The 144179-nt window shown below is 39.8% G+C and overlaps 1 protein-coding gene and 1 long non-coding RNA gene across 3 annotated transcripts; one reads left to right on the forward strand and one right to left on the reverse strand.

Moving 5' to 3' along the window:
* The first annotated feature begins 8212 nt into the window (after window positions 1–8212).
* LOC150064575 (uncharacterized) lies at window positions 8213–11643 on the forward strand. Its single transcript, XR_016535166.1, has 4 exons — window positions 8213–8252; window positions 8525–8689; window positions 10132–10322; window positions 11573–11643. It is a non-coding gene; the product is annotated as an uncharacterized LOC150064575 (long non-coding RNA).
* Window positions 11644–17626: 5983 nt separating this feature from the next.
* Slc1a3 (solute carrier family 1 member 3) lies at window positions 17627–96524 on the reverse strand. Of its 2 annotated transcripts, XM_090332039.1 has the most exons (10): window positions 96373–96524; window positions 94535–94811; window positions 73699–73836; window positions 33020–33224; window positions 30154–30196; window positions 26633–26925; window positions 23487–23720; window positions 22768–22962; window positions 20876–21010; window positions 17627–19873 (listed from the first exon to the last, which is right to left on the reverse strand). In XM_090332039.1, the coding sequence occupies exons 2-10, from the start codon at window positions 94713–94715 to the stop codon at window positions 19669–19671; spliced, it is 1629 nt and encodes a 542-aa protein (XP_090188165.1). In that variant the 5' UTR covers window positions 94716–94811; window positions 96373–96524; the 3' UTR covers window positions 17627–19668. The 2 variants fall into 2 exon arrangements, with proteins under 2 accessions (XP_090188165.1, XP_090188166.1); XM_090332040.1 differs by lacking the exons at window positions 73699–73836; window positions 94535–94811; window positions 96373–96524 and adding an exon at window positions 73228–73290.
* Window positions 96525–144179: the final 47655 nt, after the last annotated feature.

The raw sequence follows: 144179 nt of genomic DNA on the forward strand, positions 1-144179 counted from the left end.
GTATTATTGTCATTAATTTGTAAACAACAGCTTCAGTTAATAGCCTCCAAAGTTATTGGGTTCTAAACCCTAGAACCTCCTAATATTATCGTACATAGAAACATATCTGTATAATATCTGCACATACGATCGAATTAAGGGTCTTGGGATGGAGAGTTTATTCTCAATCACCAGTGGATCCTAAATAAAATCCTCAGAAGAAGGAAACAGATTGTCACACAGAGAAGAGAAGGTAATGAGACCAGAGGCAGAGATTAGGATAATATGGCTACAATCCAAGGAATTCCAGCAGTCACCAGAGCTAGAAAGGGAAGGGAGGAATTCTCTGTAGCTTATGGAGAGAGCAAGGTCTTCTTATCTTGATTGTAGTTTAGTGATTATGGACTCCTGACCAACAGAACAGTGAGAGAATGAATTTATGTTTTGTGTGTGTGTGTGTGTGTGTGTGTGTGTGTGTGTGTGTGTGTGTGCGCATACGTGCATTTGTGTGCATGCTAGTCCTGGAGCTTGAACTCAGGGCCTGGGCATTTTTTTTTCCTGGACTTCTTTTTCGTTAAAGAATTATTAACATTGATTTTTTTTACATCGTATTTCAAATGTCATGTTTAACAAACAAGTATTCAAGAAGGAATCTCTATATATAATCACTGGCACTTAGATTTTAGAACATAATTAAAATTAAGCTGAAAGTTTGTATGTCATAGATACAAATTAATATATGTAATAAAACATTATATCTATAGAGTGTATATCCCATTGTAGATTTTTATGTCTATGTAATTATGTTATATCTCCAAGACCATGTCTATAACCTTGGGTACCCAAATATTGAGTCATTGCCATTGTACTGCACCTTTTATTCCTCTGGTCTTGACTTGTCTCATTCAACATGATTCTCTCTAATTTCATCCACTTCCCAGTGAATGCCATTATTTTATCTTGTCTGTTGGCTATGTAGAATTCCATTGTGTATAAATACCACATTTTTTGTATCCATTCATCTAGAACAGGGCCTCTGGGTGGTTTCCATTGCCTGACTATTGTGACTAGAGATGAACATGGCTGAGCAGGTGTCCTTATTATATCCTGGGTTATGATGCTCAGGATAGATGCCCAGGAGTGGCATGACAGAATCCTAGGGAAGGTCTATTTTTAGTTTTTGAGGAACCACCACACTGCTTTCCAGAGTGGCTGAACTAGTTTACCTTCCCACCAGCACTGCACCAGGATTCCTCTTTCTCCACAACCCCACCAGGCCTGGGCTTTTTTGCTCAAGGCTAATCCTTTATCATTTGAGTCACAGCTTCACTTCTGGCTTTTTTGGGTAGTTCTTTGGAGATAAGTGTCTCACACACTTAACTGAGCTGGCTTTGAACCATGATCCTCAGATCTCAGCTTCCTGAGTAGTTTGGAGTAGTACCCAGAGAATTTCTGTTGTTTTAAACCACTAAATTTGTGGTAAATTGTTATCATAACTCTAGGAAACAAATTATTTAAATCACTTAAATAATCAGTCAGATTGCTCCATAGAAAGCAACAAATAGGTCATAAGCCTTGTCAGTGGTTTGGGAAGATAATGGAGTAAGGCGACTTCTATGCTTTACTCATGTATTCCCTATCACTCAAATCTTTTACAGCAAAATGAATTTATGAGAAAATTAGTTTCACATATTTCTTTAACATAACTATGAAGAGTAAAGGATACAGAAATTTAAAGAATATTTCCAGGATGCAGTGTGGATTTTTTGAGACTCTTTCCCACATGGCACTGAGTAATATATTAATAATGACTGGACAGCATATGGTACACTGGAAGGGATCCTGTGGGTTTTACCCAGTATGGTTATTTTATGGAGAGACACCTATTTATTTGGGGTTTCAATCACATTGCAGGACTGTACAATATACCCGGTGGACTATTTAGAACATTTCCTCAGCTCTTCTTGCTGTAAAGCCATTAATTACATGTTGGCTTGAGAGATAAGACAAAGGAAAAGGAAGCAGATGATTGGTTATAGAAGACACAACTACATCAGCCCAGGATATCCGTGATTAAGTTCTAATATGTCAAACACAGGAGGAGCTTGGCGTGTCCCCACTCGTACAGCTTACCACAGAACTGACTGTGCAAGTCTAAATGAGACAAAAATCCTACCTGCCACTCCGTCTTATTGTTCTGCATGGCTTCTTTTGTCTTACTTCTCAGGCTTTCCAAATGGCTACTGTAAGCAATTCTCCTTAACATAATAAATGTGACTGGAGGTCCAAACACTGGAGTGCCCAGTTTGAGCTGTAACATGTCCACACTCACCTGTCACTGGGGAATGCGATGTGCTTGACCTCACTGTAGCCAGAGAGGCAGTTAGGAGATGAACCAAGCCACCTTTTCCCAGTCTTGAAGGCTCAAGCCACTACACTGAGGAAAGACAGGGAGACAAACAACTGTTGAATACCCACTATGTGCTAGAATATTTAGGAAATGATTTCACTCACATGGCATCACTTAATCTTCATGACACTCCTTAGAAACAGCTCTTCTAATCTCTTATCTTGTAAATGAGGATGAGAAGAGAGGCAGTTTAAGCACGGTAGGTAAGTCACGTGGGGTTCCCATAGCTGGTATGTAACCATAGTTGTGTGACTCAGATTCAAGTCTTTCCGACTCCAAAGTTTTTACCTGTTTATCATTTCATCTAATAATATGTTGCCAAAATATAATATGTTGTCAAAATATAAAATGTGGTTTTTTTCCTGGTGCCTCATCTGACTTGTTGGTCAGTTTCTACTCTCAGTTGCCTCTCCATTCCCTGTTAGTTATCTCCTGTGCTTCTTTTCTCTCCTTGGTCTTTTATTTCTCCAATCCCTCAGTCATTTAGTAATCTCCTTATAAATTTTGATTAACATCTCTAGAAATCTTTCATAGCTTTCACTTGATATGTCTCTTACAGCCTTATAACTTGTGTTGAGGTGGTTTTATGATAAACATCTCTATTTCTACTTCTTTCATCCTACTCAGAATTTCCTGAGACCAAAAGCTACCATGCTATCTTTGTTTCCCCATCATTCTGTTCAGTGCCTGAGGAGTAGATGATCAACCATGATTTCTCCATTTGCATTCAGGTCTGCTTATAGAAGTTGCGGCCTCCTCTCCTCCCCAGCTGTATTCCTTCTGTGCCACCTTGCCTCCAGTTCCGAGTCTCCTCTGTTTATTGTGTCCTGTTCTCAAAGATAACTCCATGAACAAGACTTTGTGCCAGGATGACAATGCCCTATACAATGCCCAGTAAGACTGTCCAAGGTGAAACATGGCTAGTGCAACTGGGATAAACTTCACAATTCCACCTCAAATTAATTAACTTCCAATTAGTAAAATAGCCTAAGTTAGACTGCGATAGCTACCACCAAGCTGGAGAATCCGACAGCTGTCCCAAGTGTTTGCAACATGACTGCAAACAGACTCTTTCCTCACTCTTGATGTCCAAACTGGAGAAAAGGCTTTTGTTAAAAAAAAATCCACAGGGGGGCCGGGAGTTTGGCCTAGTGGTAGAGTGCTTGCCTAGCATGCACAAAGACCCGGGTTCGATTCCTCGGTACCCCACATACATAACAAAAAGCCAGAAGTGGTGCTGAGGCTCAAGTGGTAGAGCTCTAGCCTTGAGAAAGTCCAAGGACAGTGTTCAAGCCCTGAGCCCAAGCCCAGGACTGGCAAAAAAAAAAAAAAATCCACAGAAGCACATTACTGAGTTGATAGATATGAAGCCGGATGGAAAGCTGTACAATTCATTTCCAGGCAGGTTATGACTCAGGTTTGTCCTCAGATTGTCCACGAGCAAGTGGCCATCGATCCGTGGACTAGTCGTGGACACCATATTTTATCTACAGGGCGGTAGCTCCATTAAGACAACATTTCCATCCACAGGGAGCTGTGGACACATTTAAGTGTTCTGTTATTGAGCTGCCCTAAAAATCAATTTAAAGCCATTGACATGTTCATTGGAAAAGAAAATCTTTTTCTCCTCCTCCCCTCACCCCCATCTAATTTGATGTGCTTTATTTTCTTTTCTTGAAACTCTAGTAGTTGTCGAGAGTGGCTTGCTGGAAGCCAGATTCGGCATTTTATCTTTAGCAGTTGAAGAACGTTGATTTTTCTTTCTAGGAGTAATGCATCTCTGTTTCGAGGGCGGCTGAGTGAAGACGCATTCTTGAAACAAGGTTTGTTCTGCCGGCTTCCTTCAATTTGTCAAAAAGACAAGATCCTCACTGGCCTCATTTTGTAATAATGCTCCAAAATTACTTGGCATCATCTTCCACCTACTTTTCTTGTCTCTATGATCTAGTATATGTAGAAAGAAAGGGAAAAATGAACACACTAATGCTTTAGTGCTCTGTTTATACATATATTGTCAAAGCTAATTGCTTTTAAATATAGCGTTTTATTTTTTATTAAAGTAATCAGTGCCTGTGAGTAGAAAAGAAATGACAGTATTGTTTGATAAGTCTCTTTCCATTACACAGTCCCACTCTTAACCTTTTCATAATACTGACATGGTTCATGATGATGATACAGTCCTGACATAAAACTGTCCTTCAACATGGAAAGATGAATGGCATATTCATTAAGGAAATTGCTTGTTCATTCAGTTAAAAAAAGTAAGCACTAAAAATAAAATTTCTATCTGGGTACTGGTGGCTCATGCCTATAATCCTAGCTACTCAGGAGGCTGAGATCTGATGGTCGCAGTTTGAAACCAACCTCGGCAGGAAAGTCTGTGAGTCTCTAATCGCCAATAAACTACTGAGAAAAGGCTGGAAGTGGTACTGTGACTCAAGTGGTAGAGTACTAACTTCGAGCCAAAGGAGCTCAGGAACTCAGAGCTAGGCCCTGAGTTCAAGCCCCAGAACTGGCACAAAAATAAAATAAAATCTCCATTTTTGTAGGAGGAAACAGACAACCAATCAACAAAGATTTTTCTTCTTTTTTAGTATGACTGGGTATCAGTAAATGCTGTCTGTAAAACAGAACTGGTAAGCCTTTTAAATTCCGGCATGTAAGCTAGTCATTTACTCTCAAATCAGAATGGATGTCTACAGCCTATATATTTGATGTTAACAAGGAATAATGAGAAATCAGAAAAAAACATGTTTATTATCTGCACAAAGTCAGTCAAGGAGAAAATGATAAATGCTTCATCATCTTTGTTCTGGCAACATAACTAGCATTTTTATTTTGATTCTTCTCACATCCTCCCCCTTTATCCCTCACATAGGGAGATTCATCATGATGATGGCTTGGCATTTGAGGGCCTCCTTGAGCTTGTACATGACAGATGAACTCAGAAGGCATTTGTGTTAGAGATGGAGTATAAAAATTCCATAAATATGGTGACAGCTTGATTCAAGGAAAGAATATTCCATCAGAAAGAGAACTCCTTTTAGGTCACAGTAGTTTAGGACCTCAGAAAGTTATTTTACCATGTCATTTAGAGAGATTTCAGGGTGTTTTGGGTTGTGTTGGTGGTGTACTAGTCAGACTTTGCTTTGCTGTAACTCAGATACCTGACATAAACCGCATGAATGAGGGATTTATTTTGGCTCCTGATTCAACAGGTACTGTGTGCATGATCGCTTGGTTGGATTCTAGGCCTATCATGGTAGAGAGAGTGTGTGGCAGAAGAGGTTCTTCGCTTCATGGTACACAGGAAGTAGAGTGGAACTTCAACTTGAAGGGATCAGGGTAACACACACTCCCAGAGAACATGCCCTCCAGTAGCCTACTTCTTCTAGCCCAGTCTCATCTTCCTCATTTCCACTGCTTTCTAGAAGTCTATGCAGAATTTCATTTCATAGCAGGTGTTAATGGTTCATACCTGTAGTCCCAGCTACTCAGGAGGCTGAGATCTGAGGATCACAGTTCAAAGCCAGAAAAGTCCATGAGACGAGTCATTTCCAATAAACGACTCAAAAGCCAGAAGTAGCATTGTGATTCAAGTGGTAGAGTGCTAACCTTGAGCAAAAGAAGCCCAGGGCCAGTCTCTTGGCTCTGTATTCAAGCACACGACTACCAAAAAAATTTTCCCCCTGATTCACCAGTAGTTTAAGCCATTCATTAAGCCAGAGCACTCACGATCTAATCATCATTGGAATGCCCTTACAGACACACCTAGATGTGTACTTTACAAATTCAGTCCAATCTAACTGCCATTCAAGATCGGCCATCATATACATCATGCCCTAGGTGGGAGGTAGAATTACATAAGAAAAATAAAAGACTAGTTAAGACCAAATTTTAAAATCAGACTTGTGAACATATTTGCCATATGTTCATTTACTTCACTGCCCCTAACAAATTAGTTAACTTTAGTTTCCTTACCTGTAGAATGAAGAGGATGATAATAACGATCTCACAGCACTTGTGTAAAGATTAGACAAGAATAGACATACAATGAGTCTAGCACATAATAAACGCTCAGCAAACATGAGCAATTACTATAAGAGGTGGCCAAAGAGGCAGACTGAGCTCAAAGACTCTCAGGGTGCTCTGTGGAGCACCTGGGTGGGTTTAGAAATGTGCTTCACAGACCTTGACGGGGTCTCCAATTTCATCTCATCCAGTCCAGTTTTCCTCACTGATAAAATTGTAGAAGACAATAGTCAGTACTTCAGAGGGCGGACATGAATTTATTTTTGACTATGAAAATCTCTCAGAATAAGACCTGGCTCACAGTGAGCTTCCCATAAACACTGACTTTTCTTTCAGTGGAATAAGCCAGGTAAGAAGTGACCAGAAAGGAATAAGATTCTAGCTACTGAAGGATGAGTGTGTTCGATAAATGACAGAAGGGAGAAGGAAAATGGTATTCTTTGAATGATTAATAAATATCTAGAACTTCACACTAAGGGAGTTGTTGTAAGGATAAACTGAAATACTCCAATTCCCACTGTTGTCTTCTTACTCCGATTTTGTGGGCAAGTTTTAGAAGCTTATTTATGACTCCATGTTAGGGGGTGGAGCTGGAGCTCTTGTGACTTAAGTTCTCCTTGGTTTCCCTCTTCTTTGTGGAATCTAGCTGCTTGGAGAAGGATGGTGGTCCAGAAGGGGTGAGGAGGTGGTGAAGCCATTCAGCTGGAGTCAGCTGATTTTCTGGAGCTCAAGATGCTGATGCTCTGGTCTCTGTGTGACCACCAGGTGTCACTGCTGATGCAGAATTCTTTCTCTGGGTCAGGCCCAGGGCTCGTGGCCAGGCTGCCCTGACACCATCATTCATTAAGTTTAGGAATAACTATCCACCAGAAATGTAGCCTGGTTATGGTGACAGCCTTCAAATTGACCAGAGTGTGAGAGATCTTGGAGGACTGGGTCAGAGGACCATATATTAGAACTCAGACTTAAGAATGGAAACTGTGTGTTGAATGAACGCTTGCTCTTTAAAAGTCTATAGCATATTTTCCAAGGCATAATGCATATTTATTTATTTATTTATTTATTTTTTGCCAGTCCTGGGCATAAGCTCAGGGCCTGAGCACTGTCCTTGGATTTTTTTCTCTCAAGGATAGAACTCTACCACTTGAGCCTCAGCACCACTTCTAGCTTTTTCTAAGTATGTGGTACCAAGGAATCGAACCCGGGTTTTTGTGCATGCTAGGCAAGCACTCTACCACTAGGCCAAACTCCCGGCCCCATAATGCATATTTAAAAGAGGAACATACCCCGAAGGTGATCTGGAAATGGAGGCTAAAACTCTTGAACTCACTGGGTTAAAATATTACTGACTGGTTATGCTTATTGATCAGCAAAAACTCGAAATGGCTTTGAACTTTTAAATTGTGAAATGTAGCTTATTAAAGAAAAAAAAAGCCTTTACACAAACAATTAAAAATTCCCAAACCAATGCTTTAATACATGTGATTATTCTTCCATTTTTTTACAAAAGCTAATTGACAGCCACAAACTTGATGATCTGCAGTTTGGGAAAGACTGACTTTGGAGATTCTTCCATGGTATGTTTCCGGCGAAATCCAGACCCGAGTTAACTTCCAAGGTTAGAGTAGACAAAGGTAGATGAAGGTAACTTCCAAGTTTAGAGTAGATGAAGGAGTCATTGCTTTGGATATAGACAGTAATTCAAAATCCACCTTGACCTTGAGGAAGTTACTTATTCCTTGAACCTCAGATTTCTCACAGAGAAGTGAGTAGAATCATTAATGCCTAACCACAGGACCCTGTGAAGTTCCTGGAGTCTAACAGGCTTTCAGTGAGTGTTCTCCCCTTCTGTACTTGAGTGTCTTTGAATTATATGCATGGAGAGAACATTAGTGTTCAGTTAAATGAAGACTTCCTAGACTAAATACGAAACCACAGCTTGGAAACTCTAACCATAATGGTATCTTGTCTAGTTCACTGCATCATGAGACTGACAGCCTCTCAGATATTTGAGGAGAGGGGAAGACAGAGCCAGTGTTGCTTCACTGTCTGGCTGTCTCCTTGAATGCATCAGTGAACACTGTCACTTGTTTTCCTTTATAGGACCTGTGCTTGGGTGGCAAACACTAACTGGCCAGAACGTCATTATGCAGAATCACTGCATAATCATGACTGGGCAAGGGACTAGATGCCCCATCTGGAAAATTTTGCCCAAGGAGGCTTGGCAGCAGAGGGATGAGCTGTGAGGACCACTCTTTATATTTCAAGGTAGGAAATACCAAGGACTAGGGGGCCAGGGTGCATTTTGCAATACAGTCATATAAGCTTGTGTGTTACAGTCATATAAGCTTGTGTGTGTGTGTGTGTGTGTGTGTGTGTGTGTGTATTTTCTGATCTGTACAGCCTCATCATTTCTAAGAAAGAGAATAGTTTCCTTGCTCCTCTGAATCTCTAGCATAATAATCCAGATCACTTGTTGACATTGTTTTCTCTTGAAATATGTATGCACAATCTTCTTCACTAGAAGAAGCTGTCACATGATTGATTGATTTATTATTTATTTTTTTGTCAGTCGTGGGGTTTGAACTCAGAGACTGGGCACTGCCCCAGAGTTTCTTTTGCTCAAGGCAAGTACTCTACCACTTGAGCCACAGCACCACTTCTGGCTTTTTCTGTTTATGTGGTACTGAACTCAAGGCTTCAGGCATAGTAGGCAAGCACTCTACCACTAAGCCCCATTCCCAGTCACATTCACATGATTTTGATGCCTATCATTTTGTGATTCTCTATGTATACCTGGCCATCTGCCCTCACAGTGCTGTGGCAAAGTAGATATAATTATACCCATTTGACAGCTCAGGAGTCTGAGGCCTTGTGAGAGTATAATACTGCATAGTTTCGGAGCAGCTAAGCTAGGACTGGAACCTTGGAGGTCAGCCTCAGCTCCTTTCTTGGTCCCATGACTGCTACTGACTCAGGTTTGCAGCACCCCAAAAAATACATGTTGATGTTTAGTTGGCTGATAGACCGAGAGCCCTGTGGTCTAATATCTTACAAATAGGAGCTTTAATAGCCTTAATTGCAAGTGAGTGTTCTAGGGTCCTGGCCCTGGCTTGTGGGAGCTTTGAGGCATGGATTGGAGAAATGATACTTTAGAGGGAGTGGTAATGAAGACCCAACAAGGTCTCTAAGGGCTAGGCAGCTGGGTGGAGGGGCCGTGAGAGCTTCATGAAGTAAGGGAGAATAAGGGATTAAAATGACGGAGATGTCATGAACAGAGCCCCAGTGCTGTTAACATAAACCCGTAGATTCCTGTTGAGGTGGGAGGTGGCTGGTAAGGTTGGCGCTCCTGGCTTCAGTAAGCGGCCTCTGTAGAAAGACTTGATTCCAACTGAACAGATGATTTCAGTGGACTGGTGATAAGGTAGAGCCAGGAAGCGCAGTGGAGATGATCTGCTGCCATCCTGTGGCAAGATCTCGTCCCTGTTCAGCTACAGCCATGGAAACAAATGGTGGGAAAACAAGTTCATAGTGACACTGATAACAGTGATAACAGTAAGAGCCATTATAACCAACCAGTAGTGCCATGAGATATATAAGCCACATGGCTGGACAGTGAATTGATTTCCATTTGAAACTCATCCCTGGGAATAGCTATCGGTTACTGCACATGTAAAAAACCCTTTTGCTTTTAATGCTTCTTGCCCTAGAGGAGGAGACATTAGGCTTGAAGAAGTGAAATGATTGTCTCAGAATACACGGTACATAAGAGAAGAGGTCTGCTTTGGACCAGGAGCCTCTGCTGGGAAGGCCAGGACGCAGGTCCAGCTCCTGAGACACAACCTGTAGCCTTGGAACTCACCAATGAGGCAGTCTGTGTGGAGTCTTGAGTCTTAGACAGGTGAACAAAGAAGTCTTTTCTGTTCTGCTTAGATGGGCTCCTTGACTTCTTCCTGCCCAGGGAATGATAAATTGGCATCCTGGTTTCTGCTTTCCCTTAGGGCAGGAAAAGAGTGATAAATAGTGACCTCTGTCTTATGTCTCCTCTTAAACCCCTCCTTTTAAAGGAGGACATCTATTAAGTTTCCACTCCTCTTCAATAGAGCTCTTTTTGTGAGGAAATGAGCAAACTGGATGCAGGACTGACACTGTGAGGGCTAGAAGACAGGCTACTCCTTCCACGTCTGCCCTCCAGGATGCCTTGTCTCCGTCTCCAGCACTGGCCCTTTGCTTTTCAAGAGGTCCAGGATGACCTGGCAGCATGACATGGGACAAATCACAATCACAAGGCTAAAGCAATTTGGTTCTTGTTAATGAACAAACCTAAAAGGGAGAAATAGAAAGTTGGAAACCAATTTGAAAAAAATCTCATTTTTATGAAAAGGGACCTTCATGAAGAGTTCTCTGCTAACAGGATTCATTTTTCTATAGTAATAAAGCACTGGAGTGTGTGTGTGAGAGAGAGAGAGAGAGAGAGAGAGAGAGAGAGAGAGAGAGAGAGAGAGAGAGAGAGAGAGAGAGAGAGAGAGCGAGCTAGAGAGAGCGAGAGAGAGCGAGAGAGAGCGAGAGAGAGCGAGAGAGAGCGAGCACCCTGGGAAGGGGAGTGTGGGAGGTGGATTGAGATGATTTCTCGTTTACTTGTCAGAATATACTTTCTGCCAAGCCAGCCAAAGCCACTCATTTGCCTAAAGAAATTAGGATAATTATAGCAGAGAGAAAGGGGTAGCATTTCGGTTCTGGTTCTCACAGGATCTGATTTCACTGAGAGCAGAAGTTTTGGAGGGGACCATTTTGTATCCTTTCCTCATTTCCTGGTGTGTTCCATCATAGGTTTTCATGCAGCGAAAGAACTTCCAGTCAAGGAGGGGAAGAAAGATGCATTGGGGGGGGGGCAGCTATGGCCCAAGGGAGCCAAGGAAAGTCCTGTAGACGCAGGGTTCTGACCCCACCCCTGTTGTGCTGGTCACTGAGTCAACCTAGCATGTGCCTTCTATACCTAAGCTGATTTGAGTGGTAGGAATTGAGAGAGAAGAGTCTGAGGGGGGGATTCTGACTTGGGAGGGAACAGATTCAAGATGGGGTGAAGGATGTGAAAAAGAGAGGAGGGCGCAGCAAGGCTTGAAGGACTGATTCCCTACCTTGTTTTTCCAGCTGCATGCGGATGTCAGGCAATCCACCAAAGATGTGCCCTGCCTGGCGAAGGCAGGGCAATCCACATAAACCCAGTGGAAAAGCCCCCCCCCCCCCCCCCCCCCCCCCCCCCCCCCCCCCCCCCCCCCCCCCCCCGCCCTAGACCTCATGCTTCTTCATTCACCGCTGCCTCCTTGTTCACCCCACTCCTGTCCCACCTCTTTGCACATCTCCTCACCCGTGGGAAGGCTGTGCCCTTTGCTGCTATATCTCAATAAACAGTTCTTCCTGTGGGAGATTGAATCTAGCCTGCTTCCTTCCTTTCTCCTCCATTTTCCTAACAAGGCTAGTGGAATTGCATGCAGCTCAGGTTCCGAGTATTTAAATAGAACACAGCTGAATTACCCAGAAGAGATGACTTCAGTGGGCAAAGATGTTGGGATAAGTAACAGTTATACAAAATAATACATTAACAGATAAGTTACATCTGATCGTTTTAGTTTATCTTGGGCTCCTAAAAAACAAAGTGCTCGGCACTGGGTAGTTGATAAAGAAACACGGGTTTTCTCAGGTTGGGAGTCCTCAGCGCAAGCTGAAGACGCAGACAGGTCCAGTTGTTGGCAGAGGGCTGCAGTCTCCGGAGGAGATTCCGAGTGATGAAATGGTGGGGTGGGGTAGGGGTGAAGACTTGGTCAGCAGACCAGTTTCTGAGTGGGTAGTGGGTAGTGGCTGATTGCCACCCGGGGACCACCCTTCACCAGATGTCAACGTCCGGCTCTATCACCCTCCTTGAGCCCATCATTAACACGTTTCTAGAAAATGCTGTGTTTCCACATGGTTCTGGGCGGCTCGTGGGCCATTCGGCCTCTGCCACAGGGGGGCAGTGCCTTCCCAGGCAAGGAGCCCTGGGGCCCGGTGTGTGGACAGCTGGCTGTGGGTTCCCACAGCAGGGCTGCGAGGGGCCAGCGGCGCGGGGGTCACTGGCACACAGAGGGGGCAGCTGGGCTCGGTGAGAGACTGCAAGAGGAAGCTGGGTGGTCTCCTCAGAGCGTCCAATTATGTCCTTCACAGAACCACCAGCAGAGCCGGGCTCCTGAGAGAGCCAGGCTGGACAAAAGCCGTGGAGAGGACTGGCAGGGACACAGGGGCTTGGGCCCCTTGGTGAAGTGGCCTGGCAAACTCTCTGGGTGGAGGTTTCCAGGGGTGATGGGGCCTCCCCCCAAACTCTCTTCCAGAGCCACTGTCCCGGCCTCCAGCGTGAAACCCCAGGCCTCTTCTTTCATGAGCCAGTTTTGCACTAAACGTACCAAGATTCTTCCTAGATGCTTGGAATGATGCTGAGAAATATATATATATATTTATAAATAAATATATATATATATGTATGTGTGCAGACACACATCTCTGGGAAGTATATATTTACATATAATATATAGTTATACATATATACTTCTCAGAGATGAGTATGTCTATGCATGTATATATGTATATGTACTTTAAAACTTACACACATATATATATACACTTCTGAGAGATATGTATACATATATATTCATTTCTCAGTGTCATGCCTGGCATTCAGGAAGATTCATATACATATATATGTGTGTGTGTGTGTGTGTGTGTGTGTGTGTACATGTGCACGTATAGGACATATATTTTTTTTCCTTTTCATTGTACCTCCTAAAACAGTGGTGCTCACTGCCTTTTTGGATGAGGAAATTCAACCTGTGATTCCCAAGCCTAGCTAACCATGTGGCTTTTAATTACGTACTCTTTTAGTGACATCCACGGTAATGCATGGTAGCCTGATGTGAAAGCTAGTTTGGAGGTAGTGGGTTTGTTCCGAGTTCTACCTGAATATTGAGGCCTGAGAAGGCCGCTGTCAGGATCCTTGGCAAGCTGCTTGAGAATCCAGGTGTATCTGTTGGTTCAGCCCATCACTGGATGGATGCAGGTTTGTATTTAAGTACAATGCAAAATCCAAGGAAGCATGGAAAGTTTTCTCCTCCCCCCCCCATCTCTCTCTCATCACTTTTGGGGTTTGAACTTAGGGCCTGAGCACTGTCTTTGAGCTCCTTCACTCAGGGCTAGCATTCTACCATGCTAAGCCATAGCTCAATTTCCTGTTTTCTGGTGGTTAATTAGAGATAAGCGTGTCACAGACTTTACTGCCTGGGTTGACTTCCAGCCTCCATTCTCAGATCTCAGCCTCCTAAGCAGCTAGGATTACAGGGAGAGCCACTGGCAGCCCTCTCCTTCATTTTGTCTAGTAATACTGCCTTTCTAACATATGTGCTGTCTTTCCCAAGTTTGGTTTAAAGGACAGACGCTCTTTGTTGGTACTGTAGTGCCAATTTTGTTGCTGGCAGAATCTTTTCAGGCTGAGTTCTCCCCAGGACAGGTCAGTTCATTGCATTGCAGTGAGCTGAATCATGAATAGTGTTTATTTTCTGCTCTGACAACTTTGTCTCTAAGCTCCTGGCTGTTTACTTTCAGGATTTTTTTTTTTTTTAATGATCCCTTGAGCTTAGAGCAAGTGGGGGAGGGGAAACCCAAGTCATAGTAAATTCATGGTTGCCTTTGAAGTGATTGTGTACAAGTCATTCCAGTGGAAAAGATTATGATTTTATTTTGTTTTCTTGAAGAAGAGGCTTCTGTCCATATTGCTGGGAGTTGCTGGAAAGACAGAATAATGCCTCATTCCTAACTTTATTGCCACTGGGAAGCTATCATCCTTAAATAGAACAATATGAAAAAAAAAATACCGACCATTTTCTAAAACGTGTCCTAAATGAAATAAATGTGTCTGGCATTGGAAAATAATATGTGAATGCCAAAATTTTCAGAACTGTAATGTATTACAGAAAAAAATTTTTTGTTGCTTTAGTAGGAGACAGAAAGGAGGAAATAGGAAATGAGAGAAAAGAAAAACAGATGTGAACCTTAAAATATTTCAAGGGGCTGGGAGTTTGGCTTAGTGGTAGAGTGGTTGCCTAGCATGGGTTCGATTCCGCAGTACCACATACATAGAAAAAAAACAAAACTAGAGTGGTGCTGTGGCTCAAGTGGTAGAGCTCTTACCTTGAGAAAGCCCAAGGACTGTGCTTAGGCCCTGAATTCAAGCCCCAGGACTGGCAAAAAAATATTTCAAGCATGGACAACTAAAATATTGTTTAATGTATTTAAGACAGTTCCATGAAATCTTGAAGGCAATTAAACTTTGAAACTGTGGCTAAAAGATTAACAAGCACAAATGGGTGATAATGTTCCCAGAATAAATAAACAGCAGAAAATGTCAGCCCTAGACTTTCTAAAATGTGCTTTTCCTTGCAGATGAAAATTCAAAATTGGAAAAATTTTAATGTAGTGAAGCCTGCCCCAGATTCACAAATAAAAGGACAAGATGTTTAATGACACATTTTGCATACTGAACACATTCTTTGTTACTTAAAGGTTTACAAATGGCATTCGTATAGCTTACGTGAAAATCATATCTGAGTACCCTATATTCTATTTGATAACTCTACTTTGAGGGGTAGATTTGAGCAAGGTACAAATATTTCAAAATTGAAGACGGAGATAGTGGTTTTGAGGGCTAAGTGGGGGGGGTGACTGCTGGAAAATGATTCCATGGCACCTTCCTGTGGCTGGGAAACGCACAAAGAATAGGAAGGTGAGATCCATTTGAAGGATGCTGAGAAGAAAGGAGAGAAAGGAGAATGCCTAAGCTAAACGGGGTTCCTTTGGAGAGACTATTGCTAAAGCTGTGTGGATGGAGGGAGATGTGCAGTGAGAAATTTGAGTTATTTTAAATTGCTTGATGGCTTTCAATGATGAATTTCTCTCTGCCTTATGTACCTTGGAATTCTGTGTTATTCAGCAGACCTCTCCAGAAGCATCCCTGGGAACCCCCGCAGACATATGACCGGCATGAGCTCCGGGCTCCCCCTGGTGGATATTGTGAGTATCGCTTCTCCAGGTTCCCTTTCTCATCCTAGAGATTTCTCAACTTCACCATGGGCCCTAGGACATTCATTACCCATTCTGGTCCTTGCCTCTTCTTCCTTCTTTCTCTGCATCTGCTTATTCATTCGGAGCCTGCCCTAGACGTGACACCTCTCAACTGTTCTGGCCCCAGAATGAGGCCACACAGAGCTGGCCATTGTTGTTCCAGGCCTAGGACCACCCGGGTGGGCACAATCAGGGGAAGTGCTACCAGCGTGTAGGCCAGATGACTGACAGCAGCCTCTGGGTCAAATGCCCAGGGGTGGGGAGGCCCGGAAAGAGGCCCTGCGCTTTGGACCCCAGCAGGATGGTCCACAGCGGGAACCCAGCCTGCGGCGTTCTTTAGACTCATGCAAACAAGGGCACTACAATTTCTGTTGTGAAAGTATATATGAATACATGCCCAGAAAAAAAGTATTATGCTGGTAAAATGAGATCTTTTTAAGCTCAAAGGGGAATCCTGTTGGGATAATTTTGTGGAGGGAAGGGCACTTACTTAGAATTATTAAAAATATGTATCTGGATTTTTTAAATATAATTCTGTTAATGAATGGATCTTTGACCACCATGGATAAGTCTCACTGAGCCTGTCCTCACCTCCACCCCATTCTGCTGCTAGGACTGAGAAACCCTGTCTCTTAACCACAGGGGCCTCTCCATGGTCTTTCTCAGGCCAGTTTCCAAAGCCACTGCTAAAAACCCAGCTTGGACCAGGCAGGGGTAGCTCATGTCTGTAATCTTAGCTACTCAGGAAGCTGAGATTTGAAAATCACAGTTTAAAGCCAGTCTGGGCAGGACAGCTCATGAGACTTTTATCTCCAATAAACAGAAAAAGCTGAAAGTGGAGCGGTACAGAGCTAGGCTTGAGTAAAAGAAGCCTGGGGATAGTGTGTAGGCCCTGAGTTCAAGCCCCAGGACTGGCAAAAAACCAACCAACCAAACAACAACAACAACAACAAGACAACTTAGACTACAGAAGGGAAGGAAGCTGGTCTTCTAAGTACCCTGATGTTTTGCGGCACTTCTCGGCAAACTATCCTGTTTCTAAAATGTCCCAAAGTCATACAGATATTGATCTTCTCCGGGCCTCTCGGATGGGACAAATCCCCTTTGTGATTTCATGTTGGTTAAGTAAAATATCATGCATGCTTAGGAAAAGTTCTTTTTTAAAACATAAGATCCACTGGGAAATGGGTGGAAATTAAGAGAAAGGCAAATGAATAAAATTTTCTTTACAAGTTTGAGGTCTATAAACCATTGAAATCTCCAGATGGGTGACCTAGAAAGCCTTTTGTCTAGGTGACAGTACCTGTGGGTAAAGGCTCACCTTTAGTAAGGAGAGTCCATATTGCCTCCGAATTCTTTACTAAAATGGATGTTGGAGCTGTGTCTGGGTGGCTTATGTCTGTATTCCTGGCTACTCAGGAGGCTGAGATCTGAGAATTGGGGTTTGAAGCCCATCTGGACAGGAAAGAGACAGGCATGTGCCACTGCAGGTAGCTACAATCTGAGGAAAAAGCCTCAAACTTTTCTGTCTGGGCTGGTTTTGAACTGCTACCTTCCTGATCTCCCAAGTTAGGAAGATTACAGGCAGCAGCCACCATTGCAGCCATTAGAAATATGAATATTTCTGAAGTATGCTGAGATCTTACTAAGCTCTTTTCACAAGTGATAGTCTAAATTTCAAAGATGAATCTACCTCATTTGAGGGTTAGACAGGAAATCCCTTTTTTGTCAAAGTGCCTCTTGGTGGCCTGATACTTCACAGATCCCAACAGTAGTGACTGCATATATAGGAGAAATTGGAATCTGACCGGACAAGTAAGTAAGTGCAGACCACCATCACGTGCCTCCTAGCCTCTTCATTTCCAACTCCATCTGAGGAGCGGAGCAAGACAACCCATCCCTTCTTGTTTCCTCAGGGCTGACTCCCCATACTGGCTTTGCCAAGACTCTACTTCATTGCATGGCCCCTTCCCCAGCATTCCCTGAGCTCATTGCAACACTTCCCTGAGTGGAAAATCCATTTTCCTTCAGGGACAACAATAATGACAACGTGCAAAGACATTCATGTAAAACTATTTTTTTTCTTTATTGAAATATAGCTACAATGTCATGCTGCCCAGTCTGCATTGGGGACAAGAACAGGGAGACCCTGGATGGACTGGTAAGAGAACTGCCCTAGAGGCCCTGCTTTCATATGAAATGGTTAGTATAAAAAATCATAGCATGTAACAGCATTAATTTGACATGATTAATTTGTACTCTACTTAGTATCATAAGATGACAACATGAACATTAGCTTTTATAGAGTATTCCCCAAATGAAACCTTGACAGTAAATGGTTATTCCACCACAGCCTAAGTTGACCTTGATACACACACAATGCTCAGGATCGATCTATCTACCTATATATAAAAATCCTCATTTTATATCTGATGTACATGTAGATTTTCAGTGTGTTAGCATACTTAAGACAATTCTTAACCATTAGCTGGTATTTTCTTATGGCTCTCAGCCAGTGCCTTTAACTGGATATTTTGGGGGTTTGGTAGAAATGAATCTCCTTGAAGTCTGGGAGCTGCCTTGCCTGGACAAATGCCCCTCTTCTCTTCCCTTGTAACCTTGTTGACATTATCTTCATAGTGGTTCTTTTTTTCCCATTTTTCTTCAGGACACAAACAAAGTAAAGCAAACTCCATTCTAGCCTCAAGTTTTGACTGATTTGGTGGAATTCCCACACAAAGAAGTATCTTGTTTCCCTCATTCCAAAGACTTTTCAGATAAGAGACCACCCACCCACTTTCATGAGCTCCTAGTAGAGAGAGAGACAGAGAGAGAGACAGAGAGAGACAGAGAGACAGAGACAGAGACAAAGACAGACAGGCAGAGACAGACAGGCAGAGACAGACAGGCAGAGAGAGAGATCATTCAAACTTTAAAATATGTAAGAAGTGAACTTCTATCTTATATGTGCACTTCTTTGGAAGAAAGAATGATTTAGAACTGAAGAGGAAAAATGTTTCTAGGAAAAAAGAAAAGAAATTTTAAAAATTCTTTCATAAAGAATAAACATCTCTACTCTTGGTGCTTAAAATCTTCCCCGTATAATGTCAACCACACTCTTCTTTTTGCCCCTTCCCCCAGTCTTCTGTTTACATCCTAAAAATCTAATTGTCAGTTGAGAAGTAGAAGGAGACATCTCTCTCAGAGCAAGCCCTTTAGTTTAGGAAGAGCAGGCAAGAAGAGAATCACAGCCCCTGGTGAAAGAACTGGGCACAGGATGTCATGGCTAATCTTGCTCTTGGAGTGGTCTCTGGCATGGAGACATGCATAACCAACATTTTGAACAGAGGACCTGGTGTGTCACACACCCTGCCTCTAGACAGAGAGGTCCACTACGATGAAGTGTCCTTTGAGAGCCTTGAGCTCCATGGAATGGTACTTTGCAGGGTATTGCAAGGGGAAAATCCAGGACAGCCTCTTTCGTGATGTCACCAGAAGTCTGGATTAGAGGGACCAAAGGCATCTAGACTGTCACTCAGCAAAGACACTGAAGCCTACAGATGAATTAGGACTTGCCCAAGATGCACAGAAGCATCACTCTGCCCCTCCTCACAGCTGTGCTAGGGGTATATGTAGACTGTCTTGTTACTGAGAAAATAAGGACGTGGTTACAGAAGTGAAAAGGAAAAAGATTTTTCTAGCCACTGATAACTCATGGTTATGGATCACATTTTGAGATGAAGACCCAATTGTGTGTGTTGAAGGATTCTTTTTTAAAAATTTCAAGAGTTAATTTAAAAATAAGCCTATGGTTTGTTTCTTTAACTTATAAAGCAATCTTATTTATAGGATCTCATGCCAAATCAATTGGGTAAGATTTGATCGAGACTGGGTTTGATTCCAGTATCTTAGTAGGAAATGATCTTTAAAATTTACAATGTTTGGCTGCTGTGAAGTCCTCCCTTGTTTGTTGCATGAATCCTAGCAGAGTAGGGAAGAAGGAAGGCCGGGCTCACTGAAGGAATGAGCAGAACAAGATGGACACGTTCTCACACAGATTGTTTTCCAATGCTTGGTGCTGAAGGAAACCGTTCTCTGTTAGTTTACATCTTGGTTTCACTGTCAATAGGTTTCTCAGGTTCATTGTCCTGGGCAATCAGCTGATAGGGCTTCTTCATCTCATTCTCTTCAATTACCGAGTTACCCATTTCCACATCTCGGTTCTTCAGTTCATGTCTTGACAAGTGCTCTACAATCCCAGCTCCCAGGGAGTCACCCAGCACATTGGTAGTGGTTCGGAGGCGATCCCTGTGGATGACGTAGGGAGAAAGAAAAAGGGAAGTTCCTGTGAATATCTTGAGATGCTAGCTTCTATTGTGAACTAGCTGGGGAAGCTTCTAGAAGCATCTCTTCAAATCTGGTCTAAGAATAGCCACCACACACTACACATATGATTCCCATCAGAGTAGCTATTACATGTTTTGAGGACGGGTAGCTGGTCAACTTTCAGTGACGAGGCTGAATGGAGCTACAATCCTTACAGTGGTGAATGACTCTTCTCTTTCTTTTATTTTAAATTTCTCACTGGGAATGAGGGTGTACATCTACAATCCTGGCTTCTAACAAAAGTAAAAGGCTCTCTCTCTCTCGCTCTCTCTCTCTCTCTCTCTCTCTCTCTCTCTCTCTCTCTCTCTCTCTCTCTCTCTCTCTCTCCCCCTCCCTCCCTCCCTCCCTCCCTCTCTCTCTCTCTCTCTCTCTCTCTTCAATTGGGGGACTCGAACTCTGGGCCTGCGAGTTGTCCCTAAGCTCAGCGCAAGGCTACCACCCTACCCCTTGAGCCACAGTGCCACTTCCAGCTTTCTGGTGGTTAATTGGAGATAAGAGTCTCACAGAAGGACTTTCAAGCCTTTGAACCTCGATCCTCAGATCTCAGCCTCCGGAGTGGCTAGAATTACAGGCACGAGCCACCAGCACTTGGCTTCTTCTCTCATTTTTCTTATGAGGAGTAGGGGAGTTTTAGAGTCTACGCAACCATAGTTGGACTTTACCTGTCTAGTACTCTGTCTAGTATTAGGAAAGGTACCAAAGAGACTTAGACAACATAAAGCGGGACCATTCTTTTCACTAGGTCTTTGGTCTGGAAGTGGTTATTTTTCACAGGGCCAGGGTGGAGGGGTGCACCTGCATCTGGGGGGCCGGGTCTCCCAGGGCCATGAGGAGGATTGACCCAGGAAGCCAGTTTAAGGAGGGGGCGCTCCAGGCCTCCCGGCTTCCCCCTTCTCCTCCCCCGGACCCCCGGCCTGTACTCACAGGAACCAGTCCACCGCGATGATGAGTGTGATGTCGTCGGTGGGCAGGCCCACGGAAGTCAGCACGATGACCATGGTGACCAGGCCCGCCTGGGGGATCCCAGCCGCCCCGATGCTGGCAGCCGTGGCCGTGATACTGGGGAGGAGAGCAGGGGAACAGTGGTTCAAACCCTCCTGGGTGGAGAGAGGAGCCTGTGGCAGAGCCCACGCCCTACTGCGGGGTGGGTGGGGGGGTCTGCCATGGTACGGGTAGAGGACGTGCTTCAGAACATGGAAATGACTTTGAGAAGAAAATTAATAATAATCTTGTACCACCAGGCTTATTATGTGTCATCTGATGGGCGAAGCCTGTGGCTTATCGCACCTGATCTTTGCAACAGCCCTCTTGAAGTTGTCCCCAGCAGGGACACTTTTTAAGTGAAGCAACATGTCTTGCACAGGGTTTCGCAGCATCTAAAGTGCGGTCGAATGTGTTCAGCGTACTGGTAGTGTGCTTGCCGGGCATACCTGATGCCCTAGGTTTGCTCTCCAGCATTGCACAAAAATAAACACAAAACAGCAAAAAATAAAACTAACAAATACTCACTTAAGCCTTTCAAGTAAACTTGAACATTTGCAATTCCATACAGTGACAGTCCTATTTTTTTTTCCTTTGTGCCAGTATTGGGGTTTGAACTCAGGGCCTTGAACTCTTGCTCAGCTGTTTTGCTCAAAGCGGTTGCTCTCGACACATAAGCTGTCTTTCCACTTTGTGCTGGTTAATTGGACATAGAGATCTCTCATTCCCTCCCCGCCCTCCCCATCTCAATCCTCAGATCTTAGTCTCCTGAGTAGCTAGAGTTACAAGTTTTAGTAAGAATTGGCTTCCAATGATTCCCCTTTCCAAGGGCCTGAGCTCATGTGATTATAGCTTAAATATATTAATTATTAAAGGAAAATGGGGTATGAACAAAGCTCTGCAACATTCTCATTTCTCTCTCTCTTTTTTTTTGGTGTGGAATCACTGTGGACTGCCATTTGCCAAGTGTAGAGGGGGATCACGAGAGAATATGAAAATGTTTTATAAATAGCAGAGCATTGCCTACATCTAAAGTGGTATTGATCAAGTAATGTCTGTGACAGAAAGTGCTTGTGGTTCACCATACGGTTCCCCTTCTGTGGTCATAGAATGAGCAGCTAAGATGACTCTATTTCCTAGCTTCCTTTTAGCACTTAGATTGAACTATAGCCAAGGTGTCATTGGTGGAAGTGATCCAAGAACTTGCAGCCCCCCTGCCTCCCTTGTCTTGCTGGCTGGACTTTGCGGGGGGTGGTGTGGAGCCATCCTAGGCCATATATATGAGGGTAACATCCAAACCACAGCCCTAGTTCCTTGAACTATAGACTACCCATTAGCCTGGAGGGTTTTGTGGAGCAAAGCTGAGAAATCCTGCCTTGTTTAAGCTACTGATCATTGCTGTTATTTTCCATTCTGTTATATGTTGCTGAACTTCATTTTCTAATTCAGCTGTTCAGTCCATATCACTAAGTGAACACATTTAGGAGAGCACAGAATATGTGTTACAATTACATTAAAAAAATCCATAGAAAAGGTCCCTGACAATCAAACATGGTCACCAACAAAAGATATGGAGTATGATGGTGGCAAATAAGTGTTACTTTTCACTTTTTTACACTTCTATATTATTTGAATTTTGTCATCAATGACCAAGTGAAATACAAAAAAAGCTAATAAATTACATAAACCTAAAAATAAATTATCCCCTCATCGTACCTTCTATATATGTGTGATATCCCACCTCAACAACGTCTTCACCCAGTCTTAATCATTCTCTCACCTATTAAGATCGTGCCTAAGGAGAGAAGATACTGAGCGGAACGCTTTCCTTGTACCTGATTGTAATGATCTGTCCAAAGTTCAGTTCAAAGTTGTTAACTTGAGCGATGAAGATGGCAGCCAAAGCCTCGTAGAGGGCCGTGCCATCCATGTTAATGGTAGCCCCCACAGGGAGCACAAATCTGGTGATGCGTTTGTCAACACCATTGTTTTCCTCCAGGCACTTGAAGGTGATGGGTAGGGTAGCAGAACTGAGAACAGGAAAACAGATGTCAGCAGAGTGTCCTCCTGCTAGTTCTGACTGTGTCAGTGTTTGATCTCTTGAACAGACATTCTTTCCTCCCCTGTGTCCTAACTCACAAGGAACTAAGTCAGCACTTATCTAAATAGCAGTGCAGGACTAGAAACAGCGTGATCACTTGGCAGTTCTGCTTCTGGGTTTTCCAAGGCATCATTTGTTATCACTCCCACAGAAGAACAGCCAGTGCCAACTCACCCTGCCATTTTTCCCACAGCCAGACGTCAACCGGGAGAGGATGGGAATGACAAGGACAGAAAAGAGCCATGGTTAACTTCTACCTGCAAAGGCTACCCATAGAGCTGTTCTTGGACTCCCAAAGAGATATGATGATCAACATCAGAGATGAAAAGGCCAGTTCATGTTTAACTTCCCCGCAGTTAAAAATCCAGGACAAGAAGCATCTACCTGCCTCTAACCCGAAGAGCTCTAGTGTCAAGGTAAAAGTTCTAGAGTAAGCCACATCTTCACACTCACCTAGAAGAGGTCCCCAGCGCTGTGACAAGGGCTTGCAGCAACCCTCCAATAAAAACCCAAGGATTCTTCCGGGTTACCAGGAAGTAGAGGAGTGGCAGAACGATGACTGCGTGAATGAGCAGGCCAACTATGACTGTCACCGTGTACATGGCCAGCTGCCCCCCAATCACGCCCATGTCCTCCATCTCAACTATTTTGCCTGCGATCAGGAAGAGGATGCCGAGAGGGGCATACCTATGGAAAAGCAGCAAGTTTTCCCTTGTAAACTAGCAAGTAGTAAGATTTGCTTCACATACTTGTATACTCCACTATATACTTACTTGTGAGTTTATCAGCTAAATTTAGCTTCCACATAAAAGAAAAACATACATCTTTCAACTTTCTGGGTTTGACTTAACTCTTCTTAACATAATCTTTTCCAGCTCTTTTCATTTCTTTACAGATGTTACAATACCATTCTTTCTAATGGATGAATAAAATTGCATCGTGTGTGTGTGTATGTGTGTGTGTGTGTGTGTGTGTGTGTGTGTGACATTTTCTTGACCCATTTCTCCATTGAGGGGCTTCTGGTTTGATTCCATACTTTGGCTATGGTGAGTCGTGCTGCAATAAATATGGTTGTGCTGGTGGCTTTATTGTATCCTGGTTTGTAATCTTTTAGGCAAATGCTTAAGTGTGGAATTGCTGGTTCATAGCAAATTAAACACCAGGAAGTGGGTACTGGAAAGGGGTGGGGTAGCATCAAGAGGAAAGAGGTAGACCAAGAGGAGAATAGTGCGTAATGCAGTCAAGAATCCCACACATACCCTACCAAGTTAAAAAGAGTGAAGGAAGGGATGGGTGCAGGAGGAATGGGTGAGAATGTTGAAAGGGATGACATTGATCAAGCTATGTTGTATTCATAAACTGTTTTGTGAAATGGAAACTGCTTTGTACAACTAATTAAATAAAAAGAAAAAACATTAAATTAAAAAAAAACAAGCCAAGAAACAGGGAAAGTGGTGGAAAAGAGTGGATTTCTAAACTTTTCAGTACAGGATACGATTAAGACTTATAGAAACTATACATTTCTTTCTCTCTCTTTTCTACTTTAAATACAATTTTCCCCTGAATATTTCTGAATTGAGATTGCTCTAGAACATTTTTTTTCCTTTCATACTTGTGAAAGGAAAGGGAAGGTTTGGAAGCTTTGGTTCCCACACCTGGGTCACTTTTCTGGTACTCAGATGTCCCCTTCCACATTGTCTGATGATTCTTGGCTAAGTACTGCAGCTGTTACAATTCATCATAACACTACCCAGACTTCAGCAAGTATTTTCTACCACACAGTTTGTTCCCCAAATGAAAGCAAAGAATATACAGTGCCATGTCAGTGTTTCAGATTTGCAATCAGCTTTCTTAATTCTAGGGCCACCTTCATTACTTCTGTCCATGGCTACATATCATTTACAATATAATATGTTCTTCAAATCACCTGTTTTACTTAAGTAGATTTACTTTCAGAGAATATTTTATGTTGTTGGGTAAACACAAAACTGGAACCATTCACCGTACATCATAAATTCAAAACAATTAAAATTAATAACATGTGAATGTGTACTACTACAATCAGGTCCTAGGTGTTACTCATGGGCAGTTATTGCCATTTGTGAGCTTTCCCTTGCAGACTGAAAGAATGAGTAACTAACCACAAAAATGACTTGTATGCATCCAGATAGCCCTGTTTATTCAATAGTTTTCAACTGCCTTTGTGTGATGTGTGCAGTAAACTATAACCAAACACATGGCCCCAATAGAGGAGCCAATCACTCTTAAAGAGAAATGTCTGTTGGGAACAGCGGAGGACTTAATGTGACTTGGAAACTACAATGCTTCTTTTAAAAGTCCTGAGAATGCGGGCCAGGAAATCATAGAAGTACCTGTTTTCAAAAATGTAATAACTCAAAAGTTGAGTGTGTAGGCGAATATACAGCTAGCAATGTACATGTGAGGCTCATTCAGTGCTCTTGAATGGGCTTCTTTCATAAAAGAGGTGAAAGGTGGAGGGACTTTAATAATATGAAGATAAATGTCCACTCTCAGCCCTGCCAGAATTTCAAAGGATCCTCGAAGGGGAGGCCCCCGTGGAGGCTACATTCTGATCTGTCTTTGTGCCCAAGTTCATATTCATCTGTGCATACTCCTTAAAAATGAATTTCTCTGGGCTTCAGTGGCATTAGAGACAAAGGACATGTTTAATCATGCTGAGTGAGTGGGTGTTTTTCTTAGTAACTGATGTTTTTGGTATCAGGTGCCAAGGTGGGTCCTGCATATTAAAAATAAAGGATAAAAGAAAAGTAACCCCCACATGTGGCACAAACCAAGCAAAGGGTCTCCTCCCTGCTTGGGAGACTACTTTTCAAGGCCAACACTCTCCTGGATTAAGCCTCTTCCTTTGTCTCCGGCTCTGAACATTATTAAAAGACGTTCCACTATAAATTGTGGCTTAATATTCCATAATATTTCCCATGAAACCTTCATGAGACCTTCTGTACACAACAGCAGAATAGCCATGTATTTTTCTTTCTTAGGGTTCAAACAGAGACAAACCCTGTGGGTTTGCTTTCTCTTTCAGTGGGGAGAGATTTTCTTCCAATTTTTGTCTTAGCCAAAAAAACCAAAATTCACCTTTTAAGCCTTTCTGTACAATTCAAGGCAAAATTTCATGCCTTCTCCCCAGTAACTTGCTATTTAATTTTATTTCATTTTTCACAGAATTTATGACTTAAGACTTAAGATGTGGTTATTTTATCTATTTATTTATTTGCCTGTCTCCCTGAAAAGCCTGTAAGATCCAGCATTCTTGTAAGGTTTCTTCACTTATGGGTCCTCAGAGCTTGTCTATCACATAATAGGTGCAAAGTGGGATTCCATAGGCTGTGAGGTAGAAGAGTTGACACCTTTCAGAAATAAGGAAGTAAACTTAAAATAGGCTTGCAGATACGTTTGAGACCTCAAAGGGACAGTAATGTATCCATTTCCTGTGCTTTCCAGAATGAGACCATTTTAATTAGGCATTGGGCCTGGTGAGGCATTTTTCTCAGAACAGAACATGGTTATGGCCAAAACATCCTGTGCACAGTAATATAGCAAATGGAAATACATACCACATTATCACTGCGACCAATCTCATGATGGCTTCATTAAGTGAATCAAAGAAGTCTCTCAGGGCTTGTCCCTGTTCCTTCATGTTCCCAATCACAAAACCAAAGCACATGGAAAAGACAACTAGTCCCAGGGCATTGACTCCATTCACAGATCCTGCAACGGGGACCATTTCTTCCCTGATCCGCGTGAGAGTCTCCATGGCCTCTGACACATTATTTACCACGGCACTCATGAGTGTTTCATTGGATTGGACAGGCACTTTAAAGCTTCTCTTCTCATAGTTGGTTTTAAACTTAAAAACAGGAAGCACAACAAGAATGAACGGTTTTAATTTTTCCCTGAATATCGCTACTGCCCACATTTTCTATAATGATAAATGTTATTCTTCATTCAGAAGATACTGCAGGAAGTGTGAAGATCTATCTATCTATCTATCTATCTATCTATCTATCTATCTATCTATCTATCTATCTATCTGTTTTATGTTTGTATGTATGTATGTGTGTGTGTATGTATGTATGTATGTATGTATGTATGTATGTATGTATGTATGTATGTATTTGTGCATTTATCTACCTAACCTGTGGCAATTCCCTATTCTTCAAGAAAACACACATACTCATATAAATCACAACACTCATATACACACCTAAATACATAATAAATCATCATAGGAAGTTGCTGTCTAGTGAGATACTGTTTCAAATAAACATACTCATTTACTTTTGCTTTCTTCCAAAATCCTAATAAAGTCTTTATAATGGGACCATTAAAACTCCACCAACTCAAATGTTCAGAAGTTCTTTTGTTTTTCTATGGGGATCATGCTATAGGATCATGGACAAATCGCCTAATGTCCTTTCTCTTATATTCCACAGTTGTGTAACTGGGATAACGGGGCTGGCTCTACCTCCAAGTGTTGCAGTGATGATCAAATTAAACACAGTAGGTGAGAATACCATGTAAAAATTTAAGGTACTACATTAACATTGGTTAATGTGCCCAGTGAAAAGTCTTTCAAGGATCAGACCTGGCTGGAGATTGCAGTAGTATTAAACATGCAAAAATCTCAAAACCAAGATTCAGGTCATTTCTGGTATTATCAGTTCTTAAGGATATGTGCTTTTTTGATTAATAGCTGACGATAATTCACTCTCCAAATCTGTAATGGTGTTTCTCTTACCTCAAGAGATGGCCTCTTCCCCATAGGCTTCTGCATAAGTCAGCTAGGCAGGATTACTGAGAATGTTGCTGTGACCACAGAAAATAATTAAGCCTATGGTTTTAGCAACAATAGGATTCCTGGCCTTGATAGTGATGGTGGTAAAGCATCAGTCGGGATCAGAATGTGTAGCTCTTGACTGGATTGAAGGGGAAAAAATGATGGCCGTGCTTGAAGTGCTCAGCCATGACTTTATGAAAACTGAGTGAGACACTTTCTGGTCCATTGGAAAATGACTATTCTCAGACAAGGATGTGGCCAGCTGTCAATGCTCACATCCTTGAATAATTAGTGGTACTGCTGGTCCTGTTAAGCAAAAGGAAAATCCTATTCCAGTCAACTTTCTAATCTCTTTGCTTTGTTGGACATTTATATATTTCATAGATTATCCTGGGTAAACTTTTTTTATCCTGATTATCCTTTCATCTCTTTCTTCTTAAATACAACTTGTAGGCTACTCAGAAATGGCACATCATTTGCATTCTGGTCCAAGCCAACTAGATCTGGGGAAATACATTTGCTTATTCTTGAAAAATCATGCACATGCAGCCCAACTCAAACTGAGTATAATAAATCTGCACCAGTAGGCAATTTTTCCATCTGAAAGATCTGGAAATCAGCATTTTTGATATCACTTAGTGCCAGCTGACTAACTGGAATAGCCACCAACCCCATGTGCTGGGGTTGGCTAGTTATGTAAAAAGGGGTTTATTGTTTATGATTATCATTGTTTATGAATAAAAGAAGTTAGAGTTTGGCTGTTTAGTTTTTTAAAGAAAGGATTCTTGTAATGTACATGTACAGTACTTTAAAAAAACAGAATTTTGTTGTTGCTGTTGTTGTTGTTGTTAGTGGTGGTGGTCATAGAGTCTTACAGTGCCAGCTATTGGTGGCTCTCACCTGTAACCCTGGCTACTAGGGAGGCTGAGATCTGAGGATCGCGGTTCAAAGCCAGCTGGGGCACTAAAGACCATGAGATTCTTATCTCCAATTAACCACCAGAAAGCTGGAAGTGGCACTCTGGCTTAATGTGGTAGAGCACTAGCTTTGAGCTGAAAAGCTTAGGGATTGCACCCAGGCCCAGAGTTCAAGACCCAACCCATGATCCTCCCCCTCCCAAAAAAAAGTCTCATGGCTGGCTTCGTGGGCTGGCTATGAACCATTACCCAAGATCTCACCCTACTGAATAGCTAGAATCACAGGCCCATTGGAGTGTGGCTTAATATAATTTTTTAAAAGGAAAAAAAATCAAAGGAAGTCTTGGAAGTGTAAAATCTGCTTCTCCATGAGATTGGGTTTGATTTGGCTTCATAGATCTCAAGCAGAAAAGTTCAGAAATTACAACAGGGGTGAATTGGCACCATCTGGAGAAGTGTTTGAGAACTATTATTTGATTCAGAACGTCTGTTTTATATTTTGAACAACAGAGCTTTTATAGTCAGTTGAGGTTAGAATAAACTTTACTGATATTTTAAATTTCTTAATGGTAGGATACACTTCTACCATTGTGCAGTGAGCTAAAATTTGCTTGAATAGAAAGCTGTGGGAAGTGGATTTTATCAGAGCTTCCAGGTAGCTGTCTCATCATCCTGGGTGTTGATTTCTAGGAAGCAGAGTGGAATAGTTGGAAGAGGATAGCATTTATAATCACCACCATGGATCTGAATTCTTAATTCTGCATCTGCCATTTACTACTTGTGAGAACTTGTGCTGGTTACAAAATCTCTGTTCTAAAACATGACGGGCTTCATTGGTGAAACAGACATTTATGTGAGGACTAAATATAACATTAGTGCTTGGCACACAGCAGGCATTCCATACATGGTGGTGCCATTCTCTTCTGATATGGGTCTCCTTCAGAATCCCTAAGGCCCTTTGTAGACTTCTAATAAACATTCCAATGATGTTTTTAAACCAAAAACAGGGACTGAAATAATCTCTCTAATCTTCCAAACAGAAAGCTGTTAATGGAGTTTGCCTCCTTCATAGACTTTTGCATATCAGCTGTAGGGAACAGGGAGAGAAAGAGTGTCCTGATTAGCTCTCTTAATAATAACAGAGACTCAATGTGGTATTTGTGTGCAAGATATGTTGTGTCTGGCAGCTGTGGCGTCTTCAGTGGAAGGCCCATAGAACCACCACTTCTCCCAAATGTTCCAGAAGAGCCTCCTGTTTTCCATTTCATTGGCAAGAGAAGTGATTCTTATTGTAGAGAAATGGAGAAGACAAAAAGGTTTCTATTGATTTAAATGGCAAAGAGGAATTTTAAAGATGAATTAGCAGTTGTAGAATGTTTACCTGTTTAAAGCAGGCTTCCACCAGGTTTGGAGGGAACATGTTCCTGCAAAGAAATTAGCAGTCACTTGAAAAATTTCCTCAGAGAGTAACTTTGTTCCTTATACATTGCTTCATTTGTATCTAAAGACTCCATTGAACCAAATACCAGATGGGAAAAGTGAAAAGTCATTTTTCTGACTTGAAATGGGACATATGTTTGTTTCTAAAGTGTGGCCTATGCAATTTATATTTTCAAGAAAGTCTTCAACTTAACTGTACTCTTGTCATCCAAAGACATTCTTTATTCAGCCATTTATCAAAAACCCTACTCCTAAGAAGAATCAAAGGGAGGCCCAAATGCCTTTTGTCAGCAGTGTGGATGATGGAGGTTTTATTTAGTCACAGTGATTTTTGGTATTCCACCATAGGTTTAAGGAACAAAAGCTCTCAAAACTCATAGTCAGGCTGTAGAAATTTTTTTTTCCTCTCTAACCAATCTTCCCAAAGACATTCTGGGAGGATGGATTTGAGATTCTGTCTTTAAAACTTCCGAGGTTCTTTAGTGGCCAACAGAGAGATGACTCCCCAAATCTATGGTAGGGTTTGCCACATCTTCAAAGACGGTCAGGAAAATGTTCAGGTAATAATCTGGTCAGGGGATATGACATTGAGTAAACTATGGCATCCATCTACGTACGTTAAAGATGAGAGTGGGTAAAATCACCATTAGGGAGCTAAGATTTCCAACTTAGACTTGGAGAGGAGATAGAACTAAGGCAGTTATGAACTCAAAATTCCAGGTTATAAACGCATACCTTTCTTCCTATGGTTTAGACCACCCTGCTTCCTTTCTCTTCTCACCTATGCTTGTTTTCATAATAGAAGTATGCATTCAGAAGATTTCTACATTAATGCTCAAGTGACCATATAGGGACAAGGTGTTCATATACTCTTCCCTGGGGTAAAAAGGACCAGAAACTCACAGGCCTCTGATAGACCAATCAGGCTGGAGATTCCAGTTTTCAAGATCCCAGTTCTTCCAACAAAGATAGAAATCATGGTGAAAGACTCTTAATCCAAACTCCCTGAAGTAGAGTTCATGGAACTATGCAAGTATGAACTAAAGATAAACATAATTATAGGATGCTAACTTGGTATGGAATAATGTTATGGGGTGGCTTGCTACATTCATATCATTGTGATTGACTTCCTAAAAAGGGCATTGAGAAAGAAAGCTCCAGTGGAGTTTGGGCATAGTGGTTACCAGGGAGGCCAGGTTTGAGGGTAGACTGAGTAACAGTGAGTATAAACCTACTTCAGTCAGTGTCATCTTGGGGTCAGGGGAGGCAGAGATGGTAAAACAAAATTTTAAAAATAACCCTTTGAGACTCTGAACTGCCAAAAAGAAAAAAAAAAAAGGAAAAACAAGCTCATGCCCCTTGCCGCTGGACAGATGGTGCGAAGTCACCCACGGTAGGAATTCTTTCTACCCATATTTCCGAGGGGCCTAACCATCACAGTTGAAATGGAGTATGAAATCAGTCTCTTGCAGGAACTTCCTTCAAGGGACTGATGGGAAAGCATTTGCAGGTAAAGAATTGTAAAGAAGTGGGGTGGAAGGTGGAGTGGGATGGTAGAAGGATACGGGGAGGAAGGTTCAATGTTGAGAAGACAAGTCTAGTGGGGGAACTGCAAAAATGGGTAGAGATCTACAGACCGGTGCCAAGACAGCTTCCATGTGTCCCTCTTCTGTCTGCCCTTCATTCTTCTCTGAGACCTGGGAACTAACCTCCATGGGCTGTGGTGTATGGATTCCTTCACTTCTCTGGGTCCATTGAGTCTGTCTAATGTCAAGCACTTCCAGACCCCAGAGCAGTGATCCCCACGTATCCATTCTTACAAGTCTTTCTTTGACAGGTTAGGTGACCGTGCCCTTCCTCCAGTTAAAGCTAGATCTCCTACTCTGAGGCTGTTCTCCCATGACTATGGCTCTTTCTTGGTTCCAGAAACAAAACAGCTTCCTACTATTGTTTATCATCTGGCACCTCATCATCCCCTGGGGGATTCTTTCAATCCTGACTGCACCTTCCCAAACCACTGGTCCTTTAGAGGGTGGAGCATATACCTTTTTCAGACTTGACTGATACCAGGGAAGAAGTATATATAGAGAAATAGGAAAGTACCAAGATCAAACCTTGGCTCACCTCACAGTTCTGTGAAAGACCAACTTCTTTTTAAATTTTTCCATATATTTTTATTATAATTAATAGAAGGGTTACATTATATTCACCAGATAGAGGATGCATTACTTCACATACTTGACACCCTGAAAGGCCAGCTTCTACCAAGTCTGTTTCAAGAGTTAGATCAGAGTCATTTGTAGGAAGAGTGTGGTTGTGACATAAAACAAGGCTAAAGAAACTATCAGCTAGTCTTTTATTACTATTCTGTCAGATCCTTTTTCTCATAAGTAGTACAGGACAGGACTGGTCAGTGGATCTTCTAATGTCCTACTGGAATCATATTTTTACCTATAGTAAACAATGATACAGACCCAAGTTTTGAATGAGCAGTCCCACGATTAGGCTAAAAACTAGTTTTCAACATTCAGGCTTGTGAAAAGTAGGTTAAGAATGATTCACATTCCAAGACAAACTGAATAATGGAGAGAACTCAGTGATGAGATTCTGAATTTTAAAAGCAGGACTCTCAAAATCGGTCACTTCTGGTTCTCGTTGCTTCGATGAGATCAGAAAATTGATCCTGGATTTATTTTCTGTGAGAAGATACTTCTTTCAGATCCTTCTTCCATGACTGATTAACTACTCATGGTACAAGGGATTCAGTGGGCAGAACAGATACAGGGGATATGCCTGGAAAGACGTACCTGATTAAATCCAGGAAGGCATCTGCAGCAGTCACTTGTACAACTTTGCCTTCTCTGTACATGTTTTCCTTAGTGCCCTTCCCAGGATGGATGATGATGACAATGATTATGCCAATCACCACAGCAATGATGGTGGTAGTCATGTAATAGACTACAGCTCGCATTCCCATCTTCCCTGAGGCCTTACTATCTAGGGCCGCCATTCCTGGTGAAGGCAAACAGAAGATTTTCAGAAAGTCAGTCCAAGGAATTCTTCAGTAGGAGATAATGGGAACAGTGTTTCCTTCTACGCTTGTTTCTCCTTATCCCACCCAACAATATGTACTACAAGAACACAACCCCAGATATAATCAGATCACAAAAGGTGAAGGGGGCAGGAAAGTCATAAGATGTCTAGACATAGTTGTGTCATGATAACCCATTTGCTGCCCTAAGAATTGATTCTGAGTGGGCCAAATATTATCAGCTCGTTAATGGTTTGAAAGTGCATTTAGTGTCTCTCCTCCATTAGTATTGGTTGGAGGTACCGATGAGTATGAGTAATAAGATAGTATGTGTACATCCGTCCATGTGTATAATGGGATACTTGAAAATTTTCTAGCAGGGTTTGTTAAAGAGAAATCTCTGCTTCTCTTTTTGCCAATTCAGTACCACAACTTGAGTCTTATGTCTTCAGAAGGTCTCTTGTAAATATGTTGAATAAATGAGGTGATCAACTGAATGAAGAGATGAATTAATAGATGCTTATAAACTAACAGAACAAAAATGTTTCTGGCAGTATAATGTAAGTTTATTCAAGTTCAAGCACTGTGATGATTCTCACAGGTGAACTGGCATTAAATATTTTCCCCAAAATGTATTATTTTGTACGTTTTTCAGAATCTCTTTCAGTGTCTCTTATGCAAGATGTTATTATCCTAATCACTCGCGGGTCTATCTTCAATTTGCTATTTAAGTAAACATTAAGTTCTAAAGCCCAAGTTCTCTGTTTCAATTCACCTATTCTAATTAATCTTAAAACTATTATGTTGGTGGTGTTCTTATTCTTGTACATTGTTTTCCTCTACTTTGTCTCATGGGGTCTAGCATACTTCCTTACATAAATCTAGGCTACCGTCTCATGGTAAAGCACATTTTCAGAATTTTAAGTGTCACCTTATTTGAAAATGGAGACAAGACTAAAGTTTTCTAATTCAAGAAGGAAAACAATTGGGCCTGATATAAACTATCACAAAACAAAACTATCAAGCCAGGCCCCAGTGGCTCATGCCTGTAATCCTAGCTCCTTGGGTGGTTGAGATCTGAGAATTCTGGTTGAAGCCAGCCTGGGCAGAAAAGTCTATAAGACTCTTATCTCTAAATAACCACCAAAAAGCTGGAAGTGAAGCTGTAGCTCAGTTGATAAGAGCATTACCCTTGAGTGAAAAAAACTCAGGGATTGCACCCAGTCCCTGGGTTCAAGCCCCAGGACCAGTACTGAGAAGTCCTAAAACACAAAAATCAAGAAACAAACAAAAACCACTCCCCAAATCTACAATAATATGGACTTTTCAGATTTCTTAGTTGCTCATCACTTTGCCTCTTTCTTTATCCTTCTCAATCCCATTATAACACTAAAATCCAATTATAGTTAGAGTATTTTTTCCTTACTATTTAAGATTGTGCTTCTATAAATGTATTAAAAGGTTATATTGCATTGCAAGGTAGGTAACAAATTTTAATGGTGTCTTAATATTTAGATCGTGACCACGTTCACCCAAATAAATTTAGAAAAAACATGTCTACGTCAGATAACACGGTTTAAAATTTACCCACATTTGGATTTGTTACAATTTTGGATTTACCCTAAACTGTTGTTACAAAGGTAACTGGAGGTGAGAACTGAAGCACTGACTTTCTGTTTACAATCACATTTATATCTGAATCATATAATTTACAGTGTTTATAGTATGCGCTTCTTAGATTTTGACAGTATTATATTTTATCAAGAGCCTGTATGGCAAATTAAAAAGTAATTTTAGTCTAAGACCTTAGTTAACTTCACATAGAATGGAACAAAAACTCAAGCTCATGTCATTCCACATGAGCTTTCTGCTCAAGTGTATTTCAGTGCATGAGCTTTGAACTTCGTTTGTCTCTGTCTGTCTTCTTGATATCAATGGCTAAATTTCAATTTATTGAGATGGCTATATTATAAATGATCTCAGCCAAAGTATCTCATCTCTCTATTTTTCGTCTTAGGTAGGAGTCACATGTCAAAATACCTTGGCTTTGCTGTGCTTACAAAAATTTCTGTAGGAGGGGGCTCATTTTTCCCATGACTGCCTGAACTTGGCACTATAGCCAGCAATTCCTCTGGTTCTTTTCCTGTCCACCAGTGTAAGTACAATAGGCCGGATGCCCGACAGTCTTGTCCACAATGGTCAACCTGTGCTATTCAGGGAGAATGCTGTGGTCAAGACAATATTAGACCCCAGCCTGACAGGGAGATGACGAGAATTATTTCAGAACTCGCAGCTGTAGGGTTAACAACTCTTGACAATAAATTTTATACATTTAAAAATATTTAAAAAATGAAAACCAGTATGAAAGTATTTTTCTACATTTTCTAATTCTGAAATAGCTGGAGAAAAACATCAAAAGACATCTTAGCACATGAGAGAATCAATAGCCAAAGGAGGCCTCACTTGCTGCTGTATATTGGGCCTTTCTTTTAGAAAGAGAATTAACTGATGTTGTTTTCATCAAGGAAAAGGACAGATAAGAACTGTTTAGAGACCAGTTCTCCAAGTAGATCCTTTTCCTACAGGAATCCTATACAAGAACACTTGCTCACCTCAGTTCCTTGGGTATTCCAACTTGTAAAACTAAAGAAACCACCAGCAACAAGGCCATACATTGTTACCAGGGCAACAGCAGGACAGATGCACACATCTGCTACACACACAATGACCTTGACACTGGTGGAACCAGGAAAACGGAGGAAGAGCTCTGGAAGATAAAACTCCAAGTGAGCAGAACACTGTCCTTCTCCCACACCTGAACCCTGGAACCATCCTCTTTCCCCAGCCTCATGAAATATGAGAGACTGAGCTTTATACCACAGACTAAACACACATGTCAGAATGTCTGGGACAAGACCGAAGCACTAAATCACTTTGTGTAAAAGGAAGCTTTGGCAGAAATACCCTAAGTGTATGGGGAGGGAAAGTTGTCATTCATTTAAAAATATATGAGAGAAAAGTGCACTGGGGTAGTAGCAAGACAGGAAATCACGTGGGTATGAGGTACTTGTGGAAGTTTATTACAACAGCCACACATTCATTAAGTATATGTTTGAGATATACATTCAGACGAAGTAGTGAAGGTAAAAAATGCTCTTACTGTCTCTGCTGTCATTAGATCTGAGCTTAGCTAAACCAGCCTCTTTGGTCTTTACTGGGAAAATCGGTCACCATCAAAATCAAGACTCTCTTGAAATCCTATGTTATAACTATCACCAGAGTACCATGATAACTCATCTGGTTACAGAAGGCTTGTGTGTTTTGTATATTTTAATATATTGTATATATATATATGTGATATATCATATATTGAGTTCACTTTTATGCTGATCCTCTGGCTTATTCATCAGGTCCTGCTTCTGGTTGATGCTATGTTCATTTGAATCTCAATGATACAATGTAGATATTGTTGATAACCGTGTACAAATGAAGAAACAAGAGACGAGAAAAGTTAAGTAACTTGCCCAATATTGCACAGCTAATTTGTGGCAGTGGCAGAGTCTAAACTTGTACTTCCCAAAGATTATTTTTGCTGCTGGACCCCTCTTCTTATGGGATAGCTGCGAGCTTCCCATGTTACACTTGCTTGTTAACCATGATGGTTTTGTCTAGCCTTCTTACCCCAAGTTCAATGTTGACATGAGTTACCTGGCTTGAAGAAATTAATTGTGGAAGGCCTCTAATTTCTCCACATCCCTTAGATTTCTTGGAAGATTAAACTGATTAATACCACCTTTCAGAAGGAATGGAGAGGGGCTGGGATTGTGGCTTAGTAGGTAGAGTGTTTGCCTAGCACTCATGAAGTCCTGGGTTTGATTCCTCAGTACCACATACATACAAAATTAAAAAAAAAAAAAACAGAAGTGGCACTGTAGCTCAAGTGGGAGAGCACAATAGCCTTCAGCAAAAGAAGCTCACAGACAGTGCCCAGGTCCGGAGTTCAAGCCCCAGGACTGGCAAAAGGAAGAGGAGGAAGAGGAGGAGGAGGATGAAAGAGAGAGAGAGAGAGAGAGAGAGAGAGAGAGAGAGAGAGAGAGAGAGAGAGAGAGAGAGAGAGAGAGAGAGAGAGAGAGAGAGAGAGAGGGAGGAGGGAGGGAGGGAGGGAGGGAGGGAGGGAGGGAGGGAGGGAGAGAGAGAGAGAGAGGATAGAGCACCACAAATTTATTTCTAGAAAAACAGGCCAGGGAATGCATATTCTGGTGGAAGTAGGAGTGCCATGAAATCTTGCTGCCTGAGAACATTTGAGTCTTATTTTCCTTTCTGAAATAAAAAAATCTATCTGTCAGTAACCAATCATCAAGCAAGCAACCTGCCTGGAAACCTATCAGATGTTCACCAATGAATTTTAAGTGTCAAAATAAGAATGAACGGAATGGCTTTCTAGAATGGTAGAGATTAAGGCTTTGCTTCAAATACCTGGGTAATTTAGTCAGTAGTCATTTAGAAGAGAGGAGAGGAAGAGAAGAGAATTTCTTGAAACAAACATATAATTACTTCTTTATTAAGAAGATAATTTTTCAGTAATCAGCTTAGAACAAATACACACAAATTCATTATTATTTTTCTTTTTGTAGGCAAGGAAGGGGTATTTCATAAATATGTATGCAGAACTCTGTAAGTCTGTATTCTAAATTAGATTTCTTTTGGTAAAATATTTACTGTGGCTTCTTGGAAAATATTTTCAGCCAAATATTAAAGGCTAATACAAATGATGCAGCTTTCCAAATCATTTGCATGGATTTCATTTTTCCATCTACTGAAAAATATATGTCATAAATTAACATTTTTCAGTCTATATCCTCCTCCTACCCCCTCCCGCTCTACACAACAGTTCCTATGTCTAGGTTTTGAAACATGAAATCTATAAAAGTGGGCTTCTGTTTTGAATTGTCTTTCCACGTATTCTCAAGATGCTTCATTGTTCTTCCAAGGCCTCTGGACCAGGCCCAAAAAGAATAGAAAAAGGCAAGTGTAGCTGCTGATTCAGGAAGCTGCTTCAGTTTTCAGTTCATTTTAGATGTATTCCTTCTCTACAGTACACTTCTCAAACACACATCTAATGAAAGCCGCCTGTTCCCAGCCCTCCTAGAATTTCAAGATGTACAAATTTACAGCAAGAAACCCAACGATGAGCTCTAGTGTGTACCGTACTCATAGAAATACAAGGTGATGGAGTTTTTAAGATAGAAAAACTAAACTTTAAAAACCCCCTATACTTTATAATTTCAGATTGTCTCAAGCAGCTGTATACTGCTTGCTTTAAGGCACATGGTCACCCCAGAAAAGAAAGGGATACAGAGGATCCCAAATATCAAATAAATCATTTAAAATTTGTGCCAGAAACTATCAGAATATTTTCTGCACTGAAGAATTTTCTTCTGTCCCCTTGATAAATTCAAGTGCAACACACTATGTTCTATGATTCTATAAATTCTGGAACTGAAGGCTAAACTTTAAAAAGTAGGTTTCAAATTGTTGGTAAAGAACACTTGTATCACAATTTTGAAGCATTGCACATAAGGCAATTGTAACTTTGGAACTTGATCTAAAAGGCGGTATTCAGAGCTGGGTGTGGTGGCTCATGCCTGTAATCCTAGCTACTGGGGAGGCTGAAATCTGAGGATCAAGGTTCAAAGCCAGCCTGGGCACTAAGGACTCATGACTGACTAAAAATCCTGGGACTCTTATCTCCAATTAACCACTTGGAAACATGAAGTGGTGCTGTGGCTCAAGGGGTAGGGCAGTTTCTTTGAGCTGAAGAGCTCAGGGACAGTGCCCAGGCTCAGAGTTCAAGCCCCCCGACTGACCAAAAAAAAAAAAAAAAAAAAAAAGGCAGTATTCCAAGAACTTAAGGCCAAACTCAGGCATTTTAAGAAGCACATTCCAAAATTTTAAAACTGGGCACTGGTGGCTCAGGCCTGTAATCCTAGCTAATCAGAAGGCTAAGATCTGAGGATTGCCATAGTACAAAGCCAGCCCTGGCAGAAAAGGCCATGAGACTGGTATCTCCAATTAACCACTCAAAAACCAGAAGTAGTGTTTCAAAGTACTAGATTGCTCACCTTGAGCAGAAGAGCTCAGTGTCAGCACCTAGGCCTTGAGTTCAAGACCCATGACCAACAACAAAAGAAATAAAACTACATATGTCCCAGTGATTGAGAATGCAGACTGTGCTATGGAATATATGGATTCTACTTCTGACCTTACTACTATGTAAGCCTCAGTTTCCTCCTCTGTAAACTGAATTATGACAGCTCTCTCGTAGGGTTTTCAGTGACATTGAAGGGACTCTCAAATGGTACTTGGCACACAGTAAGCACTCAAGCAGTGCTAGCATTATGATTACTCACTAAGAAGATAAGTGATAAGCAGACTATTATTCACCAAGGATTATTTTACCTCACCAAATCTCCAATGCTCATCTAGAAGAAAAGACTAAACATACAAAGCAGTGTATGATAAGTGATGGCTACAGCCAATCTGTCTTTCTCTACTGGACTTCCAGAGCCAAGAGAGCAGGGCAATCTGTTTATTCATTGCCGTAGCTTCAGTGATTTAACAAAATTAAAACCAAACCAAACAAACCCAAACTAGAACAGTGCCTGATGTTCTAAAAGGTATTCAATAATTATTTGTTGATTAAATGGTCATTGTTATTTTTGCTCTGCTGGAGAGGGACCATGTACATTTTTTTAACACTTAGATTGGGATTACTTAGATTACTATATGGATTATAAATAATTAACTTTGCTTTGTTTGGAAATATTCTGAAATTCAGACTTGCTGAATGCTCAGGCAGGTTGGCTTTCCCTCAATTAACCCAAAATAGTGATGCTCATTCTGTCTGGAAAAGTGAGAGCTAGACACTCTGCACAAACGGCAGCTAGGCAAAGCCAGCATAACCTGAAATTTCAGTTCTGGAGCTGAGATGTGACTTAATGAAAGACATCATAGAAAGTCAACAAACCTCTTCTCACCATCCCAGGTACTTTTCTTTCCTGTTTTTCCTTTCTCTTCTCTTTCTTTGCTAATATATTTCACTCTCTCAGATGAGCCTACAGTAATGTCATTGTTCCATCTGGCCATATGTCAGTAGAGGAAAGATCAAATACACAACAAAATGCATGGTAGAAGGAGAGGTGAAATCCACACGAGAGTGCCACCTATGCAGGTGATGAAACCAATTTAGTGGATTATAACTAGTATTTTTTGTTTTTTAAATCAGTGGATGAAAGAGAATAGAAAATACCAGAGTGCATCATGTGTGGTTAGTACTGATTTGTGTTTTCAGCTCTGTAGGAATGTGTGCATGTGCCAGGCAGGACACCATGTATATATATGTGCAGGTTCAAGTTTGCCAACTTAGTGGATAGCAAGGACCTTAAAAATGGGGCCTTTCCATGATCTCTTTTTGTGACCTTGGGCTGGCTTTGAACTGGGGCAATTCACTTCATGGAATTTGAAGCAAAGAAGGCAACTGTTTTTTTTTTTTTTTTTTTTTGCCAGTCCTGGGCTTGAGTTCAGGGACTGAGCATGTCCTTGGACTTTCTCAAGGCTAGAGCTCTACCACTTGCACCTCAGCACCACTTCTGCCTTTTTTTTTTTCTATGTATGTGGTACCTAGGAATCGAACCCGGGTCTTCGTGCATGCTAGACAAGCACTCTATCATTAGGTCAAACTCTCCGCCCTGCAACTTATTTTTATTAGTAATTCCTAGTGAAAAAAAAAAACCTCTTTGTAAAGTGCTAAGGCAGATTTTGTAGCATTTTCAGTCAATTAAGTTACAAGTCTTTAAAAACAACAACAACAACAAAAAACCAGGGGCCAAAGTTTTCTTCCCATGAAGGCCATTCATAATATCACAAAACTTGCCATATGATTATCCAGAACACCACTTAGCTTTATAAGATTATATTGTGTGAAAACAAGTGAAATGCTTTCATAAATTTACTGCTTATGATGGCCTATAATTTATCAGGCAAATGATTGAAAAATCGATCCTGAAAACTTGTCAACAAATCTTTTTCATTGAGTGGTAGTGTTCCCTACGAAAAAAATGAAACGTCAGAAAGCAAAAGAGAAACTTTTTTTTTCCTATCTGGAGAATATAATGTAACCCTTCTATTAATTACAATAAAAATTAAAAAAAAGATTTTGGAGTGGAAAAAAAATCATTGGAGCAGACAAAGTCAAATAACTCACTTTTATCCTTAGATGGGCAGGACTAAGTAAACAATCATTTTTCCTGGGTACAATGATCAGTTGAGAATGAATGTACATGTAAGGAAACAGTGAGGGCAAACTGAGATCCAAATTTTACCTCATGGTTACCTTGGATATTAAGGTGGTTGTTTGACTTAACCCTTGGGGACAGCTAGTGGGGACCTCTGAGTAGGCATGCCTCACTTCTCTCTGCACTGGTCCATCCGTGACTTCTCAATACATTCTCACTGCAGCCTGGCCCAGTGGTGTGATGATTCCAGTCCTAAAGTTTCCCCTGGAACCCACCTCAGGGATTTCCTCTCTCATCAAGGTCACCAAAAAATTCTGAATTTCTCCTCTCAGAGGCCCACAGCTGTCAGCAACGAGACCCACTGCGAGGTGATTTAGATACCCATTTACCCTTTGCATTAGCCCATCCTTCGCTCACAGTATTGGAATGTGCCACACAATATGCTTTTCTGAAGAGGAACCAGAGAGTCATTCATCTTCTTTATGTGTGCTAAGCAGAGCAAGAGGGAGAGGCGAGCGGACCCGCGGCTGGGCTGGGGACTAGTGATTAGTAACAGCTGACAGCCTCAGACCAAGACCCTTTCTTTGGTTACCTCATTGTTAACTGCTGAGCATAAAGGAATGACTGTCCTTCTGCCAAGATTTAGAAACCTAGGACCACAGAAAATAGCCGTGAAAAGAGAAATGTAAGAGAAGCAATGGGCAGACCAAAGTGACTTGTGGTCATCTCTGCAGAGCTAGCTTTGAAAGAAGGCTCTGTGCTGTAGGAAGATGTGATGACCTCTAAGGGAGAGGGGGGGACATCTACTATCACCCACCCAGAGCACTAACATTAGTGGGAAAGTAAGTGAATCCATGAACAGAAGTTGCTGTGGAGGCAGTGAATTACTTTGGTTTAATGAGAGGAAGTTCTTTGGGGAGGGGGGCCAGCTCCAGCATCGCCCCCCTTCCTTTTCTCCCTAAAGAATCCCTGACTTACAATCTGCCACTGGCCCAGTGGTTTGCAATTTCCAAAATAGCCCTCTTTCCTGTGGATCGGGCTTCCTCTATGGAAAAGATCTCGCTTGCCATTCTTGAAGAAGATGATCAGGCCAGCGTGTTTCCTAGCTGGCAGAATACTCAATGGCCATCACTGAATTTCTCAACTGGGCTCCACTCGTCCAAGGTTAACCAAAGGGCACCTCTAGCTGGCTGCACAGCATGTCAAACTTCAAGGGGTGCCCTTTCTTCCCACGGAAGGCCTGTCTCTCACAGAAAGAAAAGGAATTGAACTGAAAGCCTCATCTGAGTGGAAAACAACATATGGATGGTGAAAAGCAGTCGGAGCTGGCCAGGCTTCCCAAGAGAACAGCTGAAACAGCAGGCTGGGGCCTGACTGCAGGCCCAGCATGGAATCTGGGGAATTAGCTGACTCCTGGGGCCAAAGAAGCCACACACACTGTGTGAACCAATGTCGTCTCTCCTCCAGCAGGTTCTCAATTCCTTGGTATGGAAGGATTCTGGGACCAGACACAATCTTGAGGACTGTGAATTGGGCTGAATTTAAATTTGTGCTTGAGATTGAAATGCAGGATTTTTTTTTCCTTCAAAAAGATGTTTTACTTATAAAAAAAAACATCAGAGACTAAAGCATGTTCACATGCTCTGTTTTCTGAATTAAATCCAGAGATGTGAACTTTATTTCCACCATAAATGAAATACATGGGGCTGGAAGCCTAGCCTAGTGGTAGAGTGCTTGCCTAGCGTGTACGAAGCGGTGGGTTTGATTCCTTGGTACCACATACACAGAAAAAGCCACAAGTGGCACTGTGGCTCAAGTGGCAGAGCGCTAGCCTTGAGGAAAATGTGTCCAGGGACAGTGCCCAGGCCCTGAGTGTAAGCCCTAGGACTGGCAAAAAAAAAAAAAAAAAAAAGTAAAAAAGAATACATGATGAAGAAAATTCAAATCTGCATTTTGGTGTGTGGTGTTAAGTCTATGGAGATGAGGTTGAGCGTTAAGCACAAGAGAAAGAGAAGGCTGTAAAGAGAGTTGACAGAATGCAGGTAGGGAAAACACAAAAAGAGAGAGAATGGTAGAATGAAAAGGAGCAAAAGTTGCCTTTATAGCAGCTTATTTCCTGGGCTGTGGCCAACATTAGTCCCTGTTAATTCTGATTAATTTTCTCGGCATTTAAAAACTCACCAATTGTTCTAACATAATCTGTAAAGGAACAGTCACACCCAAAGACACAGAGCTAATGTGTTCATAGCTACCTGGGCCGAACAACAGGGCAATATCACCTCATAGAGTGAAAACAAACTGTACTTAGCTTTGAAATTGGTCACTTTTCCTTATCTCTCTGCCTTAGGCATAGTGAGAGAAAATTCTCTCCTTGGAACAGGAAAAGCCATTTTCCCCCCTTCAAATCCAAGAGCAACAAATGGAATTGAATTGTTCCCCGTATAGTCCATAAGCGTGGCCAACGCTTTAATGTTTTCTTCCCCTGTGCTACCCCTCCCCCCCCGAAAAGAGAGGTGTTGCATACGGCATTTTTGTAATATATAAATGTAAAATTTCTCAACTCCCTAGTTTAATGTCTTCTTCAAGAAGTATTAAAAAATACTCGAAAGATAATTGTGGCCAGTCTCCTACATCAGACTTCACCTATCCTAAATAGACGTCAGGATGTAGGAGAGCATATGAAGAAAGAATGCTTAAGTATAATTGGCTGATTTGCTATTGATAGGGCAGGGGCAAGGATACTTGGGAAAGGGGGCTGGTAGAATGTTTCCTTATCGTGGAGCTAAGGAGGAGGGTGGATAGACATACAGTCATTAATGTTTGCAAAAGCACATTAGTGCGCATGGATATATTTGCGTGAACTACTCACAGTAAATAACTCCTACTCCCCTCCCTCCCCGAATGTGAGCGTGAGGAGTGAGGACACTGTCATTGCAAAGGGATCAAAGGCTTATAAACAATGTAAAGGGAGACATGTTGCAACATATTAGTTTTAAGCAAACTTTTCAAAGTGCTATGACTACCTTGTTGGAAATAATGAACTGAATGAACTGAGATGGCGTGGTGGTGAAGTTTTTTAAGGATAACTTGCTTCTCATAGAAGTGAGTATTAACTGCTTCCACAACTCGAAAGTTTTTATGGATCCATGTATTTATTCAACATTTATTAAGCATCTTCTTGATTATTCTGGCCAAAGACTTGGTAATTAAGCTTCCAATATATAAGTATCCTTCTGCATCCTCAGAAAAGGGCTCCAGTACCATTTTCATTCTTTACATAAAAGGATGCCATACATATGTGTAACTTACATATTCACACCCTCTCTAAATTATGTCTAATGCCCCCAAACAATGCAAATGGGATGCAATAATCATTACTGTAGTGATTAGCATAAAATAACAAAAAGTCTGTGCATGCTTAGGACAGACAAAATTAATTTTTCCTGAATATTTTTGATGTATGTGGTGGAATCTACAAATATATAATCTGCAGGTACAAGAGGTTAACTTCCCCAAACAAATTAAGCACAACATCATTTAATGTGAGTGATTTGGAATAAAATCGAGAAGAAAACTGGGAAATTTGTCGATATGTATTGTTGTACTAACCACTGTGAGCCCTAGAGCCTGCTTGGTTTGAATCCTGAGTCCTCAACTTATTTGCTATGACAGAGCAAATTCTATGACCTTTGAGAAGCAAATAAATTAACATATTGATAGCTGGTCCATGATGCCAGGCATGATTTTACTTAGTATTGTTTTAAATAGTGCACAAGGAAAGAAGGAAAGCTCAACCCTGGATACAAATGCATTGGGTACCTCCTAGAACTCCTCAGGTACTGAATGAAGCTGCAGCATCTCTTACCCTCCAGTCTGTTTAGTCCCTCAGTTATAAACTTCCTTTAAAATGCATTTATGATGAGGTTTTCAAGCTACTGGGGTGGCTCTTCATTATTGGCTTTGACTTAAAAAAAAAAAAAAACTCCAAAAAGCAAACCCGTAGGGGCCAGGAGTTTGGTTTAGCGGTAGAGTGTTTGCCTAGCATGCACTAAGACCCAGGTTCAATTCCTCGGTACCACATACATAGAAAAAAAAAATCCAGAAGTGGTGCTATGGCTCAAGTGGTAAAACTCTAGCCTTGAGAATACCCAAGGACAGGGCTCAGACCCTGAGCCCAAGCCAGGACTGGCAAAACAAAAACAAAAACAAACTCAAAAGAAAAAAAAATAACTGGAATCTGGTCCCTGGAACTAACTTCCCCCGAGATGAATTTTTTGTTTTTAGAGGAATCTAGAGTAAGTCTTTTCTACATTCACCAAGGTGATTTCATCTTTATTTCTTTTTCTCTAAACAAAATACACATCTTCTCTCCAATGGTCCACATACTTGTATTTCTAGATGATCCTCAGCTGGAATGCTGCTCACCCATTCCCAGCGAATGCCCTCATGCTCAACTCAAACCTCTTCGCAGCTTTCTTTCCTCCTTGGGTTTATCCTGTTCTTCTAGCCAACTGAGAGTCCTCAGTATTCCCTAGCTGTGCCTTGAGTTTTCCTGTCCCGACATTTTTGCTTTCAAGGCTTCCCCCATGCCCATCCTCATTTCCTGTTGTTAAACCAACCCCCCAAATTCCCACAGCACATTATTTGTGTGTCTTCGCTTCATCTTGCTTTGTTTTATAGTCACATTTATACCTGTCAGGCTTGCCACTGAAATGTTTAACGTCTTGAGACCAGAGACTGGCAATGTCTCTTTGTATCTTTATTGCCTTTACTGGTTAGCACATTGCCTGTCCCAAACAGGAGCCCAATAAATGTATTTTGGATGGGATTCAACACCCTCTTAGTAGCTACTCTGCTTTGTCAATGTCTCTCCTGAATGTGCTCAGAACTAAACAAATTACTCCCAACACAGTGTGACCAGTGCAAAGTACAGTGGACTATTACTATTTCCACTGAGGAAGCACACAGCTACATTCATTCTTTTTTAGCCACCACTTCCTACTATTGGTTCATATTAAGCTTTTAGTCACATGAACTGCTGCCAAGCTCAGTTGTTCCCCATCCTGTAATTGCACAACTGCCTTTTGAATCTAAAAGCAGAAGTGTACATTTATTCTCCACTCAACTTCATCTGGTTGGTTTCCATCCAGCTCTGTAGCCTATTGAAGTGATTTTGATTATTGTCCCAGGCGGATGTAGTAAAAGCTATCCTTTTAGGGAGATTATGTCATTTGACAAAAATGCTAGTAGGTGTATTCTATGTCTTTGAGTTGTTGATGAAAATATGGAACAGGACAGAGATATTATGAAAAATCCACCAGGGTAATTGGACAGGTGTCTTTCCACATTGATACAGAGCCTAAAAGCTCCTAAGGTCTAAATGTACGGCCAGGTTCCAATCTACATTCCTGTTTTTTTGTTTTTTGTTTTTTAATCAGGCTGTGTTATTGCCAAAGGCATTAGGAAACATTATTTTCCAGAAGAACCAAAAAAAATTTTATCTCAAAGACAAAAAATTACTATTGAGTATTTTAAAAGATAAAAGTGACTATAGTACATGGTGCTATTATAAGATGGTTAGCCAGAATCCTTTCAAAACCAAGTCTGTAACTTTTGGAAGTAGCTCTCTTTTTTTCTAAAGGAATCAGTAGTAGAAGTTTGGTAACTGTTAAACAATTGTGGCAGGTAACATCCAATATTACCAAGGAATTAGAATGAACCTGAAGTCAAGATGACTATTTTTTTTAAATCACTTTCAGGTGGGGATATGTGTGACCTGAATTGTAATATCAATAGAGATCTCAGACATTTCCAACTTAAGATGGAAACTCTGCCATGCTGTATTTTGCTAATTTCAGAGGACTTACCATATTCCAGGCTCTATTCCAAGCTATGCAAAACCATGTAGTATTGCCTGTAACTTGCCTTCAACTCATGTATTTTGTTTTGTTTGTTTGGTGTTGGGGATTAAACCCAGAGCCTTGCAGATTGAGACGAGCTCTGGAATACTGAGTTTCATGCCCAACCCTGCGCTCGTTTTAATGCTGTGGAAACTTGCTTGTGAAGAACACGATTCCACAGGGAAGCCACAACACCCTTGGAAAGCAAGTCTGTCATCAAAAATGCCAAAATTAGCTGCCTAAAACTGGGGCTAAGTCATGACTGAGGCTCTTCCAGTTTAGCTAGTGAGGCCAAAGAACACAAACAGCTTGATGGTATACAAAAAACGATACCATCAGTTAGTGGTGAGACTGGGACATAATGAAAACCCGTTACTTTCGTTAGTGCAAAGTGGTTTAAAGTTGATAAATGGGCCAACTTGTAACTGGCTTTATTTACAATGAATGAACTTTCCCTAATCTTGAAAAGTCATATTTTTTTCTTTTGATAACTTAAAAAAATGACTGAAGAAAATACACTGACTTTATTTGTTTACTCAAGGCCACAAGTAAACAAGCAAATGAGCAGTTTCTCATTTAAAAAAAATGAATATTCACAAGCCAGATGGTAGTGCATGCCTATAATCCCAGAACTTGGGAGGCAGAGGCAAGGCTAGCTGACATTGTGAGACCCTGTCTTAAAAAGTATTGCAGAGAAACAATATTCGAGGTACTGAGGCAGAATCTCAGACTAGTGAGCATCACTGACTGCGATCCTCAAATCTCAGCCTCCTGAGTAGTTGGGATTATAGGAGTGAGCCACTGGCGTCCAGCACATAGACTTCTAAATTACTACTTATACATTTTCATTCCATAAATGAGGCCTGAATTCTAATGTGGCCTTCCCCACAATTAGTAAGTGCTGTGACTAGTCTGGAAACTCCCACGTTTGTATACAAGAATTTCTCTAAGTAAGTGCAGCTGACATGAATGCACTTTGCACCCCTCCCCAGTGGTCCCCCTGTTCAACTTTTCAGCTGTAAACACATCACTTCTGTGCTAAGGAGGGTGACCCAGGTCTAGGAGTTGAGGTTTAGGAACTCTGTGACTTCCTTCAGCAACTAGCCCCAGTAACCAGAGGAGCCTAATAACAGAATGGATGAATGAATGACTTTGGCTAACAATGCTACTACTTCCCATGACTCAGAGTAAATGCAGCAAGGAGCCAGATGGGAACAAAGCATGAACACACACGGCAGACGCTGTCAGGACCAATTACAGAGTGCCAGTGCAAGCCCAGAGCAATACAAGAGTAATACAAGGTTTGACAGGGGAAAGAAAGGAAATGGTGTCGTTTGTGCTTCTGAGAAGTGTATTAAAATTCTGCAGGGGCCACAGCACATGTCAAATGCCTCCTGGAAGCTGGTGGAATAGCTTCCCAATGAATCAAAATGTAAAATAATTCAATTAGGGAAATAAATAGCGAGGGGAATGGGATGCCTTTGAATGGGGAATCGGTATGCAAGATACTCCAGAGTGTTTTGAAGCATGAGAATATCTGAAGCAGCTCAGCTAACATACACTGAATTTTCTGGGTGTCCTAGTAATTTGGGGTATGCCCCCTAAAAGCTCCTTAATGGGCCTGAGAAGCCCCTCAGCGGCAGAGTCTGAGCCTTCGTTAGTGGATGAAGAAAAAAAGCATTAACATCTTCCCTAATTTTGAACTAACTAATCTTGGCACCTTTGAGATTCATGTAGTGAGTACTTCGTGTATGCCAAACACAGGACTTCTAGACAGAAATGTAGCATAGATTTTGTTCTCAAGTCTCAGGAGCTCAGAGGAGCACAGAATTATTTCTAGATAGTTTTGTCTGTCTGACAAAACTGTTTGAGAGGGATTTACATGTGGCAGAAGAATTGAAGAGCCTAGGAGAAAGGGGACTTGAAAAACTCAAACAATATCTATACAAATAAACAAATAAACATATATACAATATGCCAGGTAACAAAGCCGGATACAGTAACAATATGAGATTAACCAAAGGACAACAGAAGAGAAAAGAAATAACATAATACATTAAGAACAACAATCACACAAGATAAAGGGAAAGGGGAAAACAAGATGATTGGGAGGGAGTGGGGGAGGGAAATGGGGACAAAAACATAAGAGGGGGGATCAATGTATCAGAAGTAATGCACCTACTATCTGGCAAATATAACTGTAACCCCTCTATACATTACAATAAAAATTAAACAATCTGTATACATTGGAGTTGTGTCAATGTCATCTGGCACAGCAGGAAAAGCACATCCAAAGAGCAGATGCCATACCAGCTCTGCTTGTGCACAGTTACCAGGGTTGACTCTGAGAGCCAAAAATTCAGTTGTCTCATGAGAACCAAAAAATAGATTAGAAGTGGTGAGAGCCAAAGGTGTAGCCAGAAGTTAAGTATTTTCAAGAACATGGGGAACATATGGAAAGCTGAAAGGCTGCTGAAAGTCTAAATATGAGACATGAAATAACCTAATTTTTGAAAGCTAGTATTCCTCATGATACTGCCAAACACCTAGAATCTGTTCACATCGATTATAAGCCATCTCCTTGGGAGGGGAATGTGAAGGAATTGCAAGCAGAAGCGAAGTAGAGCGTTAGCAGAGGAAACTGCCTCCACATTACAGATTTCCTGGGTGAGTGGTTTCTTTAGGTAATATACCAAGACTGATGCAGCATGCTACAAAGTGGACATGCAATCACAAAGCAAACATAAACTTGTGAAACCATGGAAGGAGTCCATTTAGAATACACATTGAAGTGGGCATCACACCTGCAATCCTAGCTGCTCAGGAGGCTGAGATCTGAGGATGAGGGCTCCGAACCAGTCTTGGCAGAAAAATCTATGAGACTCTTATCTCCAGTTAACCACCAAAAAGCTGGAAGTGGAGCTGTGGCTCAAATGGGAGAGCTACAGCCCCGCAGGCCCTGAATTCAAGCTCTAGTAGATACACCCCCACACACCCAACCACCATCACCAACAGCAACAAGCTAGGAAAAGAAAACAAGCAAGTCAGTGTAAGTTCTCATTATAGGCTTTGCAAAGCTGCTCCTGGCTTTCCCAGCAGGATCACTTCTGCTTTCTGTACCCTTGCTCCAAACCATTTCATAACCCACAGTGAATGGAGAGTAGCCACGTCAAGTTCCAATTCAACTTTCAAAGGTATTAGTTTTATTTTGTGAACTGGAAAGTGCGTGTGTGTGTGTGTGTGTGTGTGTGTGTGTGTGTGTGTGTGTGTGTGTTAAAGTTATTAAGATTTATTCTTAGTAAAATATTCTTCTGCTTATATAGGATAGAGTCACTGCTAACCCAGGTAACACAGCAGAGCTAGTAAGACACAGCTATATTGAGTTACTTGCTTTGTACTGAACATTTTGAACCCAGTTTTTGCTCCATGGGTAATTCTGAGAATTCCCTAGGTGCCTACAGAAAACACAAATCTAGCTCTTTGTGTCTGTAACTGTATACCTGTTATTGAAGCAGAGGATGAAAAGAACACACCAAACACATATTGTTCTATTTTTAAGCTGCTGCACTCAGCTCCAGAGGAAAGAAAGATGCCCTTTCAACCCTTTGTAAGCTACTAAGAGCCAGCTCTTCTGCTGCAGTGTAAATTCAATTTACAAACTTTGAAAAACACATCTGAACTACTGAGCAAGGGTGAATGATGTGTGTGTGTGTGTGTGTGTGTGTGTGTGTGTGTGTGTGTGTGTGTGTGTATGAATGCATACCCACACCAATCGGAGCTGGAGTGGTGTCTAACTCAATCTTTCCTCATATCTGGAAATGCCTGTTAGGGAAGAGAACTAGCTAGCCAAGGGGTAAACTCTCCATGTAATGCTTACTGTTTTCTAGTGCAGGCACATATACTTGTATGTCCTAGGGCAGAATTGCATGTTGTGGCTTTTCCAGGCATTCTACCAAATGTCAACTGAAAGAATTAATCAGGTGAATTTTTCAGGAAAAGCATTAAAAAAAAAAACAAAACCCCTCACCTATCTCCTTCTTCAAAAGGAAGAAGAAGCATGCCAACCACAAAAACTGGCAGTAAAGTAAAATACTTATGCAAGTCAAGTTTGCAAATCTTTTTTTTTTTTCTGAACTGCTTCTTTTCAAAGAAGAAGCAGTGTAATTGTTTCAGACCTTGGAACTTTGGTTCTCCTTAGCCTCTTATAATAAGTTCTCCAAAAAGTGTTCTGCAGCATATAGCACTTTTAAAAATGAAAGTGGAGACAATCCTAAAACTTCACAAAATAACGAGATTCTCTGGGATCTCAAAAAATGGTTGTTGCCAGCCCTAGGAGATAGAGTTTGGAACAAAGTAGCTTCCTGTTGGCTGGCAGATATAAAGACAGGCAGTACCTCATCATACTGCAAGGGGAGAGACAAAGATTCTAGTGGAGGCAGGGAGGTGGGTGACTTATAAAATAAGACTGGAGGCTAAGGAGCGGCTTCCTGTGAAGAGGCTGCAAAAAAAAAATTCCAGACAGACACCGGGCCAGGACCAAGGAGGGTATGTAGGAAGTGGAATAAGCAATAAGATGGAGACACAAACACGAGCTACACCAAACCCACTCAGCAGTTGATCTTTATTCCAAAAGCACCGCGTGGTGAAAGAAGCTTGAGTTGAATGTTGGAAAGATCATGCCGATTTTGCTTAGCAATACAAAAGTAGGCAGCAAAAGAACCAGACTCTAGGATATGGAGAGGAGGAAGGCAGGAGAACAGAAAAGAAGTTACTGTAGACTGGGCTTCCTATGGTGTTGCCTGGACAAGGAGAGGAGATGAAGAGCTAGAATCAGCCAACCCCATATTAGAGGAGGAAGTAAAGGAGAAGTCCAGGTTTCTAGCTTAGCCCTTTTCCTTTCTCATTGCCATTGCCACCGACTCTCACTCCCTCCTTCCCTCTTTCTTTCTTACAAGATTTTCATCTTTCCCTCCCTCCCTCCCTCCCTCCCTCCCTCCCTCCCTCCCTCCCTCCCTCCTTCCCTTCCTTTCCTCTAAATCTAAAATAGCAAAACTCTTCCCCATATGTGGATCTTTTATAGGAGGACATTTATTCTGTTTGTGATTATTGCCTAAATATAATAAGCCAGTTCTGCAAAATGTCAGTCACTCATAAAGGACCAGTGGAGTGGCTTCCATGCTGTTTTATGCACTCTATAAGCTCATTGTGTATACCACTGCAGTTACACTCACACCTGGTGACTTATCTTGTAGCTCTCAGCTATTGCGAAACAAAAGACCTTTTATGGGTATGAAGAAATAGCTACCACATTATCAAAGGTCGGCTCTGCCTATCTCAAAAGTTGGCCACCCAACTTTTATCAGCTCTGAAAAGCTGTCATACTTGATGTTCTTCAAATCCCCTGTCAGCTGCAAAAAGTTCTATTGCTTCTCTGTACCTCTGGACTATCAAACAATGGTTAAAGGGCAATGTTAATCAACATTATGCAGATAACATCACCCAAATCCAGATTACAGAGCGTGAATCTTATATGATGAACAATCTGGTTTATTTAACAAATTATAAAGCAAAAAAGTAGGACAGTAGGGAAGATAGATGTGTGTATGTGTGTGGAAAGAGAGAGAGAGAGAGAGAGAGAGAGAGAGAGAGAGGGGGGGGGGGGAGAGAGAACATTCCAACTATTTCTCATAGGTGAATAAACTTTGCCAAACAGATCTAATGTATGAATATGGCTTGATTCAAGCCATCAAACTAGAAAAGAAACAAAAGGAGGAATGGAAACTTTTGAAACCAGTACTGATACATAATAATTTAAAAAAGAATTATTGTTACATTGTAGTAATGGGCATTATAGTTATGTTTAAGGAAAAGAATGTTGGTTTAGAGACTGCTAAGTGAGTCCAACAGAAATCAGACTCCTTCAGCCTTTCTTATTTTCTTATTCTGTTTTCTAGAGAGAAGGTTTCATTCCAATTAGAATCAAGGTAGAGAGCATGAGCAAGTTCACACAGAATTTAGTTCCCATTTTCCTGGGCTTCTACATTACAATTATTCATTATTCTTAGAAAACACACATGGAGAGTTTCAACAGGCACATCTCATCTCATGCAGAGGTTAAAGAATGGGAGAAATAAGTATTAGAGTAACAGAATAAGCTGTAGAGCTTTTTTTTTTTAAACACACATAGAAATTTACATAGATCCTTTTGCCACTTCCAACTAACAATAAAAACAAAGCAAGAGGCTGCATTAACTACTTGGGAGAGTGTTTATTTCTTTTAATCCTTCAAATATATTGGACTGGAAGAAACCTGAGAACTACCAATCTAGATATTTCTTTTCTTTTTTGTTTTCCTGCAAGTATACTATACATTGCCTTTTCAACACAGTCAGGAATTGTCTTAAAATAAACCTGCGGGAATGAAGTTCCTGAATAGACAGAAATAGCTTTCTTTTTTAACAAAGAGGGCTACCACCTTGCTCTTGATGTCATTTTTCCATTGTGTACTTGCCACTAAACAAAGGATCGTGTATGTTTTCAGAAAACCTAAAAGTGGGAATTTACATCAATAATTCATTTTTTTAAATCTGGGTATATTCTAACACTAATGAAAATTTAACAGCATCTTTTCTCAAGGAGTCAATCAAGTAATTTCATCCAGCTAAGATGGACTTGAAACTTACAATTAAACATACAAAGAGAATATAATAATAGCATTGTAAAGCCAGGAATGTTCATTATAGGTAGTATACAGTTATTTATTTTTGGAAGTTTTCTTAGATATTTTTGGGTTTTCATACAATTTTTTTCTTGAATCAAGGTTATTAATGCAGGGGGTGTCATAAGCGGTCAAAATCCTGTACAATGCATGTGGTCAGAGGGAAAAATAGCAAGAATGGTTATCTCTAAAGACTGCTTACACTGAAGAACCTGCTCATAGCTGAAAAAGTTTCAAGTGCTCCCAAAGAGTGCACTTTTTGAGTGTGAGTTTGCACATGTAGAAGTTGATATCAGTAACTCAGTGTCTCTAGATCAGCGGAGATGTTTAACAAGAACATGGTGAGTGAATAAAACCTACCAAACCCATAATACTCTTTAGCCAGGGGACATATAAGTTAAGTTCTCAAATTATACTAAGCCTGGAATGAGGCTCAGATGCATTTGGAAATTGTACAAAGGTTTGACTGATTATGGGCCAACATAGCAGATTTTGTGGGGTTGAATTATAGACTGTGTTCCAAATTAATCATTGCTTTTAAAAGAAAAGTGTTTTGGAAACAACTCTGAAATTTCCTTGAAAAATTCTTAACTTGAAGTCACACAGTCTTGTGTATAGGTAAAAACTAAAAGCAAAACAGAAACAATTCAACAGAGAAACCTTTGTATTTTCTGTTTTCACTTACTTTCAATGTTGGGTTGTACCCTTTAAAAAGGGTTTTTCCTTTTAATGGGAAGGTATTTAGAAAAACAAAACACTACTTTTTTACACATGGATATCTCTGATTAAAATTTTTTCTATTTTAAAACTCTAATATCATTGGCTAAGTTGTTTCTATTCTAATAAAAAAAACCCAGATTCTAGTGTGGGACAATGTATTATAAAATACATTTTAATTTATTTTTCTCTAATTATTCAATTGGAAATATATAACTCACCCTCTCTTTTCCTCTCTCTGTCTCTCTCTGTCTCTCTCTGTCTCTCTCTGTCTCTCTCTGTCTCTCTCTGTCTCTCTCTCTCTCTCTCTCTCTCTCTCTCTCTCTCTCTCTCTCTCTCTCTCATTTCAAATAAGAGTTGAATTTGTATTCGAACTTCCAAAGAAACACAAGTATGAGACAAATAATGAGCTTCATGTTAGTTAAAGCCTTAAGCAGACATATCTCAAGGATCACAGGGAATTTCTAACTCTGATTATATAGGAAATACAAGATGATTCAGAAATACTAGATGAGTCAAAAAACAAGTAACAAGGGCTGGGAGTTTGGCCTAGTGGTAGCGTGCTTGCCTAGCATGCATGAAGACCCAGGTTCGATTCCTCGGTACCACATACATAGAAAAAAAAGCTGGAAGTGGTGCTGAGGCTCAAGTGGTAGAGCTCTAGCCTTGAGAAAGTCCAAGGACAGTGCTCAGGCCCAGGACTGGCAAAACAAACAAACAAACAAGCAAAAAAAAAAAGTAACAAGATAAAAAATGAAATAGTAAATAAAGAACAACGAAACAAAACATTCAACTATCAGGAGTACAAAATGCTCACTACAAACTTGTAGTTGATAATAGTTTTCTTCAAATAAATATTGGAATAAATGAAAAATAAAGTCACAAGGTTAGTGAAAGAAATTATAATAAAAAATTGCGCTAAGCTGTAATAGTTGTGGTATCTGCCTGCCTTTTCACAAATATTGATTGCAGTTATAAAATAAAATAAAATGTATTCTTAAAGTATGGATGTTGGTTAAAGAAATTTCCTCCCATCAAAATTTGACCACAGTTTCTCTTTTTCTAGTGTTGTCGCAATTCTTCATTCATGAAAGAATCACCTATTCTATCTTAATATTTTGTAAGTCCCTTGATTTGACTCATGGGTAGAATGGCAGAAATAACTTGTCAAAGATCTGAGTAAATTTGCTCAGGATACATTTGATCTGAGCCCTTTTCTACCTTCTGAGCCATTTGGAATTCTTTTAAATTCCTAAGGAACGTTCACTTTAATTGAAACTATGTTTGAATTTGAGCATATCTTGATTGAATGTCAAAAGTCAAAGCATTTATTTGGAAGGCTCAAGAATACTTTGCTTCAGTGCCAATCATGGTAGCTAATTTTGCTTTTGTACACTGAACGTAGTTAAATTATTTCATTCTACTCCTTTTAGTAGGCTGTTCTACGAATGGCATGTGGCTGAAAATAGAAATTGGTCAACAGTAAGTGTTTGCTGAGAACTTACAGGGCTCAGAGAGTTATTTTAAGAGGGAAATGAACAAATTCAACTCATATTTGAAGTTAGAGAGAAAGAAAAGAGAGAAAGAGAGTGGGAGAATTATATATTTCCAACTGAATAATTAGAGAAAAACAAACGAGAATGTATTTTACAACACATTGTCATACAGGATTTATTTTTTTATTAGAATAGAAACAACTTGGCTGATGATAGCAGAGTTTTGAAATAGAATTTGAATCAGATATATCCCATGAAACCAACCCACTTCTCTCCAAGACTTTGATGCCCCAGTAGAACAATTAACCTCTGGTGATCACAGTATGCTTTCAAGTTCTTGCCAGCAGATCTGTTTTCTTCATACCACAGTCTACTCCACTAAGGCAGAAATGACTTATACCTGCAAAATTTCAGATAATACTTCTTTTTCAGAAATATCTCTTTCAGCATCATTGGTGAGTACTTTGAAAGAGAAAGCTTGCAAAAAGTAGGGACCATCTAGTAGAATTTTTCCTGGGAGACATAGGGCCTTGCAAAGGAACAATCCCATCTTGCCCAAGGAGGTTAAGTGAGTCTTATCAACATGAGCAGAGGCTTGTGTGGCTCAAGTTGAAGAGCCTGAATACAAAGCTGAACGCAAAGCCAGGTGGGCTGTTTACCTGCAGGTAGTTCAAACTTGGAAATGACAGTGGCACAGAGCCACCATACATTTGCCACAGGGTGAAAGAACAACACTGATACACATATCATGAAGTGGTTTTGAATCTTGTCTGTCCCAACCATGGTGGGCAGGCAATATTTAACACTGAGATTTCCAAAACATGCAGACTACTTTGTTAGCTTTTTTGAGGTTTGGTATTTTATGATGACCCTTGTGTTGATTTCAACACTCTAAAGATAATCTGAAAAAGCAAAATAAACAGAAGAAATCAATGGTTCATGGAAAAGCAGCCTGTCCTTGTTAGCAAGGAGAAGTCCGAGTCAGACTTGATCTCTTCACATTCCAGAGCATCACTGGTCTGATACCCATCCTGCCTCTGCCAGTCACACAGCAGAGGTTTTGAAGGATGACAGTGCTCCTTGATTTCACCTCGTTCATATCACAGTCCTGGATCTTGAGAGATTATTTAGTAGCTTAATTATTTAGTAGCTTAAACACCAAAGTGTTTTCTGAGATTTTTCTTTAATGAAAGTAAAGGAATGACTTGTATTCAAGTATATGTAGCACCAGGCACTGGTATTTGTAAGGTCTGCCTCCCTGGATTTCAGCCAGTTGTGGACAGAAAATATTTAGAAAGAGGCTGGGAGTGTGGCCTAGTGGTAGAGTGCTTGCCTAGCATGCACAGAGCCCCGAGTTCGTTTCCTCAATAACACATAACAGAAAAAGCTGGAAGTAGTGCTGTGATTCAAATGGTAGAGTACTAGCCTTGACAAAGCTCAAGGGCAGTGCCCAAGCCCTGAGTTCAAGCCCCAGAACTGGAAAAAAAAAAAGAAAAGAAAAGAAAGGAAAAAAGAAATATTTAGAAAAAAATTCATTTGTACTGAGTATGTAAAAACTTAAAAAAATTCTTCAAGTAATATGATATAATAGCTATTTATATGGCATTTATATTATATGTTGTTAGTAATCTAAAGAGAATTTAAAATATTTGGGAGAATGCATATAGATCATATGCAAATATAACAGTATTTTATATAAGCGATTTAAGCACATGCATATTTTGATATTTAAAGGAACATCAAATTGCAACCAATGAGCTTTGAATACTAAGGGATAACTAAACTTTTATATATAAAACAGGATTTGAAGGTAAATGCATGTAGTTGCTTGGTCTATAGTTTTTTTCAAAGAATAACATTTTGCAGTTATGTAGACAACATTAAACCAAATCATCAACTAAGTTTTCTATGCTTCTGGGAATTCAAGACATGAGATAGGAACTGAATGAAACAAACAAAATTATCAATAATGGTCATAAATAAAGCCTTTTGGGCTAGATTGACTTTAGTATTTTCTCATTGATGATCAGGAGGCAGTGTGAGGTCATTCCTCAAAGTTATAGGGTTTAAGACTATGGTTTGAGGTCTTACTTTTGCTTTCAAAAGGGAAAATCCCCAAAAGAACTTAACTCGAGGGTCTCTTCTTGCAGATACAGAAGAACGGACTCCTAGAGAGAGCAAACATTTCCTTTCTGAGTAGAACAGAACAGGCTTGGAATGATAACACATTGTAAGTAGCATAATTGTGACTATGCCATCAGATACCATTTTAAAAGACTTAAACAGAACTTCTAGCAACAAAGTTGTTCTGTGAATCAAGCTGTACCAGGAGACCAGGCCCTAGCAAATCCATTTCATACCAGTGAGCTTTGCATCAGCACTTGAGTTTTGGCATGCACATTCCTGAATGGGAACTTGGTGTGTGACCCAGAGGCCCTAGCTCTGCAATCTCTGTCTTTCCTCACTTCTATTCAGGCCCCCAACCATCTCCTCTAGGCAACCCAGGGGTGGCTGAAGAATGTCTCACCTTACAGAGATAGCTGATCCCTGCCCCTGAGAGCTAAGTTTCTGGACAACCCAAGAATCTGAATGAGCTCCACTCAGAGTTTAAATCCAAAATGGGGCGAAGACTCTCTAAGTCTAAGCTTTGGAAACACTGCGTCAAAACCAGATATCAACTAAATTATCTTGACTGTAGTAGGTTAGATTGATAACAAATAAACATTTAGATGGTCCTTTTATGAGAAGGAACATTAAAATATTACATTAAATTAACTCATTAATTTAATGTGCCAGTCCTGGGGCTTGAACTCAGATCCTAGGTGTCTTTGAATTAATATTTTTCTCACTCAAAGCTAGCGCTCTACCCCTTAAGCCACAGCTCCATTTCTGGCTTCTTGGTGGTTAAGTGGAGATAAGAGTCTCATGGATTTTCCTGCCCATGTTAGCTTTTTACCTAGAATTGTGGTAACAAAACACAAAATAAAACTTATCACTTTAATCACTTTTAAGTACATAGTTTATTGTGTTAAAACTGCCATATCAATTGCATTACTTTGAAAGTTAACTTTATTTTTATTCGTTATTGCTACATTATATTTTTGATAGAACAAAATGTTTTAGTTGCTAAGTTTATCTATATTTTAAAAGATTTCAGAAATTATCTTAATGTAGCCAAAGACTTAACATTTTAATTTTGCTTATTTTGAAATATAAAATTATAATGTACAGAATATATATTATCTTTTAACCTCTAGATTTTAACTAAAACACAAACCTCTCCTGACTAAAGCAAGTCTTCTTTTGTTGGATAATTCCATCTAATTATTCCCTGTATTTTTTTAATTAAAGAATTGATTAATGTTGATTTTATATCATATTTTAAATGACAAGTTTAACAAACAAGTGTTCAAGAAGGGAATCTCTATTTACAATCACTGGGACTTAGTATTTAGAACTTAATCAAAATTAGGCTAAGGGTTTGTATATCATAGAAACATATTAATTTATGGAATAAAACATTATGTCTATAGACTTATAGCCTGTTTTTTTTTTTTTGAGGGAGGAGTATTATTTAAAAAATGTAAATTAGGGCCAGGAGTTTGGCCTAGTGGTAGAGTGCTTGCCTAGCATGCACAAAGACCAGGTTTGATTCCTTGGTACCATATCCATAGACAAACAAGCCGGAAGTGTTGCTGTGGCTCAAGAGGTAGAGCTCTAGCCTTGAGAAAGCCCAAGGACAATGCTCAGACCCCGAGTTCAAGGCCCAGGACTGGTGAAAAAAAAGCACATTAGTTCAGAACTGATATTTTCTGGTTTTATTAAATTATAATTTGTTTACTGGCTGTATTATTTAGTGCTTGCATTATAATTTGGTATTTCATTATAGTATTTTCTCAGTAAATAATCTTTCTGAAGAATGACCATAATTAGACTATGACAAGCCAATCAGTGATTGTCACATAATAATAAAAATGTACAAATTTGGCCAGATGCCAGGGGCTCAACCTATAATCGTAGAGATACTCAGGAAGCCCAGATCTGAGGACGGTTGTTCAAAACTAACCCTGGAAGAAAATTCCATGAGAGTCTTATCTCCAATTAACCACAGAACAGCCAGGAGTGGAGGTGTGGTTCCAAGTGGCTCAAATGGCAGAATGCCAATCTTCAGCAAAAAAGCTAAGGGAGAGCGCCTGCCCCTGAGTTCCTCAGTTACTTATGTTACTACCCAATTCCCAACGTTCAGTTTGAACATAGAAAGAGCTGTTGCATATCAATAATAAAAAGGACAACTATGCCAAAATGTGCAAAGGATCCCAACTGATATTCTTCCAAGGAAGATGCAAATTTGATCAATAACACAGGGAATGATACTCATTACCATCAGCCACAATTAAACCAATCATTTCAAATGACATTGCATGTCATACACACTCTGAAAGAAAAAGATACAACAAAATAACAATTAACATGTATTGACAAGGAAATGCAAAATTAGAGCCCTCATTCACTGCTGGTATGGATTAGTGTATTTATGATAGTATAGTCATTTTGGAAAACATTCTGGCAATTCTTCAAAAGGTTAAACAGATTATATATAAATGCTCATGGCAGTATTATTTATTACGGCAAGAGACATCAGAAAGCCAAACAAAAATGAGGATAACTCAAATGTCCACCAACTTATGAGTTCATAAGTAAAACATGGCATAACCATATAATGAAATATTATTCATTAATAAAAGAACTGAATTCCTGATACATTCAACAGCGTGGGTGAACTCTGAAAACATTATACTTAAGTGAAAGAATCACAAAGGACAGTCGGGCACAGAGGCTCACACCTGTAATCCTAGTTACTCAGGAAACGGAGATCTGAGGACGGAGTTTCAAAGCCAGCCCAAGCACAAAAGTCCCTGAGACTCTCATCACCAATTAATCCCCAGAAAAATGGAAGTGACTCTGTGGTTCAAAGTGGTAGAGCACTAGCCTTGAGCTGAAGAGCTTAGAGACAGCTCCAAGGCCCAGAGTTCATCTGACAAAATAAATCACAAAGGAGTATGTATCATATACCACTTATGTGACATGTGCAGCATAAATAGATCAATGGAACAGGAAAGTAGATGAGTGCATTTCTAGTGCTGGGGGGGAACAGAAGAGTGGATGGCCTAGAAATGTAGAGTTTCTTTTGGAGATGATGAAAATCTTAGAAAATTGATTATTATGATGTTTGCACACATTTATAGATATTCTAAGAGGGGGAGATGGGAAATTCTATATCTATATGTATATATATATATATATATTATGAATGGCTTCTCAGCAAGTCTGTACAGTGTTAGAGCTGAGTGTGCTGGTACAGGCCTACAATCCCAGTTAGTCAGGAGAATCATGTCTGAGAGCATCCTGGGAAAAAGCACAAGACATCTAAAATAAACTAAAAGATAAAGGTTGGGGGTTGTAGTTGGAGCACTCGTGTCTCCCATGAAACTTTTAGTTAAAAAATGCAATCTTGAAATAAAAGAAATCTGGGTTTATTGATGCACAACATCACTTTCAATTTTATTTATAGAAATACAACTTTCTCAGAAAAAGAAATCTGCTTTGTAAGGAGCCAGGAGAAGTTGGTGTGGATGGCAAGCTGATAACGAGTATTTGTCTGGCAATGGGCGTGTGATCTGCTTGCTAGCCCTGTGTCTTTCCCACAGGAACGCGGGCTTCCTCTCTGTGTAGACACTTCGTAGGCACTTGACCTCAGTGGGGAGTGAGTTGATGTTTATTTAACGGGGACTTACGTTGAGACCACAAGTGCTATTCCCACGAGGCTTCTGTGTCCTGTAAGACACATTTTAGCGACTTCTGTTGTAATGATATTTGTGCTCAATTCAGAAAAAAAAATATTGAAGCCAATAGACTGACTTCTCTCAATTTTGGGATTTTTTTTTCCTTTATAATCTCCTTTCCACCCTCCCCTTTTTCCTAGGTCTCATGGCAGCCTGGGCCAGCCTCAGTTCCCCATTTTTAGCTTCAATGGTACTGGGATCTTTGGCATGTGCCACCATGCCTAATTTGTAATTTTGTTTTTTTCTGGTCCTGGGCTTTGAACTCTGGGCTTGATGCTGTCCCTAAGCGCCTTGTGGTTGAGGCTAGCACTCTACCACTTGAGCTACAGTATCACGTCGGGCTTTTCCTGTGAATAATTGTAGATAAGAGTCTTATAGACTTTCCTGCCTAGGCTGGCTTCAAACCGATCGTCAGATCTCAGCCTCCTGAGTAGCTAGGATTACAAATACGAGCCACCACAGCTGGGCTTAATGTATAGATTTTTTTTTTGCCAGTCCTGGGCTTGGGCTCAGGGCCTGAGCACTGTCCTTAGGTTTTCTCAAGGCTAGAGCTCTCCCACTTGAGCCATAGCACCACTTCTGGCTTAAAAAAATTATTATTATTATTATGTGGTACCAAGGAATCAAATTCTGGTCTTTGTGCATGTAGGCAAGCACTCTATCACTAGGCCAAACTCCAGGCCCTAATTTGTAGATTTTTACCTAGGCTTTCTTATCCTATAGTTGCCTGAATACCAGAAAATATTAGATTTAAATGATATTAGAAAATTTGAAATTGTCAATTATATTGACATATATTCATACCTTTTTATACTGTTTATGGGGAATACACTTACAGTTGGGTTCTTACATTGCATTAGATCCTGATGTCCCATAGTAAATGTGCCCACTTCATATGGGATTCAATATGTACCCATTTTAATTGTTTTCATTAGGGTGTTAATGCAATTTTAATTTGTTTGAGAGCTGTTGCATTGATGTCTGGCTCTTTAGGGGTCTATGCCAAGAGAATGCTTCAGATGTATCAAGCATTGGGTCCCCAGATTCTATTTTCAAATGAAAAGAAATGCCAATGTAATGTTTCCAGTTTTTTCTTAAATAATGCTGGTATTTAGGTGGTTGGGTTTTTGTTTTTTGGATTGACATTTACCTTCAGGAAGTTAGCTTTTAAAATAATGACACTCTTGACATAAATGCATTCAAACTGCAACTTAACTAGAAAAAAATCTAATATAATTAAATTCAATATTTAGAGTTCATTTGTTGCTAATACTTTTGCGCTCAGTAATCATATAGAAATAGAATACAAACATCTGCATAATGAAATTTATGATTTATTATTCAACAAGGAGGCATATCTGCAGGTAGTGACACACTAGTGTATCTTCAAAATCTTTCTCTCTCTCCTATCTATCTATATGTATATACACACAGTAGGATATCTGTCTTTCATCTATCTATGTATCATCTGTCTAGGTCATATATCTATGTATGTATATGTATACATGCAATAGAATATCTAGGGTGTCTATCATCCATCTATTTATCATCTATCTACATATGTATGTATATATGTACATTACATAGGTATTTATTTTGAGGCAGTAGTGGGACTTGAACTCAGGGCTTGTGCTTGTTAAGCAGGAGCTCTACCACTTGATTCACTCCATCACGTTCTTTGCATTAGCTATTTTAAAGGTAGGGTCTTGAGTTATGGCCAGGCTGGCCTGGACTGAAATATTCCTATTTCTGTTTTCCCTTGTCACTGGGCTGACCTATGCCTATCATTTTTTCTCAGCCATTGTGCTTCTCCTATTACCCAACACGGAGTTTGCAAATGTTCATAGTCTTGAACCACAAACCTCTATCTCCACCTTCTAAATGGACAGGATTACAGGCATGAGCCACTGTGCCCAGCTCACTGATTTATAGATATAGATATAAATATAGATATGATTTTTGTGGGTCATGGGGCTTAAACTCAGCCTGGGCACTCTCCCTGAGCTCTTCAGTTCAAGGCTATCGTTCTACCCTTAGCCAAGCCCCACTTCTTGTTTTCTAGAGGTTAATTGGAGATTGAGCACTGTTCTTGGACACTTTTTGTTTAGATTGTATTTTATTGTCAGGATAATATATAGGGGGGTTTTACATTTGTCAGGTTGTGGGTACATTACTTCTTGGACCTTGATACCCCTTCTCAAGTTTTTGTCCCCCTTTCCCTCCTCCCATCCCCTCCCAGTCATGCATTTTTATGAATACAATGCATCTTGATCATTGTCACCACTTTCAACATTTTCACCTCTCTCTCAACCCACCTCTTCCTGGCCCTTCTTAATTTTGCAAGACATGAATCAAGTTTTTGGCTGTTCAGTTTTGCTGGTTGTAGGGCTTGAACTCAGAGTCTCATGCTCTTGTTTAGGTTTTCCACTCAAGATTGATTGTCCTACCACTTAAGCTACATCTCCACTTCCAGCTTTATGCTGGTAAATTGGTGACCACCCTCTCACCTAGATTTATCATCCAGGGTGATTTCAAACCATGATTGCTAGGTCTCAACTTTCTTTTCTTTTATTGTAATTAATAGAAGGGTTACAGTTATATTTGCCAGATAGAAGGTGCATTACTTCACATACACTGATACCCCTTCTCATGCTTTGTTCCTCTTTCCCTCCCCCCACCCCCTCCCCTCATCTTGTTTTCCCCCATTCCCTTTCCTATTTCAAATAAGCAAATAATCATATATACAATGTACCAGATAACAAGGTGAAATACTGTAACAATATGAGAATAACCAAGGGACAACAAAAGAGATGAGAAATAACATAGTACATTAAGAACGATAATCACATCCTGGAGGTCCTTTCATTTAGCCTCATCCTATACGGACTGGGGTACTTTTTGCTCAAGGCTAGAGCTCTACCACTTGAGCCACAGCACCACTTCTGGCTTTTTCTGTGTATGTGGCACCAAGGAATTGAACCTGGGTCTTCGTGCATGCTAGTCAAGCACTCTACCACTAGGCTATGCTCCCTGCCCGGAGTGCTTTTTAAAAAGGAAGAACCAGCAGGGGCAACTTTATGGAAAGTGTGAAAGATAAACTGGAACTCCAAGAAGGGATTTTTTTTTTTCTTCCAGTGGAGCTGGAGAAGTCATTTCAAGATACAAATATACCAAGGGGAAGAATGAAGTGCTGAGGGCATTAGAACATTGAAAGAGGAAGATGTCCCTGTCGAAGTGTTTTGCAAAGGCCATCAAGGGTCCTATTTGCCATGCCAACAAGACAGACTTAGGCAAAGCGAAGAATGTGCCAGGGAAAGCTACAGTTCCCTTTACAAACCACTCTGAGGATGGCTGATACACGGACAGCAAGTCTCATGGTTGAGCAGTAACTGACATGAACAAGAACCTGTATCAGCTATTAGAGAAGGGGTAGCTGACCTAGTGAGCATATGAATGAAATGGTGGCATTTTGTACCATAGCATGAGGGAAAAATTCTAAGAAAAACATTATAAATGGCCAATTTTCCATCTTAGGCCCATAGTCGATTAATGTGAATGTGAATGTATTTCTTTCGCATGGAAAACACCAGAAGTCAGAAGTGCATAAGATGGTGTTTACTTCACAAATGCTCTCCTCTGTACCACCAGAAGTCCTTGCTTCTGTGACTTTAATATCCTGGAATCTATTACCAGCAGAAAAGCATTTACTTCCAATGCTGCCACAATCCTGAGTTCCACACTGTGGAAGGAGGGTAAACACAGACAAGGTGTGTGTGTGTGTGTGTGTGTGTGTGTGTGTGTGTGTGTGTGTATGTGTTATTTTTCAGAGCCAAATCAGAACTGACCAAAATCACAGGCCAACTTGAAGCTGTTGAAATTCACAGCTAAGTGTCTCCAACTCATGCAGATTCAAGGACCTGTAACTCTCCTTATCTAATTGCATGGTGGCTGGAGCATCAGGACAAGTTCTGGGACTATAGGGGGGCATGCCACCCCTGAGCAACCAGGATGGTTGAGATCTAGAGAAGGGACATGTAAAAAGCACTGGAACATGGGGCCCCAAAGACAGCAGGCGTTCCCCTGATATATGAAAACTTTTCTCCTTTACCACTTCATATGACACAACAGACCTATAGCTAGACCTCAGTGAAGACAGGCTCTGGCTCAATAACTCAAAGCATCTAAGAACAGAAAAATCCCCTAGGCTGGATGGCTATTGTCAAGGTGTGCTAGATGGGAGTCCTTGCTGAACGAGCAAGTTCATGCAATAGTTCCCCTGTCCCACTTTTAGTTCCAGAGCCTTGAGTCTCCTGGCTCTCTTCTGAAATGGGTTTCTGGGACTGAAATCTCATCAAGCACCTCTTCTTCCCAACTTCCCCTCTGTGATGATCTGTTTCTCTTCTTGCTATTTCTCAGAACTACTCATTTTGTAAGACTCATAGGGCCCCAAGTCTTGGTTCTTATTGAACTTAAAAGCTCTCTTTTCCTTGCTCAATATTATTTCCTATCAAGAGCTCCATGAGAAGTAGAGCAAGGCAGATGGTTGTTCTCTCCCCCCACACTGCTTCCTATGCTTGCACTACACACTATCACTACCCTGAATGTCGCAATCACCAGTCCATCTTTGTAAACCACACTGTGAACAAAAATCATGTCTTCTTCATCTAGGCTTCTTCAGGTACCTAGCATACAGACTGCAACTACCAAGTGGAGAATAGACATTGGCCAGACACAAATAACTTTGTCTATATCTTACCAGATGCCAAACCCACAGAGAAAGATATTTATTTATCCAGATTCCCTTCCCTGGATGCAAAACATTCAGGGGTTCTTTGCATTATATTTCACAATGTCCTTTCTAGATAGACATCACCCAGCCTCTTATCCCACATTTTGAGGATAGCCCTAGAGAGACCACAGAGGAATAGCTTGGCTGCTTCAAATGAAGGTCTGTCCTGTCTGGCTTGTTTCTAGGTTGCCATGGGGGTGGGGGGGAGTAGGAGGAGGAGTTGAGAGTTGGGATATAGATTCAATTTGCCTCAAGTTTTTAGTTAGTTGCAATGCCTCCATGTTTGGTATATGGAATTTACTGTCCTGTGGAATGTAGGGTGCCCTAGGTAGGGAGTTGGATTTCTCAGAGAAGAAAGAGTAGTTGTATAACCAACGATAATACTTAGAATTATGCAGCTATGATAAGGAAATGGAATCCTATGCCTGCAGGGAACAAATCAACCCCAGGATGAAGAAATAATTCTCTCTGGCTGCCATGTTTTTACTGATTAACTTTATGGTTTCTTTAGTTGACCTTCCTAAGAAAATGGTGGCTGTGAGGATCATAGACAAATAAGATGTGGGGAAGCTGGAGATTTCATTACCTGCCCTCCTCCGTTCCTACAATGCCTCTTGAATTTTCATTTGTACAATGAGAACTCAATAGGACAGTTCTAACTGACAATAACAGCATTAATTAAGCACTTTACTATAGGCCAGGCATAAATTCTCACACCAACTCCAGAACACAGATCCCACCCTCATCTATTTCCATTGCTCAGAGATTGAGAGTGAGGCCAAACCAGACATTCCCACTCAAGAGAGATGCTTTTTATTCCAATGCAAGTCTGTATATGACAAAATCTAAACCCATTCCCCTTTCTTGTATGTAAGTACCCAGAATATTTAAGTTGGCCTTAGCTACCATACTAGACCTTTGACAATGAATAGTTTAACCCATCATATTTCTCTGGAGTGATTTTTGACTCTTTTTATAAGCCCTTAAATCTTTTTTTCAAGCCCAAGAATAAGACTTATATAACTCCAACAACAACAACAACAACAACAATAACAAAACAAACCCCAACAAAACCCCTTGTGTTACCAGGTGCTGGTGGCTCACGCCTGCAATCTTTGCTATTTTAGGAGACCAATATATGAGGTTTACAGTTCAAAGTCAGCCCTAGTAGAAAAGTCTGTGAGGACTTATCTCCAGCTAACCACCTCAAAACCGAAAGTGGAGCTGTGGTTTAAGTGGTAGAGTGCTAGCTTTGAGCAAGAAAGCCCAGAGACAGCACCTGGGCCCAGAGTTCAAGTCTAAGACCCTCCCAAGTAAGAAAAAAAAAACCCAGCTCTTGTAATATACAAAATGGCAAAACTCTAGTTTGCTCCAGATAAAACTGTCATTTCTCTGAAGCCAAAGAACCATACTCTGAGCTACAACAGTTGCTGCTTTTACTTTTTAAAGTAAGAACCCATTAGCTGGCAAGTCTGCCTTGTTGGCTTGAAGTATGGACGACACCCAAGTTCTATAGAATCCACTGTATAATACATCGAAAGGAAATTGCCTAAATATGTTACACATCATAGGGCTTGTCACAAGCATGTGTTTTGTTTTTCTGTTTTTTATTTTAGATACAAAAATAATTGTTAATTTTAAAAATGAGTTCCAAAGATCTTTCCTCCTCCTCCTCCTCCTCCTCCTCCTCCTCCTCCTTCCTCCTCCCTCCTCCTCCTCCTCCTTCTCTCTTCCTCCTCTCTCTCCTCCTCTTCCTTTTCTCTTCCTCCTCTTCTTCCTCCTCCTCCTTCTCTTCTCCTCTTCTCTTCCTCCTCTCCTCTTCTTCCTTCCTCCTCCTCCTCTTCCTCCTTTTCCTCCTCCCTCCTCCTCCTCCTCCTCCTCCTCCTTCTCCTCCTCTTTATCCCCTCCTTCCTCCTCCTCCTGTTCATCCTTATAGAAACCAGACCAGCATCTGGAAGAGAAACTTCAGGGGTAGTTTTGCTACATCAGGAGCAAAGAAAAAATTCAGTGGCTTTAGTGGTATGGAAACTGTTCCTTAATCTATTTTAAAGCAAGCAGCAAGTAGAAAGTCAGATTTTCCCCCAATTGTCTTTACTTCTTCAGACCAACTCAACAAAACCAACTTTTATTTTTGATGCTAATGTGTAATATAATACCTTGTAAATATTTGCTATTATTCAGCCCTCTTTCTTTAAAGCTGTCACAATTTTACAAGAATCAGATTTGGGATCATGTTTCTAAAAATCAATCAAGTTGTATATTCTTGTTGGTCATGCAGAGAACCACTTGAATGGGAATGCTTGCGTATGTTTTGCTTACCTATGTTGTATAAACTAAGGGGTTTGGAAAGTCTCTCCTCCTTTGTATCCAACATACCACTTAAGGATTATCTTTGTATATTCCAGTATCCCCAGTGTGTAGCTCAATGACTGACATAGTAAATAGTTGTGAATGAATGCATGATTAGAACAAGATATATGTCATTCATTTCATGGTCCTACCTCCAGTGTGCTCTTCCATTACCCTCACTAAGCTGATGCTTTTAGCTATTGCTTGGTCTTTCCCTCCCTCCATTCTCTCCCTTTCCTCCTTCCCTCCCTCCCTTTCTCTTTTTCCTTCCTTCCCCTTTCCTTTTTGCTTCCTTCTCTGCTATGGTTGTTAATGCTCCTCTCCCCCTTACACTATGACCTAGTCAAAGCCAAAAGCTCCCTCTTCCAGAAAATGGGTAACACCAAAGCTTTATTGCAGTAAGTAATTGAGGGGGAATGACCACCTTTGAATGAGAATAGAAAAAAAACTATTTATCACATCTTCTAAAGATTCAGAAATAACACTAGATACGTCTACACAGAACAATCAGATATGGTGTCTAATTATTAGCTAGTGAATTTAAATTAGTCTAAGGCCACTCAAACAAACTCATATTTCTGACATGAAATATCGAGTTTAGCTGCCTATCCTGACTAAATGAATAAAAAATGGGTTCCAGACTTCTGTTTTACTGTATAATGTGTTGGCACAGATAAGTTATTCGTGTTAAAAAAAAATAGGTACTTGAGTACAAATGGAGCCATTAGGCCTTCTCCCAGGATCTCCTTGGAAGCTTCTGGAATGCTAATCACACGAGGGATGTTTGGTAAGATTAGAATTTCAATTTAAGATGGGGGAGGGTGGGATGGCTTTATAGGAGTGTTGGCACCACAACTCAAAAACACAGTTCAAGTACAAAAGTCTAACTTGTTTTTTTTTTAGGTTAAGTATAACTTCGAAGGGTGGGAATGTAGCTTTGTGGTAAAATGATTGTTTAAAAAATGTACTAGGCCCTGGCCCTAGGTTTGGTTCTAAGCACTGTACTTTGGAACACAGAGAAAAAAAATACTGTGAGCTCAGTATGATTAAATGCATAGCATGTTCCTTACTTCTATCAGAAAATATTTAACCCAAGAAATTCAATGATACTCTCAACCAATTTTATTTCTGTCAGCATAGACCTTGAGGCTTTGGACCTTAGAAACACAAACCCTATAGAGCATTTTCTTACTGAGAAATACTTTCTATGGCGCCATGACCTCTATATTACTATGATGTTTCTGGCTACTGAAGCAAAGACCAAGACAGCTACCACACAAGATGGCCATATCCAGAAGAGGGGAAGAAGAGCCTTTCCAATAGCCATTTGTTTAACCAGCAATAAACATGATGCTCTACAGTTTATTCCATGTGGCGAATTAAGCTTTGGTATAGGGAATCAAAGGTTGAGTTGAATTAGGCAACATACGAAAAGCAGTGGACAATGTGCTGAGTACATAAATGCTCAAAATCAGCACATTCTCAATATCAGTGGCCCTGACAAACAAGTGTGATTTCAGACAGTGATCGTTCCTATGTTAGACGAGGCCAGTCTTGGCTTGACATGTAGTATTATGTGAATTGTAGCAACACTGAGAAGTCTGGAGGGTCTTCGTTTGAATAATGAGTTTATCTTGAAGAAAGGGGAATTTTGGCCTTTGATGACACATGGCAACAATAGATAGAACTTATTAGTCATATTTTTCAGGTGCCAAGTCCTCTTGTTCTCCTTTGTCTACATGATCTGCAGTGTGACTACTTCTCACGTGTCATCACACTTTCCCCTGTTCCTTCTTTTGTTGAAGACAGCTGCTTCTCTGTACCCATGACTTGAGCAAAGTAGGAAGACAAAAAGTAGCCTGGAAGGACAACTTCATTTCCATATATGCCACCCAATGGACAACTAGAGCATTTGTGGATTACTTTTCTTTTGTAGAATAATGAGATCTTCTTTTGCACCCCTCCCCAAACACATTTAACATCTTCCTACACATAGCAGGACCCACTAGGGACCTTTGTAATTTGTGAATGTTCACCTCTCTTCCCACTGGGTCCTATCCTCCACTTTTGGAGTCTTTTTACTTACAACCATGAATGAACCATAAAAGACTCAAAGTGGAGGCTAGGACCAGTGGATGAGAACGTGAACATTCACAAATTAAGACTGGCGTCCTGTATGTGTAGGAAGAAGTAATGCTGTTTGGCAAAGGTAAATTATATCCCTCAGGCTCCTGGATACACATTCTGGATAAGAGTTAAGACTCTTACTAGTCCAATATGTTAAAGACTCCCATTTTGCAATTAGGTTATATTATACAAGTTTACTTTATATTGGTGGTTGGAAACTTTAATTTCTTTGTCCTTAAAAACAATATGAAAGTTGACAATGATTCCATCATTTGACCAAAAGTGGATTTTTTTGTTTTTATTGTATTTTATTGTCAGAGTAATGTATAGAGGAGTTACAATTACATTCACCAGGTAGTGAGGTGCATTATTTCTTGAACATTGATACCCCCCCAAAGTTTTTTTAAGCATAGCAAGAAATTGCTTCAGAGTAATTTCTTTCCCTGCAAAATTACTCATCCAAAGCTCTTGTTCCTTCAATAAAGCTGATTATTAAGTATTAAAAGCACCAGGGAATTCCACTTCAGGGTAAATGTCAATTGAGATGATTCTAGGAGGAAGTAATGCGGTATCATATAAAGACTTTCCTCTTCTACAGACTGGCTGTTTAACACAAGAAAGAAGAAACCCTCTCATACAGGTCCCATCCCAGAAAAGACAGTGTGCAGGAATTTGGGACCTTTCAGAGTGTGGATCTTGAAGAATGACCCATTCTAAATTTATACCACTTGCTACTTGCGATGACATAGAGGGATGCATTGTTCTTCTAAATAAAATGTCAGATATAGGTTTTGACCTGTAAGCGTTATCTGCAAAGAATTTACTTTTGCAAAGTAAAAATATGCTCTCATGCCAACATTTACTACAGATTCTGAATTAAGAATTGTAGCTGGGCAATAGGCCAACCCAGTTTTATAAAACATCCTAAACTTTTACAGGATTGTTTCAGGGGCAAGTTATCCTTTAATGTGAGCTTGGACACATGCAATGACTTGCTTAAGGCCCTGGACAAGTAGAAGCCAAGAAAAGAGCATCGAGGAAAAATCTGACATAGTTCCTGTCCAAGTAATGACCAATTCACCAAAGTATGTACTAGGCAGAAAGTTTCTCCCTGACCTCTGAGTTGAGTTGAGAGGTTGTCACTACACAGAGAGCTCAAGGGGGATTGTAGATATCTCTGTGAACTCCCTGGGAGGGGGTAAATGCTCCGTCTCAGCTCACTTAGAGGTGAGATGGTCAGTCAGAGAAGGAAAGTCACCATGGGTGGAAAAAGAGAACATGGCCAGTAATACCTGAGTTCTTTGCTTTAACTACAAACCCAGACACCCTTCTGGTTGGGTAGTGTCTATGAAAATTCCTTCTCCCAGTCAGAGATGTGCTGTGGGGAAAGAGAAGAGTGGGCAGGAAGGAATGTATAGTAACATGTTTCTTTTACTGCTTGGTTTTATCAGTATTTTTGATCACCATATGCAATGACTTAACTTTTTCCATCCAGGGAGTAAACTCCTCTCACTGTCAATAGCAAATAGAATCCTCTCTTGCAAAGCTTCCACTGGTTAAAAATCCCAGTGTCAATGGACAACAGAACTAATGGGGGAAATCTCCCACCCCCCTCCCCATTTTCCCACCAGCCTCAAAGGTAATGGGGTTGGGGAGGGCAACTGGAGAAGGAAACGAAATCATGCGGGTATACCAGGAAAAGATAAAGTGTTGGTGGCTAGTAGAGTTGGTGATTGTGTTGTGGTTATTACCTCTTGATGAGGCTTCCAAGAAGGCTCCAGCTCAAGTCCTGGTGGCTCTGAGAACAAGCATTCTTGCATCAATAGCTAATAGGCTGTCCAACCAGATGTTATCTGGGTGGGATAAGAGGGTGAGAAAACAGACCTGTTGTACGCTGTTGTCAACTATATCACTGTGGTCAGAGAAAGCTGGTGGTGTGGTTTTTAGCAGGACACCTCTTTTTGTGGTGAGGCAGAACAGATTACGTGGCTGTTTCAATATCCATTTCCTCTTGTGATTGGCAGAACATGAGAGTTATAATCATTCATGCATTACCAAAGCCTCCTTTCCATCATTCTGAAGGGACTTATTTTATGTTCAACAGCAGAGCATGCATCCAGAAGAAACCTGAAGCACTTGCTTTTCTAAGTGATCTTTTGCAATAAGCACACTTAACACAACAACAACAACCAACAACAACATCAAAACCCCGCCTATGCTACCTGTGACAAGACTGGAGACGATAAGGGGGAGGACCAACATCTGCAGCATTCTCATCAGAAGCTCCCCAGGGAAGGAGAAGTACTTGACTTCTCGGTAACTCATTTTGTACGGCCGGAGGGCGAATCCAAGGATTGTGCCTGAGGAAGAAAAAGAGAGGAAGGAAAATGGAGTGTTTTGTTTTTCATCCACTCCTCTCCAACAGTCCTAGAAAAAGGAGCAAGTATTACTTGTGTCTGACAAATATATATATATATATATTTCTTAAGTAGTAAATATTGGTATAGCTTTGGGAACATAGGTGCCTGTATCTTTATGCTCATTATCTGGAAGGGTTCAGCTGAATCCAAGGCTTCACATAGAACTCACAGAAAAAGCATTTCTGGTCTAAGCACATGAAAAATTTCTTTGTTTCACTTGAGTGCAGCAAGAACCCATTTTGACATGCCTTAGTGCAGAAGTACAAAGCCTTGGGCTCAATTAGGAAATAAATGATGGATTCTCTCTCTCTCTCTCTCTCTCTCTCTCTCTCTCTCTCTCTCTCTCTCTCTCTCTCTCTCTCTCTCACACACACACACACACACACACACACACACACACACACAGGCATACACACATATGGTGATATAGGAAGAATGAACTTATGGCATAATAATATTCCTTTACAATAGCAGATGTTAGAACTGATAGCAGACCACTTATAATGGATGGTATGAGTTAATTTTTTACCAATTAAAACCTCTTCATGCTTATCTTTAATGCATTTTCACCATCTCCCTGTCTGCATACCACATTTTCTCCCTCTATCTACAAGATCTTGACATTGTCTTGGCAACTGTATTGTCCAAACTTGTTAGCTGTTGGCAAGAGAAGACCTCAGAAGAAACAGAAACCCCCTTCCATACCCCCACATTTCCAGTTGAAAACTTGGGGGGGGAGCAAAAGCAATTTCCTTCTTAGTGTATTTTCCCATTTTTTTCTAAATTTCAAACATATTTGTAGCATGATAACTTTGTAGGTAAATCAAATGATCACTGACACCTGCTGACATGTTTAGAATTGAGTAAAAGCATACTTTTTTTTTTTTTTTTTTTGCCAGTCTTGGGCTTGAGCTCAGGGCCTGAGCACTGTCCTTGGACTTTCTCAAGGCTAGAGCTCTACCACTTGAGCTTCAGTACCATTTCCAGCTTTTTTCTATGTATATGGTATCGAGGAATCGAACCCGGGTCTTCGTGCATGTTAGGCAAGCACACTACCACTAGGCCAAACTCCCGGCCCTGAGTAAAAGCATACTTCTGCACTCCTTTCTCTAACTTACTTACTTTTCTTGCCCCCCCACCAATTTTCTTATTCCAATATTGTAAATATTGTAAACTGTCCTGCAATTGAATTATGTGATTTCAATTTTTTAAAGTCCACGTAAGAGAGAGAGAGAGAGAGAGAGAGAGAGAGAGAGAGAGAGAGAGAGAGAGAGAGAGAGAGAGAGAGAGAGAGAGAGAGAGAGAGACAGAGAGAGAGAGAGAGAGAGAGAGAGAGAGAGAAAGGAGGATGAACATAGTATTGAGACAGTATTGAGTCCAGGCGAAACTTGAGATTAGAGGTGAAGGTGGAGTGGTGGGGATGAAGGAAAAAGCTGTGGAGACTTAAACTTTTCTGAAGGATGTAAGTGGTCCTTTACCAAAACTGCACTTGCCTAACATCTTACGAAATAGTTTTTTTCCTCTTATGAAATGGGACACAACGTTCATTTCAATGATTGCTCCAATTCCAGTTTCATTTCTGAGTTTCAGCAACTGTGAAATACCCTTTTCCCAAGTATAGAGCAATATCCTAGTTCGTGGATGAGTGTATGTGACCAGAAAATTCTAGCTGACAAAGTCCTCAGAACCCTCAGTGTTCCCCCCTCTCTCATTTTCTCCCAGGTTTCCCCCTCCTGATCCCTTCCCCTCAAGAAGTATAGTTCATTTCTAACCTAGTGTCCAGTGATATTACTGCTGAATCAGTTCACCCTTTCCCCCACCGTTTCTGTGCATCCCCCTCCCCTGCCTAAACCGGACGAACTTACAATATAAGACACAGGATACAGAAATCAAAAACAGTGACAGGAGCTGGGAGTGTGGCCTAGTGGTAGAGTGCTTGCCTAGCATGCACAAAGATCCAGGTCTGATTCCTTGGTACCTCATACATAGAAAAAAGCTGGAAGTGGTGCTGAGGCTCAAGTGGTAGAGCGCTAGCCTTGAGAAAGTCCAAGGACAGTGCTCAGGCTCTGAGCTCAAGCCCAGGACTGGCAAAACAAAACAACAACAAAGAAAACCAATGACAAAAGGGGAATTAACAGAAGGGGAGAAAAGACAGAAAATAACAGTACAGTAATAATAATAATAATAAATAATAATGATAAAACCTTGTCTCCATTTCTTGGAGTTCATTTTGATAAACATTTCATATATGATATGTATGCTCATAGCTAAATCTGAAAAAGGATATTAAGGAAGATTTAAGGAAATGGAAAAACCTTCCATACTGCTGGATTGGAAGGACTAACATTGTGAAATTGGCCACACTGCCTCAAGTTATCTACAAATTCAATACAGTGCCCATCAAAATTCCAACATTCTTCAATGATATAGAAGGAGCAATCCCAAAATTCATATGAAATAATTGAAGACCCCAAATAGCAAAAAAAAATCCTTAGCAGGAGGAACAGTGCTGGGGGAATACCAATACCAAACTTCACACTCTCACAAAGCTCTAAGTAAAATAAACAGCTTGGTACTTGCACAAGAATAGGCCCGAGGACCAACGGAATAGCATAGAACACCCAGAAATGAATTCCCAGACCTATAGCCACCTAACATTCAACAAGGGAGCCAAAAACACAGGATGGAAGAAAGACAGTGTCTTCAACAAATGCTACTGGCAGAATTGGCTTTACACGTGCAGAAAACAAAAGCTAGATTCTTATATAGTACCCTGCACCAAAAATCAATTCCAAATAGATCAAAAACCTCAGTGTAAGACCATATACCTTGAAAGTATTACAGGGAGGATAGGGGAAACAGTAGGGCTCCTTGGCACAGGTCGAAACTTCATAAGTAAAGATTGCATCAAACTGAAGAGTTAGAACTGCTTCCCCCCCGCCCACCGAGAGAAATGGTGATTTGGGAAATGCAGGGAAATAGAAGGAAATTGTTTGCCCCATTGGTTCTACCACCCAAATAAAAAGAAAATGGCTACTATTTACTGGGCTTTTACTATATACTGTTGGCATTATTGTCAGTGATTCTTTTTGTTAGGAATTTAATGCTCTTGACAACACTGGATATAAGTACTTTTCTCCCACAAAGTTACTGGTGGGAGAACCTAACCACAGTGAGCATAAAACTTGTCCATAGTCAGATTCTCAAGGGTAAGATCCCCATCCTCTTCTCCATCTTGTATACTTCATGCCTTTCCCACAGAACAAAGATGATCTCTTTTAGGACTTTAGTGCATTTCTTTCTAGACTGTCTTGGTACATAAGGACATATTTGGAAAAATCACACTGAATGTGCTTCTATCCATATGGTCATCTTAAGGAACTTAACCAGCTCCTTAAAGGTTTTCCAATTGCCTTCTCAGCAGTATAATGTTCCACTAATCAGTGATGTTATATTTCCTATAGCCCCTGGAATGGAATATAACCATAAACAGGTTGTTAAAATGAGCAGAATTGCTGTTTGCTATTGGCTTATGGCTGTCATCTCAGCCATGTGGGAGGCTGAGATCAGAGGGCACACTGTTGCTCACAGTCTGGGTAAAAAAGTCACCAGAAAGACGCAGGTGGTGTGTATTTATCATCTAGGCTAAGGGAGGAATCGTAAATAGGAGACTCACAGTCTAGTAAGACCCCATTTCAAAAGATAACCAGAGCTTAAAAAGCTCAAGAGGTTGCATATCTTCCTGGTAAGTATGAAGCTCAGAGTTCAAACTCCAGTACTACTGGGAAGCAAAAACTAAACGTGCTTTTGTGACATGCAAATACTACCCATGTTTGTTCTTTTGTATTTATCTAATATTTAATAATGTTGATAATGTGTCCTGATTGTATTTTCTCTTAGCAACTCATGGAATCTAATAGTTCCTCTCTGTGGTAGCAGGGAAAGTAAGCCAGCACAGTAAATCATCTCTCTAGCTTCCTGAATAGATACTTAACAGAACAAAGGCCAGACAGTCAGGGAGGCAAGATGTCAAGATTTTGTCTCTCCCTATGGTCAACAGGATGGCCTTGCTTGAAAAAGTAGCAGTCTTGGTATCTGGTGCTGTAGGATGGGCCTTGGTTTCTTTAGAGTATAGAACTCACACCTTCCTAACATTCTTTATAGTACAAACATCTGAGAAGAAAATCATGCAGTTATAAGATGGAACCTTATGTCAGATGTTTTGAAAAATGAAGTGGTATACAATGACAGCAGATAGCATATACACTTTAAATCAGTTTATCTCTGACTCCATTTGGGGCCAGCTTACCATTTTCAGGTTTGTCTCCTGAGTCATTTATACTGTTGGGAAAGGAAAGATTATGCTGGGGAAAGGGAATACTGATTAGTCCCTTAGTGTGTGTTAATGGCAGTATTCATCCTCATTACAACTTTATGAGGAAGACATTGTCATGTCTATTTTCAAGATTCTTAGAAATGAGTTAACTTGTTACAGAGATGCACTTTTCACGTTTCTCAAATATAAATACAAAAACAAACACAAATACAAGCAAACACAAATAGAAACAACGCATCCTTTTAGCTTCAGCCCAAGGCTTGTTTTCAGTGGATCCTGTTCTCTGGGTCTCAAGCACACTGAACACTTACGTGTCTCTTAGAGATGTCCCAGAGACACCTTGATGACTATCTTGGGGAACATTATATTTCGAGAACTTCAAAAATACAGTTATTCATCAGGGGCTGGGAGTATAGCCTAGTGGGAGAGTGCTTGCCTAGCATGCACAAAGACTGGGGTTGATTCCTCAGTTCCACATACATACAAAAAGCTGCAAGTGGTGCTATGGTTCAAATAGGGACAGGTAATAAATATATATATATAATATATATGTCTACATTTTATATATATTATTTATATATTTGTAAACATGTCACAATTGAAAATAATGATATATATTAACAAAATTGCCTATTTTTTCTTTCCACTGTGTACTTTTTTTTTTGGCCAGTCCTAGATCTTGAGCTCAGGGCCTGAGCACTGTCCTTGGGCTTTCTTAAGGCTAGAGCTCTACCACTTGAGCCACAGCATCACTTTGGCTTTTTTTTCTATGTATGTGGTACCGAGGAATCAAACCCGGGTCTTCGTGCATGCTAGGCAAGAACTCTATCACTAGGCTAAACTCTCAGCCCTCCACTGTGCACTTTTTAAGCAATGGAAACCACTCATTATAGAAGTGATGGGATATTCAATGTAAATCTATTCCAAAGCTTACATTCTTAATAACAGCTAATCATCACAAGGCATGTGGCAGGTGCCAAGGCTCCAGCTAGCACATTGTGTCACAAATAGCATTAAAGCCACATCTCACACACAAAGAGCCAGCGTCATGAAGAAGGTAGGTCAGTAGTCAAAATCATAACGAGCTGCTCTCAAGTGGACTTGACAGCTATCCAGCCGCAGACTCAAACTTCTCCCTTCCTAGACTGCACCGTCTTCAAGAGTCTTGTTACAATTTTTTTTTTAAAAATGTAATGCTATTGTTATTATTAAGGTATTGTATAGAGAGGTTTCTATTTCATATGTCAAGTAACGAGTACATTTCTTTTTCTTTTTTCTTCTTCTTCTTCTTTTTTGGACAACATCCTTCACTTTTCCCCTAATTTCTCTTCCTATTCCTGCTTACAAATTATGTAGGCCATTTTCCACATAGTGTGTACTGAATTGCATGATTGTGTTGGTTCACCCTTCCTCCCTCCTTTTCTGTGCCTCCTCTTGCCCTCCCTCAAAAAAAACAACTGCAAATTGAAACGCCACCACCACCACCAAGAACACCAACAAAAAGACCATGCTTCAATTTCTCAGTATTTGTTTAGATAAACAGTATTTTAAATATTCAGAGAGGTAATACATCTGTGCTCTTCCTCTAAAGGGATCCGCCTTTAGTCTGCCTGGGTGTGAATGCCTACAGTGAGCCTGCTTACCTGACTGACCACGATATGTTCTAGATCCATCCATTTCCCTGAAAATGATATAATCATGTTCCTCCGAATGGATGAGTAAAATTCCATTGTGTGTATACACATCACAGCTTATTGCCTCACTCATCTGTTCATGGGACCCTGTTTCCATAACTTGGCAATTGTGCATGGTGCAGCAATGAAGGTGGATGCACAAGAGTTTATGCTACAAATTTAAGGAGGCTAGCTTATAGTGTACCACATTTTGCCTACTGTTTTTGTTCTATTTTTACTTAGGTGAACTAAATCTAAAGCTTAGGTTGGAAAAAGGTGCTACTGCTTTTACTTTTCAAATTCATTTGTTGAATGAATATGCAAAAGCTGTTTTTCTCCAGCTTTCTGAAGAATGCCAGATTATCAGCAAGAAACCAAAATGGAATGCTCTGAATGCAATGCCAGGTAGTCGGTTTAGGTGCTGATTATGTTTATCCCAGCAACGAAGAAGAACTGTCTCTGAAACACATTTGAATTTCAGACTCCAGAAGAGTCCTCCTCAGTCAGCCTTTCCACCAATGAGCACATTGGCTGATTGTCCCAGAACTAATGAAAAGCTTTATGGCCATCAGAATTTTAGTGCAAAAGAATAGATTTTTATTAGATTGCAAAAATAGCAGTAAAAAATGAAAACAACTGCCTGGGCGGATTTGTTAGAGCTGAAATAAAATTCACCAAATTTGCATTTGGGTGACATCATAAGATAGATGCATGAATGTCAATCTTGAGAAGTATTCAGGAAAAAATTGGTCCACAATTTTGTAGCACTCTTGCTACAAAATTTAACATGATTACTAGAAATTATGAATTTTTTTTCTCGTCCTGGGTCTTGAACTCTGGGCCTGGGCTTTTCTGTCCCTGAGATTCCTTTGCTCAAAGCTTGAGGCACAGACCCACTTCTGGTTTTTCCTGAGTAGTCTACTGGAGATAAGAGTCTCACGAATTTTCCTATCTGGACTGGCTTTGAACTGCAGACTTCAGGTCTCATTCTCCTGAGTAGCTAGGATAAATGAGAATGAGCCACCAGTGCCTAGCTAGGAAATATCTTAATTGGGATGTTTCAGGTGATCAAAATTAGTTATGCTGTCTGGATGCTACGCGAAAGGATGCATTTTTGTTTAGAGTTTTTCTTTCCTATTAAAACTCAGGAAGGGATTCTGTGAGGAGTTCAGGCTTCCCTGGGTTGTACATACAACAAATACTTCTTTGGAAGATTAAGTGTCAGCTCTTTTTTCTAAACTAAGACACACTGAAACCTCAAGATGAATGAATACATTTCAGGCTTTGCTTTTTCCTCCCAAATGTGCACAAGTTAAATATTAAGGACCTATTTTAAGTCTTTGATTTATATTTCACCTGATAAAACTATTAAAAACATCAAGAGACCAGAACATATTTTCGAGTAAAAGGACGAGATAGAGCTTGAAGCAAAATTTGGATCAAATCAACCAATTTAATGTCTGGCAAATGTTGGGAAATAGAAAAACTTTGCTGAAATTCTTCTTCAATCCACAACTCACAAGCTCTGTCTTGAACAGATGTAATCACAATGCAGAGAGAGAGAGAGAGAGAGAGAGAGAGAGAGAGAGAGAGAGAGAGAGAGAGAGAGAGAGAGAGAGAGAGAGAGAGAGAGACAGAGAGAGACAGAGACAGAGAGAGAGACAGAGAGAGAGACAGAGAGAGAGACAGAGACAGAGAGAGAGACAGAGACAGGGACAGAGACAGAGACACAGAGAGAGACAGAGAGGAAACAACAATAACACACAAATGAGGTGTAGTTCAGGTGCCAAAAGGAAATCTACTTTGCCATCTGCTATGGTTTGGAAGCAAGTCTCAAGTGCTATCCACACAAGTGAATTATATGTGGTTATTAGTAGTCTATTCCAACTGGCAAGGGATTCTGGGCCTCCTCTCCAAGCTGCTTCTAGTGTGTGCAAACATAGTTATATAGAGGGTACTTTACAGATGGCCAATAAATGAGGCTGGGATTCAAGACCTAACACTGACTCTAAAGTCTCCATGACTCTGGATAAAGTCCTTTGACTCTTATATTTTTTATTTTATTTTTCAAATTTGTAAACAAAAACTCAAAGAATAAAGACAGTCTCTATTCTTGCCCGGACTACTATGCTAGCATTGCAACTGGTTTTCCTGATTCTTCTTTTGCCTGTGCCCAACAAAATAATGCCCAAAGGGACACAATGTAAAAGTCAGGATTTCATTCTCTCCCTTCACTGGCACCCCATGTCCAGTGGCACCAAAATCTGAAGACCACAGGATGGCTGTTCCTGGCCTGCTTTCTACCTCCTTCAGGAATCCATCTTCTACCTCATAAACTTCCTACCCATCACCTCCTCATTCCTCCTTCACTTCAGACACAGTCCCAGAGTTTGCTACTTGTACTGTCTCCTCCCCATCTACAACATCCTTCCCAGATACTTGTATACATAACTAAGACTTATTACATTGGTCACTTTCTTCATGAGGTCTAGCCCAGATTTGTGTCTCCTTTAGCTAAGTAGGGTCAGAAGTTCTTATCGCCTTCTAAAGTCTAACACAGTTTCCTAGTTTATTGTACATATTGTTTATTATTACATTTACCTGCTAAACTGTAAGCTTGAATGTTGAATGTTTTGGGAAATTTTGTTTACTGACATATATTGAGTCCCTAAAACAATTTTTGGCTCATAGTAGGTGCTTAATGCATTGCTGGATGAATGAGCAGCACCACGAATTCTCTTTTAGCTGACCAGTGTCCACCAGTGTCTAGCTTCTAGTTGGTGTGAAAAACACTTACTGAATGCAGGCTCTCTCTGCTTTGTGTGTCCCAGAAAATATTATTTACCACTGAACTTCCTGACCTGAGCCCTACCCCAAGAAACAGACGCTGCTCAAAACTATTTGACTTCACTTTTAAAATCTGTATAAGTTAGGATAACTTATACTTAGATTCCTAGATTCACAAATGAGGAATGACAGTTCCTGGTTCCTAATTCTGTAATGTGGAGAAGAGCAAGCGCATTGCTAAAGATTTTTCTATAGACATATCCTGCATTGAGAGTCAAGGATGGGAATTCCCAGTCAGATTTTCCCAGTCATTGAGACGCCTAGTTACTTTATGCAAATAATTGAATCATTTTGCTGTTGTTGGTGATAGTGGTCATAGGGATTGAACTCAAAGTCTGAGTTCAAGGGCACTGTCCCAGAGCTTTTTTCACTCTACGCTAATGCTTTACCACTTTGAGTCATAGCGCCATTTCTGTTTTTTATTTTTTTTTTCCTAGTGGTTACTGGGAGATAAAAGTGGCACAGACTTTCCTGCTGTCATTGAACCACAATTCTCAGCTCTTGAGTAGCTAGGATTATGGGAGTGAGCCCCGCGCACCTGGAAAATTACTGAATCTTCAGCTCAAATCTACAGGATTTAATATCACTATTTCATTGATGAAGAGATGACTTAGAAAGAAGAAGCAGTGGTGCATGCCTGTGTCATTATTTCAAGTCATAGGTTCTTTTAGGTTCATATATATATATATATACATATATATATATATATATATATTCTAGCCTCTGGAAAAATAATTCTTTCCTGAAAAATGGCATGGATAGATTATAGAACAGGAGGTATTTAAGATTGTCTTGGGATTTAAGATTGTTCTGAGTATAAAAGAACTATGTGAACCAAAGGCATTATAAGTCTTAGTTGTTTTATGTGAATCCATCTTGTTCTAGTGAATTCTAAGTTGTTCTTGTGAATGTGTATCAAAACCACCCTACCAACATGTTAGTGGTTATTATGGCAAGCATTCAATCCATAATTATTTGAGAACTGAGTGCTGGTGGTTCCTATCTAGAATCTCAGCTAGTTAGGTGGCAGAGACATTCAGATCCCACTTTGAGGTCCAGGCACACAAGTCCCAGATTCTCTCTTTTCTGTCTGATGAATCTACTGGCCATAACATTCTATTAGCTTATTTTTACTAATAGGAAAAAGTCCTAGAGTGAGTTTACCTGGCCACGAATGTGGCTGGTCACTCCCCAGTCTTTGCTTTCATCCAGGCATTTCTTGGTGAGAAGGCTCAGGATTGGAGGCTGTTCTCAACCCTCTCCCACTTCTGTATGGTCACAGCTTTACAGATATGGGCCCTGGCCTGGTTTGCTCTTTTGTCCTTTGATATTTCCTGTTGCTGGAGGTGGGAAATACCTGTTGCAGGCTAGCTCTATCACGAGTGTCCAAAAGGAACTGAATCTGGATTATGGAAGAATACACAGGATGCAGAGACAAGTTTCTATGTGTGGCTCTGAGTGACAATTCTATAAGGGAAACCTTGGAGTTTTGAGATAGCCTTGGTACTCTATTCCTTTTTCTTTTTCTTTTTCTTTTGCCAGTTCTGGGGCTTGAACTCAGGGCCCGGACACTGTCCTTGGGCTTTCTCAAGGCTAGTACTCTACCTTTTGAGCCATAGCACCATTTCTGGGTTTTTCTGTGTATGTGGTACTGAGGAATCAAACCTGGGTCTTCATACATGCTAGACAAGCATTCTACTACTAGGCCAAACTCCCGGCCCCTGTGCTTTATTTCTTCAATCCTATTTTCCTCCTATTTGAGTCTGGGGCGTGCAGCTCAGTGATAAAGCCAAGCACATGCTTGGGGGGTGTGGGTGGGGAGAAGATTCTCCATTCAATGCTCAGAAACTCCCTGCCCCTGAAAAAGCAATATAAAATGGTAATTTCATTTGGAAATAATTCCAAAGGTCTTTTACATATGTGTCCCATCCACTGTCATGAAAAAAAAAATACCACCAGGTACCTGAGGTTGATGCCTGTAATTCTAGTTCCTTAGGGGGCTGAGATCTGAGGATCAGGATTTGAAGCCAGCCTGTGCAGAAAAGTCTGTCTCAGACTCTTATCTCCAATAAACTACTCAAACCAAATCAAACCAAACCAATCAAAAGTGGCACTGTGGCTCCAGTGGTAGAGCCCTAGCCTTGTGCACAAAAAGGCTCAGGGATAGTGCCCAGGCCCTGAGTTTGAGCCCCAGGACAGGCAAAACCGAACCAAACCGAACCAAACCAAACCAAACCACCTTTTCTTCTAGAAATAGCAACTAAATGTTCAGACTTCTCTTTTTAGAAAAGAAAATGAAATATATTAAAAAAATTCCAAGTTCTCCTCCGTGCCTTTTGCTCCCATGTTATCTACCTGTGAAAGCAGTTCCCATTACTGTTTATCCTCATTTCTATTCTTTCAGAGCCTTCACCCAGCTTGTTTATGTCTCTACTGTACAAATTGCAAGCATACTCCTATTTCCTGATTTTATCCTCTGCCCTGGCATCCAGGGTAGACCCTTTTGTGCTCTGATCATCAGGTTATCATTATAAGGATTCTGAGGAATTATTTATGAGCTGGATGACCCAGCCAAGACTCTACTTGAAAGAGCCAAAGGTTGGCCTGGGACACAGTGGTCCTGGCTTCTGGAATCTAATTCCCAGCTATCTCATATTTCGAAGTGTTCTTGAAAAGTTGCTTAAAGTTTCAGTTTCTAAACCTTTGTTAAAGTGAGGAAGTTTGGAGGGAGGTATAAAAAAGGAAACTTGTTCCATCTTTCAGTTTGGTTGTACATGGTAAGGGATGTAAAAATGTTTCAAAAGTTGAATGTATCATACAAATAAAAGCTTTAGTATCTCCTTTGAATTACATATAGAATTGGGTAGGACACAAAATACTTGTATGTGCTTAATTCTATCCTGAAATTAATGTATTGCAGCACAGATTTCCTTTTCTGTAGGCTAGTCTACAGAAAACTAGAAATCCATTCATTCTTATCTCTGACAGTGACAGCAGAAAGGAGCTTTAAAACAAATACCACAATGTGTGAGGCGCTAGTCACTCATGTCTGTCATCCTAGTGACTCAGGAGGCTGAGATCTGAAGATTGTGGTTCAAAGCCAGATGGGGTAGAAAAGTCTTTGAGACTCTTATTTCCAACAAACTACTCAGAAAACGTTGGAAGTGGCACTGTGGCTCAAATGGTAGTATGCTAGCCTTGAGCCAAAGAAGCTTTCAGGAGTGTGTGTGGGCGGGGGAGTTTGGCCTAGAGGTAGAGTGCTTGCCTAGCACGCATGAAGACTGGGTTCAATTTCTCAGTACCACATACCTAGAAAAAAGCCGGAAGTGGTGCTGAGGCTCCAGTGGTAGAGCTCTAGCCTTGAGAAAGTCCAAGGACAGTGCTCAAGCCCAGGACTGGCAAAAAAGAAGAAGAAGAAGAAGGAGAAGGAGAAGAAGAAGAAGAAGAAGCTTTTAGGGATAATGCCTAGGCCCTGAGTTCAAGCCCCAAGACTGGCATGCATGCATGCACAGAAACACACACACACACTCACAATTTAGGAAAACAAAATTACTACAACCCATATGGCATACAAATTAGAATGCATTATCAAAATTATAAATAAACATATCTTCAGATCCAGCAATTTCACTTCTACCACAAATATATTTTGCCTCCACAAATACTTAACACTTTGCCAGTGTAAAGTAACTCTGATGCAGGATTATTTATTACCTTATTTTATGGTAATATCTAAAGGTTAGAAACAGCATGAGTATCTATCAATTGGGAATTTCTTGGTACATCCATAAAATGCAGTCCCAAAAAAGAATGAGGGACCTCTTTATGTGCAATTGAGGAAGACGTTCCAAGGTTTATTGTACAGGGGGAAAGGAAAGTAGGAAAGAAATCTTCTTTATATACTATGTAGTCATTTGGACACAAAAGATAAAAACTTAAATATATAGTTTTTATACTCATTAAACTACTGGTAGATTTTCCAGTAGTTTAATAAGTATAAATGGCTTACCATTTATACTTTAATATTTACCAAGGTAAACCAGATCTCTGAGAGCAATCTCTCAGTGATCCCCTTAGAATGGGAATATTGTAAATGGGATACTTTGCTTTTCATAAAAGTTTTGACTTGGGACAACATGAATTTATTTACTGCTTGAGTACAATAGCAGAAATAAATAAAGAAAAAGTTCCAAGCAAAACAGGTTCTCAATTTTTTTATGTTCTTACTGAATTTCTTATTATTTCTTTTCTGTTTTTCTTTTTCTTTTTGTGGGTCATGGGGCTTGAATTCGGCCTGGGCGCTGTCCCAGAGCTCTTCAGCTCAAGGCTACCACCCTACCCTAGAGCTAAGCCCCACTTCCCATTTTCTAGAGGTTAATTGGAGATAAGAGTCTCAGGTCCTTTTGTGACCTGGCTGGCTTGGAACCTTGATCCTCAGATCTCAGGTTCCTGAGTAGCTAGGATTACAGGCATGAGCCACCACACCCATCTTCTCCATTATTTCTGTAAAATGTAAAATGTATGTCTATAAAATATAAAATGTATTTCTGTAAAAAGTCACTTTTGGTCTAGGTTGTTTACTCCTCAATCCCATTTTAATTTGCTCCAACAATAACTTGAAGCTACGGAGAAAGAAGGCCTCAAGTTTTGTTCATGAGTGGATCATTCTCTGACCAATAGCTCTCTTTTTCTGTGGCAAGAAACTGAATCTGAAACACTTTGAACTCAATTGTCATTATTAGTTCATGTGTTGCTCCAGACAACCAATTAGCTCCTAGAATTGCAAGTACTTGATACTGAGACCTCACATTATAAACCACCCACAAAGGTAACATTATTTTGCATAAAGTATTGTAGTGTTGGAATTTGCAAAGCCCTGGGAGTTTTATTGAATCTGTGGGTCATGGGACTTGAACTCTGTTTCTGGGAGCTGTCCCTGAGCTCTTCAGCTCAAGGCTACCTCCCTATACCCGAGCTACAGCTCCACTTCCCATTGTCTAGTGATTAATTGGAGATAAGAGTCCCACATTCTTTAGTGCCTGGGCTTGCTTTGAACCACGATCCTCAGATCTCAGCCTCCTGAGTAGCTAGGATTACAGGCAAGAGCCACTGTGCCAGGCAACTTTTTTCTTTTTTAATTAAAAAAATTATCTTTAAATAGTTGTAAAAAGAAGTTTCCATTTAACAAAGTGGTTTTTGAATACCACATATCTTGATTCAAGTCACCTCTTTCAACATTCTCACCCATCCTTCCCCTCCCCACTCCTTCCCTCACTCTTCTTAATTTATATGACACACATTGGAGACTTATCTGCAGTTCTCTACCTCTTCTCTTCATTTTCCACCCTTTTCCCCATGACCCCACCCTACCCCTTTTGAGCACCTGCTGCTGGGTGTTTTATTTTGGAATTACACTTAGATATCTCAGTTAATACATTTGTATACACTTGCATAACACCCAGTATATTTACATATAAGTTTATAAGCTAAATTTAGTTCCTACATACAAGAGAAAATATGCATCTTTGTCTCATAATTTCTTCAGTTGTCCTTAATAAGCAAGTCTAAGGAAACAAAGATAAGTCAAAAACAGAAACAACTTGGTCGCAGGTAATCTCTTAGATGCATAATTTCCTGCTTAGTGCCTTTTCCTTTGCATGGATCAATGAGCCCAAGACACTAGCCAGCCTCCTGCCAAGCACAAGTATCCAGGAAGTTTAGTCTTGTTTGCTTTAATGATGCAATTTTAAGAGATGTGGTGTATCTAAAAGGAGTCAATGCTGAAAAGGGAACTGTCCACTTCTACTCTCATTAAGCGTAATTGAGCCTCATCTTACAAGGTTCTCTCAATAGCAGTCCACTGTATTTTTTCCCCTAAGAGGCTGTAGCAGTTGGTGGCCTGAGAGTATTGTTGGAGAACTGAAGAAATCTCTTTGGGACAGGAAGAATGGAGCTACTTTCTCAGCCTTGAAATTTAAAACTTGATTGTGCCTTTCAATTTGCTGCTCCTAAATTTACTTTGAAATCTTTCGATCTTTGGTATGATAGACAAAGCGGGGGAAAAGTGTGCCACCTCCCACTCTCGGGCTAAGTCATCTAGATTACACCTTTCCTTCTCTCCCTGACTGAGGTGTTTATCTTTCCCTGAGCACCTCTGTCCTGTAGTTTCTCTTTTATCATTTCTTTGAATGGACAAATAATTCTCTATGCTCTATACTCTGCTTCAACCTTTTCAGGACTGTGAAAATTAGAAATTATATTCTTAATGAATATAGCTTCTTCTCTGTGTTGTTGATTTGTGTGGAATGGCTTACAAATATAGAATGAAGGCATCTTCATGCTGTATAAATAAATATTTTAGGTGACTTTTTAGTCTTCCTTGATATGAGCTATTTTCTCTGACTAGGCAAACTGATGCAAATACTCTTGACCTAGGAAATGAGGCTCTCAGTAATTTTGATATCACTGAAGTGGCTATAAAACTCAATTCAACCGAGAGCTCAGTGGACATCGCCCAGGCTGAATTCAAGCCCCATGACCCACAACAAACAAACAAACACACACACACACACACACACACCCCACCCCACCCCACCCCACCCCAAACTCATAATTCCTATATCCAGTGAACACAATGGCTAAAGTTAATGCCCTGAGTGCTTGGTATGTTTCCTCATCTCACAGAAATGATGCAGTCACTTAGCTGCCAGGTCAAATACTTGTCCTATGACAGCGCCACAGTAGTGCTCCATAAATATGGAGTATTCTAACACCTGGAATGTACCACTTGGGAAAGATAGTGCTTAAACTTTAGTTATCTTCTCCGTGTCAATTGGCCAAAGCAAGGACAGCTTCCTTCGTTCCCTGTCCTTGACCCCAGGATCCTCAGAACAACCCAGTGAGCACTGATCAGAAGGGCCTTTCTGCCTCCTCAATTCTAAGCTGGAACTTCTCCTTTCCATTTCTCCTCCCAGCAAGAATTCAGTAAAGACTCGGCTAATTGCTGTAAGAAAATGAGAATAGTACTCTCTGAAAGAAGAGATCTACACCCAGAGCAACAGGGGATGGGGAAGAGAGCAGTCTGAGGAGAAGACAGGGTGTACGCTTATATGATGTCAAGAACTCTGGAAAAAATGACTTCACTGTTGACGGAGAGAAAATAAACTTAATAAGAAAGAAAAAAATGACTTCACCGTTTTTTCCACAGAATCATAATAATAAAACATGGCTTCATCCCTGGGTCATTCTGAGTTTTAAATGAAATCAAAACACAACAAAACTTGGCATAAAGCATGAATGCTAGCTGTTATTGTTGGTGGTAGGCATTATTGTTGTGATGACAGATGAGGAAACTGAGGCTCAGAGAGGTCAAATGCCTTCTTTAGAATCACACAGTTGTATGATTTACTAATCATATAACTTATTATGTGAACTCAAGTCCATATTTTACCAAAATATGGCACATCTAGAGACATCAGTGCAGGTGTTTATGAGCCAATGGAACAAACCTTGAAAATACCAACATAGAATGATGCCATATATTATGTAAAGCAGTAAATATCATTCCATAATACCATTATATCATTTTTAAGATTTCAAAATTATCTATAAAGGCACATAAATTTAAGAACATAATTAAAATTAAGCTGAGTCTTTGTATTCCATAGATACATATCAATCTATATATCAATATATATCTGTAGAATAAATATCCAGTCCTAGACCTATAGGTCTATATAGATATATTTATATCTCCAAATTCATGTCAAGGACCTGGAGTACTTGAACATTGAGTCATCGCTCTTGTATTGTTTGGATCTAATACCCACATATCAAGGAGACCATGTGCCTTTTGTTCCTTTGGTCTTGGTTTATCTCACTCAACATGATTTGCTCTAGCTCCATCCACTTCCCAGCAAATACCATTATTTTATCTTGTCTGGTGGCTATGTAGAACTCCATTGTATATATATATACCACATTTTTTGTACCCATTCATCTGTAGTGGGCCATTTGGGTTGTTTCCACCACTTGGCTATTGTGAACAGTGCACAGGTTAAGCAGATTATGTATTCAGTAGAGAATAGCTAGTGGTACCTGAAATCCCAATTACACAGGAGGCTAAAAGTAGGAAGATATAGTCTGAAGCCATCCCTTGGTCAGACCATGAGATCCTACCTGAAAAATAACTAAAGCAAAAAAAAAAAAAAAAAAAACAGGGATGGATGATGCATGGCTCAAGTGGTAGAACATCCAACTAGCAAGCAAAAGGTCCTGAAATAAAATCTAGTACTACCAAAAACCCTATCAAATTATATGAAAACTTATTCAGAAGAAAGTGATATTCTATCCTCTATCCTAGCAGGTACCCATGAGGACTAGTTTCTTGAATGACTTTGAAATTATACTGAATTTGTGATTTAAGTTTATTGACAAAGAGTATGACAGAATGAGGAAATGTCTTACAAAAATGTAGTCAGTATACATTCTAACTTTAATAAAGGCATCTCAAGTGAAGACTTTGTGTGTGTGTGTGTGTGTGTGTGTGTGTGTGTGTGTGTGTGTGAAGAGAGAGATCAAGAGCAAAGAAAGATACCAATTACAGAGTTGTATTAATTCATTAAGAAAAGCTACTATCTGTCTACACAAGTCTATCTGCAGATTCTGACCCCTTCAGCTGCAAGAATCATTCAGAGTTCTTTGCTTGAGATTCATCCCTTGGACAGAGAAATGAGTCACATCCTGTGACTTGATCATGACAGAAGACTTTACATTTCTTTCTGTAAGGTGTCAGAGGTCTCTCTAACATACCTTACTACAACTAGAAATGGGAAAGTGCTTTCTGGAGAAGAAAACAAAACAGTGACTTTTCTTCTCTACATGTTATTGGTCAGACAGACACTTGCAATAGCCTTAGAGAGCAAAGGATCTGCAACTTTCCTCACAAAGACTCTTAAAGGGACTTGGAGCTTGGCACTGTGTCTAGCAGGTTGCTGACCTGCTCTTGTCACATGGAGTTGGGCTCTAGTGTTGCATGTTAGACTTTGAAATTGCTTAGAAATGACATTATGACATAAAATTGCATGAGTGGTCTTTTACTTACATGTATTGAGGGGATGACACTGAAATACATACAGTTCTCTCATGTGAATTCATATGTCTCTCCTCCATCATATATTTTTTGAGTACATCCATTTTATTTTAAACAATTAGTCTGAAAACAAAATCTATCCTAATTCACAGGCTTTTCTAGTACTTTTTTTTCCCTGCCAGTTCTGGGGCTAGAACTCAGGGCCTGAGCACTGTCCTTGAGCTTTCCTCAAGGATAAGTGCTTGAGCCACAGCACTACTTCCGGCTTTTTTCTATGTACGTGGTACTGAGGACTCCAATCTGGGTCTTCGTGCATGCCAGGCAAGCACTCTACCACTAGGCCAAACTCCCGTTCCCTATAGTACCTTTAAGAATCTGAAAATGAAGTAATCACTATAGCTCTTTTCATAACATATTTTAGGGGGAACCCCCCCCCAGCTATTTCCTTTTTCCTTGCTAGAATTTTCCTGATCCTCTCCATGCTGCAGCTAAATTGAAGAGTTGATATGCAGACACATTCATTGCCTATTATTTTGTTTCAGGCTGATGTAGACATGGAACCCAGTGGCAGCTTGAATGGAGCCTTTGTTTCTGGGGGGCCCTCTATGGGAGACACACCAATAGATAACTGAAGGGTTCTTCCTTCTCTCAAATCTGTTTGCCACTAAGTTGTCTGTTTGTTATTCCAAGTCTTTGGTGTGGAGTTGGTGGTCTCTCTGACTATCAATGAGCTCTTTTCATGTGTTTCTTTGTTAGTGCCTTCTTCTCCTTGCTTCTAACTCCTCAGTCTCCATGAGTAAAGCCAACCATCAAGGCACTCAGCCAATTTATCTACCCTACCTCAGCCAACTCTCAGTGCAATTCTCACAAATCTGAGGAAAGGCCTCACTGGGCTAGGAAATGATTCAGGAACTTTTAGAGAAAATGAGCTTTTTGACTTTTATTAGAAATGTTATTCCTTTATATTTAGGGACTTTCTTCTCCATCCATCTACCTTCCATGTTCAAGTTTTGTTACTTTCCATTCTTCTAAGACAGAAATATTGCTTTCTTAGAGATTGAATTCTTCTGGTGCTTAGAACACCATTTCTTCATCTCTTCCCAACATCTTCTAGTATTAGTGAGCTGCATTATTACACACATAGGATTGCAAAAATAAATGGGTGCTTATTAAATGAACAAGAGGATTATGGCTTAATTGTGCACGAATTAGAAGTTTTCTTCTGAGTGTCACCCGGCACTAAATGAGCTAATCTAACACAAAACACCCAGAAAATAGCCAGAACTTTTACTATGTAACTGTTTCCTAGGAATATACAACTATTACTTGGCTTGATAACTATGACTCAAAGTCAAACTAGCAAGGTGAGGATCCTGCAGTTTGTATTGTATCCCTAAATAATGATACAAATCCTCCAGGAATAAAATAAAATACTTCATACCTCGAAACCTGCAAAAATTAAGTCATGACTTTTCTAATGAATCAGGGCACATTCATTTTGAACATTTCTACAATGAATCAAATCAAATAACAATTATGGAAAGAAGTCAAAGATAACAAACACTAAAATTTTCTTAATTTTTACTTAAACTGTTATCTTTGTACAGTTAGTGAATCTTGGCTAATTACAAGGCAGAAATGAGAACCACATGAATATCTTTTTGTTTGAGTAGTAAATTGGTAGAAACTTCGGTGTTTTTTTTTTTAAGTTACAGCACTTTTGTTTGTTTGTTTGTTTTAAAATATAGTGTTAGTTTATATATGTCCAACCTATGGTCAAAAATCTCAAAAAAAGTTTCAAATAAGTGGTTTTTTTCCCTCAATTATATTTAAAGATATTTAAATTTTTTCTCAGTTATATTTAAATATATATTAAACTAAAAATTCAGGTACAATAAACCAGACAAAATATTTATCATGATTATTGATTGCTGCAAACTACGCTAACTTAGTTTGTGACTAAATTACTACAGTGGCCCTGTGTGGCTATGAATGAAAGATCTGTTAACATTTTCCCCATTTACCTTTCCCAGCTTTGTGAGTGAGAAAGTGCAAACAAGAAAGATTCGGCCACTATGGTGAAGGCTCAGAGTCAGCAGGAGTGCAAATGTAATTACTCTTAGGGACCCATATTTCATTTGGGGTGTACTAATTCTCTAAATTAGTTTTAAGTCAAAGTGAACTTGAATAATAATTGCATTTTGGCCAAGTCTAGCATGTTTCCTTGTTTTTGTTATTATTTAACTGTTCATGCCTAATGATTAAATTATCACTCCTTTATCCCTGCATGAATTGGGGAAATGTTTGGTTTATTTTTCTCCTTTTCATACAACTAATTGATTTGCATAATGCCTAGTAAAGTCTCTTTTAGATTCCCAGATGTCTGCTATATATTACTACAAGTCTGCCAGCAAACTAATTTCTAATTTCGGGGTGTGGGGGGAGGAGGGAGGATGGAGGGAGGAACCTGGAATATCTTAAAAACTCTTTTTGTTTTCTAGATAAGATCCCAATAGAGTGCATGCTGCCCTTGAACCGAGATCCCCTAGTCCCCCACACACTGGGCTTGAAAGCGTGCACATCTGGGGAGGATATCATTTTGATTGCCTCCAATCTGTTTATCTGATAATGTTCCCCAGCCGAGAAAGAAGATACAGGGTTTTCTGTTTTGGTGTTTATCAAGTGACTCACCTACAAGGACAGCAGAGACAGTGAGCAGCACAAAAGCATTCCGAAACAGGTAACTTTTAATGTCGTCCTTTGTGATGTTTTGCACTTTCTTCTTGGCCAAAAGCGTGCGTTTGCGGACTCCTTGCTGGAATCTTTCCATCCTGCCCCCTGCTCTGGGCTCTTCTCCATTGTTTTTTGTCATGTTTTACTTTTCTAGAAATATTACTTCTTTTGCACTTCAGTGTCTCTGAATTCGTCCCAGAAAGTCAAACCTCCTCTTGGTGTTAAGAGAACACCACTAGAAAGAGAGGGGAGAGAGACAAGGATTATAGCTTCAGGAGAGAGAAAACAGGGCTTCCCACACCAAGGCAGGCTACGGGCAGATTGCGCAATCTAAGTAGAAGTCAGAGACTGGAGAGCTGCAAAATCAGACTTCCAAGTGTATTTTATTAGACCATGTGGGAAAAACTGGCATAAATTTAGAATGAATTCAGAATTTGCAGAAACCTGTGACCTACTTATGGAAGTTTGTCTTTACCCCACTTAGTCAAATCGTAAAAAGTGCTTTTATGACCCATCACCCCTTTTCCCCTACCTTGTTCCTCAGAATCTAGCCAAGCACCTTACACACCTTATACAATGTATGCATTCAACAAATCTCCAAGTGAACTCAAACACACAGGAAGTACACCAGCCATAGTAGATAACAGCCAGGGCAGTGAAAAAGATTACAATGTGGATCTTAATCAGAATCTTCCTAATATAGGTACTGAAGTAACTGGCTATTTTCTTTTTAAAGAGACTATCAACTAGTTAATATGGTCATTAAAAAACAACATATAAGTGGCCAGGGGACATAAAAATACATTTGACCATTTTACAGGATAACTTTTGAAATTTTCCATGAAATAAGCAAAGTGCTCCAGGCACATCTACACACGATCGGAAGGAAATCCCAATTAATTTTGTTACAAGTGGAAGTACAGAGTAGCATTTATGTTTGTGGCCAATAACCAAGAGTCTCTTGTGGAAAAGATCCACGGACTCACTGACTTCTCCCTGACTTCTACGTGTTCTAAACCTTTGAATTTCTACAGCAGAAGAGGAGAGGAATCCAACTGTATTCCAAACATTACTTTGTGTGGTTTCTGATTTTTTTTTTGTTTGCTTGCTTGTTTTTAACGTGCTCTTAGGTTATTCATAGACAATTAAGCAAACTCCTTTCCTCGCTGGAAATCAGCTGCTCCAGGGGAGAAAAAAAACCTCAAAGACTTCCTCCTGCTGTGTTACTAGAGTTCTAATCCCTACTCCACAGTCCTGCCTGTGCATTTGTGCATCTGGCCATGCAGGCAGCCGGCGTGTGGGTCTTGGGGGAGGTAGCTGAGAACCCCGCGTTCTGCCAGGGTTTGGCAGCTCCAAGAGAGGCAAAGAAAAAAAAAAAAAGATTTGACTTAACGTACAATCGCTGGTCATAGACAATAAGACCTACACCTTGTTTAAAACTCTGCACCAGATTAAAAGCTTAAAGAAACAGGAGGAGACAGGGCAGGGTCCAGATTTTTTTTTTTTAAACTAATAGTAGCTTCCCTTTACTAATCAAATCACTGTTAAGCAGATCAGCTCAATCTTGATTCTCGCCTAAGGTCTCTAACCACAACGAATGACTCAACCGCGAATTAAAAGAGGATCCGGCAAAAATACACTCAGGACGGTTAGATCTTAGCAGGGATTTATCTACCAAAATGGCCAGCGTTTACTGTGCTACGCTCTGCTGCTTTGGGGGGACAGATTACATGGGCAGAGAGGAGGTGAAACGAGAGAAATCAAACCCAGTTAGGAGCAGGGGACGTCACACTTACCTTTTCTGAAAAAAAAAATTATTTTTTTAACGGGTGGAAGATAACCCAGGCTGTGGACAAGGTGAATTCCCCAGCAGGTACAACGGAGTAACTGGACGGAGGGAGCCGGCAGGACAGGCTGGCCCTGACCGAACGCATGTGCTCCGGGAAACTGCAAGTTACAACCACAGCAACTTAAGAAAAGGGGAGGAGCCTGGGAGAGGGAGGGAGGGAGGAAGGGGGGGGAAGGAAAACCACACAGGCAAGGAGAGGGAGCCCCGAGGTTACGGGAATATTGATTATTTTTGGCACACCACAAGCGTGCTTGCTGGCTTTGTTTTTGCTCCTCAGACCACTTTCACGCCTTGCCAGTCTCCTCTCATTAGAAATGCAAAAAAATCGAAACCAGACATAGAAAGTAATACTGTGAAAAAATAAAGACACACACACACACACACACGTACCCTGGAGAGCTGGAGGTCTTGATTAGAACGTTCCTAAGACTTTGTTAAGACTAAAATTTAATCACCTCCCATTATTGTAGGGTGCCTCCCCTAAAGGAACAAGAAAGTTGTGTGCTCTTTTGCCTGCTTGTACAAACTGTTATGTAAAAGTACCCGCCTCCCTCCTCTTTTTTTTTTTTAAAGAATCGGAGTATAATTGGCATTTCTTGGGATGATCCTAGATACAATCAAGTATGGAGAGTTTAAAAAAAAAAGTGCATACAGCAATTCTTGACACTTGTCTGAAGTTACTCAAAGCACATGATGAAACTTGCCTGTTGGAGCAGTTTTAAAAACTCGGTCATAAAAAAAAACCTAATTGAACTCAGACCCATTGCATTGCAAGCTTGGAGAAAGTTGGACACACTAAAGGATTAGGATCTTGGCCAAACTGTTAAGAGCAGAAGATTTTAACAGTGCAAATGGGCTCTCAGAGTCCCTTGATTTCAAGATAGGTTGCAATTCAGGTGCTTCCATTTGAAAGGAAGCTGTCTTCACTCCACCCACCCCTGGAACCCCAGTTTTAGTCTAGAGTTAGAAAAATCCCATCGCTTTGAGAATAGAATTTGGAGTCCAATTTTCTTACAAGGAAAATAGATTGTGAAAACAGATCTTCCTAAGTTAACAAATACGTTTAGAGCCTGCCTAGCCCTCAAACTAAAAACTTGAAACAAAATAGTTCATTAGAAACCAAAACACATACCATAAATCACAGCCAGAGTTCCATGCTCGCTCACCAAATTCCCCGTGCAAAAATCGGCTCAGATTTTGTGTCTGCCATCCAACACAAAAGTATGTGTTTTTGTTCTTCATTAGCAAACCCAGGGAGTTAGAAAGAAATAATTCCCTGCCAACCTCAATTGTGCATGTATGTGCTTTTCAACAGCCTCTGGTTGGAATGCAATGGCAAATCATGTCAATGCCCTAAAATTATAAATTAGTGCCAATTAGAACTACTTCCTAATTTGGCATCCTTTTAAGAATTCACTGGAAGTACATTCTCTTGACAGTGTCAGCCCTCAGCCATCTTTCTTATCCTCTGATCTCCTTGCATCTGTACTGCATTGCTTAACACTTAATCATGTCTTCTCTTGTGTCCTTACTTCCAAAATCATGTAACACTTTCACTGCTCAACTAAATTATAATTTCTTAGGGATAATAACGTCTTATAAATAGCAAACTTAAGCAATTCTTCTGATAGCTGGCATGATGTAAGGGTGTGAAGCAAACTATTTTCCAGCATTCTGAGTTGAAACATCAACTGCTTGTTTTTATGTTGGATCTTCTCTCTTAGATGTGAGGAGAAGATCTCATTTCTGGACATTGTGACCACTTAAAGAAGGAAGGTTTTATTGACATATCAGTCTCCTACCTGTGCCATGAATTCAGGACTAATTTGTCTACATTTCTTGTGGACATGACTTGTCCTTTAAGGCAATTTGAGTGAACTCTTATGGCGTGAAGTGGGGATTTCAAGCCCAGGGCCTTTTTTGTTTTTTCTTTTTTTTGTGAGTCATGGGGCTTGAACTTGGCCTGGGAACTGTCCCTGAGCTCTTCAGCTCAAGACTACCACCCTATCCTTGAGCCAAACCCTATTTCCTGTTTTCTAGAAGTTAATTGGAGATAAGAGTCTCACATTCTTTAGTGCCTGGGCTGGCTTTGAACCTTGATCCTCAGATCTCAGCCTCCTGAATAGCTAGGATTACAGGCATGATCCACTGCACTGGGCAAGCCCAGTGACATTACTATCTTTTATTTTTAGTTTTTAGTTTTTGAAGGCAATTAAAAGGATAACCGTACATTGGTTAGCACCAAGATGAGAAAACTCAAGTTTCCCTTTTTTCTTCCTCTTTATTTTTTTCTTTTAACCTCCTAATCCCTAAAGTTAGGTGAAAAAAAATCCCATTATTTCAGCTTGTGCATGCAGACATTCAGAAAGTCTGGTGCCAGTGGAGAAGGGAAGTAATTCACTACTGAAAGTTTTGTTGGCTGTAATAAAACCTAATGGGAAAATGAGATGCAAAGGGTTTCAGTTCAGAATTCATATGAAATACAAGGTTTGGGCCTAGTATAATATTGGGAATTGCTTTGTCTAAGCACATTTTCTGTTGTTGGAAATAATGTCCTGAGGGCAATCTGAATTTTATACAACTGCTTCCTATTTTTCCTATCCCTCCCCCCACTGTAGATAGGACCCTTGAGCTTTAAAACAGTTTCCTTCTTAGAAACAGTAAATAAATGAAAAACCAAGAGCAAATGCAGTCATGCCATTCAGTATACACTATGTGGAAAATGATCTATGTGACTATATAACCATGTAACAGGGATGGGAGGAAGAAACTGAAGGAAAGTGAAAGAAAGGGTGACATTGTCCAGAAAAAGAAATATACTCATTACCTGGCTTATGATATGGTAACCCCTCTGTACAAACACTTAATAATAGCCATAAAATTATATTTAAAAATTATGAGCAAGTTCTTATGTACTGTATTTTACTTAAAACTTCCCAGGGCAAGAGACCCAGAGCCAAGGATGTTTAAATGTTGGGGTTCTAGAATGAAAGAACAGAAGATACACACATGGAAGATACTCTGCTTTTTGAAAAATTTGCTAAGATTTTTCTTTGAAGATTTTTTTGTTATAGATTAATTTTTTCTTTTGGGGGAAAAGTTAACACGACAACAAAACAACCAAAAGCAACTCATCCTTAAAGAAAGTATCTCCATTAATTGGTTTGAAGTATAAGCAACCAAGACAATAATTAAGTGCTGATTTTAACAAGCTACAGGACAGCCACATTTCAGCAGATAAAATCTAGTACTAATAAATTGGATTTTTTGAGCAAGAAAATGGATTAAACAATCTTTATACCTTTATTTACTATTTTCCACTTTTAATTTTACTTTCAGGAAGTATTTTTGTCATTTCTTTTTCAATCATCTTGCATTTTAGGGTCATCAATTTGTCTTCTTTTTAAAATTTTTTAAATTTTTTTTATTGTAATTAGTAAAAGAGTTACATGATATTTGCCAGACAGAAGGTGCATTAATTCACATACATTGATACCCTTTCACATGTCTTGGTACCCATTACCCTCATCAATTTGTCTTGTACAACTTGGAAATCATAGACTGTTCAGACAATGAACAAGGCCCAACAGGGTATAGCAGTGGACCAGTAACAGGACCACAGAAGTAGATAGAAGTTGGTCTTTGATTTTTCCTTTTTAAATATGAACATAATACGCACAACACACACATACACACACACATACACATGACAAATTCTAGCTATGTGAATTTTTAACTAGGTTAAATTTTAAAGTCATATGGAGATGGAAAAATGCAACTATTGAAATTAATTATAGCCTTTATCCTATTCCTCCATTTATTCACTCAATAAGTATCAACCAACAATGGTGCTCCAATCCCAGTTCTTTTCATAAACATACATGCATGATTCTTCTGTAGCACTCACAGGAAATCCCCATGGAGAGCTATGAGAACTCTGTGATGAGGTTGATTTGCCAATTAGTATGTCGATAAAACTGAGAGCAAGCAAAAGACAGGAGTAGTTCCCATCTCCCCTCTGCATGTAGTATCTGGCATGGGTCCTGTAAGTAGAGTGATGGGGGCTACATAGGGGCTATCAGTGGAACAAGGAAGGTAGAAACCACCACATTTAACACCTTGATCTCCATTTCTAGGTAGTGCGGAGCCACAAAATTTAAGTACAGGAGTTATTGCAAAACCCTTTGGTGAATAAAACATGAGTTGGAAAGCCATGAGAAAGGGAAGATAACAATGATAAATTGGGGGCATTTATATCCACATTAAAACCTGGAGTGCACTGACAAACAGGGGCCCTCTGACAGCACTGGGACCACTCAAGGGATTCACTATCTTTGAGAGTCAAGGCCAATCTTTTATAGGTATGTTCTCTCCACCAGACCATTTGTCCTGTCCATTCTCTTTAGTTACCAGCATGGATCACTAGCTCAGCCCAATGTTTCTAACCTCTAATTGGGTTATGAAGAGAAAAGAGCAAAAGCAGAGTCCTAGGGAATCTGTGCAATGGGAAAGATGAGAAAAATTTCCCAGATGGTGAAATGTTATGCTCACCATTTTTTTTTTAGCTAAAACAGTGGCTTAAATAAAACTTATTGGATTTTCTTGATATTAAAACTCAAGAGAGGGGCTGGAAGCTTGGCCTAGTGGTAGAGTGCTTGCCTAGCATCTTAAGAAGACCCGGGTTTGATTCCTCAGTACCACATACATAGAAAAAGCCGGAAATGGTTCTGTGGCTAAAGTGGTAGAGCTCTGGCCTTGAGAAAGCCCAAAGACAGCATTTGCCAAGCTAATAATCAGATAAGACAAGAGTTTAGTTCTCAGAGCTTTGATTTCTCATCTTTTGTCCCAAAAGGAGTCTCTAGTAGTTTTTCTATTAGAGACAGATAGAGAAGAAAGTAAAAAAGCATGAAAAGAAAGACGCTACTTCTGGGATGTCACCTCTACAAACTCCTTCTTCCACCAAGAACCAGTAGGATTGCTTGTTCAGGGCTCCCAAACCCCTGGGGGAAAATTTCAAAGTCATGACTTTCCTGAGCTGCAGTTCCTCTTTTCAACCCATCTGTGACTTTAAGACTTGAGAAAAGGATAAACACCAAACTTAAGAAGAAAAAAAGATTTGGTTATGGTCGAACCCTTGCCCATTGTTGTTGCTCTAACTGATTTGGCAGAGTTGTGGCGGTCAAGGCCTCCCTCTGTAGCCCTCTTTTCTTTTACCCCTGGGTAGATCTTTGGGGCATGTCCTGAAATTTGCGAATTCTACGTACCACAGCTGGGAAAGAATGATTAATATAGAGGTCCGCTATATCGTAATTCCTTAGTGTCAAGTTCATGTTCAGAGCTCAAGACCCTAGACTCCTCATCCCTGTGTGTGTGTGTGGTACTAGACTACATGCTCCCTTTTCTTATTATGAATGCCATCCATAAAACTAGATTGGACTAGATTATTTTTCTCAAGTCTTTTCCCCAAGTTTAAATCATGTCATGTCAATAATGGGCTTGACATATCCTCTTTGGTCAATTTAGTTAAGGACACATATTTTTATGTACCCTCTATGATTAATAGCTTCTCATTACATTTGCCTGCCACAAATTATACACAACGTAATACAATCACCAAAAGAAGCTTATTGAAAGGCACGTGTTTTATGTAACACAGCAATGATGAGTCTTTTATAACTGTTTGCTGGTATAGAATCATAATTACAGCAATCAAGACTGATACACATCTTTTGTGGGGGGAAAAGTAATTATAATTTAAACGCACACAGTTTAAAGTTGCCATCACAAAAACGACTATTACAGCAACTATTTCGCATTTGGACATTTTTTTGGCTGGAGGTCTGGGCATTGTTTATTGTGAGTCAGAAACAGGCACTGAGAAAATATGCAAACTTTTGAAGCAACAGAAAATGCAGCTTTGAGCTGAGAAAACGGGGGGGGGGGGGTGCGAATTGCCTGGACCTGGGTTGCAGATCAGCCATAGCAGCTGAAGTAATTTCTTGGTCATTGGGCATTGTTATAATAATGTGGGTGTCAGGTCAGAATAAAGTTCCTTCATGAATTAAAATATATATTTTATACTGTCCTTCTATCATATCTGTAGCTTGATGCTAAAGCTTAAAGACCAGGGGAAAAACCTCCTTAGGATGCTGAATAATCCCCTGACCCCTAACTGGGTAGAGGAATTGTTAAAGCTTCCTGAGGAAGTTCATTTCCGGGTCATAGAAGAGTAAAGGAATGCCTCACTCCATGCACCACTTCCTCACTATTGGTATTGTTTATATTAATAACACTACACTAAGGCAGGCAATACCAATAGGTCTCTGTTGTTGCAGTTGTTTTTTCTTCTTTTTTTTTTTTTGCCTAGTCCTGGGGATTGAACTCAGGGCCTATGCACTGTCCTTGGGCACTGTTTGCTCAAGGCTAGCATTCTACCACTTGAGCTATTGCACCACTTCTGGCTTTTTCTATGTATGTGGTACCGAGGAATCAATCCAGGGATTTGTGCATGTGTAGGTGAGCACTCTACCACTAGGTCACACTCCAGGCACCTAGAGTTCCCTCTCTCTCTCTCTCTCTCTCTCTCTCTCTCTCTCTCTCTCTCTCTCTCTCTCTCTCTCTCTCTCTCTCTCTCTCTCTCTCAATTTCTTCTTTTTCTCTCTCTCTCTTTCCCTCCCCCTCTCTTCCTTTCTCTCTCACTCTCAATTTCTTCTTTTTCTCTCTCTTTCTTTCTTTCTTTCTTTCTTTCTTTCTTTCTTTCTTTCTTTCTTTCTTTGTCTCTGAGAGTTAAGTTTAATAAGTACTTAAAAGTCACTTAACAGGAACAAATGAAATAAAAAAGGCTAAGGTTGCATGAGAGAATAATACTTTAAGACTTGAGTGTGGAGATCTATGTTTTATAAGTTTGGGCAAATGTTCCTCTTCTTTAAATTGTTTTAAACATTTTATTGTAAAGGTGATGTACCGAAGGGTGATGTTATGTAAGTCAAGTAATGAGGACATTTGTTTCTGAACAGTGTTACCCCTCCTGTCTCAACTCCTCCATAAGTTGTGTAGTTCATTTCCAATATAGTATGTCATGAATTTCACTGCTGAATTGGCTCACCCTTTATGCCACCAGTTTTTAAAGGGTACTGTTTGTGGTTCTTTATTATTATTATTATTATTATTATTATTATTATTATTATCAGGGTGATGTGTAGAAAAGTTATTGTTGCATTTGTAAGGTAGTGAGTACATTACTTCTTGAACATAGTTATCCCTTATTCTTTTTCTTTTTCTTTCCCCTCCCTTTTCTTCCTTTCTCCCTCCACCTTTTTGGTTTAGTTCCTTTTGTCATTGTAGTTGGTTTCCGTACCCTTTATCTTGTACATAAGTCTATCTGATTTGGGGAATGGATTTCAAATGGTTTTAACTCTTGGTTCAACTAAAATCTCATGAGGAAACAATGTTACATCAATTATAAGCCTGAACTGAAGCTGGGGATTTCAGGGCCATGAGATGATTCCTTCCTCTGGCTTCCTGGTTCTGCTTCTCTTCTCTTTTTCCCATTGCCAGCATATGGATTCAGTGACTAGTCCAAGTGACAGGGCATGATATGGGAAAGATGGGCTTCGGAACTCAAAGGACTCAAATTCTAAAGACATCACTCCCATATTGGGTGCTGGGGGCTTGTGCCTGTACTTCTAGCTATGAAGGAAGCTGAGATCTGGTGCTGTTCAAGGCCAGCCTGGACAGAAAAGTCTACTAGATTCTATCTCTAAATTAGCCAGCAGAAAAGCTGGGCTAGAGATGTGGGTCAAGACAGAGTATCAGCTGAACAAGCAAGGTGAGTAAGAACAAGGTTCTGAAATCAACTCCTAGTAATGTCAAATAATAATAACTATAATAATAACATTTCTACAAGCTGAAATAACTTCTGAAGAATAGATAAAAGTCATGAAGTAAACTCTAAGATCATCCTTGTCCTAGTGTTACCTCAACCAAGACATCACAATGGATACATCTTGTAGAGATATGGCTTGTTTTAAACAAATCCACCTGTAATTAGATGTATGTTGGTATGTGTTCAAAACCCAGGCTTTGGCCTAGAGGAGAAGGACTGTACTAAGAAACTGGTCATGAGTTCTTTGCTTTGCGACCAAGATAAACCCCAGGATAAATGCAGAAACTAAAAGAATAAAATGAATAGTTTGCCCCAAATCAACCAAGTAAATAGTAGAGTCAAGGCTAGGACTTATTATTATCTTATAATATTAATGAAGCCTTGTATGAGGTTTTCTTTCAAATCTAGTGCTATGAAGTTGTGCTGCCCTGGAAAGTAGCTATCTGTAACTACTGAGCACTAGAATACAAGCAGTAACAATTGTGATGTGCTGTATTATGTGCGAAGTACACATTGGATTTTGAAAACTTAGTCTTCCCCCAGATGTACTCATTCATAATTATTTATATTGATTGAATGGTGTAATGATACTATTTTGAATACATCAAGTTAAAAACCATTCTGAACTTAATTTCACCTGTTTCTTTCTGTTCCTGTTAGTGTACTCATAGAAAAATTCAAGTGTGTATAGGCTGGGTGTGGAGGTCAGTACTATAATCGTAGATACTTAGGAGGTGGAGACTGGGGAGCATAGTTGGTAATTAGCTTCACCATAGTAGTTTCAATGACTCCATCTCAATAGTGGGCCTGGTGGTTCACTCCTTCTTCCCAGCTGTGGGGGAAGTACCATGACTGGATGCAGTGGTACCACCATTCCACACTGGGACATGTTGGGAGGGGCCCAGGCGTAAGGTGAGACTCTCCCTCAAAAATAGCCAGCATTAAGAGGTCCAAGTCATAGAGCATCTGTCTTGCAAGTGTGAGGCCCAAAGTTCAATCACCAGTACTGCTAATAAGTAAGTACATACATACATACATACATACATACATACATACATACATAGTAAATAAGATACATTTGTGACTCATATTTCTAGTGGGTACTGTTTTTTATAACGTAACGAGTCTTTATATAGTTTCTAAAGGAGACCTTACTTGAGTGTAGAATCCGCAGTGAAATTCTCTCTCCAGTTCAACCTCTCCTAATTTATTTGCAAGTGGGATAAGTATTGTGCTCACTGCCCAGAACTTAAAAGTAAGAGTAATAGTAATAACAACAAAAATAACTAGGACATATTAAGTATTTTCTGTGTATCAGGCATTGGAGACCAAGTCCTTTGTATTTATGTCATCTACTTGTCACAACAATCTTGCTGTCACGAAGCTTTATTATTCCAACTTTACCAAAGAAGAAGAAAATGGGATTCAGAGAGAAAAACCACCAAGGTCAGAAGCCCACCCCAGGCCTCTAGCAGTCAAAGGTCAGTACTTCATTACCACATCATAGTGATTTGCCAGGACTAACATTCCGAATGAAAACACTACCCTCTGAATTCTTCAGATTCCACCTCTACTTGAAAGCTAAGCTCTAGAGCCTAGATGGGAGGCCGGGAGAAAAGAAAGATGGTTGTAACCCTGAAAGACCTCCAGTACATCAAAGAAAACATCCACAGTGAAAGGCATGATGGAATAAGACCCAATGAGATAAAATTAACCAACCAAGTTCCGTGGTGTGCTATTGTACTGCAGGCTGATTATTGATAACAGAAATATATTAGACATTTCAAAAGCTGAAAGAAAGGACTCTTGCCAGCTCTCAACATAAATGATAACTGCTGGAGGAGTAAATGTTTGATTTGATGTAAACACTATCCATGTACCAAAGCATCACACGGTAGTTCATAATATGGATACTTTTTATGTCATTATGTAAAAGTTAGAAAAAAAGTAAATTCCCTAAGCAGATAGCCATGAAATCAATTCTATTCTGGGGAAAAGAAGAAGATTTTGTGGAAGAGGCAGCATTTCAGAAAGAAGATGAAATTTATTTCCAGAGTTTGAAATGGCTAGGGAAGGCATTCCAGGTGGGAAAAAATAACAGAGCAAAGACACCGATGAGAGGATAGGAGTGAGGGTGAAGGAGAGAAGAGAGAAGAGAGAGGCAGAGGACGGGAGAAAGACAGAGAAACATACTATTTTGTATAAGCATAGAAATAGGAAGTGTGAATACCTTGCTTACTTTCCTGGCAAGGCAGTAATAGGTCTTCTTGGGTTAAGAAAAAAGGTCTTTAGGTAAAATTTACAAAGTCAAGGGCATAATATGTACTTTTAGAATTCTAAAGTCTTTTCCTCTTTGAATTTCCCTTAGGCATTACAATACTACAAGTAATAAAGAGAATCAGCCCAAGAGTTAAACTATTCAACTTCATCAGCCAAAAGAAATGTATACAGATGTGACATACGCTAAGGCAAAGTTCTTTGGTGGCGAATACCCTTCCACATTCCAGAATGCCTAGCAGCAGAATCAAGACCCTCTGGGCACCCACTTCCCATCCATTAGATACTTCTTCCATCCATTAGAGGAAGACCCAAGGGAAACACTGCTAATATTTACAATTCAGACAGAAAAGGCTAGAGAAAGCACTTCTTACAGGCCGTGGAACAGAGAAAACACTTAAAATTTTGAATGAGCATATATTAATTGTACAAGGAGGATTCTTGTGATATTTTCAGTTGCATGTTTACTGCATCCTCCATCTCCCTTCTCATCATCCCCTTCTGAAAAAAATTCCAACAGGTTGATTTTCCTGTACTATGTTCATATGTGTGACTAAGGCATTTTGACCACATTCGTTCTTTGTCACCATCTCTGCTGTCTCCTGCCTCCTCCTGGATCACACCCCCTCTACAAAGCCTGTCTTTCCTGCACATGTGAATTACTGTAGTGAAATAGTTTTGTATAATTTATATACAAAGAATGGCTACTTTTTGAAAAATACAGTCTGTCATAATCCCTCTTGAATATGTCTGCTGTGTGCTTAAGCTATAATACTCAATTTAAAGCAGAAGTCACCTCTCCAGCCCTTGAACACAGCAGCCTGAATCTCCTTTCTCTAGCAGGCTGTCTTTCTACTACCATATCCAACAGGATTTGGAGCCTTTCTTCTAGCTCAGCATCAGAGAAGGCCTAAGGGAGAAGTTGCTTGTAGCTAGAAATCAGTTTTGCTCTCTGGGCTATCCAAATGCAGGTCTGATCAAATTCTAGTGTGAATTTGTGTCTTGGTTCATGAGTAGGGGTAGAGTAGGAAAGGAAGGGCCAGTAAGGAAACTTTCTTTGAATCAGTCTTTTACTAAAAATGTATCACTCTGGCCAGACACCCAGTAAATTCTACTCTTTGGAGAACTGGCCTTATCAAGAAGGTGTTTGCTGTCAATTCTGGAGCTGTCTCTGAAATTTCATTTGCCCACTAAGAATGTTGGCCTCCCAACTTCTAATCATAGAAAAAAAACCCCACAAATCCACAAATTCTCAGAGTCTGGAGCTCTACCCAGGCAGAATGCATTGCTTCTTTGTTGCATATTTAGAACTTTCTCTTGGGTTTTCTGAATATGCTTCTCCTCTTTATTTTGAGATGTTGAGGTTTTATAGGCATGTCCTACCTCACTAAGTGTTGCTTGGAGATTTAAAAATGCAGCAATTCTATGAATCAAAAGTTGTGTTATTCCAGGAAACTAGTACTTGCAAGGGGAGAGGGGTAGCTGAATGAAGGGGGGAAGAGGGAAAGAATGCAGTTAAGAATTTAGTGTGTGGCTGGGCATGTGGCTCAGTGGTAGACTGCTTCCCTAGCATGCATGAAGCCTTGGGTTTGACTTCTTAGTACCACATAAACAGGAAAAGCCAGAAGTGGGGCTGTGGCTCAAGTGGTTAAGTGCTAATCTTGAGCAAAAGCAGCTCAGGGACAGTGCCCAGGCCCTGAGTTCAAGCCCCAAAACTGGCAAAAAAGAAAGAAAGAAAGAAAGAAAGAAAGAAAGAAAGAAACAAACAAACAAAAGAATTCATTGTGAGTACTACAAAATTTTAAAATGGGAAAGAGTGGGTTGAAGGGGAATGAGAATGGTGAAGGGGTGGCACTGAGCAAGATGCATTGCATTCGTAAATTGCTTTGTTAAATGGCGCCTCCTTTGTACAACTACTTAAAGATAATAAAACAAGGGCCAGGAGTATGACTTAGTGGTAGAGTGCTTATTTAGTATGCATAAAGCCCTAGGTTCCATTCCTCTGTACCACATACACAGAAAAGGTCAGAAGTGGTGCTGTGGATCAATGTTAGAGCGCGCTAGCCTTGACAAAGCTTTTTTCTCTTGATGTTGGTTTGATTATTCAAATGGGTCCTAAAGATTTTGCTTAGACTTGTTAATAAGTTTAACTAAAAGTTTTCCCTTGGAAAGTTTTGAAAACTTGGAGTTAAAAGTCTTCTTTTTGCAAAAGATGAGCAAAAATACAGACTACATCGTTAAGAGTTCTTTCTGTATTACCTCACGATCCAATTTCATTCTATCTGTAGCATTTTATTCTTTTTGTGCAATAAATATTTATTAATCCCTACTCTGTGTCTGGCACTATGGATAAAGTGTCCACCAAAGGAGAAGGGGCTAACCTCTCTGGACTTTTTCTAGGGAGAGACACACCCTAAACAACTACATGCACTGTGATTCAACAAATGATATTAGATTTGACTGAGTGCTCTTGAAAGCTCTTGCAAAGCTCAAGACAGAAACTGCTGGCTTGACGGATAATGGTTAGCAGAGCCAGAAGCTGATTAGGAACCTTCTGGAAAAGCTGCTGACTTGGACTATTAAGGCAATATAGCTTGAAATAACAACTGCTAAGATCTGCTGAAAAACTGGGCAAACGGTGAAAAGAAAAAAGAATAATCATAAAAGATAAGGACTAAGATTTGAGGCTTCAGCATTAGGGTACCTGGAGTTAATTGAAATGGATGGAGAGCTGGGGATTCAGGTTAGGGGCAGAGGCATGGAGAACTATCTTATGGGATCTCTCAAATCTCCAAAGGCAGACATCCAGGTGCCCTTGGCATCCTAGGGAGAGAGGTGGCTGAAGCTCCACATTCGTGGCTTGTCCATACACATGGAGGTTAAAGCTTTGCTCTAATGTGCTGGGGGTTTGTAAGAGACCCTGAAGTTGAGAAGAGTCATAAGTGAGACAGAACGGAGTAACTAAAATGAAATAATCAGACTCAGTTTGTTTCCCATTTCACTTGCAAAGACTAGAGTGATACTTAATTGAGTCTCTATTCTTCTGTCTCATCCTCCAATTTTTCACAAGTATATTTTGGCTGTACAAGGATGACATCAAGATTTTTGGCCTGAGCCACTGAAAGAATGTAATTTACTGATTTGGGGAAGATCAGATTGTGTGGAGTGGGGTGGGCTGTTGGAGATCAACTTCTATGATACAATCAAGTGGAGATATTGAGTAAAATCAGATACAAAGGGAAGACTTCAGAGGAAGGGTCTGGCTTGAGATTAGATTGGGGTTTATCAACACATTGCTAGTCTTTGCTCTGGGTGTGAGTGTAGCTAGAGGAGCAGGGTCTCAGGACTGTGTGAAATCTACAGATAGGAGAGCTAGAGGCAGTGAGAAGACGGTGACATAACAAGGAAAAGAGCAGAAGTGCCATCTAAATATGCCAGTCATCTTAAATATAAGAACTAAAAATGTAAAAGAACTTCAGATTCCTTCTAAGCATAGTGTAGAGTATCATGAGGTTCTGTCATCTCTGTATTTAATTTGAAATCTCCCCAGGATTTCAGATTCATACCTGATAAGAAAACAATGACATCATTCGAACAGATTGCTTTCCCCAGGGAATGTTCTGGGGTTGTATGCTGTCAGCTAGTGAGTATTGCCTGTTGCCTAGAGATTTCAGTCCAGTGATGTGGAGAGTTGGATGAGAGGCCTTGGTTTCTCAGCTCCAGGGTGAGGTGTCTTAGTTTCCTTGTCATGAGTTTGAAAGATAAGGGTAGTTATACAACTCCACTCTCAAGGGTTTCATTTTTAAGCAACCTCTGTGTGGAGCTATTCCACTTGACTGGACTTTACATTCTGCACTTTATCATTCTTTGTCCTCTTGGATTATGACAAGATCTTTTCTTGGCACACTGGTGTGGATGGAACCCAGAGATTCATGAAATTGGATGGGAAAGATAATGAGTCTATTATATTTAATTGACATTCACTAATACTTTCAATAATACATATAAACAAATTATCTTAGATGTGTGCCTGGACTTTGTCACATACAGAAATGGTAGACCTTCTGCTCCCATCATCTCCTAATTGTTTTGGATAGCTCCAAAATCATCATTGTTCCTTACAAGTCAAAATTATAGCTCTTCATCTTGTGGTTACCAATCATTTTGTTAGTGTTAGTAAAGAAGCACAGATGCATAGAGTTGTATTTTAAGGCAAGTGATTTTCTCTGTGATCTTTTGCATTTTGTTTTGTGACTCAGGTATTTTATTATACCAAAAATGGGGGGAGGCTTCATTGGACTTGATAAAATGGTTCAAAAAGTTGGAGGAGCCTGTTTTTTTAATTTGTGCTCCGAATTCATGTGTTCCCATTGTGTGACATCACACTGGAAGGCAATGGGATAATATGTTAGGAGATACCTATTTGGGGGAAGGGGTGGTAGTAGTAATTGCTCTGCATTTGAACTCAGGGTTTTATACTTTCCATGCAAGAATTCTACCCTTGAGCTTACCCACAGACCTTTTGTTTTAGTTTGATTTTCATATGAGGTCCTTCAGTTTTGCTTGTTTAGCCTCAGGCTATAACCCTCCTACCTCTATCCACCAAGAACCTTGATGTAGCCATGTGTATCATCATGATGGGCTTGATTTTGAGAAAGTGTCCCACTCTGCTTTTATTCAGGCCTGATCTTGAATTATGACATTCCTATCTCTACCTCCTCAGTAGCCAGGATTAGAGGAATGCACCACAGTGTTCAGCTCGGTTGTTAGTTATCTTGTACTGTGATCAAGGACAATGACTTTATATATAATGTTTTTCTCCTGTCAGAGGTTTCAAGGTAGTGAATCACCTATTCTTACTTGTTTTTCTTTGCAGCTTCTGAATATTTTAGTATTTTTTGGAAAGGCTTTCCCACACGAAAGTTTAAAAGTATACTGAACTCTCCAATATTTTCTTCCAACATTTTTATAGGGATGTTGCTTTGTTTTGGTTTTCAGCTAGCATTTTAATCTAATTGGAATCTGTTGTGGTGTAAGGATCTAACTTTTCTATTTGTTTTCCTAAGATAGTAACCAAATGTCCTAATATTACTTATTAGGATTTTTTTTTGCCAGTCCTGGGGCTTGAACTCAGGGCCTAAGCACTGTACTTGGGCTTTCTCAAGACTAGAGTTCTAACACTTGAGCCACAACACCACTTCTAGCTTTTTCTATGTATGTGGTACTGAGGAATCGAACCGTGGTCTTTGTGCATGCTAGGCAAGCACTCTACCACTAGGCCAAACGCCCGATCCCCTATCATTACTTATTGAATAGCCAAATTTTCCTTGTGCATCATACTTTTAGCATATTTCAAGTGTACAATTTGGTGTCCATTTTTTTTGGGGGTGGGGAGGTGGTCATGCAGCTTGTACTCTGGGTCTGGGTGCTGTCCTTGAGCTCTTCAGCTCAAGGCTACCACTCTACCTCTTGAGCCACAGCCCCACTTCCCCTTTTCTAGTGATTAATTGGAGATAAGAGTCTCATGGTCGTTAGCACCAGGGCTGGCTTTGAACCGAGATCCTCAGATCTCAGCCTCCTGAGTAGTTAGGATAATAGGTGTGAACCACTGCACTGGGCTAATTTGGTGTTTTAACATACATATATACCTTAGAAAACATCACCACACGAAACATTTTTGTTTGTAAATAACGTGCATTTTATTGATCTTTTGAATACCCACTGTACATTTTGAATATATAATGTATCAAAATTTAAAGACATATCATATATGGTAATGATGTTTTTGGTACAGATTCATAACCCTAAATCCAACAGCTTATTTCCCTTGATGCAATCAATTTGTTTCTTTTTTATTTCCACATAGGTATGTTGTGCATATATAAGTGAGCCTATGTGCTCTGTGTATATATACACAACAGTATACTATATGCACTGGTTAGCCTTTTTTCTTTTTCTTTTTTTTGGCAGTACTAGGATTTGGGCTCAGGACCTTGTGCTTGCTAGCAGAGGCTTTGCTATTTAAACCATGTACCCAGACTGTACTTTCAGATAGTCTTTCATTTTTGCCTTAACTGGCCTTGGTTCATGATCTGCCTATTTGTTGAGATGGATTATCATTAACTTTGTATCCAGCTGGCCTGGAGTCATGATCCTCTGACCTTTTCAGCAATTGGATTACAGTGCCGCTTTGTTTTTCCCTAAGTAATATATTTAAACATCCTTCCATGTCTGCATTTGGAAATATTCTGCATTGTATTACTTCTACAAGGTAAGAGATATTTGTTGACATTGTAGTGTGTATGATGCCTTGCTATGTCAGTGAACAGGGTACAAGAATCCCTGCCCACATGAAGCTTTTACTCTAAATGAGATCTGTCCTAAATTATGCAATTAGTTCTTTATCAGTGGACATGTAAATACTTTCAGTTTTTTGTTATGATACACACTGCTAGAATGAAAAGTGTAGGACTTCCCTCTGCCTTCTCTGTGCAATATTTATGTGTCCAAAGATGGAATATGAAGTCTGACCCCCACCCTCTTCTCCCAGGTGCACACAGACATCAGGCAAGCCACCAGATAACGTGTAGACTGCTTGACGCAGGCAGGGCAATCCATCTAAGCTTGGCTGTAAACAGTCCATTGTGGGTCCAACTGAAAAGCCCCCCACCTGCTCACACCTAATGGCTTCTTCATTAACCTTTGCCTCCTTGCTCAGACCATATGGATCCCCAGCTACTGTCCCACCTCTTTGCATAATCTCCAAGCCTGTGGGAAGGCTGTGTCCTATGCTGTTGTATCTCAATAAACAGTCCTCACCTGTGGAAGTTTGAATCTGACCTGTTTCCTTCTTTTTTCTTCTATTTTCTTAACAAATAGCTCAAGCATATATCATTCTACATATATGCAAATATATTATTAGGAAACAATTCTAGAAGAGGAATTTGTTAGTCAAAGGCATATACATTTAGAATTTTGACTATTATAGTCAAATTATTTTCAATAGATGATTTATCCATTTATGTTACTGCCAGTAATATAACATTGAAGGTTCTTCTATGAATTATTTTATGTAGTTTTTCCCCCAGTAGGCAAAACCACAAATCACTGTAGTCTTCTTCTTCATTCTTATTCTTATTATTTTGCTCAGTTGTGGGGCCTGAACTCAGGGCCTGGGTGCTGTCCCTGAGCCTCTTTGTGCTCAAAGCTAGTGCTCTACCACTTGAGCCACAGCACCACTTCTGGTTTTTGAGTGGTCAATTGGAGATAAGAGTCTCATAGAGACTTTGCTACCTGGGCTGGCTTTGAATCACGATTCTCAAATCTCAGCCCCCTGAGGTGTGCCAGCTACTGTCACTCAGCCTAATCTTATTTCTTTTGATGAATGATACTTTGCCATTTCGATGACATGTCCTTTACCTGTTTATCTATTGGGTTGTTAATCTTTTTGTTACTGATTTATAGGAATTCTATACATTAGGAAAAATTTTAATGTAGTTTAAATTTCTAATATATGCATATATATACATATATGCACATGTAGACATGTATTAGCTATCTATGTATTTAATTATATGTATATTCCTTCACCTCTGCCGCATGGTGGGGGGCATGTATGACACCTGGTCTTGAAGTTAGGGCTTCAACCACTTGAGCCCAACCGCAGCCCTTCTGCTTTGGGTTATTTTTCAGATAGTATTTCCTATGCCTTATCTGGCTTCAGACCATGCTCCTCCTACCTTTACCTCTTGAGTATCTGGGATTAAACTTCTCTTGTTTTGGAGATAGGTTCTTCCTGACTCTTTGTTTAGATTGGTCTTAACCAGAAGATTTGAACCACCATGTCTATCTCAAAATTTCTAATGTTTTATCCAGTTTCTCTTCTGACTATGGCTTTGCTGTTCCTAAGTTTTTATGTTTATGTTATTGAAATGACCAGTCTTCTCTTTTTGGGGGGAATTTTCTGGTATTATGAAAGATTTTTTTTTATTGCAGGAAATTATTTCTTCTTAGATTTTTTTTACTATTTCATTTTATTCAAATATTTACTCTAATTAGAATTATCTTGTCATAAAGTATAAATCTAACAACATTTTCTCAGATGGTTTCTCTAACGATATCCGTTAGTATTATTCTCTTTTTCTCTGCTGATTTACATGGTATCTTTTGTATACATATATTAAGTTTGTTTCTGGTCTTCTAGCCTGACTCCTTATTTATCTGCATACTCAATGTTCCAATACTACAGTTTTAATTATTTTATTACCCTAGTCTTCACAATCGCTCACATCTCTTTCTTCCTTGCTTATTTATTCAACCATGTACTTAAAATTAGTTGCATTCATACATTTGGCAGACTTTCTTTTCTTTCCATTCCTTTTTTTTTGACCAGTCTTGGGACTCAAACTCCGGGCCTGGACACTGTACCTGAGCTTCCTTTGCTCAAGGCTAGCTCTTTACCACTTGAGCCACAGTGCCACTTTCAGCTTTTTCTGTTTATACAGCACTGAGGAATCAAAACCAGGGCTTCATGCATGCTAGGCAGGTACTCTACCATGAAATTACATTCCCAGACCCTGGCAGAACTTTCTTAGAGAAATTAGTATATAAGCAATCCCAGCTTACATATATTTTTATTCCTCTGAATGATTTACAAGTAATGCTCAATAAAATATCACAGACCCAACAATAATCCAAAAAATTCATTCATTTCCAGTTGGAATTTGGACATTGTCTGCAACTATTTCCAGTGGTTTTTATTTGGAAACAGCATTATCTAGCTTTCTTAGCACCTTTCTTTTTTTGCTTAAGCCTTTCATTTTAACTCACCTTACCTCAAATTACCTTAGCTTGATTAAAATTCTTGGCATGGTAATTCCATCATGTTCTGATGTGATGAGCTTGACCTTAGAATTATCCACTCATCACACCTTTATGCTACATCACAGCTAACCAGCAAGGGTCAAGCAAGGGTCTTCAGTGATTGGGTATCTCGAGACCCCAAATCTATCTGCTTCCCCGGGTGGTCAGTTCATCTCACTGTCTTACAATTCCAGGACAAGGGTATTATCCCACTAGGTTCTGAAGCAAAACAATCCTTACCTTTAAACTGTTGTATTAATATCAATGTGATAGACGCACATAAGAAAAGAAGGAATGATTTTGATTGCATACTAGTATGAAGTTAAAAGAACAGAATGAATTTATTTTGAATGTACCAATGAGAAAAGACTTTGGCTTTATTGTATAACCTCCCAAAGAATTCACGTGAGTCATGTTTACATCAAGCTTTTATGGTCTTTTCTGTGTATGTGCTCTGCGTTTAGAATTTGGAGTTTCAAAAACCATCTTTTTGAGTGCCACACTCCTCTCCACTGCAGGCTCATTAACGCTCCTCACAGCATCTGTGTTGCATTTTGGGAGGTCCATGGAGCTTAATTAGAAAGAAAGTTGGCTCCAAGTTTATGTTTTTGTCCCCCTGCCCACTTGGAAAAAAAAAAGTCTAGCTGTTTGAAGACCTTTTCAAAAATCATTCTTCTGCTTACTATAGATTTGTGTTTATTGCTGAAAGTTTTCTCAGGGGAGGGCTAATGGCAGCACTAGAACAGTTCAGGCATTCTCTCTTACTCCCTTTCTATCTCAGGACTCCAGATAAGAGCTCAGAAAAAGGGAACACATTAAGCCCCCACAGCAGGACACTGGTACTTTATAATAACCTCTCCCACAGCCCCGAGCTCTCAGCACCACTCATTTTGTATGAGTACCCTTAACACAGCACAAAGGAAGACTTTGAAAGTCCCTGGCCCCCACCGTCCCTGCTGAGAGCCCAGGACGCAGGATCCAGCACAGCAGTCTTCAAAAAGCCCCCTAATTTTATTTCCGTCTCTGGTTTCTGGGCCACAGTCTTCTGTTTGAACAAGGGGGAAGAACAGCTGTGAAAATAAATAGAGGACAGTACCAGGCTAAACACTTCCCCTGATTGCCTTGTGTAGACTGTTTATGGTGTATGATGGATAAAGGCATGGCCCACGAGGCTCTGATATGTGGTACTCTCTCATAAGAATTTTGTCAAGTATTAAAATACTAAGACTATTCTGTAAAAAATTGGGACTCTAGAAATAGTGAATAGCTAGAAACAACTGTATCATATTATTGTAGTTAGGAACTTTTCAAAACACTGTTTTTCTAAAACCGATCAAACTTCCATTCATTCAGCAATATGATTATCTGCCATACACAAGACACTTTTTAATTTTTGTAAATGCTTGTGGGAACATTTGGAAAACTTGACTGTGACCAGTCTATACCTTTATGGTGATGGAACAGTGCAAAGGATGAATGTGATTTACCATTTCATTTCTGAAATCAGTTGGCCTGGGTTTTAGTTCTAACTCCAAAGCAATTATCTATGCAGGCTTTCAGTGTTTCAGTGTTCTCATTCTAGCGTTATCTTGCCCATAATGGAACTGTGGGGCTAAAATGATATTATATACAGTGTCTGCCACATAACAAGCTTCCAATATATATAATAAGCTTCCAATAAGCTTCTAATATATATATATATAATAAGCTTCCTATATATACACATATATGTATATATATTTGTGTTGTTTCCTTACTTTTGGTCTTTCACTGGTGAAGGCACCATCTACACTAGATTTTATGGGGAGGAGATTTGGGAGAGTTGAGAGTGGGGTGAAGGAAGCAGGATGTCTAAGTTTCCCTTACTTTCCCATGATTTTTTTTTTTTTTTTTTTTTTTTTTTACTAAACCAGTTTCATTGCTATGGTATGAATGACCCCTCCAAAAGTCAGGTTAGAAACTTAATCCCCAGATTCCTGCTAATGGATTTGGAGGTAAGGCTTTTGGAAAATAATAAGGATGACATGCGGTCTTGAGGACGGAGTCCTAATGACGATAACTGTGGCTTTAGAAGAAGGGGAAAGGATACAAGTTAGCATCTTACCTCATGATACTCTCTGCCTTGTTGAATACAGCAAAAATGGATTTACCACTTGTTAAGAAGATAAGGGTACTATGCTCTAGGACTTTGCAGCCTCCAGAATCATCAGTTAAATAAACTTTTATTCTTTATAAGTTACCCAGTTATTAGTATTCAGTTGTGGCAGAAAATGAACTAGTATACCCTCCTTTTTTGTTCTTTTCAAATTTTGGCAACATGGAAGCAATACTTAAAAAAAAAACAAAAGACAAGTCCTTCTTCCTTTCAGATGAAGGCAAATTTTTCCAGGAAGCAGTAACGGTTGAGGGGAAGGAGAGGAGACATGTTTGAACTTTCTTGTCTCATCTCTTCATAACATCCATAGCCACCTCAGATATGAGGCCACTGGTTTCTAGAGGAGCCTGAACTGGTGGGGGAAGGAGGACATTTTGGGGGATTTCCAAGTGTTCCTTTTTGTCCTGAATCCCCCAAGCAACTTAGTAGATAGCTGGGGGTTTCCTCCTCATTTGAATAAGGGAGGGAGGCTTTACTTCTAAAGTGACTTTGACTTATAGTTCCACAGATTTAAGACTCTAACAATCTTGACGGCAATGCCAACCTGCTTCCCTCTTACAAGTGGGCAACCCACCCAGGCAACCTTCATCCATTCTAAAAATAAAGAAAAATTATGTTGACACACTGAGAAAAGAGCTTTAATAGAAGGTATTACTAAATCTCACTAAAGGAAATGTGAAGGAAATAACTATTATGGGGTAATGGTGTTGGGTGGAAGTGCTGGGTGAGGAAAAAAGATTTCCCCAGAATAAAATATGTGCATAATTTCTCTTTGTGTGCAAACTTGACCCCGAGTAGCACTTCCTTTAGGAGACACTTGTGCATCTGAAAAAATTCCTATAAAGCAAAAGGTTTGTTGAGCATCTTCAGAGGAGGTGAGGACTTGACAATAAAATAGGAACAGGGTTTTGGCCTTCTACTCTGGGATAGTAATGAAGAAAGACAGCTAGGAAACAGTTAAGATTGTGGGAGGATGGAGTGATGAATTCCTTGAGAGATCTAGGGCTAATGTTCTTCCTATGGTAGAAAGAGTGCTGGATTTGGAGTTGGAGGAGACTGGGTTAGTTCCAAGGTCTGGGGTGAGTTGTCGCCTATCACGTGTAGACTCAGGAAACAGCCCCAGAGCACTTAGTTGGAAGCAATGCATGCAAAGTTGGAGATGAAGTCTCAGAAGCTCCTAAACTCTTGTCCAGTTATTCATTTATCATAACATAAAGATTGGTGTTGTATTTATTCCCGAAGGAGTGTAGGTTATGCCAGAGCATGGTTGTGTCACGGAGGATGGAACTTGTCTATTGGGATACTTGCACTGACTTCTCTAGCAATCACCTGGCAGCCTGGCTCTCAGCAGAAGGACAAGACTCAGAAACAGCTGCTGGAAAAGAGAGTGGTAGTGATGAAAGTACTCAGAGGGGAGGGAAATGGGGGGCAGAGGGGAGGAGGACCGGGCTGGATGATCACACTGCAGCTAGAACTCACCAAGTGGGAGCAGAAAAGGGAAGTTCACACAAGCTGGGGACTGGATGAGGATGGGATTCCTGCCGAGGATGTTGTGGACACACAGTGTCGCCGTCGCTTAGTCACCTTTTCCCTCCTAGTTATATTCCAGAGGGAAGGCTATGGTAAAAGAGCTGAAAAACCAAACAACAACAACAACAACAACAACAAAAAAAACAGGAAAAAAAATCTAGGGCAAAGGAAAGATGAAACAGCCTGGGGTTCCAGTACTGCAGTGACTGGACAGCAGTACTGAGTGCTTGAACTCAGGGTCAGCGTGTTCTTGGTTAGGTTTTTGCTCTAGGCTTGCGCTCTGTCACTTTAGCCACACTTCCAGTTTTGCCATTTTTCTGATTAATTGGACTAGGAATCTCAGAAATTTTTCCTGCTCTGGCTGGCTCTGAGTCACAATCTTCAGATTTTAGCTTCCCAAGTAGCTACGATTACACACACGAACCATTTGTGTCTGGCAACAATTTTATTTTTTAAAGTATTTTTTTTCAATTTGTAATTTTTTTCTTTAATATGTTATAATTTTGATGTTTAAACTTTTTTGTTATTATAAAGGTGACATACAGAAGGGTTCCACTTACAAAAGTCAGGTAGAGGACATTTCCTTTTGGACAAAGTCACCTCTTTCCTCACTCCTGGTTTTTCCTTCCTAATTTGGCTGTTATAATTTACACACCTTTGCTGGACACATGGTCACAAAGATTTTCTTCTATATGTTTCTGTTTTAAGTGTTTTGTTTATTGAGGCAAGGTTTCGCTAAGTAACCCTGGCTGACCTTGAACTAAAGATTCTGCAGCGCAGCTGTCCAGTTGTTAGGATTACAGGTGGGCATCACTTTACCTGGCCTTATTTCCAGATTTAAAAAAAAATTCTTTTATGTTTTTTATTGTCAGGGTAATGTATAGAGGGGTTACAGTTATATTTGCTAAGTAGTAGGTGCATTTCTTCTCACACGTTGATACCCCTTCTCATGTTTTTGTCCCCATTTCCCTCCTCCACCCCCTCCCAATCATCTTGTTTTCCCTCTTCCCTTTCCTATTTCAAATAAACGTATATACAATGTACCAGGTAACAAAGTCAGATACTATAACAATATGATATTAACCAAAGGGCAAAAAAAAAGAAGAAAAATAACATAGTACATTAAGAACAACAATCACACAAGATAAAGCTCTTGTTTCCATATCCTGGAGATCCTTTCATTTAGTCTCATCCTATATGACCTTATGTACCTAGGTTTTGAATTATTGTAATCCTCTATAAATATTTTTAAATAAAGTGATTTTCCTATGAAAGAACAAATGGTTGATAATTTTACATAATTTAAGTTATTTTTCCTATTTTAATTTTCATGTAATTTAAACACTTATAGAAAAGTTGCAAGAATACTATAAGGGACCCAGTTCACCATGACCAGATCTATTTTGTTCCCACCAGATGCTTTAGTAATTTCCTTCTCTCTCTCTCTCTCTTTCTCTCTCTCTCTCTGCTTCCCTTTCTTTCCCTTTAGACATCATCTTAGATCTTGACATAAGCATCCTTATGCTATTTATTTGTTATTGTCCGTAAGTCTTTTTGATGAGGTCCATAAAGTTTAGAATTTTATAGGGGAATGACTGCATATTTATAGATCAATCTGAGGAGAACTGATGTTCCACTGTTTTCTTAATACATAGATATAACATACATGAAAATAGCATCCATTTAGATATTTAATTTTTATCTCAGAAATACTTTATAGATTTTGGATGTAGAGGTTTTAGACATTTTTGCTAAATGCATTTCTAATATTTTATGTATTTTTGAGGCAAACAAAATTACTTATACTTTTATTTTTTAAGTTTCTCGGGATTGAAGACAAGGCCTTATAGATCCTAGATGAGTGCTCTATTGCTTGAGTAATACCTTCAGCTCCAAATTTGAATTTTCCATTGTTTATTGCTGGTATGTAGAAATGCTATGCGTTAGGTTTTTTACATTGCCTTCTAATCCTGTGACTTTGATAAATTTGTGTAGCAGTTTTACTAGTAACTTTTCAGATTAAGGATTTAGGATTAAGTATTAAGGATTTCTTCCTTAATACCTATGATGTCTGTTATTAGAGGCAGCAATTTTATTTTGTCTTTCTTGGTCTCTCTCATCCTTTTCTTTCTCCCTTCCCCTTCTCCTCTCCCTTCTTTCCTTCCTTCCTTTCTTCCTTCTTTTATTTCTCTTTATTTTTGTTATGCCAATACTGGGACTTGAATTCACTACTAGTTGAGCCATTCCTCCACTTCAGGCTTTTTGCTGGATAAGTCTCACAGATGTTCTTTGCTTTGGCTGGCCTAGATTTTGGATTCCTGAGTAGCTAGGATTACAGGCAATGAGTCGCCAGTGCCCATGTTAGTTTTATTTTTAAAAGTCATTTTGTCTTCTATTCCTTTTACTTGCCTTATTGCAGTGGTTAATTTTTTTGCTGCTTTGTATAAGGTTGATGCTATTGTTTCTTGTGTTTCTAATGATTATTTCATTATCATTCCTCTCATCTCATAGGTCTCCTTTTGAGCATGTGCTCCTTTTTTTTTCTTGCTGTTTTCATTATTTTCTGTTTGGTTTTGTTTTTCAGTTGCTTCATTACGACATACTTGAGTGTGCTTTCTTTGTAATTGCCCTATTGGGGATTTGTCAGACTTTTTTGGACAGCCTAAGGCTGAGCTAGTAGACGGGCACATTTGCTATGAGAGAAAAGATCTAAGAACAGATGGCCAAGCAAAAGGCTTGTGTTGCAGCACACAGCTGAGACTGTCAGTCCCTCCTCATGCCGCCCTCTTGGCACTGTGGATCTAGTTCTGGAAACCTAGCTGTGTGTGATCATTTAAAGGAGCCAGGTTGGAAAATGTGTCCTTCTTATGCAGTGGCTCTTGCTGATGTACCAAATCCTTCTACTTTTCCATATTTTATCTTGAGAGACTCTGGCCACACTAATATCTATAAGTATCCAGATCCTTTCTTCAGTGGATGGGTGGCCAGTGTAAGGGATGTGCATCTGTCCTACTCTTGTTGAGTGACAACACTGAATCTCACTCTCAGACCACTTCTCCTCCCCAAATGCATGGACAGCTGCCCCAGCATCACACCTGAACCCTTTACTACTGGACTCCTTGGTCTTCTTATCATCAATTACAACAGTAATCATGATAAAGTAAGGAGGAGGGAGACACTTCGAAGAGAGACACTGCATATCTGTAGAACATACAGCTCTTTAATCTGAATATTTAAAAGATAAACTTAGTCAGGCACCAGTGGCTCACACCTATTATCCTAACTACTTAGAAGACTGAGATATGAAGGATCATGGTTTGAAGCTAGCCCAGACAGAAAACTCCTGGAGATTATATCTCCAAAATAACCAGCAAAAAGCTATCCTATAGGTGTGGTTCTAGTGGTAGAAGTGCCAGTTGAACAAGTCGACTGAGCAAGTACAATGTCCTGAGTTCAAACTATATATATATATATATATATATATATATATATATCTCCAAACTGTATACATGTATATATGTATGTACACACACAAACACACACCTTATTTTCTGCCCCATGTAGGTAAAGAGGCACATGTCAATTCTAAAATAGCTAAGTGACATATCTAAAATGGCAGATAGCTGAGTCAACAATGGAATTACCTTAAGTTCTTTACAGATATTAGTGCTTTTATGGTGGAAAGTTTGGTTGAGAATACTACATTCACCTAGTGAATACATCTGTTTTCATTTATATTAGCCTAATTCTTAAGAAGGTAGAATTTTAGGTCATCCAATTTTTTATTGTATAAATTTGAGTTTGGTTACACATTGAGACTAGTGTGTCAAGGAAAATATATAGAAAGCTATATTTAGCAGATTACATTTAACTAATTGAATTCCCAGGGGTTATTGTTTTGGTGATTGTTCTTGCTCGGTTTGGGCCCATGTGTTGTTGTTGAAATGTGCATTTGTCTTTGGAGATTTCTCTTATGAACACATTGTAGGATCTTTCCCCTCTTGCTTTCCCTTCTCCCTTTTCCTTTCTTTTGTACAATACTTCAGTTCTTTAACTGCAATCACTGTGTGTATAATTCACAATGTGACGTTTGTTCTTTAGGGATTAGTTCACATCTATCAGGCCAAACCTGTCTTTGCTGTGTCATTCAGACAGAGAGACTTACTTTCTCCATAATTTTAAGATTACTCCTATCAAGAGTTAAATTGCTTAGTCTTTCATGGGATCATGTGGTTATAGCTGGGTATGGTAGTTTTCTTTCTTCACCACCTACCAATGATATTAAAATTCTGCCCTTTTCTTCCACTAATGCCCTGATAAACTTTCATGCAATTCACCAGTCCATCATTGATTTCTTCCACTTCCTACTTCACTCTTATATTATCTGCCTGGATGAGGAGATAATAGGAAAAATTCAGTTAATATCTCTATGTAAAAAGTTCAGTTGGATAGTTAGAATGAACAAGCTTGTGGGGAAGATTGCTGTTTACAGAGGACAATGTTTGAGACAGGTGCTATAATTGAAATAAGACAAAAAAATTGCAAGGAAGATGAGATAAAGCTCATCTTGGAAAGGTCCGAGTATGTTTTTTTGTTTTGTTTGTCAGTCATGAGCCATGAACTCTGGGCCTGGACACTGTCCCTGAGCTCTTCAGTTCAAGGCTAGCACCCTACCACGTGAGCCACAGTGCCACTTACAGTTTTCTTGTGGTTAATTGGAGACAACAGTCTCATTGACAGGCTTTGAACTTCAATCTTCAGATCTCGGCCTCTTGAATAGCTAGGATTGATTGCAAGTTCAAGACACTGTCGACTGGTTTTGTTTTATTTTGTTGTTGTTTGTTTATTTTTTTGCATTAAAAGATACTTAAGACTCAGAAGTTCAACTTGAAAGGTCAACAAGAGCTAAATTCTAAAAGAATTTGCAGGTCATAGTGAAGAATTCAATCTTTTTTTTCAGTCATGGGGCTTGGACTCTGGGCCTAGGCACTGTCCCTGAGCTCTTCAGCTCAAAGCTACTGCCCTATCCCTGGAGCCTCAGCACTGCTTCCTATTTTCTAGTGCTTAATTGGAGATAAGAGTCTCACAGACTTTAGTGCCAGGCTGGCTTTGAACCATGATCCTCAGATCTCAGCCTCCCGAGTAGCTAGGATTACAGGTGTAAACTATTGTTCCTGGCAAAAACTCAATCTTTAACCCAAATTATTTTTAAAGTGTCATATTTTAGGAGTTTCTATCTTTGAAAACTGTCGCTTGTGACAATCTGGAGGGTGAGCTGTTGACAGAACACAACTGGGCTGTGAATTTGAATAAAAGAAATAGAATCAAGAGATTTTTAGGATTTAGACTTGATGACTTATTGGCTGGAGGAAAGGGCAGGAAAGCTAGGGATGGAGAGGAGGTGAGTTAGATCTATCAGATTTGAGGGATGGATAGGTTGTTGTCACTGGCCAAGAGAAGAGATCCAGAAATGGAGATATATTTGTCTGGGAGTGTGTGCTATGGTTTGGATCTTAAATAACTTCCCAAGACTTGTGTGTGGTATTGAGACTTTACTTACAAAGCAGCTATGTAGGAGCTTTTGGGAACTGATGCAATTAAGAGGGCTCTGACCTCATAGTTAGATTAATTCATTTATGAATTTATATATATATATTTTTTGCCAAATCTTGCACTTAAATTCAGGGTCTAGGCACTGTCCTTGGGCACATTTTTGTTCAAGGCTAGAGCTTTGCCATTTGAGCCACAGTGTCACTTCCAGTTTTTTCTGTGGCTGTGGTACCGAGGAATTAAACCCATGACTTTGTGCATGCTTGTCAAACACTCTACCACTAGACCCTGAATTTGTCATTTTTAATGGACTAAATAGGAAATGTGTTCCACGGGCTCCTGTGTTGTAGTTGATCTCCTCCTGGCTGCATTGTTTTGAAAACTCCAGAAACATTTAGAAGTGAAACCTGGTTGAAGAAAGTAGATCACTGGTATAGGACCCTTTGATAGTTATATCTCATCCATATCCTTCCCTCCAGCTCTGTCCCCTGTTCATCATAAGGTAGAAACCCTCTCTACCCCATGTGCTCATTGCTGTGATTTTTCTATCATGTACATTAGAGCAGGTGATCATGGCGTGAATATTTCAAACCATAAGCCAAAATGAATCTCTTTTTACTTTATGATGTTTATGTTAGTTATTTACATCACAGCGAGTAAAAAGTGCTGTGTCTTGAGAACTATATCTGACAATGTAGAAACCTAATCTTTTTGAACTGGCTTGTAGGAAAAGAACTTAGAAGAGCTTGGAGAAGCAGGCTACAGGATGCCCAGGAAGCTGAAAACAGAGCTCAGTAGGTGATTGTGATAGAAGATCAGAAGACTAGAATGCTGATAGAAATTGAGATGGTAAAGACTGTGCATTTAACTTTTCAGGATTTTATTGGGAATTGGAGTAGGGACTGTTCTTGTTACCATCTAGCAAAGAATTTGTCTGTGTGCTCTGAAACTCTGAATGAGGCTGAATTTCAAAGCAATGGTCTGGGAGGAAATTTGGAAATGTAAGAGAGGAAATTTTAGACAGTACAGCATTCAAGCTGTGGTATGATTACTGCTGGTTGTTTTTAGCCAGGTTTACAATGAGAATTAGGAACAAAAGTCAGAAAGCAGAAAGATTTGAACAATGTACAATTTGCCCAGAAAAGAACACGTATAAAGTTGTGGACAAGGACAGAGGAATCATAGTTGATGAAGAGATTAGCCATATTTAAAAAATCATATACTTTACATCAGGATAAATGGTACAAAATATATCTTGAGGGCATCTCAGGAATTAGCTGGACCCCACTCATGGCAGAATCTAGAGCATAAAGGTTTGAACTTACTGGAAAGCCTGATTTGAGAAGAGAACTTCAGGACCTCTAGGACCCACAGTGATCCCTAGGGAAGGGGTTGATGAGGTTTAGCTGCCCAGACACTTGGAGACCATACAAGCAGTAGTGTGAGGGGGTTGGGATCCAGCTTGAATGGCAGCAGGCCTTGACAGACCACATGATGTGAGTCTTCCAGAAATTCAGAAAGCAAGAATTACAGGGTCCAGAGGGACTTCTACTCAGATTTCAAAGGGTAGCATAGGAGGACGGGCAATGGGTGCCAATTGAGCAATGTGTGAAGCTTTGAGAACCAAATGTAAGCTTCAGTGGAGTCCTCTGGAGGCTGACCATGGCAAATACTGGGAGAATCTGCTGAGGAAAGCCAGAGGTGAGCAGAGCCAGCAGGGAGAGAGGCATTAGGAACTGCAAACACAGGCTGTGGGGATGGGGCTGTGTTGGTTACTGGAAGACCCAGCTCACAGCACCGCATCATCTTTTCCTAGGTAACAGACATGGAGCTATATGTTAATGGAACATCTACTATGAGCTATATAGGTATTAAGGATTAACTGGACATACATCATTAAGTTCTAAAATAGATGAAAAAAAAAGAAACAGTTTGGAATTAGGAAAGAGAAGGTGGTTGACCTAGGATAATTCATGCTAAGTGAGATAAGTCAAGCTCAGAGAGACAAATGGCGCATGCTTTCTCTCATATGTGGAAGCTAGATCTGAACCATATCTAGACATGGTAATCTATACAGAAGTCTGGACATTCACACACAGTCAGCCTAAAGGAGAATACCTTCATTTTTTGCAGGGGGGGGGAGGCTGTCTTGGGGCTTGAACTTGGCCTGGGCTCTATGCCTGAGCTCTTCAGCTCAACGCTACCGCCCTACCCTGGAGCCAAGCCCCATGTCCCATTTTCTAGAGGTTAACTGGAGATGAGAGTCTCAGGTCCTTTTGTGCCCGGCTGGCTTTGAACCCTGATCCTTAGATCTCAGACTCCTGAGTAGCTAGGATTATAGGCATGCATGAGCCACCGGGCCCAGCCTGCATTCCTTTTTCTATACTATTATTTATTTTCCTTTAGCTTTTCTGTAATGTATATATAAAGAATAAGGATCTTTGTATATTGTGTTTTGTTTTGTTTTGCTCTGGTTTGGTTTGGTTTTGCCACTACCGAGGCTTGAACTCAGGACCTGTGTGCCCTGTCTGAGCCAGTTGGTGCTCAGTGTTAGCCCTCTACCATTTGACCAACAGTCTTACTTCTAGCTTTTCCTGAATAGTTTACTGAAAATAGGAATCAGACTTTCCTGCCTGGGTTGGGAAATCAACTGTGATCCCTTCAGCTTGGTGTGTGGTTAGGATTACAGATTTGAGCCACTGGAGAATGGATTCTTCTGTACTCTTTTTTTTTTTTTTGCCATTCCTGGGCTTGAGCTCAAGGCCTGAGCACTGTCCTTGGACTTTCTCAAGGCTAGAGCTCTTCCGCTTGAGCCTCAGCACCATTTCTGGCTTTTTTCTATGTATATGGTACCGAGGAATCGAACCTGGGTTTTCATGGATGCTAGGCAAGCACTTTAACCACTAGGCCAAACTCCCGGCCTCTTCTGTGCTCTTATACACCTCAAGAAAGTCAAACAATGACAAGGCAAATATCAACTTGCACTAAATTTGTAAAATAAATGATATCAGTACATTCATCAACAAATTATGGAAATTTCCTTGTATCAGTTTTGTGTGATTTAGGCATGTATTCACTCTCATCTTTATAATATCAAAAATGATATATCATCTTATTTATTGATTGATAACAATAAAAATATAGTTGGTCCTCAGAACTGTGAATGGAACATCTGTAACGTTCCAGTTTGTTTTTTGTATTTCACGGCTTGATTCACATAAAATCAATTTTTTTTCTTTTTCTACCTTCCTCCTCCTCCTCCTCCTCCTCCTCCTCCTCCTCCTCTTCTTCTTCTTCTTCTTCTTCTTCTTCTTCTTCTTCTTCTTCTTCTTCTTCTTCTTCTTCTTCTTCTTCTTCTTCTCCCTCCTCCTCCTCCTCCTCCTCCTTTCTCGGTTTGCCTCCACCACAGGGGACAATCTGTTCAGTCACCAGAAAGGATACCCTCAAAGACTTTTTTTGAATAATGTCCACTCATGTAGTCAGCTGTGACCTATTTTTTTTTCTGTTCTAGGGGCCCTGGTTTGGGGCCTGATAGCTTCAGCTCCTCTAGCCTGGGAAGCAGAGAGGCCCTGCTTTGGGATGCTAGTCATGTTGGAATATGCCAGAAACCTTCAGTTTGCTTATTCCATGTTTTTCCAGATACATTTTCAATTTCAAAGAATTTAGCTCTTGCCCTGCTTCTTGTCAAGCACTCACCAGCATCAGCCAAGTGCTTGTGAGCTTTTCGCGAACATGGGAGCTGGGGAGGACCTGGGTGGAGGGACAGCGGTTGTTCACTTTGCTCACATAAAATTTGGAACTGCAAGGAAAGATTTTCCTAAATTAACTTCTGAACTGGAAGTCTCTACCAGTCACTTTAATATTTATCACATGGAAATATTTCACACTTCTCTTTCTTAGCTGTTTTCAAATTTGAAACTTCAGAATAGAGCTTTGTGTCCTTTCATTCCTCCTTTTTTAAAAATTATCTTTTCCTTCTCGATTCCTTCTCTCCCTCCTCCTCCTTGTCCTCCTCCTCCTCCTCCTCCTCTTCCTCCTCCTCTTTTCCTCCTCTTTCTTCTTGTTCTTCTCCTCCTCCCCTCCTTCTCCTTTTCCTCTTCCTCTGCTGTTCCTGCCTCTTCTGATGTTGCTTAGCTGTGGCCTCAAATTCAGGAAATCTTCCTATCTCAGTGTTTCAAGTAGCAGGCACTACAGACATGCCCCACTGCAGCTGGTCTTTTTGTTTCACTTGACTGACTACCACAATGGATTATGACAGCTTCTCTGCAGGGCTCTCAGGTATAGATACAAATTCAGATTCCCTAACTGCTATATTCATTTCTTCTTCCAGTATCAAAACAGCTGTGCAGATTCAGAAGGAGCTGAGAGGAGGATAGAGAAGGATAGGAAGGGAATTGGGCAGGTGCCTTGCTGTAGCCCCAGAGACTGAGGCTGTACATAGACTGGATCTGCTTCCTCAACAGGCCTCTCTGCCTGAAACAACTTGTTCCCCAAAGAGCCTCTGACTCATGCCTCTAGTAGTACTTCTATGGCGAGTAAATTTGTACTTGTGAAATGTAGGAATTTGGGTTTTGTTTTCTTTCTGAGGTCATCTATAGAGATTGCCTCTGCTGCCACCTCTTTGTTTCCTGAGTAAGACTTCCCTATCCTCTTCTAAGATGGACGACTGACTGTGTATGTCTTGTAGAATTACCAGAAGTTTCTATTCCTTCTTTAATTTTGACAATATCAGAGCCACCAGAGCCACCCTTAGTATCCTTATCATTTTCACGCTTACTTCCTGTCATCATTGCTCTTATCTCTCCACCATATATATATATATATATATATATATATGTTTACTTATTTTTTTTGCCAGTCCTAGGGTTTGAACTCAGAGGCTATCTACTGTCCTTGGGCTTTCTCAAGGCTAGTGCTCTACTACTTGAGCCATGGTGCCACTTCTGGCTTTTTCTGTGCACGTGGTACCAAGAAATTGAACCCAGGGCTTTATGCTAGACAAACACTCTACTACTAGGCCATGCTCCTGGCCCCTCCATATGTATATCTTTAAATCACACCTTGTTCAGAAAGATCCAGAATGGAAAGTTCTCATTTCATGCCTTGATAACATGTTTTGTGGCTCAATTTGTGACCTTGCTGGACTAGATTTTAAACTCTGTTGGAAGACTGCACATCTGTTCTGCTCATTTTAGTGTGTTCAATATCTGCCATGGTGAATCTACCATGGTTTCATTGTTTGAAAAAAAAAATGCTCATTGAGCAAAAAACACAGTGAATATCTGTAAGTGCCATCATGGAAAAAGGATCTTGGAAGTCATCAGACCTCTCAGAGCTGCAGCAGGAAACAACTAAGGGAACATCTTTCAGATGTTTAGGTAAGGAGAAAAACACTGTTAATCCATGAAGTCCTTGCTTTCAGAATTTAATATTGTAGGGGATACATGGCTTTCTCTTCTTTCATGCTTAGTGTAAGCAGGCACTGGGTTGTCTGGTGTGGAAGATGCTACTTCATGATGCTACTGCCTAGTAGGAAAATACATGCCAGGCACTGACTCTATGACATGGAATACCAAGTAGCAGTTATATTCAAATCTTTAGTGGGAAAAGAAAGAAAGACTTTTAATGGAAAAGAAAGAAACAGGGAAAGATCTTTTAAAGTTCTAGTATCTGTAAGCTAGTGAAAACAAGGTTGTATTGAAAGCCAACCCAAGAACGGTGGTACATGTCGATAATCTCAGCATGTAGGAGTCTGAGTCAGAAGACTGGAGAGTTAACGCCAGCCTGGACCTTATGGTGAGATCATGTTTCATAAGATGAAGGAAATTAACCAAATTCTCAAATGAACAGCCAAACCAAACTACAAACAAATAAAACATCAACGAAAGACAATGAATTTGTGTTCTGATACTGATACTCAGCTTGAGCTGAGCACCTCACCTTTTTCAGCTTTCTCGCTTACAGCTGGTGCTCTATCACCTGAGCAATGCTTCCAGACCACCTTTTTTTCCTTGTGAACTGGAGATGGAGTCTCACGGGCTAGTTTTGAACTACGCTCCTCAGATCTCAATCTCCAGCGTAGCTTGGATTATACTCCTGAGCCACTGATGCTTGGATCTTTTAAGTTTTATTTTTCAATTGTCTTTAAGTAGTCAAACAAAAGTATTCTAATTCAACATGTCAGTGAGTCCAATGAATCCTATTTGATGTCATTTCTTTATCACCTCATCTTCATCTATCTCAAGCTTACTCATTCCTATCAGTTTCAAAAACAACAAAAACAAAGTTCCCAGCAATAGATTAAAAATGTATAAGTCCTATCTGAAGAAGGCATACAACTTTCCTGGAAGAACAAAAAGATGATTCAATATAGAGATAGGCCATGTTACTGGCTAGAAGGCTTATATAGTAAAATGTCAATCTTTTCTAAATACCCACAACTGCAACTTTGTTGGTCAAAAATGCCAACATAATTTAACAAAGTGCTCTTAAAGTTCTCATGGAGAATTCCTATGGGTAAAAACAAAAGAAAGCATTGAAATAAAGGAAAAGAGAAGGCTGTTGAATCAGAAGTTAAACTTTATTATAATGCCACAGTCAATTCTATTGTATGGAACTGGCACTGAAGCAGATAAACTGATTAATGAATTGAAGCTGAGTCAAGTACATAGAATTGAATTTAAGGTATGCTAGTAGGAACTGGTAAGCTATTTGAAAAATTGCTGTTAGGCCACAGCAGCATAACTTAAATTCCTATAGGATTATCTTTATTCCTATAGGATTAAAGTCATAGTGTAAACGGAAGCATTAATTAAATACCGAAAGAATTACAGGCAAAGATTTAATCCTGGAATTAAAAATCATGGAACATGAATCATAAAAGAAAGGCTTGTGTTAAAATTGCTTGTTTGGGAGAAAAACATAAGGTAAAGGAATTAGAATGCAGGAAACTGGAGGGCAGAATGATAGGATAAATTGTTCTTAACAAATAAAAAGACTTTACTACAGGACTTCCACAAAAGTAGACAAGGACCCTCAGTAGGAAATTCAGAGAATTTCTATAAGTGACATTTAAATTATGAATACTGTGAATCAAATAAAGGAAGCCAATGTGAAACACTGGATAGATTTCTTATCAAAAAACAAAAACAAAATAGTAAATTCTTCAATGATGAGAATACGAGGAAATGTACACTCCTGAGTGCAATGTATGGAAATATAAAAAGAAAATACTTCCCAGGTTTCAACACCAAAAAAAAAATCTTATAAAGCAAATTAATATATGTTTCAAAAGCCTCAAATTGAAATATTCTCATGGACCCATCAATTCACATTTAGCAATTGTTTATAGGTGCAATGATGTATCAATGTCATATTCATTATTATCTTTTTTCTAATTTTTTTATTAAAGAATTTATTAATGTTGATTTTTACATCATATTTTAAATGACAAGTTTAACAAACAAGTGTTCAAGGAGGGAATCTCTATTTACAATCACTGGGACTTAGTATTTAGAACTTAATCAAAATTAGGCTAAGTCATTATTGTCTTTTTAATTTTTAATCTTTCTAGAAATTCTATAAAAACCCGATATCTCACAGTGTGATACTGGAGCCCACACTGGCCTCTCATGGGAGCTAGTATGAATGGAGAACCTCCTATCGTATCTATGGAGGCCTACGATGCAGTTTCACAGTTGATCTGCACAGTTAAGTTTGTGAAGCACAATGTGTGGAGTACATTCTATACTCTTCAGCAAGGCCTTTAAGGCCCTTGATGATCTAGCGTTGAATTATTTTTCAAAACTTGACACACAGATCCTCCAAGAGGCCATAGCTTAGAACTCACTACATCATTCATGTGTCTTCTGTAAGCTATAGACTCACATGCTTCTGGGCTTGTTCCTTCTCCTTTAACTCAAGGTACTCATCAAGGATAAAGTCATAGTAAGGAAAAAAAAAAAGCATGGTACTGGCATAAAAACAAATACGAAGATCCACGGAGCAGGAGCAGGATAGAAGATTCAGATACAAAGCCACATATCTATAGTCATCTGATTTTTTTTTTTTTTTTTTTTTTTGCTATTCCTGGGGCTTGACTTCACAGCCTGGTTCCTGTCCTTGAGTTTTCTCACGACTTGTGCTCTATTGCTTGAGCCACAGCACCACTTCCAGCTTTTCTGTGTATTTGGTAGTAAGGAATCAAGGTCAGGCCTTCATGCGTGTTAGGCACTCTACCATTAGGCCACACTCCAGCCCCAGCCATATGATTTTTGGCAAGAACATTCACTAGAGAAAAGGCAGCTCTTTCCACAAATGGTGCTGGGCAACACTTGTTATCTACATGCAGAATACTGTAACTAGAACTCTATCTCTCATTGTTTATAAAAATCAACCCTAAATGCATCATAAAATAAGACAAGAAACCTTACAGCTATCACAGGAAAACATGGGGAAAACTGAAAGATATAGGGTACATAATTATTTCCTCTGTAATAAAACTCCAACTGCCTAGAAAACGAGCAAGAATTAACAAATCAGATTGCATCAGTTACAAAGTTTCTGCACATCAGAAAAAACAATTACTAGAAACAAAAGGCTATCTATAGAATGGGAGGAAATCTTCAGTAGCTGTTTAGTAGGGAAAAAAGAAGCATGTAGAACACAGAGTTTAAAATCAGCTACCGAACAAATAATTCCATTAACAGATGTGCTGAGTGAACTCTATGTTCTAGACAGTTTTTAAAAGAAGAAACACAAACGGCTAATAGAATCATGAAGAAATGCTCAATGGCCTTAGCCATAAAGGAAATACAATTTAAAACCACACCAAGACTCCATCTCACCTCCCTTACATGGATTGGTTACAATAGAGTTTTCCCAACTTCCATGCCTGGGATGGTTTTAGACTTTGATTTTCCTATCTCTACCTCCAAAATGGCTAGTATTACAAGTTTGAGACAGTGTACCCTGCAATTTGCTGAATTTTTGAGTCATGTTCACATGGAAGATTGCCATGTAGGACTATTTTTTTTCTTGTAATGCCTTTGTGTAGTGTTGATGTTAGAGAAATCCTGACTTCATGAAATATTTAGAAATATTTTCTCCTCTTCATTTTGAAGTGGATATAGAGTTGGCTGTAGGGGTTTTTAGTCCTCGGTTCCTCCCAATCCGCAGGAGAGATAGGGAGAGAACACGCTCCAACCAGGACGAGCCAAGAAAGGAGAGGGCCGACTGACCGCCCGCACCCAGCCCTCCCTCCCCGAGGACAATCAGATGTGTCAGGGAGACCCGTCAAGGCAGAAGCTCGTTTATTGAGGAAGTACATTCAGCTAATATAGGGTGCAGGAGCCTATCAGCACAAAGGTGGGCAGGGTGGAGGAGGTCCACGTGTTTACTCTCACCACAGGTCTCAGCAGAGAGAGATAAAGCAATCACACATTCGTACCCAATGGTAATCAAGTCTCAGCAGAAAGTGATTCACAATACCGACGATACAGCTCAAAGTTAGGCATGGAGATCATACATGACAGCTCATTTCTTTGTGTGGTTATCTTACTCAGTGAGGCAGATTCATGGGCCAGCCTGACCCTGCTCTCGGCTCCCTACAGTTGGCAATTTGATAGAATTTGTTAATGGAACCATCAGTGTCTTCTTTGTAAGGAGATATGAAGATTATATTATTTTTTTAAAATCCCACATCTCTTTAAAATACAGAATGAATATTCAGGTAGAATAAGAAATAAGAAACTGTGGAGTGAGGTGGCTCACGTCTGTAATCGTAGCTACTCAGGAGGCTGAGATCTGAGGCTCAAGGCTCAAAGCCAGCCCAGGCACAAAAGGACCTGAGACTCTTCTTAAGAATTAACCTCTAGAAAAGGAAGTGGGGCATGGCTCAAAGATAGGGTTATAACCTTGAGCTGAATTGCTCAGGGACAATGCCCCAGGCCCAGGGATAGGGCAGTAGCCTACAGTTCAAGAGCTCAGGGACAGGGTCTAGGCTGAGTTCAAGCCCCATGACTCACAAAAAAAGAGAGAAAGAAATAGAAACTGAAATTAAGATTTATAAAATTTAGCTGGGCACCTGTGGCTCAGGCTTGTAATTCTAGCTGCTCAGGAGGTTGAGATCTGAGGATCATGGTTCAAAGACAGCCTGGGCATGAAAGTCTATGAGAATCTTATCTCCAATTAACCACCAGAAAACTGGAAGTGGTGCTGTTGCTCAAGGTATAAGGTGGTAGCCTTGAGCTGAAGAGCTCAGGGACAGCATCCAGACCCATGATTCAAGTCTTGTGACCACCAAAAAAAAAAAAAAAAAAAAGAAAAGATTTATAAAATTTGAAAGGTGTCAAAAATATCGTGGATGTCACTAAAGGTCAAGAAATAACAATATTTCCCTGAATTAACTTTGATAATACAATCATCTTATATATCTTCATTTGCTTATGTAGTCCTGTTGTTTTTTTTTTTTGCCAGTCCTGGGCTTGAACTCAGGGCCTGAGCACCACTTCTGGCTTTTTTCTATGTATGTGGTACCAAGGAATCGAGCCCGGGTCTTCATGCATGTTAAGCAAGCACTTTAACCACTAGGCCAAACTCCCGGCCCCTGTAGTCCTGTTTTTATTAAAGTTCTGCATGTCTTGCTATATCATCATTTCAACATTTATCCATATGCACTTTCCTTCTTGCAGTGTCTAGGTTAATTGTCTGATAGATAATGGTAACTCTGGTGTGTGTGGGTGTGGGTGTGTGTGTGTGCACATGCACACACGTGTGTATGCATGCTTACGTGTATACTCTTAAAAAGCTTTTTTATTCTACATATTATTTTCTTTTCCATGTTGTTATGTCAACTTGCTTAGTACTCTTACTTTATATTATATTATAATTCTCCTAAAGCATATTTCCTAAAACAATCTACCTGTATTTCTTTATTCTACTTTCAGTCTTTTGCATTCTATATTCTTGTGAATGTCTTAAGTTTCTAGTTGAGAAGGTTTGTCTAAACCTGTATTTTTCCTAATATAGCTCAGATCTTGACATAGTCAACAGAGATTTCCAACATATCTCTGCATATCATATTCCCTTACCTATGCATACCTGCAGCTCCAGGCAGTTCTTGGCGTGTTGACAGCCCCCTTCCTTTATGCCACTAACTTAAGGCAGAATTTATGGTTCATTGCTATAGGATTTATCTAATAATACCTTAGATCAAGGAATCTAGGGATTTTGCTTTATTATAAAGAGAGGCAATTTGGGTTGTAACTGTAGGATTATTTGGTACTACTATGTATTATAGTATGTAAAAGTTGCTGACATCCAAGTTAGAATGTCCTCTTAGACAGATGAAGCTCCAGTTGGTGGAATAACACTTAGTATACCCAGCAAGCTAGTATATAGTGCTTGGTCCTTGGTAGTTAAACGACATTGATAGAACCACTAAAGGGTGGTGGGAGTAGAGTTGACTTCTTTTGCTTTTACCTTTATGTTAATTAGGAAATATTTCTTTTAACTTTAGAGTCTTTAGAAATAAAAGTCTTAGTCCCCAGGGGTGAATGGCATTTCCACTAAAAAAGTTAAGTATTGTTCCGAGGAACATAAACTTTTTAGCATAACTGGCTCAGACTAAAAAAGGGAGACCATTGTGAGGAATCTACCATGATAATCATCAGACTACTGTCCTTGGACAACTTTTGCTCAAGGCTAGTGCTCTGCCACTCAAACCAAAGCACCACTTCCAGCTTTTTCTATGTATGTGGTACTGAGGAATCAAACCAAGGGCCTTGTGTATGCTAGGCAAGCACTCTACCACTAGGCCAAACTTTTTTTTTTTAGTTGAATTTGTATATGTCTTTTTTTACTTTTTTATTAAAGAATTTATTAACATTGATTTTTTGCATCATATTTCAAATGATGTGTTAGACAAGTACTTGAGAAGGGAATCTCTATATACAATCACTGGCACTTAGATTTTAGAACATAATCAAAATTAGGCTGAGGGTTTGTATGTCATAGATACATATTAATCTATGTAATAAAACATTATGTCTATAGAGTCCTAAGTTTTTATGTCTATGTAGTTGTGTTTATATTTCCAATACTATGTCCATAGCATTGGGTATGCAAATATTGAGTCCTTGCTCTTGTACTCTTTGGATTTAATAGCCACATATTAAGGATACCATGAACCTTTTGTTCCTTTGGTCTTGACTTGTCTCACTCAACATGATTTGCTCTAGATTCATCCACTTCCCTGCAAATACCATTATTTTATCTTGTCTGTTGGCTATGTAGAATTCCATTGTGTATATATATGCCACATTTTCTGTATCCATTCAGCTACAGTAGAGCATCTGGATTGTTTCCATCGCTTGACTATTGTGAATAGTGCAGAGATAAACATAGTTGAGCAGGTGTCCTTATCATATGTTGGGTTATGATGTTCAGGATAGATGCCCAGGAGTGGTATGGTGGGATCATAGGGAAGGTCAATTTTCAGTTCTTAAGAAACCTCCACACTGCTTTCCAGAGTGGCTGAACTAGTTTACAATCCCACCAGCAGTGAAGTAGGGTTCCTTTTTCTCCACAATGTTGCCAGCGTCTGTCATTGTCTGAGTTCAAAATCTTGACCATTCTTGTTGGGGTAAGGTGGTGTCTTAGGATTGTTTTTATTTGCATTTCCTTTATGACCATGGATGATTAACATTTTCTCATATGCTTTTCTGCCATTTTAATCTCTTCTTTTGATAAGTCTCTCTTTAGTTACCTTGCCCATTTAGTGAATGGTTTGTTGGGTTTGGGGGGGATTAGTTTCTTGAGTTCCCTGTAAATACTGGAATTAAGCATTTGTCTGATGTATTATTGGTAAATATCTTTTCCTAGTTGGTTGGCTATCTATTAAGCATTTGTCTGATGTATTATTGGTAAATATCTTTTCCTAGTTGGTTGGCCATCTATTAAGCATTTGTCTGATGTATTATTGGTAAATATCTTTTCCTAGTTGGTTGGCTATCTCTCTACTTGCCAAACTTTTTTGTGATAATAATAGTGAACATTTAATGTAATATGCTATTTCTCTTCTCTTTTTTGCCCTTATGGCTAATCTCATATTGTTATTGTATCTGACTTTGTTAACTGGTATATTGTATATACGTTTATTTGAAATAGGAAAGGGAAGGGGGAAAACAAGATGATTTGGAGGAGGATGGGGGAGGTAAACAGGAACAAAAACATGATAGTGGATATCAATGCAGTAGAAATAATGCACCTACTACCTGACAAATGTAACTGTAGCCCTTCTATATATTATCCCGCCAATAAAAAACAAAAAGGAATAAGAGTGGACAGAATTAGAAATCCAGTGGAGACACACACACACATACACACATACACACACCCAGAAAAGGAAATTCATAGCTAATTTCATCTAACTCTATCTGTAAGTCAAAATTAACAAAACCCACAAACCTCATGATAATGCTAATAGATACTGAAGATGCATTTGAAAATATTCTCTATCAATTTTGATAGTAACTCTTATATACCAGAAAAGGAGAAAAATCTACATAGTGAAGAATTTACTTTAAAAAGAATTTCTATTCACGTATTCTAAAAGTTGAGCCCTATTAGTAGAGTTCAACCTATTAACTTGATCCTAAGTGTTATATGGTTATATCCTTTATTCCAATATTTTCCAGAACTCTGAAAAATACTTATTCTATATATTTTTAAGCTAGTTATCTGGAAGATTTTTTCAAAAGCATTCTCTAAACTACATTTATTTGTCAAAGTGAAGAGTAAAGGTACTGTATTTTATATTTATGATTTCTCTCTGTCTACTTATAAAAGCACTTCTATGGTGAAATGTGATGTATAACTAGTTTTGAGATCATAGTTGTTGATTATAATGCCTTCATAATAATTAGGCAAAATTGACTAACAGGAATTCAGCTGTGTTGAAAATGTTTCCATCATGCAATGCAACTGAAAATTCACTGCCAGTTGTGCAAAGCAAATACAGTCTGTCATTCTGTTACCGATATAACCCATGTGAGTCTCACCTGATATGACATAGGAAATGATAGACATTTTATCCATGGTGTCTTCCTCTCTTTTGTAATATAGTTGTCTTCAGGACAATTCTTTCCTTTGAATATTTATTTCCTCAATGATTCTCCTCCCAAGATGACATTTAAACCTTCTGCTGAGTAGGAAGGGAGCTTTAGCCACTTGACTTCCTCCCTGCTTGGTGCCTGCCAAAGGATGATGACTCTGGTTTGGTCTCTGGATTCTCTTATATATTTTCTTTATTTGAATGGTTATTTGACACCTTTTCTTCCTTGGTGCCTCAATGATAAACTTTAAGATGAAAAGGAACTTCTCAATATTATATATTAGATATACCTTCATGAGATTTGGAATCACATTATTTATTTCTATTACTTTTCAAGGATGAAGTTTCCAGCAGCTGTGACTCTGGATAGAACTCATTTATGAACTCATTTTAACAGGAGTCTGTAGCTCTTTAAGCAGAGAACATGCATTATCAGGTACTTAACACCATTTTCAGGTACTTAACCCCAACCACATTTCCTGGCTCATAATAGAAACACACAAATATTTATTCCCCTCTTCAAAGAACTGAAAATAAGCTCTGGTGTAACACTTCCTGTCACAATGCCTATGCATTTTATATGGTTGGGAAGGCAGGGCTAACTCTTAGCCTTCAGATTTAAACTCATATTCAGAATTAAACTTTGTGGCCTAAAACTAGACTTTTTATTAAATTATTATGGATTTTTTTCTGAAAAAATGCTGTCAAAGAAGGAAACAATAGGAGGTATGTGTCTTCCGACAAAGTGCAAAACTGTCTGTACTGGAATTCCATGTCTGTGACAGCCTCATAACCTCGTTTGGCCTCAAAGGCATTCTGCCTCTAAATTCTAAGCACTAAGATTGTAGGTGTGTATGTGTACCACCATTCCTGTTCTATTTTGTGCTTAGATAGCCCTTACCCATGACCCAAAAGGTCATGTGTACTAGCAGAGGAGTAATTATGATGATAACATCAACTATATATTTTTTCTTGAACAGAAAAAAATACCCTTCCCCATTTCCTACCACTTAGAGGCAAAGATAAAGTCTTCCTAAAAAGAACTTCATTCTGCACATTGATGTGTGCAAGATTCTGTCTGCATTCATCTGATTCATAGAGGTTTTTTTTTGAGATGGTTTGGATTCCATTAATGCCCTTTATTTCTCTGTGTTAACATGGGCTGCTATTTCAAAATAATATTGTGGCTTTAAATAACAGATATTTATTTCTCATAGTTCTGGTGATTGGGGAATATGAGGTCAAGCAAGGTGCCAGAAAATTTAACTCTTGGCAAGGGCTCTCTTTCTGACAGTTCCCATCTTGTGCTGTGCATGGTCTCTGTGTTTATTCATGGAAAGGGAGAAAAAAGAGAGAGGTGAGGGTGAGGAAGAATGCGGAGGAGAATGAAGAAGAAAAAAGAGAAATTGGAGAAGGAAGAAGAGAGTTAAGCTAAACTTAGTTACTATTCTAGTTAGACCTCAGTTTTAATACTATAACTCTGGGAGTTAAATATGCATTTTGAGGCAATATAGCAACTTTTTACTCATTTGGTATTTTCATAAGCTGTTTCAAATACAGTTTTAGACATATGTGGCCCAATCCTGGTAGTCATGAAAAAGTTCCCAATTCTCTGGATTGGTCTCTGGAACATTATTAAGCAAGGCGATGTGCTAAATAATAGCTACCATTATCTTCAGCTTTGTCATTGGACAGATCAGAATGAGCTTCCCAGCTCTGTCACTTAACAGCAAAACCTCAGTTCCTTCATCTGCAAAAGGGACCTGGTGATAAAAACAGCTATCCATGTAAATGTTCTCTACCCTGCCACGCACCTACCAGAAACATCCTACTTAATCCTCATAAAAATTCTCAGGAACTGTGAATATTATAGTTTTACTGTGACTGCACTCATTGAGTTGATGAGGGACCCGACGTTGAGTGAGGTAAGTCACTTGTTAAGATTACACTACATTTTCATTCAAAGGAGTCTGAATCCCAATTCACTTCATTCTGAAGCCCAAGCCATTCAATCAATGGCCATAAATTTTACATTAGACTATCTACACCGAATGCTAACTGGCTCCTGACTTTTGTCACTATCGAAGATGAACAAACACCCTGGTTTCCATTCTTCCCTGAGATGTGCCACACCAAGCATTATCTCACATCAGTGATGTGCTAGCTAGAGCAGTCTCCTATGAAGTCTCCTCATGAAGCATACCTAAGGAAAGGCAGACAAAAAAAGTGGACAGAATTATTTCAGAAACTGACAAAGATGCAATTGAGAGTGTCCCTACATGGTAGTGAGGATGACCGGTCACAAATGACTTGGTTTGGAAGCCTGAGCATGGAGGGTAAGAAAAATAAGGCTTCCCATTCCTATCTCAGTGTTCAGAACCTGTGGACTGCTTCCTTACCGGTCAGAAGGATTGATAGGCAGATAGCATTAGCACAAAGGCATCACCTGGGAGTGTCCAGGTGCATCTTACGTGATCATAAGAATTCCTAAAAGAGAAAAGGGGAGGCAGGAAAATGTCAGAATGATGTCATGAGAAAAGAACTGGGATCTGCATCACGCAGATCCCAGTGAGTACCTTGGCTCAGTGAGACCCATTCCCAACTTCTGACATGCAGAACTGTAATACAAGTACAAGGTGTTTGTATTGTTTAAACCCATTAAATTTGGGACAATCTTTCTTTCTTTCTTTCTTTCTTTCTTGTCTGAGGGCTTGAACTCAGGGCCTGGGCACTGTCCTTGGGCTTTCTCAAGGCTAGTGCTCTACCACTTGAGCCATAGTACCACTTCCGGCTTTTTCTGTGTATGTAGTATGGAGGAATTGAAGCCAGGGTTTCATACATGCTAGGTAAGCACTCTATCCCCAGGCCACACTCCTGGCCTGGGGCAATGGAAAAAGATATTGGAGTTGACATCTGGGTGGCAAGAAGGCCTCAGCCATGAGTCGGAGCATTATAGAAAGATGAAACTGAAAAAGAACCAATGAATAGAGATGAGGTTGTAGAAAAATGAATTTGGAGAGATAAGCAAGGATGAGTTACATAGGTTCTCGTTAGCTAAAGTAATGAGTTTCAAAACAAAATATGGAACATTTGAAGAACAGGAATAGTGGCCAGAGAACCAGTAAGAAGGAGGAGAAATAGCTACAGATGAAATGAGGAGGAAGCAGTGAGCCATACATGAGTGACATAGATTTCGACTATAGGGCCCACAGGCTTATTGCTGGATTCATTCTGTGTGTGTGTGTGTGTGTGTGTGTGCATGCGTGCACACATGCATGTGTGCACATGGATGCATGCATGTGTCAGTGTGTGTGTGCATGAACATGCATATGTATGTGTATGTAGGTAGAAACTTTCCCATGTTTTCTGCTTGCTCAGGGATTGATTTTTTTTCATGGCCTTAATAAGATGGAGTTTCAGCATCTTCACTTGTTTAAATTTCCCTAGATCTACTTTAATAGTTATTATTTTTCCCCAAAAGGACTCATACATTCTATTTACTTAAAGCCCATATCCATTCTCAGTCTGCTTATGAGCTTGAGTAGAGCAACCTAATTTTCTTAGCTAGATCTCTAAAATCTTTCTGTCCACAACCAAGAAGTCCTGGATGGTAAGTGGAAACTAGAGCCCTTAAATAAAAGAGAATATAGAATTTGGGGGTCAAGTTGGGAATAAGGAAATAATATCACAGGAAGATAGGAGACCCCAAGTCAGGCTGGGAGATAAGACCCTCTTCTCTGGTATAAAAAATATGGACTGAGGATGAATTGAATCTATCTTTAGAAGAATGAAACATGCCTTCAAGGAGAAAGCCTATTTACTAAAAAGAAGCAGTCCACTACATTTTAAGTGGTGGTTGAAATGAATAAAAAAGTGATGCTTAATCAAAACAACTCTAAGATTCCACTCACTCCAGTTAGAATGGCCAGGATCAAGAAAACTAATAACAACAGATGTTGGAGGGGATGTGGCCAGGAGGGAATCACTGCTACACTGTTGGTGGGAGTGCAAACTCGTTCAACCACTATGGAAAGCAGTATGGCAGATCCTCAAAAGACTAAACATAGAGCTCCCCTATGACCCAGCAATTTCACTACTTGGCATTTACCCAATCGTCCAGAAATAAGGACATACTAAATCCACTAGCACAATGATGTTCATTGCAACACTATTTACCAAGCAAAGATATGGAACCAACCCAGATGCCCCTCAGTTGATGAGTGGATCAACAAGATGTGGTATTTATACACAATGGAATTCCATGCTGCTGTCAGAAAGAACGACATCACCCCATTTGTAAGGAAATGGAAAGACTTAGAAAAAATCATATTAAGTGAAGTAAGCCAGACTCAAAGGAATATAGGCCCAATAGTCTCCCTCATTTGTCATAATCAGTAGAAACCTTGGGCTCTGCTAGTAGAGATTTTCCATAGAACAAAACCTAGATACATAAGGCTCATATAGAATGATGCTAAATGTAAGGACCTGGAGGGTATAGAAACAAAAGCCATATAAGGAGTGACTGTTGTTCTTAATGTACTATGTTATCTCTCATCTCTTTAGCCATCCCTTGGTTATCTCATATTGTTACAATATTTCACCTTGTTATCTGATGTATTTTATATGTGCCTAATTGGTTATTTGAAATTGGATAGGGAAGGGGGGAAATCAAGATAAGTGGGGGTAGAGTGGGAGGGAAATGGGGACCATGTCATGAGAAAGGGTATCAATGTTTGTGAAGTTATGCACCTTCTATCTGGTGAATATAATGTAACCCTTCTATTAATCACAATAAAAAAATCCACTGATAAAAAAGTGATGCTTATGTGGCTTTTCTGGCATCTGTGCTGTCTTGTCCTGCTGTCATGTCTGACCATTCATCTTTGAGTCTTTCCTATTGGTTCTGCTTTTCTTCATCCTTGGCTATTCCTTACTTGAGCCATTTATGTCCAGCGCAGCTATGTTCCCCATCTTTCCCTTGATTATCTATCCCATGATCCATGTCACTTACGATAGCTGTGTGGATGCCCAGGCAGGTTCCTGAGAATTGAGGCTGTGTTAGCTTAGAGAAGATTGTCCTTGTTGCTCAGTGAAGTATTTGACGTCACTGTTAGATGCTGCACAGTGCCTTATAAGATAACAACCAAGCTTATAGCCATATGCAGTCTTTTGAGTCTAAGCTCATGAGCAGCCAGCCTGGCTACATGAGCACTTGGGGTTGTTTCTGCTTTATTGCCTTTTGGTACCCTGCCATCTCCCAATCTTGACCTTTGGCTCCCATTTCTTAGTGCAGTTCTGATAGCCACTTTTTCCTCTTTTATCTTCCTGCCCACTCTGCCAGCCTGAAACAGAACTATTTAACACACCCAGTTCATAAGGCAT

This window comes from Megascapheus bottae, chromosome 4 (genome assembly GCF_031878675.1).
Source record: "Megascapheus bottae isolate mThoBot1 chromosome 4, mThoBot2.hap1, whole genome shotgun sequence".
Lineage (NCBI taxonomy): Eukaryota > Metazoa > Chordata > Mammalia > Rodentia > Geomyidae > Megascapheus > Megascapheus bottae.

Bases quoted from the DNA above. Each gene is read 5' to 3' on its own strand.
- Slc1a3 (XM_090332039.1), bottom strand. From the start codon at position 94,715: ATGACAAAAAACAATGGAGAAGAGCCCAGAGCAGGGGGCAGGATGGAA. The intron at 30,197-33,019 runs GTACGTCTTTCC...ATTTCTTTGCAG, and splicing joins GCCTTCCTGGATTTAATCAG to GAACATGTTCCCTCCAAACC. The intron at 22,963-23,486 runs GTGAGTGTGAAG...TCCTGTTCTCAG, and splicing joins GCGCTGGGGACCTCTTCTAG to TTCTGCTACCCTACCCATCA.